We start from the raw sequence: 119,065 nt of genomic DNA, 5'->3' as shown, positions 1-119,065 counted from the left end.
TTAAACATTTTTATGCAGTTTAAAGTGGCTACTTTCCATTTACAGTTATTACAAAATATTGGCTTTATTCCCCACGTTGAACAATGCATCCTTGAGCCTCTCTTAATCCCAGTAGTTGTACTTTGCACTCTCACACGTCTCTATCGCTCCCCCCACCCCCCACTGGTAACCACTAGGTTGTTAGCTATATCTGTGAGTCTGCTTCTTTTGTTACAGTCACTAGTTTGCTGTGTTTTTAAGGTCAGAGCATCTTTTCTTTAGTGAGGTTTTCTTTTTGCCCCCCTCCCCGCCACCTCCGGCCCCATCTCCAGGGCAGCACTGACTTCGCTCTTCCTTCCTTCATGTGTTCACTCAGGCATGAGCTTGATCATTTTATTCAACAAATATTTTTGGAGTGCCGGCTGCGTGCCAGATCCTGAGCAAACCAAGGTGAACAGCGAGGACCCTGCCCTTGCGTCTGTGGCAGCAACGGGGAGAGAAGGGGCTGGGCTTAGGTATATTTTGGAGGCAGAGCTGATAGGAGCTGTCGATGTATCAGTTCTGCAGGGCGCTCAGGAGGCATCAAGGTGGCATCTGGATGTGGGGCCTGAGTAACATACATCAGCCATTCTGCACAGATCTTGGGGAACACACAGTTACCCTAACCCTGACCCACCATCATACCTGGATTCTAGACTGATAGAACACTGGGTATAAAGGCAAGGTGCTAGGAAGGATGAGCTACATGGGAGCTAAGAGTGGAGCTACTAGCCTAGACTGTCCTAAGAAACCCGTAGTCACAGCACTGTTCCATCAGCAGGAAAAACTGGATGAGCTGCAGTGTTGCCTCTTGCTTGCTGTGTGATCTTGGTCAAATTGCTCAGCATCTCTGAGCCACATCAGTAAAACAAGAATAACAACATAAATACCTTGTAAGATTGCTGTCATTTTTCACTGAGACTTTAATTCATAGGGAACACTTGGCATCTGACCTGAAAGAGATAGTAAATGCCTCCATTTCAAGCTATTATTATGATTCTAGGTAGAGTGGCCAGGTTGCAGAAAACTCCAGATGCTGGTGTAAGGACCTGGTACTTTACCCCATGGAGTCAGAGCCTGGACATTTTTGAACAGAGGAAGAACACAAGGAAAGCAGCCAGTCAGCGCCTCTCCAGTCCCTGCAGCATCCAGAGCCTTGGAGTCGGCTTCAGGCCAGCGGTGACAGCCTAGACACGAGGCCAGTGACCTCCAGCTCCCAGAGCCCTCCAGCTGCCCCAGTTCTGGACCCAGGCAGTAGAAGCCAGTTTCACCCCAACCCCCAGCATCCCTCTGGGCAGAGCCAGATAGATGGTTTAATAATGCGGCTGCCTGGCTGACCTCGTGGCCGCTGAGCCAGCTGAGATTCATGCCCTGCACCCCCCTTGGAAGGATGCATGTGTGCTAAGCTGTTTCAGTCATGTCTGACTCTTTGCGACCCTGTGGACTGTAGCCTGCCAGGCTCCTCTGTCTTTGCGATTCTCCAGGCAAGAATATTGGAGTGCGTTGCCATGCCCTCCTCCCGGGGGATCTTCCTGACACAGGGATCGAACCTGTATCTCCTGTGGTTCCTGCATTGCAGGTGATTCTTTACCACTGAGCCATCCAGGAAGCCCCTATGTAAGGATGCTTAGCCCCAAATGGCAGACACCCTCATGGTGCAGGGCTCAGAGGCCCTTGGCTAGTGGGCAGCAGACAGCAGGAAGGTATAGAAGCCCCAAGCATTCCCACCACCCCCTCCAGCTCTCCCTGGTAGGTCTCACAGGAGACCTCAGGCTCAGAAGACTGGAGGAGGTAGTCTGTCACAGGGCTGCAGTGCCTGTGGACTATGCCTGTGTTGGCGCAGTCTTCTGAGTCTGACCCTTCACCAGTGGATGGGGCCACTTATAAGGACCCTCCCCAGCACATGTTGTATCTTGAGAGGGTCTGGGCACCCAGGGCACAGAACAGGTCAGACATTGCGGGGTCTGGGAGTTGTTCACATTCTGGTGGAGGCATCTGGTGTCTCAACAGGGGTACTCACATTCCTTACCCGCCCCAGGGTATGCTCCAGGCCTGCTCTACCAAGACTGGCAGGGAGGCAGGCTGGCCAACCTCACCCCCCAGCTCGAAGCCAGGCATGCTATTAGCAGCCCTAATGAGGTTCCCTGGGGCCCCTCACATAACTGGATTTCTGGATCAAAAGGTATCCACCTGGACATTTCAAAATATCCCCCAGGGTCTGGTCTTAGCCTCTGGCCCTCACAGACACCCTCTCATGGGGGCCACACACCAAGCCACCCTTCATTCTTACCTGGCTTCATCAGGAATTTTATGTACATTCTTCAAGTCCCATTGACCTTGAGTTGCCCTTGGTTCTTGGAGGATGATAGACCCAGACCTCATCTTATGAAATTAGATTCTCCAGCTCCTTTATCCACACCCCCAGTTCTGTTTTCACTCTTGCTAGTCTGAATGCAGAACATGGAACCTCCGCAATTTTCCTAAATACAACTGATCTACCTCAAACCCACTGGCCTGCCAAGATGGCTCCTGACGCTACCTTCCTCCTAAAATTCACACCTGGGTTGTCCCCTCCCACAGTGAACAGGGCAGACCTGTGTACCCAATAGGAAATGGCCTAAATGACAGTGTGTGCCTTCTGGGGATAGGTCATGTGAGAATGATGGCTTCCTCCCTGTTCTCTGAGGGAAGCAGCTGCCATGCTGTGAGGACACTCGAGCAGTCCTATTGAGAGGGCCATGTGACTTGGAACTGAGGCCTCTGGCCAATAGCCGGCACGAACTTGCCAGCCAAATGAATGAACCATCTGGGAAACAGGCCCTCCAGGGCAGTCTTCGGATGAGTGCAGCCCCAGCCAGACACCTTGACTGCAATCTTATGAAAGATCTCAGGCCAGAATCAGACATGCATGCTAAGTTGCTTCAGTCATGTCCAACTCTTTGCGACCGTATGGACTGTAGACCACCAGGCTCCTCTGTCCGTGGGATTCTTCAGGCAAGAATACTGCAATGTGTTGCCACGCCCTCTTCCAGGGGATCTTCCCGGGCCAGGGCTCGAACTCGAGCCTCCTGTGGCTCCTGCATTGCAGGCGGGTTCTTTACCACCGAGCCACCAGGAAGCTGAAGCTGAAATCATTCGCTCCCAAATTCCTGACCACAGGAATTGTGAAATAATAACTATTCTTTTGCTATTTGAAGCCATTGAGCTTCGAGGTAATCTGTACCACAGCGATAGATGACTTACATGATAAGCATGTAGACTTTCCTGAAGGAAGTGGTGGGGAGAGGTGGTAGGGGAGGCTGAAGTTGGGGGAGGGGCTTATATTGCTGAAGTGTGTGTGCTCAGTCCCTTAGTCGTGTCTGACTCTTTGCAACCCTATGGACTGTAGCCTGCCAGGCTCCTCTGTCCATGGGTTTTCCCAGGCAAGAATACTGGAATGGGTTGACTCCTCCAGGGGATCTTCCTGACCCAGGGATTGAACCCATGTCTCCTGTATTGGCAGGTGGATTCTTAACCACTGAACGCCACCGAGAAGTCCTTATACTGCCAACCTTCCCTCAGTTCTCAGCTCCAAATCCTCTCATCCTTTTTATGCCCAGCAATATTTGCTCCCTAACCTCTACCTTTAACCTGGCACACCCTTACCTGTCACAGTGCCCAGCAAAACAAAATGCCCTCAGCTAAGTGGCCCCACTTTCCCAAGAAGACAGCCCACATCTATCACTTTATATTCAATCTGGGACGGCTCCATGGTGAACAAGAGGCGGGAGTTTTAGTTGGGCAATTTTCATTATTTGTCCTCTGGATTCTGAGTCTCATCACTGGTCCCTGTTCTGAGTGATCGTAGCCCTTGGTTCTAGCATTGGAAGCACAGCAGAAAATCTGATTTTTGGTCTGGATCCAAAATAGGAATATGACACCCCATACACGGTCAGTGTGTGTGTGTTTCTCTAAAAGAATCACTTAACCTAATTTTCTTAGCATCAACTCGAAATGCCATGTAGACTGAGTGAAAAAAAAAAAAAATTCACTGAAGTACAAAGGGTAGATCTTGTTATTCACCTTAAACAGCCCATGAAGCTTTTTTAGCAATTTATGGGTTCTTCACACTCTCACTCCACTCCTCTTTTCTCTAAGCCTGCAGAAAGTAAGATCTACCAGAAACAGGTTCTTGTGGTGATATGGCCAGGGCAGTGGGGTCATTCAGGTGTGATCCACATCTGGTCAATTTAGAGCTCTTGCAGGTGGGCTGAGAGGGGCAACTCCCAGGCACTACTGGAAGATCCCAGGGTCTGGGATTCAGGACAGGGGGCCAGGCAGCTGGAAATGCCTGCACTCATCTGGCACTGAGGCTTCTGGGATGGTTCTGCTGTGGCTGCTTTTCCCGTCCACACATCACTCTAGTCACAGCTCAGTTAGTTGGGGCTGGGGGAGGCACCTTGACCCAAATTCCACCAAGACTGTACATGGCAGTGGGGAGAGAGGAACTGGTGGGAAGGGTGAGAGGTACTGGGTTCCCAGAACAAAAAATCCCTAATGTTCATTTTATGACTTGTTTTTTAAACTTTGTGACTTTTTAATGAGAATCATTTATGTTAAGGTCCCTGCACAGTGCCTGGCTCTGAGTGAGCCCCATACAAGCTAGCTACTATGAGAGAGGTGTCGGCGTGAGAAATAATTTGGGTGAGGACACATGTGAGAATGAATAATAATAGGATATGGTGTGTGCTGTCATTAAGGCCTGCACAGACTGTTCTGGGAGCCAGTGGAGGAAGAAGTACCGTGGTCAGCTCAGCTCAGGGGTGGTCAGGGAAGGCTTCCCTGAGGAGGCAGACTTTGAGCAGTACCTGATGACAGACTAGAAGTAGACTGGTGGGGAAGGAATAGGAAAGGAGGAAAATCTTCCAAGTTGAGGGAACAGCATGCTCAAAAGCACAAAAGTGTGGAGAGGTGAGAGATTCATGGTATGTTCTGGAAAAGGCAGGCACTGGTGTCTGGGATCCAGAGCATGTGCAGGATGACATGAGATGATGCTAGAAAGGTAAGTAAGGGCTTGACTGCTGAGGGTCTTATTTGGGCAAGGCAGGAAGTTTGGGTTTTATTCCTTAGCAGGGAGGGTGTACCATTCATCTCTGTGTCTGCACCCAAGGCAGACATCACCAATCGATCATGGCACTGTCTGCAAAGGAAGCACCCAGGTAGCTGCTGTCAATCACTCGGCATCATCATGAAAAAAGGAGCACACTTCATCCCTGTATGGGCTACTGGAGGGTTGAAATAGGTGGGTGATGAGGGAGGTTGTTGCAGGTGTTCAAGTGAGAGATGGTAAGTCCTAACCTAGGACAAGGACCATGGGGATGGATTTGTTGCTGCCTGCATTTGTCTCAACCTTACCCGTCCAGCTAGAGATTGCAAGCAGTGGATTCATCTCTACCCCCAGGCCCGGCCAGGGAGCTCAGGGTCGTGTGTGTGTGTGTGTGTGTGTGTGTGTGTGTATTAGCTCTGTCTGGGCTCCATTGTAGGGAGAAAGGTGCTGTACTTCTGGACCTTTGCTAACCCACAGGGTTGCCACTAGCCACATATGGCCATTTAAATCTAAATTAATAAAATAAAAATTAAAAACGCAGTTCCTGAGTCCCACTAGCCACAATTTCAAGCACTCAATAGCCACATGTGGTTAGTGGTTACTGTATTGGATGACGCAGATAAATAATCTTTCCACCACCACAGAAAGTTCTATTGGACGGCTCTGGTCTGGAAAAAGCTTAGTTGGGTGTCCAGATCGTGTGAACCACCATCTTCTACCTGGTGGCAGTGACTAAGTTAAGAGTCTGAAAGTCTTGCCAATTTATGTCTGCCTGCTAAGGACAAAGCCTCTGAAGGGAGAATCTTAGAATGGATTCAGAGCTTAAAGTAATCTCAGAGCTAATCCACCAGACTTGGAGGTTCCAAGGGGAAGGGAGTGCCCTCGTGGTGACTCCCAGCACCGTGCTGGAGACAGGGCTGCTTCTGTTATTCTCATATCACAAAGGAGGAAACTGAGGCTCAGAGGGGCTTCCCAGGTGGCGCTAGTGGTAAAGAACCTGCCTGCCATTGCAGGAGACCAAAAAGACACGGGTTCGATCCCTCGGTGGGGAAGATCCTCTGGAGGAAGACATGGCAACCCATTTCAGTATTCTTGCCTGGAGAATTCCATGGACAGAGGGGCCTGGTGGGCTACAGTCCATAGGCTCGCACAGTCAGACAACGACCAAAGTCACTTAGCAAGAGGCTCAGAGATGGGTGTGACTTGTCCTTTTGCAAAGGACTAGGAAAGTCACGCAAACTGAACCAGAACAGACTGTTTTGCTGCCTCGTATTCCTTGGAATCATTGCTGAGGTTCTTGGGCCGGAGCAGAATTGGTGGACCTCCTCCAGCGCCCGCCTCTGGCAGGCCTCTGCACCGCAGAGCCTCAGCCATAGGGGTAGATTGGGGAGCTTTCTGCTGTTGCTCCCTATATCCACCAGAGGGCGCAGAGGCTGTTTTGCGTCCGCCTGAGGTGGGCGGTGCGGTGCGCGAGTCCTTCCTTCTAGCAAGGACTCTGCTCCTTGCCCGGCCCTGTGCAGGGCCATATGGTCCATATGGTCCCTGACCTCTAGGAGAGCTCAGTTTAGAGGGCAGAGACAATGTAATGGCTTGTTTGGGTCTGCAGCAAGGGGCCTTGAAGGGTGGATAGGAGTGTGCCAGCTAGCTTGGAGTGCAGTTGTGGAGGGCAGAAGTGGGACACCCAACAGTTTGCTCCTACTCAGAGAAACCGTGACCTCGGTGGCCTAATTCTCAGAGCTTGTCTGCCCTCGTTGCGTCATCCTGGACCTGCTTTTCAGTTCTCGGTTGACAGAATAGAGGAATTTCTGAACAGATTCTTTATGCTCTAGTAACACCTAAACTCCGAGGAGTTCCTCGCACACACCAGGTGGTCTCATGCCTCTGAGCCTTTGCACATGATGTTCCCGCAGTCTGGGACATCCTCCCCCACCTTCTTCAGTTGACCAACTCCTACTCATCCGTTGATTCAGCTCAGGCAATGGCTTTTTCCAGAGAGTGTCTTCCTTTCCTGGCCCGGATGAGATGCTTCTTCTGGGAGTTCCTGCAGCCTCTTTTGCTGTGCAGGACTTGAGGACTGGCATTGGCGCATGCGGCCCCATAAAAGTGATTGAGACGTCTAAGGCCTGTCCCGAGCAGGGCTTCAGCCAGTAGGTTTGCGGGCCCCAGGGGCCCAGGAAGGGCCTGTTTCTTTCTGCACGGGAGGGACATAAGCCAAGTCTTCTCACTGGGTGTTTGTGTGCCTGTGTGTGTGTGTGTGTAGGTTGGGGGTTATAGGCCCCTCATGTCAGAGCTTCTTCCTGCATCTCCTCCCTCTGTGTTTATGTGGGGGACGGTGGCTAGCGAGAGCCTAGGGCCCAAAGGCCTTAGGAAGCAACTCTAGGCTGCAGCAGAGCCCAGTGCGCCCTGGGCTGGGGAAAGGTAGTGAGCGCCGCCCAGAGTCCTGGTCCAAGGACAGAGAGACCTGGAGTCTAGTAATACTGTCTCTGCTACCAAGCTGGCTTCTGGCCTTGGGGGATTCCCTGCACTCCTCAAACCTCAGTTGTCTTGCCTGTAAAATGGGGACGCAGCAACCACAAGCCTCCAGTTGCCAGGGGTTGCCTACAGGACCGGCGATCGGGGAGCGGGCTGCTGGGGATGGGGTGTGGAGGGGTCCACTGCTGGGGAGGGGGGAGTGCAGGGGCTGCAGGCGTCTTCGGGCGGGCGCTGGGGGGCGCCACGCACCTAGGGCGGCTCGCCCCGCCGTAAGTTTGCCTCCAGCTGTTGAATGCGCCGGGGACGGCGGTGGAACGGGGTCCCCGCAGGGTCAGCGGGGCCGGGGGCCAGGGCGTGCTCGGGATTGAGTCGTCTGCGGGGCCTCGGCTGGCAGCGGCGGAGCCCGGCGCGGCCCCCGCCCGGCGGGCGTGTGTCTGTGAGCGTGCGTGTGTCCGCGGCGGCATCGAGCCTGGAGAGGGGGCGGGAGGGGTCTCGCTGCGGCGAGGCCTGCGGAGGGCGCGGGCGCGGGCGGCGAGGGCGGCGGACAGCCCGCGGCCGCGGCCCCTGACGCACGCTGCGCTCCAGCCCCCTCCCGGGCGCCGGCCCCGGCGAGGCAGAGGCGCGAGGCGGGCGGCGGGGTCTGCGCGCACCCGGCGGCGGCTCGCAGACACACCGGCCGCGCCACAGACACACGCCACGCGCCGAGCCCGCCGGGCGCCGAGCGCATCGCCCCGCGCCCGCACTCGCACTCGCACTCACACTCGTGCGCAGGCCCCGCAGCCGCCGCGATCGGAGGCGGTGCTCGGCCCGGAGCCCGGCAGGGGCCGGAGGTGAGTGAATTCCTTCGGATCTGAGCGCCCGCGGCCGGCCCAGACGGTGGGAGTGGGCGCTGGGACCGGAGGACACCCGCTCCGCCATGGGGGTGGGGCTCGGAGCAGAACTCAGCCGGGGGAGGATGAGACGGGGAAAGCCTCCCCCGGCGCCTCCTGGGTCGGGGGATCCCCGAGAGACGCCCCCGCCCCCGCCCGGGGAGGACCACCCTGTGCAGGGCTGCGGGTGGTGGACGGAGGCGGGGTGGGAGGACACGGAGGACGGTCGGTGAGGTGAGCAGTTTCGAGGGGTGGTGCAGAGGTCTGATGGTGGACGGTCGTGCCAGCCAGCACAACAGCGCGCCTCTCTGCCCCCATCTTTGCGATTCGGGGGCCCTCGCACCCCTCTTTCAGGGAGTGGTGCGGGGGTCAAGGAATTCATCTTCTAGCCGGTAAGGGGGAGTTGATTGGTGCGGGATGACAGCTGAGGTGGGGGGTGGGAGCTAGGGTGGGGCTTTACTCCCCTTCCCCGCAGGAGGGCGATGGTTTGGTAAGAGGACCAGAATTGGGGAGTGGGAGCTCCCAGGGGGTGGGGACCTTTGCGAAGGCTTTGCCCCTTCCTCTGGTGGCGCTGGTGTGGGGCAAGCAGGGAGGCAGCAGAAATCGGCAGACTGCAGCTCTGGCAGGGCCAGGGCCAGTGCTGGTGTGTGTGTGTGTGTGTGTGTGTGTGTGTGTTCCAACAACTGGCAGAAGCGGGGGCGGGGGCAGAGGGTGGGTGTGTTGGTTGGTAAGATGATGTGTGCACGTGGGGAGGATGTGTGGTCTGTGTGCACACAAGGCTGTGTGCAGGGATGGGCTCCCCTCTGTCTGTACACATACACACACATGCACACACACACTCTCTCTCTCTGTCCGTGGTCCAGCAGAATATTTGGAGGGGAGAGGGCTGTGTGTTTGTCTATGTGTGCACTGGGGGAGCTTGTGTCCAGGACAGAGGTGGCCAGATTGTGGTGTGTCAGGCGTGCTGAAGGAGGGAGATGACTGGGATGGTGGTGCTGACCCTCTCTGGGTTCAGCTCCGGAGAAACGTGGTACGGGGTACTTGAAGGCACTTTCTGCAGCTCTGGGCTCCCTGCTGTGTCCCTTCCACCTGGAGCCCTCCCACCCCAGTGCCTGCCTTTGGAGGGCACTTGGATCCCCTTGTCGAGACACAGGTGTTGGACTGGAGAGTGTGTGTGTGTGTGTGTGTGTGTGTCTGGGCTGCGGCTGTTGCTGTCAGCAGGCCAGGCTGTTGGAGGAGAGAAGGGGGGAGGAGGGGGTGCTGGCAGCACCTGGAGGGATGTGGTGGAAGCTGCAGGCCCCAGGCTACCAGGTTTAGTTACAGAGGGACATTTTCATCTGGGGAGTGGCCTGGGGGGAGAGTATTTGCATGTGTCTATGTGTGTGTGCCTGGCTCACACACCTGTTCCCAGAGCCCGTGGGCACCTGTGGCACGTGTCATGTCTAGGCCATCAGCAGGGCATGTGGGTCCACATATATGTGGAAACATGTGTCCAGGGAGAATAAGGTCTGTGCCTGCACGCACGCACACACAGGTGCTGTCTGTAAATGCCCGTCCTGAGTGAGCTGTGTACACCAGCAGGAGCTCTGGGCCATCCAACCCAGGGCAGGAAGGAAGCAGAGTAACGGAAGGGGGTCTCAGGGGGAAGTAAGTTTGTGTGACGTCAGTGAGGATCTCTGGGTGTGACGTCAGCCCCAGGTTGCCAGTGACGTCACTGGGACAGCGGTGTGAGAGGTCACCCCCAAGGACCGGGATGATGTCACTGGGCAGGTGAGGGAGGTGTCACCGTGAGGGTGTGTGGTTCAGCAGGGTCACGTCCCTGTGTTCTGAGAGGCGAGAAGGGGAGAGGGGTGGAGCTTTGGAGTGAGCAGTCCTTCCCAAGAAGCCCCATTTCCTGAGTGGATGTGGAACCCATTTCCATAAGGCCTGCCCCCCCAACGGCACATCTCTGCTGCCTCCCCCTACCCATGTCCCCTCTCTCCCCTCTGCCTGGGACCCCACCAGTCCCTGTTCTCCACCCCATCCTAGTCAGGCGGCACAGACCCTCAGGTAAGTGTGTTCTGGTGGGTGAACATGTGTGTGTGTGTGTGTGTGTGTAAGTGCAGATGACAACCGAAAACAGCCATAGTGAGGGAACCAGAGACCTTTGGTTCTCATTCCATGTTGCCGCTCTGTGTTTTGTGATATAGACATTTCCGTCATTTCTCTGGGCCTCCAGTTCTCATCTGTCACCTGGGAGATGGTTAGGGACTTGAGGGGGGAATTAGAGGCAGTGGGCTTCCGGGGGGCCAGATGTCCGGTACATGGTAGAAGTGAGCCCCATCCCTTGGCCTTCTGTCCCCCCCCGCCCCCCCTAGAGCAACTGTTCCCCTGTTTTGCTTTAAGTCGAACTTTGTCAAGAGGTTTCTTTTCTCTCCTTGATCCTCGGCAGTCCTGTGAGGCTGGCAGGCTGGCTATTATGTGGCCATTTGACAGATGAGCAAACTGAGGTCCAGAGGGTAAAGTCAGCTATTGTTGTTTGATTCCTTAGTGAGAACTCCCCTGCTGGTGGGTGTGGAGAGACCCCCATTTGATGGGCAGGGCATCTGCATTTAACAGAGGGACAAGGAGCTCTCTGCAGTGGGGCAAGGAGTGGAAAGTGTCAGGGTGAGGAGCGCAAGGCCAGGAGCTCAGTGGAGGCAGTAGAGGCCTCCTGCTTGTTCTGGCGCCCCAGGAGATTCTGAGGAGGCCCGCCTGATAGGAATGGCTGCATCCAGCGCCAAGCCTCTTGTAATGGGGTCCGTCTGGGGTGCTCACTGGGGGCTCTGAGCCTGCTCCTCAGGCTGGTTCCCTGTCCCCTGAGGTCTGGCGGGGTGCCTGCTGTGGACGCAGTCCTCGTTCCAGTGACACCTCTGCTGTGTCCTGGCCGTGTTTGATGCAGGGATCAGCCTCCCTGTCTGTCTCCGAGGTGGGGCTGCTTGCCTCCCAGGCTTACTGCTGAGCAGGAGAGAGTGGCACCTCCCCAGGCAGTTGGGATGGTGCCCACCATAGCGACTCTCACCGCTTCAGCTCCAGTGCCCCCAAACCAGGTCCTCCATCCTGCCACTCCCCCCCATGTCCCCCACTCCAAAACTGCTGTGACAGCGCGCTTTGCAGACCCAACAGCCAGGAAGCAGATTGCCTTGAACCCCAAGTCTCCTTAACAAGTCAGTCCTCTTTGGGGAAAGCTTTAATAGTCCAGGTTAACTCAATCCTCTGCCTCCTGCTGTCTCAGCTCAATCCCCTATTAAATTTACCCTCTCCTGGCTCAGTGAGCACCTGGGGCAGAGGCGCTGTCACTAGTACTGGGGATGGTGTCTGGGAGGGTTGGAATAATAGAATCCCCTCCTCCCCACCACCCCCAGCTCTGCAGACAGCCCCCAGGGAGGCCCTAGAGAGCCCCTTAGGACTGGGGAGCCACCTGGGCAAGCTTATACCCGGGGTGCCAGGGGAAGGGCGCTGGCTGCACGGTGTTACTGACAGCAGTAATTATAGTGATAATAATAATGATATTAGCTGATATTCATCGAGCCTGTACTGAGAGCCAGCCCTGGCGGGAAGCTCTTTATAGACGTACTCGTTTAACCCCACTAAGCCTTCTGCAGTACAGTTGTTGTTAGTCCTCATTTCCCAGACAAGAAACAGAGAGGTTACTGTCCAGCTCTGGGCCACACAGCGGCAGAACCAGGACTGGAAGACCCATGGGTGTACTCTTTGCATTGTTAGCCATTAACTGATGAAGCCTTTTGCTAGGGGACCCGGGGCATCTCGGGGTTCCCCTGTCTCTGAGGGACCTCTCAGGGCCTCACTTGGCTTGTCTGGAAATGGGGGCAGTGACCCTGCTGTAAGGAAGCAGTGGGTGTGGCTGCAGGGACAGAAGCGCAGTAAGGCTCCTGGGCCTCAGCCCCTGCGCCCCCTCCCTCTGTATTGGCCTGTGACCTTCTGGAAGGCAGGTCCTTGCTCCCAGATTCCCCCGCAGTGCCTAGCACAGTGCTGGCTGCACAGTGGGTGCTCCGTAGGGGCTCCCCGGGTGATGGAGGGGATGCTGCTCTAGGATCATCATCTTCCCCAGGCCTGAGGTTGTCGAAGCCTCAGCTGGGGCCCCCTGAACCACTCCTCCTCCCTCTCCCTGTCTGACTTGTGGAAGAGCAGGAGCTCAGGGTCCCCATTCTGCCTCTTTGTCTCCTTGTTGTGTGTCCCGGGAAAAAGAATTCACTTCCAGAAGGTTCTGTCTCTCAATGTAAAGTGGGGGTAGTGGTACTGAATTCCTAACTCGGGTTGGTTACATAAGGGAATGACAAGCATGTAGCATTGTGTCTGGCACATAGTAGGTGTCAATTAGATGATTTCCCTCCCCCTTCCCATCTGTCTCCCTTATTCATTCCTGGTTCCCTGGAATGGGGCTTGGGCTGTGTGTGTGTGTATGTGTGTGTGTGTCCATCCTTCTCTCTTTGCAGCCTGTAGTTTCATTCCCTGAAATGCATAGAAATTGTTTTCTAGAGCCAGGCTTGGGGAGCCCGAGGAAGCATGAGTAGAACCTGGGAGCAGCATACCTCCCAACTGGAGTGTAGAGAGGGGCTGGGAGGGGAGCAGGTCATGTTTTTGTGGCTGTGTCTGCGTGTGTGTGTGCACACTGGTCAGCACCTCTCTTGGGCAAGCAGGGAGCCATTCCCAAGGGCCCAGCCTCAAGGCTGACTCAGTTTCCCTCCTTGGCCTGTCTCTATCGCCTCTCTTCCCCTGAAGTTCTCCTTGGATCTGGGGGGAGGCACAGGCTGTAGGGTCAGCCTGCCTGCCACCCTCCCTTCCCTGCCCTTGTCATTACCTGGAGCGAGTTGGGGGGAGGTCTCCCATTCCCACAGTGTGTCAGCTCCAAACAGGCAGAGATTAGCAGGCCCTCAAAAGGTACTTGAAGAACAACTTTCTTTCATCTACCAGCTACTGAGAATGGGCTGATGTATTTTGTATTCAGTTCACACACACACACACACACACATACATACTATTACAAGGATGTCTCACTCAGGTATAACTGCTGTGCCTGGGATTCAGACAGGAACTCCCAGAGATGAGTTCCTGTCCTGAGGAGACACCCGGATTGTCTGCCAGGTGCCTGGCATGGGGCCTGCACGCAGTAGGGCTTGCTTGACAGGCGGTCCCTGTTAGTCTGTGGCCCGGCAGACCAGGGACTGGTAATGAGCCGGTCTCGGAAGCAGAGCTGGAGAGGTGGGGATGGCTTCTGCTTTGGGCACTGCAGAGTCCCCAGGATTGCACGCCCACTACGAGCCAGGCTCAGGGCAAAACACTGTCTATTATCTTGTTTAATTTTGGCTGGAGGATTGTGGAAGAGGTCCAGCTGGCCTCTGGGGTGGGGGCATGCCAGGTGGAGACCATGTGAGCTGAGGTCTGGAGGTAGGAAAGCCCGGAGTGGAATTTGGGACAATGAGTCTGGACATGAAGTTTGGAGATCAACCACACAACAACCTAAATAACCCTAAAATCAGAGCTAAGAAATCCAGCATTATCCTTTCTGTCAGAGAGGATCAGAGTCTGTGGGTACTTATTTAGATGCAGATCCTCAGGCCCTGCTGGCAGAGATTTCGATTCAGTAGGGTCGATGGGGAGCCCAGGAACCTGCATTTTTAGTGCATTTCCAGAAGATGAATTCACCCTGTTTGTGGGGTGGATGGCAGCTGAAGGGGCTGCTGCCTATTCCAGGGGATCTTCCGGACTCCTCCCACGCAACCTGGTAGGCATCAAAGCCATATCCGATTTCCGAAGGGGGGCTGAACACAGAGAAGCTAGACGCCCTCCCTTTGGTGACACAACATTAAGACCCAGGCCGATACTGACTAACACTGACTAATAACCTTCGTGTTCGCTGACTGCTGTTCTAAACCTGCTCAAGGAGTCCTTCGTCAAACCCTCAGAACGACCCTCTGCATCCTCGCTGTTGCACAGAGGAGAGATGGAGGCAGAGTCACGGTTACTGATGGGTTGGTTGCTGATGGGTCACAGTTCAAGGCCTCACTGCTGGTAAAGAACTGAAGTGCGGTGGGGTGGGGAGGAAGTGCGGCTGGAGAGGGCCTGCCCCAGGATCTTGGAAGGAGCGATGCCCTCGCGTCTCCCTGCGTTTGGTGCGAGGACGCGGGTGGAGCTGAGCCTGCGGCTGTGCCTGTGAGCAGAGGCCAGAGGCGGGGGTGGAGTGCGGAGCTGAGCAGCCGGGAGGAGGAGGGCCGAGAGCCAGGAAGGCGTCCAGGAGGAGGCGGCGACGCAGAGTCGCGTAGCGGCGGCCCGAGGCTGCTCATCTGGTGGGCACTCTGGCCGAGGCAGGTCCGGGGCCTGGCGGGCGGCGGGGTGTCTCCGCCCAGGGGGCGAGTCCCAGGCTGGCCCACGCGGTGTACCCGGGCCCCCTACTGGGCACGTGCGCGGCGGCGGGGCCAGAGCCAGAGCCGGAGGGGCGGGGGAGGAGGACCGAGCGGGCAAGAGAGCCCACACGGCCTCCGCCACGCCGAGAGCGCGGCAGCCGGGACCCGCGAGGGTCCCATCCCGGCCGCCCGCCGCTGCGCGGAGCCCCAGCCCCGCGCCGCCGGCCCGGCCGCGTCGGCCGGGTTTCCGCCTTACTTCCCTGTGCTTAGAATTTGCAGCCGCATCTCCCGGCGCTCGAAGCCAATTTCACGGCCTCTGGGCTCGGCGCGCTGCGCGCGATCGTAAACCGGCCCGCGCCCACGGAAACGGGGCCGAGGGGGCGACCGAAACGAGGCCCCGCCGAGGCCCCGTGTTTTCGATGGGGTGTGTGGGTCAGGTGGGTGTGGGCCGGATGGGGTGTGCCTCTGTGAACTGCCCTGGGAGAGATGGGCGGGGATGCAGGCGTGGCCATGCGTGTGCAGAGTGGCCCCCCCAGCGTGAGCCAGCTTGGGGATGCACCTATGTGTTGGCCTGTGTGTGTCTACAGGGGCCCCTGTGGGCTTGTTTATTTGGGTGTGTATGGGGTATGGTCCGCAGTGAGCAGGGGCCGGTGTGTTTGTGTAGGTGTGTTGCCCTGTGTCTGTGCAGGGTCTCAGGTGTGTTAAGACATGTGCCAGTTGCCAAGTTAGGGCAGACGCCCCAGTGTCTGGATTCTGTGGGCAGCTGGGTCCAGTACCCCAGGGTCTGTGTGTACACGTGTGTCTGAGAGAGAGTGAAATTCTAGGGGGTTGCTTGCTGTCTGGGTGTGCCCCATGGGTGCTGGGGTGTGTGTGAGGTTATAGTGTGTAGCCCATCCCTGCAGGGTGCGTCCCATCCCTGCTGGCCACTGGGTGCAGGGTCAAGTGTGAGCCCCGTAGCTAGGGGGAAGAGTGTCCCTCCGGACCTGGAGCTGGAGCTAGCTGGCTGCTTCCTTATCCGCTCCGGCTGGGGGTGGTGGATTTGAGGCATTGCGGGGAGGGCGGATAGGGGGGGTTGGTGGCCGAGTGTGTGTTTCTGTTTCATTGCTGCTGCTGGCTGTCAGCGTGCGGTGGGTCTACAATATGTTTGTGAATGGCCGTGTCGAGGGGGCCGAGGTGTGAGCCCCTGCCTGCGGGGGAGGGCCAGGAGTACCATCTGGGCTGCTGAGGTGTGGGGCCAGGCAGAGAGGGGCCTCCACGGGATGGGATGAGTGTATGCATGTGCACGTGTGCGCACAGATGGAGGGCAGAGTCGGCATGTCTGCCGGGCTTTGTGAGTCTCTGCAGGTGGAGGTCAGGCAGAGATGTTGCTCTCAGGGTGTGTGAGCAGTGGGGCAGAGACACTACACCTGGTAGGGCACAGGTGGGGGCCACAGGAGCGGGTGCTGGTCCTTGCAAAGTTCTGAGCAAGAGATGTGCTGGGGTAGGGGAGGGGTGCTTGTTCCCTGCAGCAGAGAGGAAGAGGCCCAGCTGTAGAAGGGGGCGGGCCCAGTCGGTGTTGGGTTGACTAAGAAGAGGGTGGTGTGGTTGGAGGGGTGTGCGTGGGAACCGGGCATCAGGTCAGTGCGGGGTGCGTGTGGCCATCCCCACCTGGGTGTGTGTCTGTGATGGGGAGTGAGGTGTGGGGCTGGGACCGTGACTTGGGAGGACCCTCCAGGCTGTGGGCCCAGCTAGGAGCGAACGACATGGGAAGGGATGAGGTGGGTGGGAATGGGGGCCCTTCAGCTCCCAGAAAATCTCTCCATCTGTTGTTTGCACCTCCTGCCCAGGGGCCATGGAGAGACTGGAAGAAGCCTTGTGGCCCCCGCCGCTCCCCGCTTCTCACCCCTGCACCTTGTGGGGTAGGGTGGGGAGTCCCCATCCCTTCGTCTGGGTCTCGAGCCCCTTCCCCTCCCTGTCTCTTGCCCCGTCATCTTTCTGTCTCCACCTCTCTGCTCTCATCGCCCCATCTCTCTGGCTCCATCTTTCTCCATCTCTGCCTCCATCTCCTTCCACTCCTTCCCTCCCTCTTCTCACACTGATATTCATTTGTGGTATATTCGGTTGCCATGGGAAACCTAAGAAAGAAGTGAGTGTACCCTTCAAGACTTCAGCATTTTTCCCTCCTCCCTCCCTCCTGCTGTCCCCCCCTCGTCTCCTCTCCCTCCCTCCCCTTTCTCCCCTTGCCTCCTCCTCCTCCTCTTCCTCCTCCTCACAGAAGGAGAGGACTTGGGTGAGGAGCTGCCGCCGCACCTGAGACCCCACTGCTGCCACCGCCGCTGCTGTTACCGTGGGGACCTGCCTGAGACCAGGCCAGGGACAGAGCTTCGCTGGTCAGAAGGGCTCCTTCCGCCTGCAGAGATCTGGTAAGAACAGGGTCCTTCTCACGGTGTGTGAGTGTGTGACTGTGTGTGATCATGGCTCACATGACCTGGCCTTGAAAACCCGTGATGTAGCCCGGCCTCTGCCTCCTGTTCCCTCGCCCCTGCCCCCAGCTTCAGGCACCCCCACTCTGCTCCTCCCCAGCTTCCCTTCCACAGGGCCTGTGAGGCAGCTGGCAGAACGGTGGGTCTTTGAGGGGCTGGGGCAGTCCACTGGGGAGGGTGGGGAGGAAGCTCCTGCTGGCTCAGAGACCCCACTCCTGCCCCAGAGACCCCACTCCTGCCCTGTAGCCCAGCTGAGAGCCTGAGCTGGGCCTGCCTGAGCCCTAGCAGGGCCGGGGGCATCTGTGCCCCAACTGGGGGTGGAAGGACTGGCTTCCAGGGTATGGCCTGGGAGATCATGGCCTCTTCTGCCTTGGGTGGGGGCCTTTCCGTGTAGAGAGGGGCAGACTGAGGGGCTGGGAGTGAGCTGGGAGCAGAGAAGTAACGGCGGCATCAGAACCAGGCCAGATCCAGTGTCATTGAACTTGGAAGGAGGCAGGCGAGCAGTCTGACACTAGGAGGCCACAGGCAGGGCAGCCGGCAGTAGCTGTCCCAGCTGGGGCTGGTGGCGGCCCTGGAGAGGAGAGGCCAAGGCTGCCGCTGTCACCGTGGCTGTGTTGGTGGTGGCCACGTGGAGGGAGTTGTTGTCCAGGCGGGGTGCTGAGTGATGGTGGTTGCCGTGGCAAGGGAGCTGTGGCATTGTGGTCTCCATGGAGAGGGGAGGAGACAGAGGGAGGAGGCTGGCTCTCTGGGCTTAGTGTTGGGGGTTGCTAAGGAGAGGGAGATGTCTCCAAGATGCAGTGGTCCCCATGTGGAGGGGCTGTGGCTGGGCAAGGTGTTGGGGTTCCCCAGGGGAGGGCTGCTATTGGGTGCTCTGGAGGGGGCTGGTGCAGGGAGGGGGTGGGGGGTGGGTGCTCCATGCAGGACCAGCGGAGGGGACGGTGCGGGAGGGGCTGCTGCTTCGGTCTCGATGTTGCTGGCACAGGCTGAAGGAGGGGTCTTTGGTGGCGGGAGTGGGGCACACTGGGTTTGTCTGAGGTGTGCTCCCCGCTCCCATTGCTCATCCTGTCCTGTCCTGTCCAGACTGCGGCCCCTGCTGCACCCCTGGCTTCCCTCCTCCCATGGCCTCCTCTTGCCCAGGCCTCCTGCCCACTTTGTGGCCAAATGCTCCTGCCTCTGCTCCTTGAGCCCGCTCCCTCTCAGGGCCTCACTCATCCCTCATCTGGACACGTCCTCCCTGCTTGTCCCCAGATGACTTTCTCCCTCTCTTTCATGTTTGCTGAGCTCTGGGAAGCCCAGCACTGATGCTTGCCTTTGAGGTATCAGAGAGGGGAAGAGACTCGCCCAAGGTCACACAGCACAGATGCCCTGGAACTGGGGCTTGATCCTGGGTGCCTGCCTCCCCAAAGGTCCAACTTTTCAGGCCTAACTCCTTCCTCCAGAGCCTCCCCACCCCATTCAGAGTTGTCTCTCTTCCCTCAGTCCCCAGATATTCTCCAGAAGCACACATTCCATTCTAACATCACTAAGAGGCAACACGGAAGAGCACAGAGTTTAAATCCTGACTCTGTGGCTTACAGCTGTTTGAGTCTGTGCCTCAGTTTCCCCTTCTGTAAGATGGAGATGATGCGTCTCAGGGTTGCTGTCACTTGGGATAACTTCTGGGCTGCCCTGGTTCCTGGCATGCAGTAGACTCTCAGCAAGTAGTAGCTACCACCATTATCGTAATTCCTTTAGAGAATGACTTTAAAATGGCTTTCTTACTTGCCTGGGGTGGACAGGGTGACTTCTCACCAGAGATCTGCCTCATTTTGTCCTTCTCTGTGCTCCTTGAGCAGCGGAGGTGCTGACCTGACATCAAGAAAGCAGGAGGCGGGGCCTGGTTGTCAAGTCAGGATGGAAGCTGACTCCCTGTCCGGTGCTCCAGGCTGACTCGCTGTCTGGTGCTCCCTGTCAGGTACTCCCTGCCTGCTCGCTCTAGGGGCCTGGGCGTGCACTTTAGTCGTGTGGGCCTTGTACCCCTAGCTGTGCCGGGGTACTGTAGCCCCTTGGCTTCCTCCCCAGGGACCCAGGGTTCTGAGCCAGCTCAGCCACCCCTGGCTGGTGGTACCCTGGAAGTATCGGGGGAAAGCTTTCCTGTTAACCTTCTTGGCACCACCAGAGGACAAGCCAGGCAAGGGACTGAAAAGGATATACAAAGAGGGCCATCTGAGGGGTCTGGGAAGTGACCAGCAGGATGTCTTTCTAGTGACAGAGATCTGAGTTCAGATCCTGCCTCTGCCACTGCCTAGGGCCTTGGCAACTTTTCTCTGCCTTTCTGGACCTCAGTTTCTTCATCTGTGTAATGGGCATAGTGAGAATCGCTAGATCACCTTGACGATGTGAGGCAGGGGAATGAAGTTAAAACATACAGGGAGGTGTTTCCTAGAGTGGCAGCTGCTCTTTCTAGAACCTTCAGGTTTCACCTTTCAGGCTGAGTTGGGTAAGAGGGAAGGAAGTGGTCCTGGGTGGCCCCAAATGACAGAAGTGGGCCCAACCAGGTACAGACCTCTATTAGTCACAAGAGACTTTGTAGCAGTCAGCGCCGTCTTCGGATGGGGTGGAGGAGGAAGCGAGTGCTCTAAGTGCAGTGAGACCACAGAAGACTGGCGGGGGCAACGGCTGAGGATTGCAAGACCCAGGTTCATGTCCTCATGATGCCCTTCATGGGCTGTGGGGTCTCGGGAGCCTCAGTCTCCCCACCTGCAAGATGGGAGGAATAATAATGGAACAAGGGTTCTGTTAAATGAGTTCAGATATGTGCAAGAGATCTAGGAGTCCCTTGAATCCACACGGCATCTCATTTTCCAGAAGCAGAAAGAAAGCCAGGTTCAAGAAGCTTAAAGGGTTCATAGCAGTAATACTGACATCTGCTCTCTACCGATTTTCTGCTATGTGCCAGGCATTTTCCCACATGCTCCAGGTCTCACTGAATTCCCCAGCCTTTGCACTTGCTGTTCCTTCTACAGGAGTGACTGTTCTTTCTGTGCCCATTGCTGCTCCTCAGGCTTGTGGTATGGCCGTCTCCTGTTCTGGCTCATCGTCGACTCCTCAGGGAGCTCCCCCAACCCCCTACCACTCTGTTCGTTGTTTTGGTTCTTTCTCTCTGTTTCCTTATAACCCCTAATGAAGCCTTTGCTATTTTGTTTATTTGCTTGTTTATTACCCTTGGGGCTTCTCCAATGGTTCAGCGGTGAAGAATCCTCCTGCAGTGCAGGAGACGCAGGAGATGTGAGTTCAATCCCTGGGTCTGGAAGACACCCTGAAGGAAGGCATGGCAACCCACTCCAGTATTCTTGCTTGAAAAATCCCATGGATAGAGGAGCCTGGCAGGCTACAGTCCAAAGGATCGCAGAGTCTGATGTGACTGAGCTCCTGAGCACTTATTATCTGCCCTCCTACTGTCATAGAGTATCAGATCCATGAAGGTAGGAGCTTTTTCCGTCTTGTTCCCTGCTCTGTCCTTAGGGCCTTGAATGGGACCTGGCACATAGTAGATGTTCAATAAATACATGATGACAGCATGGATGGGTAACCTGCCAGCTACCCTGGAGGGTCATCTCATCGTCCCCATTTTACACATGAAGAAAGTGGCTCTCGGGAAGGTTGGTAGTTGCCCATGGACACACAACCGGAAGTAGGTGGCAGACCTGGCACTTGACCCCAGATTGGGCTGATTCCGGGTCAAGTCCTTTTCCTGCGATACCACACCTCCTTGCTGTGGGGAGTTTTGCATTTTAGGCTATAGAGTTTAGACTTTACTCCGAACAGAGAGGCAGAATCACAGAAAGGCCTTTAAGTAGGGAAGGCTCCTGCTAGAAGGAAAAGATTTTGCTAGCAGCCAGAATTGTCAAAAGAGATCAGTTCAGCTGCCCACTAGCTGTGTGGCCTTAGGCAAATTAATCACTCTGTGTGTCAGTTTACTTGTCCATAAAATGGGGATACTATCTTGGCTGATCTCAGCTGGCTTCTGGGAGGCAGTGGGCTTTGAGCTTTGGTTTGCAGGCTTGCCTCCACGGTCCCCTTCCCAAGGTAGGAAAACAGCATCTACTGAATCACCCCAGTCTCCAGAGGCCCCACTGCCAGCCCTGAGGGGTTTGAAGTTTTGAGTTCTGAACAGGGGACTTTTTCTGTGCTTGGGACAGGCCATTTTCTTCCCTAGCAGCCTGGTCTCTCTAGTCCACTCCACCCCTACTGCCCTTAGAAAAAGAGAGAGATCAGAGAGGAGAGAGAAGGTTTTAATTGAGCACCTACTATGCGCCAGGGCCATTCCTGTATGTATCCCCTTTCACAGTCGCAGCAGCCCCTGCAGAGTAGGTTTGTTATACCCATTTTCCAAATGCCCAGACTCAGGGTTGGGGAAGTCTTCCACAGGGCAAGAGCAGGGATCTGAACCTAGGCTCAGAGGCTTCTGTCTCCTCTGTGTTGGAGGAGGGGAGAGAGTGATGAAAGTGTCTGGGGTGGGTCTGCTCTGGGGTTCCCTGGGGAGGGCTGTTGGTATCAGCCCTCCAGGATGGGAGTTTAGAGTGGCCCTGATTTCAGAGGCTGGACCTCAAGGGGTTGTGGATGGGCAGACCGCTCCCACCAACCCAACTCCCTCCCACTGAGTGCTGGCAGCCTCACTCACCCGGAGAATAGATCTAGCCTTGTATGTGGTTATCCCAGTGTCTCACTGAAGACCCCATTTGTTTGGGGAGGAGAAAGGGGGGTCTGTGGTACCCAACAGAGGTGGGATTCATGGACAAGACAGGGGAGGGGGTAGCCTGCCTGGTACGGGTCAGGCCTGAACCAGTGCCAGGAGGGAGTGAGAGGAGGGGCCGTGGGCGTGGTCTGAGGTCCTGCTTGGGGCAGAGCCTTGGGCCGGGGGCTCTGTGGATGGAGGGGCAGGAGGAGGGGGTGGGAGTCCCACTCTCATGACTCCTGGTCTGAAGGAAGGAGAGTGTGGTGGCCCTGTCCTCTGGGAGCCTCAGGTCTTAGGGGAGGTGGGGAGAGGCCAGGCCACCAGGATCCTTGTCTGAGGGAGACACAGCCCCAGTCTGAGGGTGGGAGCACTGCAGGTGTTTCTGGAACCATCTGCTTTCTGAGTGCAGGAAGAGAGGATGGTGCAACTGAGTGGAGTCTCCCTGAATTCTGGGAAGACTTCCTGGAAGAGGTGGTCCCTGAGGACTGAGAAGGAGTTGGATTCAAGGCGGGGCCTACAAGAGGGCCTGTTTAGTGGTGGGAAGCAAGGCCTGGTGGGTTAGGTCCTGATTCTGAGTGGTCATGAGTGCCTGAGTCTCAGTTTGCTTATCTGTGAAATGGGGACACTGCCGGGCTCCTGGAGGGGATGGAATGAAATGGGGCTGGAGGGAGGAGCACAGAGTAGGCCCACAGGGCTGTTGGGAGTTGAGTGAAGAGTTCCGGAAGCTGCCAAAAGCCCATTCCGCCACCCTCTGCCTCCACCCATGGTCACAGCTCCACTAACCCGGCTTCTATCTTTACAGGCGTAAGAGGGAGGGCAGAGTCTAGGCTGAGCTCTTAGGTGGAGACAGGGCTCCTTCCTGCCTCTGACTTGCTGTGTGACTCTACCTGGTCCCTCACTCTTTCTGGACCTCGAGGGTAGAGTTGGGGCTAGCAGAGGACCCTCAGCATCCTGGCAGGAGGCAGACCACAGAAAAGGGTTGGCAGAGCAGAGCAGGTACCCCAGGCCTTGGTGGTTCAGGGGCCCTGGAGCTCAGCAGAGCCTGGGGGAGCAAGGCCTTTTTTGCATTTGCCAGCCACTGTGGGGTTCTGGCTTAGGGACAGCAGGTCAGAACAGAGAAACTCCTGGGGCTGTAAAAGGGGGTGACACAGTGGTCAAGCATGTGAGTTCAGGTTTTGGGTCTCCCCCCAGTTCTACCCATAAGTGCCTCAGTATTCTCACCTGTAGAATGGAAATAAATATAGTAACCACCTCATAAGGCTGATAGTATAAAGTGCTTAGCCCTGTGCCTGGCATACAGTGAGTACTCAATAAATGCTAACTCTGCTTCTTGGGTTTCCTGGGATTAGGCAGGCAAGGGCTTCACGGCCATTCCAGCCACCACCTTTCAGGCTGTTGAGGACAGGCGGTGGCTTGTGGAATCCCAAAACCTGGGATGCCAGGGCAGGAAATGTGGGGGTGTCTGCCACTGCAGCTCCTCCCACTCTCCCCAGTGCCTGCCGAGCAAGACGCTGTGGAGAGAGATAATGAGTTTTAGAGTAGGCAGCATCGGTTCCATCCCAGCTCATTCATCCGCTTTCTGGCTGCCTGGCTCTGGGCGGATCATTTTCTGAACCTTAGTGTCTTCATCTGTAAAATGGGATCAAAGGCTTTTGTGAGGATTAAAAGGCAGCACCCTTCCAGTCCTGTGCTGACGCTGTTGATACCTACTGCCTGCCATCCTCCTCCTCCTCTTCCCCTTACTGATTTGGTGCTGAGATTGCTGGCAGGCGAGGGGCTTTAGAGATGGAACTCCCATCTTGGTTGAGATGGCAGCTGACCCAGAAATTCTGTCCTGGACTCGGGAGGGAGCTTGAGGTGGGAGCTGTCCTTGGAGACCATCTGGGTCTCCCAAGGCAGCTGCAGATGCTGAGGGCCCTGGGGACAGTGGGGAGGTGGGATTTGATGGGAAATCAGGACCCTGGAACTCTGGAGATTTCCAGCTAGGGGATCTGCCCGAACACCTGCACCCACGGGCAGGCTGATGACCACAGAGGTACTGGCCCAGGGTCACCCTGCCCTGAGTGGCCAGGCTTGAAGGTAGAACGTGGTGTGGCAACATCTAGCTCGGGCACTTTCATTTTCCATGGCACCTCTGGGCCAGGCTGAAATTGCTGCAGGTGGAACAGGGTCACCCAGGGCCTGTCTGAGCTTTCTTAGCTTGGCCTCTATCTCCTCTGTCAGCAACTGCCCACCCTCTGGCCTGCACCAACCCCCAACAGCCTGACCTTCCCTGTCTGTTTGGGGCAGCCTTCGTATCCTTCCCTCAGCCACCTGAGGGAGATGGATGGACTAGAGCCGGGTATGCGTGGGTGTGAGCACAAGCACCTGGAGTGGTTTCATGTGTTTGCAATGTGTTGGAGTGTATGCATGTAAAACAGCATGTGAATGTGTGCACCTTCTTTCTAACTAGGGGCCTGACACGTACTCTGGGACAGCTGCTGCCCCCGCATCACTGGAGACCTTGACCATGTTTCCAGGCACCTACAGACACTTGAACACCAGCCTTTTGCCCATGGGGTTTGACTTGCCGTCTCTACTCAGGAGGCCGTGACTGCGCGCTCCAGTATCTCCCCTCAGGCACTGGGGTCCCCTCACGTGTCTGGCTGTGTTATGGGTGACTGGGTCAATTACAGTTTTTCCACTTTCACTAATAGTGCGTGACTTCAAATCCTCCAATCTCTCACCCAGCCGGCTGCCCTGTGACAGCTGGCTTCCTTGTCCCCTCATTTGTGGGGGTCTGCTGCCAGGGCTGAGTGTGGCCGGCTGTGCTCCACTGTGGGCTGAGGGTTTTAGGCAGTACCCCCATTCTGAATGGGTTTCCTTCCTGCAGGGCCCACTGGAGCCTGGGGAGCAGTAGGGTGTGGGGGTCCCAAGCCAGGAAGTCCCCAGCTGTCCCCAGAGCAGGATGCCTGAATCAAGATGGCTGTAGCAGTGCTGGGGGCCAAGCCACTCCTTGCCATCCCCACCTGCTGGGTCCCAGGACCAAGGGAAGCTGCTTTATGACCTGGCTGCCCAGGTCCCCTGAGTAGTCACAAGAGTGCCCGAAGCCTTCTGGAGCTGGGGGAAGGACAGGTGGGTGAGTCCCAGCCCCCAGAAGGAGGAGATTCAGGAGGTGGGGACAGGGTCTAGAGGCTTGACCCCCAGGCTGCACTCTCACCCCCAGGGACCTGAGTCTGGTCAGTCCCAGAACTTCTTTGTTCTCCGGACTGAGCTGGAGACACCTCAGTGCTATCAAGAGAGGGCCCAGGGTTTGAGTGTTGGCTCTACCCCAGCCCTCAGTGGGACCCAATTCTCAGGCTGCCCGTGGAATCAAAGCGAGTCATTCATTCCTTTTATTTAACAACATCCATATAACATTTGGAGCTTTCCAGGAAGCATTAGTGGTAAAGAACTCGTTTGCAGGTTCTTATGCAGAAGACAGAAGCGATGTGGGTTCATTCCCTGGGTGGGGAAGATACCCTGGAGGAGGAAATGGCAACCCGCCCCAGCATTCCTGCCTGGGAAACCTCATGGACAGCGGATCTTTGTGGGCTACAGTCCATGGGACCACAAAGAGTTGGACAGGACTGAGTGACTGAGCACACACACATGTATAACATTTACCTTGTACAGGCACGGTTTGAAGAACTTTATAGAAATTTAAAACTCACAACAGTCCAGCAAAATACCATTATCCCCATTTTACAGATGGGGAAATCAAGGCCCCAAGAGGTTAAGGATTCTGCCCATGGTCACACAGGGAGTCAGTGGTGCGACTGGGATTTGAGCCTGAGCCATCCGGCTTCCGGGGCTGTCCCAACTGCTTTGCTGTGTTGCATGCCCACGGCAGTCTGTAGAGGGCAGTGCTTGAACTGACTCCTAGGCCAGCCTGGTCCCCTGGTCTGAGCAATGACTGTGGTCCAGGAAGGTGGTCTTGGCACCCAGTAGTTGTGGAAGCTTGGGATCAGGCCAGATTTGAGTGTCTAGTGTATCATTTACTGAGTAAGACACTTGCCCTAGCCAAGCTTCGGTTGCCCCATATGTAAAACAGGGTAATAGTATCTACTTGGCAGGGCTGTTAGGAGAATTTGGTACAATGAGGTGTGGGGGGTACTCAGCACGTGGTGGCAGCTGTGATGGCCCCATGACAGGGTGAGAGGGAGGCAGCTTAAGGGGTGCCCTGTGCCAGGAGAGGGGAGTATGTGCCCTTGGAAGCCTGTGATTAGGAAAGGATGGGTCTGAGGGGGTGTACCACCAGTCCCTCTCATCACTCGGGACACCTCCCACCTGGTGCAGCCGGCCCGCCCGGGGCTGGGACACACACAGACGCACCCACCGTGGAGAAACAATGGAGCGTCCTCTCCTGTGAGGGCTGGGGTGAACCCTGGAGACCCTCTGGTCCTGCTCCTTCGTTGTTGCAAATGGGAAACTGAGGCCCAGAACAAAGAAGGGACTTGTACTGGGGCCCACAGATGGTCCCGATTATCTGAAGTCATTGCTGAGCAGGGCCTTTTCTAAGGAATGCAGCAGCAACCCTTCCTACAGTAGCTCTGTCCTGGTCACACTGGTTCACATTCTGTAGGTTCTATGCACTGCAGGGGATTTTTCTCCAGCCTGCGCTCTGTGGATCTGCTTACATCTGCCTCCCCGGCCCGTCCACCACAGCGGGAGCCCTGAGCACAGGGACGTCGTTGGTCCCTTCACAGCTGAGCCTGTATCCCTAACACAGTGGTGCATACGCAGTAGATGCTCAGTAAGCAATGGTTGAGGAATAAGCGACCTTAGCAGTGATCCCTCCAGCACTGTCTCCTGGGAGAGTCTGAATTTCAGCGGGGGGTGGAGAGTTGCCCAGGGCCAAGCTGGGAACTGCAGCTAGGCCTCCTGGCTCCCATCCTGAGCCCTCTGTGCATTCGTAAACAGATGCAGCACACACACACACAAACACACACTCCAAAATGCTCACATACTCTATGCCATGATTCAAAAGCTTCACGCTGATCATTGCTCAATTTTCTAGCTTTTTAGCTTTAAAGTGTCCATCTGTCCATCTCTCTGCCAAGGCCGTGGGCTGGACACCTACCGAGGCACCTGCTCTGGGGCCTCCCCCACAGCCTGAGGCTGTCCCAGGAAGGGGCAGGGGTCCTGGAAGGGGGCCCTGGGATGGTGTGATCTGTCCAAATCACACCCCCCCACCAAGGTACATTCCCTGGTGTGAACCCAATGACTTCTCTGTGTCCCCTTCTTCCATCCCCCACCTTGAAGGCCCACCTGCCCAAGTCTTCTGGTCCCCGCACCCCAACACTGAGCTGTCTTAGGCTTTGGGGGAAGGGGTGTCATTCCTGGGGACCAGACTCCCCCTCTGCCTCCCCCGGGAAGTCTGCCCCAATGCCCGGGAGGATGGTAATTAGAATGAGGCAGGCTGATTAGCTCAGAAATTAAGTCTTTGTTTTCTTCACTCCCCGGTTTCCCTAATTGAGCAGATGCAGAGCGGGGGAGGGGGAGGGACGGCCGGGTCGGTCACGGGGCTGGATGGGAGCACGCGTGGCTCTGTGCTCGCTGCAGGGGTGGCAGGGGTGGGTGTGGGTGTGGTTGGGGGGCACAGTCGACTGGGGTGGCCTAGTGGAGGAATGTCAGGGCAGGTGTGCCTGTGGGTGAGTGCCCAGGCTGCAACCCCCTGGTGGTTGCGTGGTCCTGGGAGGGCATCACACCTGGGACCCCCTCTGTCAGAGCTTGTCTATATTCATTCCTTCCTTCAGGTCTTCACATCCAAAAATTAATCATAACTGCTGCTTTTATTGAGCACCTACTGTGTACATTCCCTCGGCTAGATGCCTTTTGTGTATTTCCTTGCTCAATCCTCAGATGATGGTGCAGGTAGGGGACCCTCATTTCTTCAGGCTCAGAATCTAAGGCTCAGGGAGGTGAGGTGACTAATCTAAGGTCACACAGCTCGGAGCAGCCAGGGCAGGGTTCATACCCAGGCGGTCTCATGTGGCCCTGCCCTGGGCTGGGGGAGAGAGGATCCTCTGACCAGATGGTGGCCGGTCCAGGTCCTGGACACTATGGTGGGTGAGGCCTTTGTCCTTCTCCTTGGTTAGATGGGGGCCAGTCCATCTACCTTCTTGTGTTGTGGGGAAGAGCGGTAACAGCAGTTGTATTGATGGCAACTAAGTGAAGATTTATGTAGTGCTTTCTGGGTGCCAGGCAGGTGACAGATGCTTTCCCTGTTTCCACATTCCATGCTCACAGTGATCCCAGGAACCATGGCAGACACCCTAATTACCCCATCTCACAGTCTCAAAAGCCAAAGTCCAGGGAGGCGAGGGGCCTCTCCTGGTCCCAGTTAGCAAGTAGGGGACCCAGGATTTAGCCAGGTGCCATCTGACTCCAGGCCCTTCCTCCTTGATTGCGGCTGTGTGTGATCTAAAACCCCTGTGAGGTGCCCTGTGCCTGGCAGGTGCTCAGCAAAGGTCAGTGGCCTCTAGCCTCCCTGAAAGGGCTCGTTCCTGGAGAGCCTATGTCTCTGGGGCTCAGCCTAAGGGTCCAGGGGGATGGCCCTCCTCATAATATCCTATGGGGTAGGTATTACTTTTATTTCCATTTTACAGATGGGTAAGTTGAGGCTCAGAGAGGTGAAATGACTTGCCCAGGCTCTAACAGATGGTGAGGTGAAGGGTCTGGGATTTGAACCTGGCTGGTCTGGGTCCTGGTGCAGCCGTGTGGCAGGTTCCCGAGCATGAGTGTCAGCTCCCAGCTGTGTCCATCCCTGAGGGCTAATCCTGCCTGCCTGGTCTCTGGGCAATCCCTCTGCCTCCTTGGTTCCTCTTAGCAGCCATGTACAGGGAATGCACAGGTCTCATCCTTCTCTGTGCCCTGCCTCTGGCTGTTGGGCAATGGGCGTGGCTACCTGCTGACTGGACATGTCTTTTGGGGTGTCTCTCTGGCCCCCAAAACTCAGCTTGTCCAATGCAGGCTCTTCCTCTCTCCTCCTACCTTCTGGCCCGTTAGCTTCTTCTCTGAAGTTTCCTGTTCCAGTGTGGGCATTGCCATCATTCAGCCAGCCACTTCAGCTAGCCACCTGGACCTGGAAGTCATCTCTGAACTTCACCCCTGGCCTCCTAGCCTGTAGGTCACCAAGTCCTGCTCTCTGATTATCCCATTGCCTGTCCTCCCTGCTACCCTTATCTGCGTTGAGTCACCATCATGAGTCTAGACTATCACAGCAGCCTCCTCAAAGGCCAGCTCTCATTTTCCCCAATTCATCCTGCACTCTTCTGTTGGCCTGGGCTCCCTAGCATGTCACTGGTCCCCCCTTGTCCTGGGGCTTAAGTCTAAGTTCCTTAGCCTAGCTTCTGGACTTGGCCCAGCTACAGGGCTACTGTCTCTGGGCTCCCTCTCCCTCTCCTCTGCCGTGATCTTTTCTCCTGGCTCCATTCCAGTTTCTCAGAAGTGCTACCTTCTGGGTTCTGCGTAAGCAGTTTGATGGCCAGAATCACCCTCAGCAGAACATTCCCTCCCCTGCACTGGGGACATCCTTCTAATTCCAAGAGCCCTTTGCAGGGAACAGTGTTGCCCATTTTGCAGATGGGGAAGCTGAGACTCAGAAAGCTAAGCTGGCATCTGAACCCAAGTTTCTTGTGGAGCCTATGTTCTCCCCCATCTGTGTCCATGTGTGTGTGCACGTGTGTGCATACAGCAGGCCCTGCTGTCTGCCCTTTGAGCCAGGCAGTGTTTGGGCTAGGATGAGCGCTGCCTCCCTGGGAGGAGGTCTGAGATTGTCTCTGGAGGCCGGAACCTGTCTCTTCCTGTTGGGGGTGGGGATGCTATATGTGAGCGTTATGGGGGTGTCAGCCCCTACTAGCCCCCGAGACCACAGCCTCCCAGCTCCTCCCACTTCTCTCCCCTTCCTTCAAAATAAACACCCGCGAGCCCAAACCACCCATCCAGCCAAGGCACAGATGGAACCAGAGTTGGAATTAATTAGTTCTGTTGCCAAGGCAACTGGGATCCAGTCTTCTCTCTCCGGCCTGCCCCACTACCTCCTAGGCCCCGCCCCTGCCTCTCTCGGTCCCACCCCTCAAGGCCCTGGCCCCACCCTCTTCCCCAGCAGCAGCTGGTGGTGCCCTTGTGCCCTTGGAGAATTGAGGAGGGAGAGGATAGGTGTATCGAAGAGCTGGGTTCACGTCCCCACTCGGTCGCTCTTGGCTTGGTGGGAGCTTGGGCAAGGTCCTGAACCACTGGGAACCACGCTATGACTCGACCTACCTGGGGAGGGGTACCCTGGAATGGCTTTGAGAGACTGGTAAGAAAGGAAGAATGAAAGTGGCCTGAACTGGTGATACCATTGAGACTAGCAGTGGGCATGTGGACTCAGCGGCAGGTGTCCAGGGTCGGGAGCTGTTAGAGCTACAGCTGGCAGCAGCTATGAGGCCCCCTACCCTGGCCACAGGTTCTGACTCAGCTCTGCCTCCTCCATCCTGACCTTCCCGGCATCCTCTAAGCCTGCATCTTGCTGACTGGACACCAACAGCCAGGGTTGTGTTCTCCATCTTTTGTCTGTTGGTCTGTCCACCAGTCCACTCTGCACTGTCTCTTCCTGGGTGACCCTGAGCAAGTTACTTACGCTTTGTGCTTCTACTTGTCTGGAAAATGGGCATGACAGCGTCCACCTAGTGAGTGTGAAAAGCGCCCAGCGTGGTATTAATGTTTAGTCTGTGCTAAGCACTCGTTGCTTCTGTTCCTCTGCTGCCTGCAGGCCAGGGGCTTCCCTGTGAGAGGGGTTGTGAGGAACACAGGGGACAGTGGTCCCACCTTCTTCTTGGGGAAGTTGAGGATGGTGATCACGGCCACACTGTTGACTTGTTGAGGCTCCCAGCCTTACCTCTCTGCTCTCTAGGACGGGCTCACTGTGTCCCGTTGCACTGCAGATGGGAAAATCGAGGCCAGCATGGGTGGGGGACAGTGGTGGCAGTTGTAGCTGGTGCCCCAGGGGCTGTCCCTTCCAGTGTTGGCCCTGCTTTCTGGATCTTGCTAGTTGATGCTGGCTGGAGGGTGGGACAAGCCAGGTCTTCAAAAGCCAGGGCTTGAGTCTCCCTCACAGTAACCATAGGGAATGTTCTTCTCCTGCCTGGGCCTCAGTTTTCTCTTCTGCGAAATGGGAGCTCATGGGGCTGTAGCTGGTGGTAACTGATTGGAGCTGGCTATTGGGGGCATGGCTATATTAGGCTTTGTGCCAGCAGAAGGGGGCCAGTGTGGGCAAACGAGGTGCACTGTCTGGCTAGGGCCATTCCTGGAAGTGCACTCAAGGTAGATGTTATAGAGGGGACCTGGGAAGAAAGGGCAGCTCTGACGCCCAGGCCCCATCTTTTGGAGGCCCCGGTGCTGGGCTCTGCTAGGCTTGCCATCGTCTGGCTACTAGGCCATTTGCTCTTCCAGGGAAGCCACCAGGGAGGTGGCTCTTAAGCTGGCATGGTGAGGCAGGGGCTCTGGAGAGAAAACGGGCCGGGACGGGGGAGGGAACTCTCCTTGATTCTGCAGCCCCTCCCTCAGGGACTGTGGGTAAGTCGCTGCCCATCCATGAGCCTGTTTCCTCATCTGTGAGTTGGGCCTAATGATGTGATCAATGACCCACTGGAAACGCTTTTGAGAGGCATAAACTAGGGGTAGCTAACTCAGATGCCCATGGGGACTTCGTCACAAAATGTGAGCATCCGGGCCGAGGAAGGCAGTAGGGTGTGGTAGGGCCTGTGGTAAAGGCTCTGCCTCATAGCATCAAACCCAGATTTGCATCAGCTCTGAACCCACCAACAAAACCTATCCATGGGCAGCCAGTTGGCCCCAGAAGGCAAACCCTACAGGTGGATTAACTGGAAGGGAGCTATTTAACTCTTCTTTACATAATAACAAGGTCTGACATTCATTGAGGGCTTGTTATGTGCCTGGAGCAGACTCAGCACTTCACTAGGATTACCATATTTGATCCTCACGCTGACCCAGAGGCCAGCTGAGTGCACGGCCAGCTCAGTTACTTGGTAACTGAGCCAGTTAAACCAGAGAGGTTAAGTCAGAGCCCAAGATCACACAGCTGTGGGGGAGAGAGCAGGGCCCATTCCCGGGACTTTGGTTTCCTATCTGGGGGGCAGAATGGGGGAGGGGGAAGGGCAGACCCACTTGGCAGGGAAAGCCCCAAAGATGTGGCTTTTCGTTTCTGTTGGAGAGGAGGCTGGGAGAAGGAGGGAAAACAAAATTAAACAAACGCAGGGTGTTGTGGCGCTGAGGAAGAATAACTTATTTTTTATGAGCTTGTTAGCATTTGTGAAGTTAAGTAAATAGAAATTTATGCCATTCATTTGCATGCATTCAAGGAAGGGCTCCCTGGGCCCAGTGTGGTATCTAAACCCTCACCAGCCCCCCAGGGAGCTGCCCCTCAGCTCACAGGAAGCAGCTATTTTCTGGGATTTCTTCAGATCTGTTTCCTGATGGCCCACTGTGTGCCTGGCACCAACAGCTGTGGCTGTCCTTGATGTGTCTGGAAGCAGCTGACCTGGATGCCATCAGAGTGGCGTGGCCCTTGGTTCAGAGGTTGAATGTTCTAAACATGGTTTCTAGTCTCTCCAGGGGCCTCAGAAGATGCAGGAGGCCCAAGAGACCACCAGCTTGGCTGCCCAAGAGCTGGGAGACCTGAGACATGTGGTTTCAGCTCTCCGGGCCTCAATTTTTCTCACCTGTAAAAGGGGGACGGTAGTAGTAGTACATGCTCATCTGAGATGACATTGGCTTGTGGGGCTTGCCTGCCCATATTCCTAGTTAACCTGGCTCTTTGGGTCCCTTTGTTTCCAGTGGAGCTGGATGATCTGAGAACTGGCAGACCCCTTTTCTAGGAGGCCTTCCTGGAACCCCGACTGGATCTCAGCCACTTTGTCTTGAAGCCCCATGGCTCCCTGACCTTCTCCCTGAGATGCCTGGTCTCCTGCACTCCTGCCTTTGAGCTGTGAATGTCCTCAGGGCAGAACCACTGTGTCCAGAGCACTGGGAGGCCCTGCTCCTGCCTCAGGGCTTGAGAAATGGTACTAAATGAATGAGTCCGTGAAATACTTAACCTCAGCCTCATTTTCACTGCTTTGGAATGAAAAGTCCCTTCCAGGTGTGTAGTGATGTGTGGTTTTACAGCACTTTCAGGCGCTGCTGTCATTTGATCTCCACCTTTTGATCCTCACATCCCTTGTGCTCCCGTCACCCCCAGCCTTGGAGAAGGAAGATCAAGGACTGCAGTGAGGAAACAGGCCCAGGCAGGAGCGTCAGGATTTGAATCCAGCACTCATTCATTTGTTTTTGTTGCTGAGAAAGATTGAGGGCAGAAGGAGAAGGGGGTGACAGAAGATGAGATGGTTGGATGGCATCACTGACTCAATGGACACGAGTTTGAGCAAACTTCGGGAGTTGGTGATGGACAGGGAAGCCTGGAGTGCTGCAGTCCTTGGGGTCGCAGAGAGTCAGACACGACTGAGCGATTAAACAACCAGAGTTTGTTTATTTGGCTGTGTCAGGTCTTAGTTGCATCACGTGGGATCTTCGTTGCGATGCATAGACTCTCTAGTTGTGGCGCTTGGGCTCCAGGGTGCATGGGCTTCAGGCTTTAGTAGTTGGTGTGCATGGATTTAGTTGCTTCTGGGCATGTGGATCTTAGTTCCCTGACCAGGGATCAAAACCCAGGCCCCTGCATCACAGGGCGGATTCTTAACCACTGGACCACCAGGGAAGTCCCTCATTTATGGAAACTTTTGAACTCCTGCTCTGTGCTGGGTATTGGGGGTCTTGGGAAGAGTAAGCCATGTCCTGCCCTTCAGAGGCTTAGAGGCTGCACTCAAAAAACAGGTGCAATGAGGGTCGAGGGTTAGGAAGCTGCAAACTCTCATTCTTTCGTTTACCCAGAGGAACAAAGTGGCCTTCCCTGGGGCTGGAGCACACGAGTGCAGAGAGAGGTGAAGACAGGAAGTCAGGGAGGGCTGTGGAGGTTCTTCAGGCCTGATGGGAGTAGCATGCAGGTGAGGGTGACGGCAGGGAGGAAGGTGAGGGCCACAGCAGTAGTTCATGTGAGCCATTGGAGGCTGGCGGAGGTGGGCAGAAGCGGGTGGATTCATATTGGTCACGGTTGGCTAATGGAACTTGTTCCCTCTGCCTCCGGGAGCTCAAGAGGGAAGCGGCGTGTTTATTCAGCAGACAGTTCTCCAGCGTCTGGTGTGGGCTGAGCATCATGCAGGGTTCTGGGGAATTGAGGGGTGAATGAGAACAGTCGCTGCCATTAGGAATCCCACAGCCAAGCGGAAGGCAGATGAGGCTGACTGATACCTGGGTGGGCTGGAAGGCTTCCTGTGGGAGGTGGCTTTGAGTCTGAGGAGTAGCCGGCAGGAGGCGGGAGTGGGACTTGCCAGGTTGTGGCCATTTCAAGGGGAAAGCCAAGAGGTGTTGGGTGAGAAGGGTAAGAAGCTCCCATGTGAGGACCTTGGAGTGGGGAAGGAGGGTGCGGGAGTCTCGGCAGGGCCTGTGAGCCCCAGGCAGGCCAGAGGAGTCCAGACTGTGTAGTCTTCCAGCAAGAGGGAGCCTGCCACTGGCTTTCAGAAACGGTATTGTGGATGATGCAGATCAGGACAGAAGGAGTGGGAAGAGCTGAAGAGTTGGTGAGGGGAGTTCTCCAAGGTGCTCTTCTGGGGTCAGGCTGAGGAGTGGGAGGCTGGTGTGGTAGAGCGGGGCTCGAGGGAGAGTCCCAAGTAGGAGGAGTCAGGCAGGTTGTGGCGGAGGCACGTGTGTGCAGGCATGTGTGTGGGAGGCATGTGTGCACGGGCGTGTGTGTGTACAGGCATGTTTGTGCACAGGCATGTGTGTGTGCAGGCATGTGTGGGGAAGGCATGTGTGCACAGACGTGTGTGTACAGGAGTGTGTGTGTAGGTGTGTATATGTGCAGGCATGTGTGTGTGCAGGCATGTGTGGGGAAGGCACGTGTGCACAGACGTGTGTGTGTGCAGGCAAGTGTGGGGAAGGCACGTATGCGTAGGCATGTGTGTGCACAGGCATGTGTGTGCACAGACATGTGTGTGTGCAGGCATCTGTGGGGAAGGCACGTATGCGTAGGCATGTGTGTGCACAGGCATGTGTGTGTGGAGGCATTTGTGTGCAGAGTGGGGTGCCATGTCTCTGGACAGTAGCCTCATTGTAGGCAGGGTGTTGGAGGGCAGAGTTGCAGAGATGGGACCAAGCCTGATCTTGACTGTGGGGATAAGGGCCTGGGAGGCCCCAGAGGCTTCTGAGCAGAGAGGCGCTCCATGAACCTGCCAATGCTTCAAGAACTTTCTTCAGGCAGCTGTGCAGGGACTGAGCAGAGGCAGGGTCTTCTAGGTGTCTGTTTGCCAGACCACGGGACCCGTCTGGGGAACTTTAGCGGGTGGCGATGGAGAGGACGGAGGGTGGTGGAGCTCAGGAAAGGCTCAGGGGAGAAGTGGTACTGGATCCAGCCCACTGAGGGCGAGAGGGTTCGCTCTGTGAAGGTGGAAGGAGACCCAGGGGGTGGTTTCAGTGGAGATGGGAGAGGCCAGCTTATTCAGGATGTCTTTGAAGGATTAAAGGAAAGGTCTGAGCTGGAAAGGAATATCATTAGTGAGGACCCATCCTGTGCTGATTGTTCTCTGCCCAGCGCTGCATGCCCAGCTCCACACTTATAGCTGCAAGGCTTTGGGAAGATCCTTTGTGCCTTCGTTTTGTTGTCTGTAAAATGGAGATATTGTAAGAATTTGCCTCTTGTGGGGCCACTTAAGGGAGTTAACCTACCTGTAGCCCAGCCTGGGAGATTCTCTGTAGTTACTGGCTGCGGTCATTTCTGTCTCCTTTAGCACTCACGGCAGGCCTGCAGGGCAGCCTCCCATCCTCAGGGGACAGATGAGGAATCGGCTCAGAGAAGCTGGTCAGGCTCCCTGAGGCCACACAGCTGGCAGAGGCACAGAGCAAGTGTCTGATCTGGCGGTGTGCAGGACCCCAGTCTCAGCGCTCTGCCCTCAGTGCCTGTGGCCTCCCGGAATGCCTGGACTCGGGGTGAACGAGTCCCCTCCTTTGCCCTTGAAAGCTACCGGGTCTAGTGCAAGGAGAGTGGGCAGGAGTCTGGTGGGCGGGTTCTAATCCCTGGCTTGGCCCTCACTGGCCATGAGGCTCCAGATTAGCTGCTTGCCCTTGGTCAGAGCCTCAGTCTCCTCATCTGTAAACAGAGACCCTGCGTGCCCAGATAAGAGCTGCTGGGTCTTCTTCAAGTTCAGCTACATCAGCCCCCTGGCCCTGGTGAGGCTCCCAGGAGGGGCTCTGTCCACCTTCTCTGTTCCTCTGTTCCATTCCTCTGTTCCTCTGCCCCTGCCTGACCATGCTGCCCCAAGCAGGCTGGGACCACGGTGGACACGGGAGCCGCAGCACTGGCTGAGGCCTGAGTGGTCATAATAATAATGATAAGGAGTTGGGAGGCCATGTTGTCATCGCTCAGCGAGTGGGGAGGTTGGCAGGTGGATAGGGACAGAGGCCAGCTGGGAAGGACATGCCTGGGGGCCATGTAGTTCTTCTGCTTTTTCAGTCCGCATGCCCCAGGTACTTCCTCTGTGCCAGGCCCCTTGATGGCACTGAGGGGACACACTGTGTTGCCTTGGCTCTCAGGAAGGGAAATGGTGACTGTCCAGGGGGATACCACTTGGAGCTCGTGAGCCCGGGGATGCTGAGGAATGGTGAGGCCAGGTTTAGGGTTCAGGGCAGGCTTCCTGGAGGAGGCAGTGCCTGAGCTGAAGCTGGTCAGGGTTCACAGTACTGGTGACAAGTGGCAGGGAGCAGAAAGGGCCTTTGTCAGACAGGGGGCTGGGCCAGGAGGCGGGCAAGGTATGGATTCCCCTCATGGAAGTGTCACATGCCAGGAAGGAACTTGGCCCCTGTCCTCGGGGCTGCAGGGGACTCCCAGAAAGATTCCGAGGAAGAGAGACAGTGTCAGGACTGCCCTGCGCAAGACTCCCCCTGGCCGCCATGAGGGAGGGGCTGGAGAAAAACGGGGCCGTGACGGGCAAGGGGGCGAGTGATGTTGGCGGCAGGTCCCGGTGGGGTAGGGAGCAGAGGACACATGGGGGAGATGTTTCGAGGGTGAAGCTGGTGGCTGCTCTCATTCTTCTTTTCCAGCAGGGGCAAGAGGAGTTTGTGATGGTGGGATCTGTGGTCTGAGCAGGCAGGCAGGGTGGTGGTGACCTTGACCATGAGGAGACTTATGCAGAAGTGGCTTGGGTGAGAAGATGACCTGGGGCTGAGCCTGGGGCCTTTCAGAGCACCTGGGGAGACATCCAACAAGCTAAAGTCCAGGATCTGGGGGACCAAAGGCATGCCCGAGGTCACCCTGGAGGAGGGGGCACAGATAGGTGGGTGGAGAGCACGGAGGGACAGCAGCCTTTGGGGAGCTGAGGCAGGAAGCAGGGGCCTGAAGGAGAAAGGATGTGGCTTCCAGTCTTGGGCAAGACTCTCACCCACTCTGGACTCAGTTTCCTCTCCTGTTACATCTCAGGAGCCCAGATGTGCTGAGGGGGCTGCCAGCTCTGACCTTCTCTCAAGTACCCCAGAGGGCCTGAAAGTGGATGAGGGAGGTGACCTGGGGGGTTCCCCCCACACAGTAGTTTTGATACAGGGCCCTGGAAATGATGCACTAACAGTTTGGCCAGAATTACTGAGCACCTTTTGTGTGCCGAACCTCCAAGTTGGGGCTTGGGGCAGAGAGGGGACCTGTCCATGGTCCCCAACCTCAGCACTCACACTGGGAGTGCAGTGAGGAAGTACCCAGAAATCCACTGGTGTTACCCCACTTTTAGCAACCCCAATCTGTGAAAATTCAGATTCTCTCTTAAGAGAAATTAGAGGCTGGTTTGCCTCCTGGAGGCTCAGATGGTAAAGTATCTGACTACAATGCAGAAGACCCACGTTTGATCCCTGGGTCAGGAAGATCCCCTGGAGAAAGGAATGGCAAACCCACTCCAGTATTCTTGCCTTGAGAATCCCACAGACAGGAGCCTGGTGGGCTACAGTCCATGGGGTCACAGAGTTGGACATGTTTGAGCGACTAACACTTTCTCTATTGTACAAATGGAAATAGAAAACCATAATGGAAAACCCTGAATGAACATTTTGGCCAACCCAATAATCCTCAGGAGGATTTTCTTAAATAGCCAAGATCCCAGGGCCTGCGTGCTGGGTCTCCTCTTGCCCAAATTCCCTCCTGGCCAGACACTTCCTTGCCTCTTTGTTTCCTCTGCCCTGTGCTGGGAGTCCTAGTCCAGCCCCGCAGCAGGGGCTCATTAGCTGTGGACTGTCTAGTTGGCAGGGTGCAGTCCCTTCTGGGGATGCCCGGCCCCCTTGGGTCCTGGGCGGCAGGTCTTCAAAGGTGCCAAGCCCCCCCAGTTAACCATCATCTTCTCTTCTGGCCTTCTGTTGGCTTCGTGTTGCTCTTGATGACAGCAGGCAGGTACCTGAACCCTGTTGCTCCCAAACCCTGAATGAGACCCCTGCCCCTTCCCACCCAGGGTCCCTCAACCCCTGGTGATCCCCTGTGTTTTGCCAGTCCGGGGCCTGGTGTGTTGTAGGCTCTTAGGCGTGGGGATCATATGCTGCTGGTGAAGGGCCCCTGGTTGGTCTGTCACCCTCTTCCACATGATAGATCCGGGGCTCGAAAGGGAAGGGCGTGGCTCCAGTCCTTGCTGCCATGGAGCCGGGGCTGGTGAGGGAGCTACAGTGGAGATGCTTCTCACCCAGGGCAGCCCTGGCAGCAGAGGCCTGGGGAGATTTGAGCAGAGCTGGGGGAACAGACTGGCTCCACGGCTATAACTTGGTGTATCCCAGGCTATTTCACTTCCTCTCTGTGTGCCCTTGGATGGTGGCTTCACTGCTCTGGGCCTCAGTTTCTTTATCTCTCAAATGAGTGTAATAATTGTGACCATCTCCCGAGGCAGTGGAGAGGTTTGAATGAGTTAATGTAAAACCTCACTGAGGTCTGGCATGTAGTGAGTGCTCGGTGCCCAGAGCCCAGGCAGTAAGGCTTGATCCCAGCCCCACCACTGACTAGTGGTGATCTGGGAGCCCACTTTATCTTTCTGAACCTCTCACTTGAGAAATAGGTCCAATGACCTTTACCTTGTCACCCTGTTGACAAGGAACAGGGGAGCTGTGTAAGCGGGGGCTGTGTCTGCATGCAGATGAACGGTGACAAGGCCTTCGCCGGGTCTGCTGAGTTCCTCGTTGGCACAATGCAGCCCTGTGGGTTTGCTCTCTGGACTTGACAGAGGCATTGGTTCAGACCACAGTGCTGCCAGGCTGACTGTGCCAGGGGCTGGAGCTGCAGTGGAGAATACCCTGTGCTCGATGACTGGGTGATGTGGGAGGGACAGATGCCATCAGGGGGTCAGACAAGAGCCAGGAGAGTCTCCATGGGAGAGGGGAGAGCTGCCTTGAGGGGAGATGCAGGAGAGGGGTCTGGAGTGGGCAGTTGGGCCAGGCTTCATAGGGCCTTGACCTTCAGAAGGACTTATAGCTTCAGCCTGGAGCCACAGAAGATTCTAGAAGGGCTTTAACAGAGGGGTCCTCAGAGGGTCCACAATAAACAGGCTATTTTGAGAGGCTCTCTGGCATCTGAGCTAAGGGTTTAGGGGAGGCACCCAGGGGACACCTGGAGTGGCTGGGAGCCAGTGCTGTCTTCTAGACAAGGGCCATCAGTGACTTAAACACTCAGGTGTGTGGCCTGGGCAGGTGTCAGGATGGATTGGAGAAGAGGGATGAGGCAGGGGGTGGAGTCAGATGTGATTCAGATAATGCGGCCGAGGCACAGAGAGGTTTGGTAATGGGCCCATAGTCACACAGCCAGGGTATGAAGCCTCAGGCCCAGTACCAGTATGAGGCGGCAGCCTGGCCCTTCTGCTGTTGGCAGCCCAGCAGCCCTGTGTTCAGCCCCACACAGAGGTGCCCGAGGAGCAGAGAGGGAGAGCAGTGGAGCCAGCAGGGGTGACACAGGGAGCAGCATCCTCATGCTTTGTTCACGGGCTCTGCTCTGTGCCAGGCATAAGGGGATCAATCAGGGCGTATGCCAGGGAGTGGGGGCCCATTCTGTGTTGCCTGCAACCCTCCATCACTTAATGGGAAATAGATGGGGAAACAGTGGAAACAGTGTCAGACTTTATTTTTTGGGCTCCAAAATCACTGCGGATGCTGATTGCAGCCATGAAATTAGAAGACACTTACTCCTTGGAAGGAAAGTTATGACCAACCTAGATAGTATATTAAAAAGCAGAGACATTACTTTGCCAACCAAGGTCCATCTAGTCAAGGCTATGGTTTTTCCCGTGGTCATGTATGGATGTGAGAGTTGGACTGTGAAGAAAGCTGATTGCCAAAGAATTGATGCTTTTGAACTGTGGTGTTGGAGAAGACTCTTGAGAGTCCCTTGGACTGCAAGGAGATCCAACCAGTCCATTCTAAAGGAGATCAATCCTGGATGTTCATTGGAAGGACTGATGCTCAAGCTGAAACTCCAATACTTTGGCCACCTCATGCGAAGAGTTGGCTCACTGGAAAAGACTCTGATGCTGGGAAGGATTGGGGGCAGGAGGAGAAGGGGACGACAGAGAATGAGATGGCTGGATGGCATCACCGACTCGATGGACATGAGTTTGAGTGAACTCCAGGAGTTGGTGATGAACAGGGAGGCCTGGCGTGTTGTGATTCATGGGGTCGCAGAGAGTTGGACACAACTGAGTGACTGAACTGAACTGAACTGAACTGCAACCCTCCATTAGGTAGGGTCGGTGTACAGAGGAACGAGTCAGGAAAGGATGGAGCCAGGGCAGGGTGCTGACCTAGGGTCCCATCTCCAACCGAAGTGTGTGTTGGTGATGAGCTGGGGATCCCAAGTGAGATGGGGAAATGGCCTTGACCTCACTGGGCTTGGTTTCCCCATCTGTAAAGTGGGCATGGTTCTGAGAAGGCTGAGACAGCGCAGGACTTTGCCCAAGGCCTGGGGCCTGGTGTGTGCTCAGGAAATGCTGGGCGCACTTATGATTATTGTTGCTGTTGTCATCGTTGTTGTTGTGTGGCAGACAGAGTCTACCCTTGCTGGCCACGGGGAGTCAGCTGGCCTCTGATCTGGGATATGTTCTGGTCTGCCAAGCCAGCTTAGCTCAGGATACATGATGCTGGCTGCAAAGTCCAGGCTCAGGCCCAGTTGTGAATGGAGGCCACTGGTGGGAGAGGATCAGAAAAACAGCAGAGACAACTGGCTCCTGTTTTGTGGAGAACAAAGGGTCATGTGAGCCCACGAAAGACTTGTAAGTGCAGGGAAGGGTTGAAGGAGCCTGCAGAAGGATGGGACAGGGCCAATCTTGACAAGCCCAGGCAGTGTTTAGAGACTGTCCTTTGCCTCATTTTACCAGGTAAACGTGCGGGAGGCCCAGAGAAGGTGAAGGCCTGGCTCAAGGTCACACAGCAGCTGGTGCAGACCTACTAGCTTAGGGGCCTGGGTGCTGCCCCACTCTGTGAAGGACGGATGTGATCATTTATCAGAGGAGTTTAATAATGAATGAAGTCGAAGTATCTTTAATGCAGGCAGCAGGCCCGAAGTAATAAGGGGCCCTGTATTAATTCGTAAGTTAATGAATATGCAGGTGTGTCTGAATGATTAATGGGGCTCCCGAAGGCCTCAGAGAGGGGTGCGTGAGCTGCTGCTAATGGAAATATGAATATTGCATACATATGGGAAGTTGGATAAACCAGGGAACAGGTGGGCATTCATGAACTGGAGGACTCTAGTGGCCCCAAAGGGCTGAATATACAGATACTTAAAAGCAGATATACAGGGTCATGGCTAAGTGCTCTTATTTCTTGCTGTGTAATCTTGAGAAAGTCACATCACTTCTCTGAACCTCCATGTCCTCATATGCAGAATGGGCATAAAAATAGTAGCTGATTCCTAGGATCCTGGGGATGAAGTTCATGACAACTCCTTAGCACCAGAGGCAGGCGTAGTACGGGCATCTGAGAAAAACTGTCATAGCCTTGTTAGAAAGGAGGGCAGAGGAGTGGTTGGGGAAGGAAAGTATAACAGTAATGATTAAATTCCTTTCAATATCACTAGCACTTTACAGTTTGTAAGGGGGTTGATCTTTCCTCTGTGGCTTCCCAGGTGGCACTAGTGGTAAAGAGCCTGCTTTCTAATGCAGGAGATATAAGAGATGAGGGTTCGATCCCTGGGTCGGGAAGATCCCCCGGAGGAGGGCATGGCAGTTCGCTCCAGTATTCTTGCCTGGAGAATCCCGTGGGCAGAGGAACCTGGTGGGTACAGTCCACAGGGTCGCAAAGAGTCGGAGACGACTGAAGTGACTGATCGTGCACGATGCTCTTTCCTCTGCTCCTTGAAGCAGCTGCGTGGGGCAGAGGAGATGGTTCTTGGGAAACTTGAGGTTCAAAGAGGGCTGGTCCCTGCCCGAGTCACCCACTCGGCAGAGGCAGATTCAGGCCTGGGCCCAGGTCTGCACCCCTTGCTGGTGAATTTCGGAGGGGATGGAGGTGGAACCGCCAGTCAGCAGGAGAGTCCCACTGAGGTCCTGACCAAGAAGGGCTTGGGGTTGGGGAATCCTACACCCTCTCCCCGAGCCTTGGTTTTTCTGTCTGTGGTGTGAGGGTCTGTCTGCCACCCAGAGCTGTTTTGAGGCTTTGGAGAGAAAATGGGATACTGCACCCTCACCTGTGCTCAGCGTTTCGGGGAGTCTCAGACCCTGCAAACGTTACCCCGTCCGATGCTTGAAGCAGCTGTGCCTGGAGTTTATATGCCCCAGCCTGTCTCACGTCTGGGGAGCTGCGGGTCCCGGGCCACTCTTTACACCCCCTAGCCTCTCTCAGTCTCAGTCTCTCCATCCTTCAAGTGGGCAAATTGTGTGTTAATTGTGTGGGCTCCTTCCTGCTCCCCCGCCCCGCCCCTGCCATGTGTATGGGCGCCCTTTCTTTTAAGCTCCATGACCTTTCATTCATTCTTAGGTCCTTTTGTGAATATTAACGGAGTGCTTCCTGGTGCCGAGTTGGGCTCTGGGTTTACAAGAGGAGCGAGATTGCCCTCCCCGTCCTTGGCCTTGATGAAGTACTGGTCCAGGCAGACGCAGGTGTGAATCTAGTGTCAGGTGATGCAGGCTGGGATGGGGCGCGGAGCCTGAGGTCGGCCTCTACCCTGCCATGCTTGTTTGTTTTGCTGTCTTCCTCTCTGGAGCATCTACCTGAGGCTGTGCCTTTTGGCAATGAATCCTCGGCTCCCCTAGCAGGAGATCCTCAGAGAATGGCTGTTGGAATGAATGAGAAAGTGAAGGAGTGAATGGCTGGCATCCTAGGCCCCTTTCCCTGCCTCTCCCGGGCTCCAGGCCAGGGAGCAGAGGCCCAGCCAAGCCCTCCCTTGGTTGTCCCAGGTAGACCAGGGCAGCCTCTCTTGCATCCTTTTTTATTCCTCCTGGGACTCTAGCCTGGGCCCTGAGGCCCCCCTGCCAGCCTGACTGGGTCAGGGAACTCTAGGCTGTTTGATAAAGAACCTGAGCCGTCATGGTCGTGTTGTAGCTTGCTCTTGACAGATGGGGAACGGAGGCCCAAGGAGGAGGGGGCCAGGGTTCGAGCCCCCGCTGGACTGCTCCATGGGCTTGGCCCTGCAATACCTGGCCTGGCCAAGTATTTATAGTCTCTGCTGATCTATATTAACATCAGGGCCTGCCCAGGCCTTTGCAGCCTCTGGATCTGAAAGGCTTTGAACCTTCACAGCTGTGGGGCTCATGCTGGGCCCTGTGCCTGGAGTTCTTTCTTCAGCCTGGGCCTGGGCTCCAGCCACCTTTTGGTGGGTTCAGCGTCTTTGGGGTTTTTTTTATTATGCCTCGCTTTCCTCCCTTCTCTGCAGGGAGACTGTGTGTACAGCATGGGATCAAGCACGCTGGCTGTGCGGCCTCAGGGGAGAAGCCTCCCCTCCTCCCTGAGCCTCAGTCTCCTCGTCTGTAGAATGGGCCATCATTTCCACCTGACTTGGTGTTTCAGGCACTGAGGGCTCAGTGTGAGTGGGAGTCACTGTTTACGCTCCTCACATCTCTTCTGGTCCTCATCACAAGCCGTCCTCAGAGCCCCTAGGGACTGGAGTGTCCTCTCCAAAAGCCAGAGGAGGCCACTGAGGCCCCAGGGGCAGTACGACTTGTCAGGGCTGTGCTGCCTGTTGGAGCAGAATTTCAGACTCCTCTAAGTCTGAATGTTCCAGCTTCCCAGACCCTCTCCTTTCCAGGGCCCTCGGGGTCCTTGGGGCAGGCTGCCCTCCCACCCCACCAGCTTGGTTCCCACCCCCGTCGCCATGGGAACGGCTCCACTAACTCTATGCTTCTCTTACAGAGCAGAGACGACTGGCCGCCCTGAGCGCAATTCAATTCAACAGACATTTACTGAGTGCCTACTATGCGCCAGGCCTTAGGCTAGGCACTGGGGTGGGGGCGCAGAGAGGAAGATGGAGTCCCGTCCTCAGGTAGCTCTGGGCTGGGGGGTGAGGAGAAGACAAGCAAGGGCTGAACAAGGACATCTCAGCTCCAGGAGAGAAGCTGCCTGTAGGCTTGGTAGCAGCAGATACCTGGGTTCAAGTACATCCCTGGAGAGCTGTTGTCCCATGCCTGTGCCTCAGTTTCCCCATCTGTAAAACAAGCGGTGGGGTGGGGTGGGGTGAGACAATCTCTAGGATCCTTCCAGGAGCCCATGAGGGTGGAATCAGGGCATGGGGGAAGGCACGGTAGGGAGGCCCACACCCTTCCTGTGGAGAAGAAATCTCTGAAGGCTTCCTGGAGGAGCAGGCACGAGGCCTGGGCTGCAAGGGGGTAGGGAAGGTGGAAATGGTACCCCAGGGTCAGGAGGAGCATGAGCTAAGGCCCAGGGGACACGCAGATGGGAATCCCTGTAACTCTGCAGGTTGAGAAGGGATGTGGTGGGTTGTGAAGTTAGAGAGGGAGGGGGGAACCCAAGGCTTCATGTTGGGGTGTGAGCTCTGTTCTGTGGGCTGTTGAGAACTGAGAGGCAGGAACAGTGGCCCTGCCTTGTGCTGCCCCCTTCACCTGCCCTCTCTCCTGGGTACACTTGACTATCACGTTCCTGTAGAACCTGTGACCATGGTGGTGCCTGCATGTGCTGGACACATTACATGTCAGTTCCCATGGCAACCCCATAAAGTGGGCATTACTGGGCCCCACTGACAGACGAAGACACTGAGGCTGAGAGAGGGAAGCTTCTGCCCAAGGTCGTGATCTGACCCTCAGTCTCCCCATGCTGCTTCCACTAGCTCTCACTTTTTTGGGGAGGGGGGTGCATCTCTGTCCTGTGTGACACCGGCCATCCTAGGAACCCCCAAGCTCACAGAAGTGCCTGCCAAGGGCGGTGCAGTTGGGTTTGGTGGCTGGGGGTGGGCGAACCCTCAGATGTTAGCAGGGCTGGCTTTCTCCAAGACCTGAGCTTCTGTCCCCACAGACATCCTCTGAGATAGGAGTGAGGCAGGGCTCCTTCCCACTTTACAGATGAGCAGTCTGAGGCCCTGGGAGTCCAAGGTCAATGCAGTGACAGCATGGGCAGGGAGTCCCATCTTATCACCCAGCTGAGGCTGGAGGGAGGTTCAAATCCCCTGAGATCTGTGCAGAAGCTGACCCCCACAGCCCTCCCCCCACCCCCAGGGAGTGGGGAAGACTGGCATTAGAATCACAGACCTGGGTTCAAATCCTGGTTTTGTCTTGCACAAACAGTGTGATCTTGAGGAAGTTATTACTCTGAGCCTCAGTTTTCATATCTATAAAGGGAGATAGCAGGCTTCTTTCATTCAGTCATCAGTACGTGTTTATTCAGAACCTACTGGGTGTCCATTGTTGGCCTTTAGTGGAGAATCAGACCCCTCCTCGGAGAACTCAGCTCAGGAGTCACAGCAGCGGTTTTCATTCTGGTTGTGATGGAAGAAGCCCAGGGTGCTGTGGGAACCCACAGGAGGGACCCCAGCCAGACCATTTTGATTGGTGGAGGGAAGCAGGACGGCAGGAGAGGAAAGCAGGAAACCAGCTCCACAAGACCCCAGAGCTGAGCTTCCGATGATCCTTGTTGGAAATTTCCTAGATTAGTAAGGGAATCGGTGAAGGCTTTTGAGCAGGGGAGCACCGTGCTCCAATGTACGTTTTAGAATGCTCCTCCTCTGCTGGGTGGAGCGGGTGCTAAGAGTGGAGGCAGGGAGACCCTTGAGCATGCAGACTGAGAAGTTCACTCGGGGTGAGGAAGAAGACTGAAGCAGGACAGGAGCAGTGGGAGGGCATACACCAGGACCATCCAGGTGTGGGCACGTGGGGATGCTCCTGACTGGCTCAGGGACAGGGGAGAGAAGCAGGGGTGGGGGAGCGGGCGGGCAGTGGGAGGCGAGTCCAGCTGTGGATGAGGACAGGTGGAGTTTCACGTGTCAGGGAGGGGTCCAGAAGGCAGTGGGAGGGAGATGGTGGTTGGTACCAAACTGCTAACAGAAGCCTTGGGAGGGGCAGAGATGCTGGGCAGTAGGATTGGGAAAGTAGATTTGGGAAGATCAGAGAGTGGGGCCAGGACTTCAGGGAAGGTCCCTGCAAAGTAGCCTAAAGGGGGAGTGGCCTGGCAGGAGGAATCCCGGGGTGTAGGGACTTAGGTCTGCCCGGGAGATGACAGAAGTCACATGTGTCAGGCAATCTGCCCAGCGCCAGGTGCATGGGAGGGGCCCTGGAGGGTCAGTTCCCACCTGGCTGTCACCAGAAAGCAGAACTGTAGTCTGTCCCCCACTGCCATCCCGAGGTGGGGGGGCACCAGGGAGGAGGAGGTGTTTGGGAAGGAGGGAAAGGGAAAGAAACATTTGCATGCGTAACAAGGCTGAAGCGAGGGAGAGAGAAAGAGGGAGCAGGGGATGAAAAGAAATTACCATACGCCGGGATCTTGTTATTCAACCCAATTTTCAAAGGACCACAGCTGTCGCACTGAGATAATCCGTTAATTATAACAGCCATTGTGCTTTGGCAACGGGAGAGAAACCGAGGCTGGGGAGCAGGCTAAAGGCAGGGGTGGGAGCAGGTCTCTGAGGGGGCAGGAACAGGCAGAAAGGCAGACACTGTCCAGGGCCGGGCCTCATCCCTGCCTTGCTGCCACTGCAGCAGCTATGGGTGACAGGGACCCTGTTTGTGCCAGGCACTGTGCCACATCTGTGAGCCAGGCCATCATAACCATTCTAGAGGTAGCGATGAGCACTTACTATGTGCCAGACCTGCTCTGAAGCTTTCGTTCTCCCACCCTCTGAGGTCCCTTCTAGTCCCTTCTAGTCCCATTTTACAGAAGAGGAGACTGAGACTCAGAGGAAAGAAATAGCTTGCCTGGGCCACGCTCTTTGTTCAGTGGCAGGGCCGGGATTTGAGTTGAAGGTGGCCTGTCCTTCTAGGAGAACACTAAGGAGGGCCGGTCTCCATGGGTTGGCCACGCAGACTTGGTGGACACGTGTCCTGGGCTGTGGTTTCTGTGCAGCCGGCAGTCCATGGGGTGGCCCTCCCCTGGGCACTTCCGGGGCTCCTCCTGCCCAAACAGAGCTTCCTTGTTCTCTGATGCCACAGCTGCAGGCCCCTGCAAGCCGCACCCCCCCCACACCCCCGCCGCCCCTGCAGAGAAGCCAGTCTCAGGGCCAAGAGAGGGACCCCATGCGACCACCTGGTTTGGGATTGTGATGGGCTATCATCCTGGAACGGGCCTGGCCCTGGCTGGCTATGTGCCCGGGCGGCGGCCTGGGAGAGGCCATGGGGAGGGTGGGCAGGAGTCCCAGGTGAGCAGAGCAAGGGGAAGCTGCACTGTGGGGGAGGGGCAGGAGCAAGGGGCCATTCTAGAAGCCCCAGAGCCCTTTGCCGCAGTACCCACTCTGGGTTGTGGCTTCAGCAGCCAAGGCTTTAGGCCTCCTGGTGTTCACAGCAGCCTTGGTGGGAGCCTCAGCCCATCCTGGCTAGCAACATTTTATGGAGTAGGAACCGTATTTGGGAGCCCGTTACTCCCAAACCCCAGCAGGAGCCCCCAACTTGACCCAGCAAACAGAGCAGCGTTGTTGAAGAGTCAGGGACCCTGCAGGGTGACAGGCAGGCCAGGGGGCTGTGTGGGGGTGCTCTTCTGGTTTGGGGTCCCCACTCCGGTGGGCCTGCTTGGAGGTGAGCAAGGGTTGTGGATGGGCCAGGGCAGACCTGTGCCATCAGTGACACAGAGGCCAAGTAGACATTTAGGATCAAGGAACTACAGAACTCTTCAGCCCCAGATTCGTAATCAGAGACCTGCCATCCCCACAAAAAGATCTATGCCTTCAGAGTGTCCCAGAGCCACAGAACCAGGGAGGCTTGTGCCATCCGCCCTGTCTCCGCAGGGATGTAGAAGGTGGGCAGTCAGTTCTTCCAGGTCTTCCAGTCATTCCAGAAGTGGGGATTTTAAAAATAAAATCTCCCAAGTTATCAACATTGGCAAGTAATTTAAAAAAATTTTTTAAAAGCCATTGTCCAAATGAAACAGGAACTCATAGTACGTCTTGACCCAGAGCCTGGTGCCATAGAGGGTCAAAGCCACTCTCTAGCAGTTGTGAAACCTCAGTTTCCTCCTCTGTAAAGTGGGAATAATAACAGCATGACTCATGAGGTTGTGCAGAGGGTTAAGTGAGTTCACATGAGAAGTGCTTAGGCCTACCTGTGTCAGCCCAGGACTCTGTTTTCATTTTGCCCCCGGGGCTGTGCTCTCTGCCACCCGGAGCCTCCGCTTCTCCCTGTGGGCTCCAGCCGTGCCAGTCCGCCCTGGGACAGCCCTGAGGGTATTGGAAAGCAGGGATATATTCACCCCTTGGGGCCCTGGAGAGGGAGCAGAGCCGGGAGGGTGGGCCTAGCCGGCGCCTGGTACATAGTAGGTGCTCCATAAATGTTTATTGAATGAATGAATGGAGGCCATGCAGGCAGAGGCAGCCGTGCGTGCGCAGGCACTGGTGAAAGAGCGGGTCCAGTGGAGACTGGTGAGTAGTGCCCGGGGCTGCAGCTGAGCGGGGCCTGGGGTGTGCCGGAGCCAAGGCCAAGGGGCCAGCAGGGAGCAGGTGGGGGAGGCAGAGGACAGGTGTCGGGGGAGGCAGGGGCCAGGTGAGTGGCAGAGACCAGGTGGGAAGGCAGGGCCAGGTGGGGGAGGGCAGGAGCCAGGTGGGGGTGAGGGGCAAGGGTCAGGTGGGGGTAAGCAGGGGTCAGCTGGGGGAGTCACAGGTCAGGTGGAGGAGGCAGTCCCTTGAATGGCCTGGAGGATTCTGGGAAAGCCAGAGATGACTCCTGCGGTGGGACTAGGGGACAGACTTTTAATACAGGTCATTCTTGGCTGTGAGCAGGAGGGTCACATGCTCTTCACAGTAGTCCTGGGGGTGGCTGGGGTGGCTGGTATGTTGCTTAGGGTCGGGGGGTGGGTACCAGGGAGTGGGCCATGTGAAGAGTTGCCCACAGAACCAGTGTCAGGGCCCCTCCTACCAGGCTGCTGGGTGGTTTCCCAAAAGCCCTTCCATCCTCCTGCCTGCCTCCTTCCACGGAGGTCTGGACCCAGCACTGGTGCCAACAACAAATCTGACACCCCTTGGAGCAGGGGAATCCCAGGCCCCAGTGGGGTTCTTGGGAGATGACCCAGTGAGCAGTCACAGAGGGTTGGGGGTGGCCCCAGCAAACCAGAGAGACACAAGCACTCAGCTGTTCTCCCTATAAACAGATGAGGAAACTGAGGCCCAGAGGGGGTAAGGCGCTGACCTGCCCAAGGTGACACAGAGAGCCTGCCCTCCGAGTGTCATAACAGCGCGTGGCACAGCAAACTAGCCCAGCCCCCTTCTCTGGCCGAGGTTACTCCTCTTGGAGATGGGTGCACGATGCATCGAGGCCTTGCCAACTCAATTAACCCCCGTAACTGTTGCTGTTGATATGGCCGTGTTCTTACTAAGCTCTTTTGGGTAAGTTGGAAACCCGGTGAAGGTAGAGCAAGTCTGTCTGCAATAACACACATCACAGGCACACAGAGGGTGTGCTGTGAAGCTGTGTGGGTGTGTAAGAGCGTGGGCGAGTGTGTGGCTGGTTGGACAGCGTGCCCCCCCTACCCCAGGGCTGAGCTGCGGGCCTGTTCCCTGATTCCCTGTGACATGGATGCAGCCGGCACATCCTGCTCACCTGGCACACGAGGGCACGGAGCCGGGAGCGGGTGCCACGGTGTCAGGGGGCAGGAGCCAGCTCCCCCGAGATGTGGAGCAGCTGGCACGGAGGTCTGAGACTAACAAGACGTGATTGAATGGGAGTGGACGGAAACCCAGCACCTCGGGTGAAACCAAAACAGATACTTCCCGGAGCTGCCTGACGACGTTCTGAGGGCATCAGGGCAGCCTGGCAGGATGTGCGAGGGGGCCTGGGGGTTTGGTTGACATCTCGGACGAGGTGAGGACACACTGCTGTGCATGTTCACGCTGCTCTAACAAGCATGGAGCCGAAGCAAGTGAGGCAGAGGGTCCCTGGTGCCTGTCACCACTCCAACCATGTTGGTGCTGAGGCTTAGCTCTAGGTGACACCTTTTAGGAGAGACCTTGACCCAGCACAGCTGGACCCAAGGGTGTGAGACTTGATACCATGGAGTAGGAAGAGCAGTAGAGGACTTGAGGCCGTTTAGGCTGGATATGCAGATGGCAGAAGCATGAGATAACAGTTGAACAAATACCAGAAGGACCTCTGAGGAGGGCTCTTGGCCACAGTGGCTCCAGATGGGTTGTGTCTGGCCAGTAGCAGGCTGGGACCAATGAGCGGACAGAGGTACAGCAGCTAGGTCTGGCTTTGTAATATAAAGAAACCTCTAACAATCAGAGCTGTTCAAGAAGGGAGTGAGTAGCCTCAGATGGGTGCTGAGGTCCCTGTCCCTGGAGGTATGCAAGTCAGGGGAAGTCATATCTGCAGGGATCCTGGGAGGTCTGGTAGTTCTAAGAGTTCAGGCCAGTTCAGGTTCCCAGCTATGTGGTCTCGGGCAGATGATGGCACCTCTCTGAGCCTGTTTCCTCATTGTGAGATAGGAGGCATCCGCAGAGCCATGAGGCTAAAGAGAAGGCTCAGCACATTTCCTGCACACCGCGAGCACCTCATCAGTAGTGGAGCCCCTCCCGCTGATGGCTCAAGTCCTGACTCATTGGAGTCAGAGACTCCAGGATCTCCTTCTGTCCCTTGTCCCTGTCCCTAGCCCTGATCTGTCACTCCACACATCATGTTCTGGCACCTGCTAAATGTCTGACCCTGTTCCAGGCATGGAGGTTACAGTTTCGAACAAGGTAAAGCCTCCTTTGATTTTATGATGGGGGTGGGGAGGGGATGATAAGGAGCTAAATGGTGTCTGGTATTGTTGGGGGCTCTGAAGGGACCAGAGCAAGCGAATCATCTCAGATTTGGTGTCAGGGAGGGCGAGGTTGAGGGGAGCAGTTGAGCAGAGACCTGCATGAAGTGAGGTAGTGGGTTGTGTGGCTGCTGGGGGAAGGGCACACCAAGCAGAGAGAGCAGCATGTGCAAAGGCCCTGAGGTGGGCGTGTGCCTGGGGATGTTGGAGGAGTGTAGCTGGCCTGGACTAAGTACTTCCTGATGAGTGGATATGCTGAATTATCTCTCAGGTTATGGATGGTCCACTCTTACATGCTTTTCTGGTAGGGAGGGAGGTGCTTACTCAAGGGGCAGGAAACCCACAAAATGGCCCACATGTCCAGTTCCTGTGATGGACTCAGCTCTTTGGAGGAAGCTGGGGAAGGAGGGGGCCTTGGTGTTTCATCTGTTAGATGAAGCCAACAGCACCAACCATGCAGGGCTAAAACGAGATCCAAGGAATGTGAAATATCAGATGCAGATGAGTCTGTGTAGCTGTGTTGCTCTTATGGGAAAGGGACTGAAGCCCAGAGAGGTTAATTAATGTGCCCTGTGTCACACAGCACAGCATTCAATCTCAGGACCCTTTGCCTCCCACATGCATGCTTTTTTTTTTAATCCTCTTGGTCCTGGACCTGGGGCTCTTTGTACCTGAAATCCTGATGGTTCATTTACCAGACAGCAGTTCAGGGGCGAAGGTGTAATTATTCCATTTCACAGGTGAGGAAGCAAGGCCCAGAGCAGCCTGCCCGAGGAGCCCTGGTGAGGTGAAGCAGTGACAAGGCCCAGTATCCAGTTCCCAGGGGGGGCAGGCTTTGTCCCTGAGGGTAGAGCGGTGGCAGCTGATCTCTGCGACTTCTAGCTTGGTGCTGTGCTTCCAGCAGAGGTGAGGTGGCCGCCCGCCCCTCGAGTTCTGGCTGGACCCCAGGGGTCCTCGGTTCTCCTAATCCTGGGTAATGGCATTGACACGGACAGTGTCAGTGGCACCTCAGGGAGCCTTGGCCAGCCAGCTCAGGGAGAAGTCCGTGCCAGGGATGATCAGCTGCTGCAAATGAGATTTCCCTGGCTAAGCCTCACGTTCCGCTCCTGGGAGGTCAAACATGCACGCCATCTCCCCCATCTGCTCCTGGGACCCCACCAACATCCATGAGGGTGTGACGTTATGGGTGGGAGCTGTGCATTCGCCAGGCCTCCTGCCTTGTAGAGAGTGTGTTTGTCTCCACTGTGTCCTAGGGTTTTGTGGGAGCCCTGGGAGATGGGAGACACTCACCTTGCCACACAGGTGGAAAAACTGAAGTCTGGAGAGGACCCAAGGTCTCAGAGTCAACAGCCCCACCTCTTGCCTTCTGACCTCTGCCCACCCCCATTCCCCACCCCAGCCGCCCTGAGCCTGGGGACACACAGGCCCTTACCCTGTCCATCCTCTTGCCCAGCCCAGGCAGGAGGAGTGGCCCAATGACCCCCTGACCCTCCCAGCCCCACAGCCTGGGCTGGAGAGGTCAAGGCTCCCCTCTGACTGGGGAGCTTGGTGGTCAGCCTGAAGTGAAAGGGTCTGGGGGAATATGACTGAGGGCTTCAGGAAGCCTGAGTCCAGGGGAACCCTGATGGGCTTGTGAAGAAATCATGAGAAGAGCCTCATGAAGGATGGTAGCTAACATTCTCTGAGGCCACCTGCTCTGCGCCAGGCAGCGTACTTGCCCTGCATTCCTGCAGGGAGGGATTATTCAAACCCACTTCCCAGGCAGAGAAACTCGCCCGTGCCGTGTCCTGGGGCAGCTGGGGGGCAGGGCCCGTGTTGGGGGAGTAAGCTCCCAGAGAGGATTCGAAGTTGGCGTATCAGGGTCTGTCGCTGCAACCCTGGGTCCTGAGCGGACCTGCCACTAGCTGGACGTGCCCTCCCTAGTCCTGGCCTCAGCTTCCCCTCTGACAGTGGCGGGGGTTGTGCAGAGCCAGGAGGCCTCGTCCCGGCTGCTCAGAGGCTCTAGGATTCTGAGTCCATGGAGGGGTCTTGAAGAATCCAACAGGGTCAACTGGTGACTTGAGGGTGGGTGCTGAACCCTGGAGAGAGGGGAGGGCTCTGCCCAGAATGACTTGGATGTTCTGAGCTCCGGGCCCAGCTCCAAACAGAGACCCCCGGCCCCTCGCCAGTTCCTCTCAGATCCTCACGGTCTTGCTGACTCTCCCTTCTGTGCAGGGGTGTTCACGTGGGAGCGGACGTCATGCAGTGTGTAGCCTGCTAGACTGGGGTCCCCAGGATCCCTCGATGGCACGCTGCCCCCCAGCTTTGCCACGTTCCATCTCTGTGGCAGCAAGAGAGGGAGACCCTCGAAGCGATGCTGGTCTGCCCCCCTCTGGCCAGAGTTCACTCAGTGCCCTACACCTGTGGGAGCGGGGCAAGGGTGGGACATGAGGGGACAGGTCCAGGTCAGCTGGGAGCACAAGCCCTGGCGTCCCGCCACTGGCCCACAGTTGACTTCCCAGGGTGGCCACGCCCTCCCAGGTTTTGCACCGGTTGCGTCCTGGGCAGTAAAGACCTCTGCTTCCAACAGCCGCTTCTTGCCGCTCCCTGCCCCACTCCTGGGCTGGTCACAGACAGCACCTTGATGGCGCCAGTGCTCATCGGTCTCCCTGGCCCCTGGGTGGGTGGGCGGAGTGGGTAGCTGGACTGTGCGCCCTCCCAGGAACCCCCCACATTTGTCATCTCGCCGTGCTTCTCTGCCGATCGATCCCTGCGTCTCCCGTGCTCCCTCTCCATTTATCTCTATTCCTCTGCCTCTCCCTGCTCAGCTGGCTCCAGATTTTGGCTTCTCCTCCTCCTCAGCTCTCGCCTCTGGTCTGCAGCGCCTCACTTCCTCTCTCTCTCACCAGCCCCTGGCGTGTGGGACGGGGTTGGGGGGGCGGATAGGGCCCTGGTTCCTCCCACTAGTGTCTGGGTTGGAGCATCACTCCTGTGGGAGCAGGGGGAGGCCCGGCCCCCAGAACCCTCAGCCCTAGGCCTGACAGCACAACAGCCGGCACTCCCCTCCCCACACCTCGAGTGGGTGTGCAGCCGGGCGGGGGGCCAAGTGCTGCTGTCAGCGCCTTAGCGGCCTTGCCGTCCCCCCTCCCCGGCTGCGTCAGGCCTCGACGGGTGGTGGGCAGGCAGCCCGGGGACAGGGACAGGCCAGGCGGATGATGGGACGGGATAATGGGGAGCCTCCTCCCCGCTCTGAGTCATGGGGGAGGGAGGGGGAGCTGGACACCGGGAGGAGCAGGAGAGAGGGCGGCGTCACCTTGAGGGCCGAGGTGGGCAGAGCTCAGAGGGGCGAGGGTAGGGGCACAGGTGCCACTGTACCCCTTGGACTGTTCGGGAAGGGAGGAGGCAGGACAGGGCTAGTGCGCCCTCCACCCCGCCCCAGCCCTCTCTCAAGCCTGGGCCCCTTCGCCACCTCTACTCCCCTCCCCTTTGCCTCTTCCCACACCCTCAGCTTGGCCTGGCATTTCCAAGAGTCTGGCCAGCTTTGCCTGCCTGCTAGCTGCTAGGTCTGCCTGAGTGGGTTCCGCTTTGAGCAACTCAGATCCGAGGGTAGGAGGGGGGCCTGACGCGGCTAAGGTCACGCATGTGCATACATACACACACATTCATGTGGGCCACATGCTTATTAACACGTCAACATACCGGCAGGCACGTGCCTGCGTTTCCATGAGAGGCCCCACATGCATCCCTTCCCACCCCTCTGCTCACAGCTAGCCCCTTCTTACTCTGCCGTTCACTCTGGTAGCTGGCCAGGCGGGCACGTGACCTATGCACACACCGGCCTGCACACCCATCTACTTATACACGCCAGCACAGCCGGTGCTCTGAGCCAGCGCACACCTGCACGTCACCTGCATACAAATGCAGTCCCCAGACGTTCCCAGCCAGCGGAGGCGCAGACGGAGGGTCCTCTGACAGGACAGACCTGGCAAGTCAGCCTTCTCCGGTTCAACCTCCCTGCCTGGCGGGGAGGGGCACTGAGGCCCCAGAGGGGTAGGACTGGCCTGAGGCCCCCTGGGAGCCAGCCGCCATGTCAGAAGGGAGCCCAGGTCTCCTGACTCCAGCCCTGAGAATGTGCTTGGCAGAGCCAAGGACAGAAATGCTCTCCGCTGCCTGGGGACCCCCTCTTGACCCGAGGCCTCGTGGTTACCTCCTCCCCTGCCCCCATCCGGCCTCTCAGCCTGAGCTGGCCCAGGGACTGGTGGTGGGGGCAGGGGTCGAGGAGGTGTGAGGCTGACCCCCTGTGGCGACCGTGATCATCACAGCCTCTGACGTTGCATCGGCCTTCCGTCTGAGGGGACGTCTGGATGCCCTGCTCACTTGCCACCTCGATGGAAACTGCCTGCCTGCACTGCTCTGGGGACTTCTCCCTCTCCACCTCCCTTCCTCAGTTCCAGCCCTCTGGGGCTCAGGGCTGTAAATTGGTTTTGCGTTTAACAGCAAAGGTTTCACATTTTTTCTTAAAGCGCTCTCTTTCCTGGAGTTTCCCGGGAGGAGGAGCGGGAGGCAGAGGTGGCCCTAGTGAACAGTCTTTGGCTTCCTTGATCCAAACATGGGTTTCTCTGGCTTAATCTTCACATCCCTGGCCAGTGCCCAGGACGCAGGGAGGGAGGGCTGAGTTCTTCCTGCGGCCAGGAGAGCACTGGGTGTGAGACTGATCTGGGTGAGGGCCCGTGTCTGGCTTGCTGGGAGACCAGGGCAAGTCCCCCTTAGATTGAAATTCACGAAATTGAGGGTCTGCAGGCTGGGAGTCCTGCACAGCCTCCCCTGTCCCCCTGCAAGCTGAGCATGGGCAACATGACTCACTTTACTTCTCCCCTCATCAGAGGTCCGGCAGGGGCCTGGTCCCTACTTTACAGATGTGGAGACAAGACTCAGAGGTAGTGCAGTCCATCTGACTAATCGGGCAGGGTGGATGGGGCTCCAGGCCCGATTGCTGCTGGCTCAGGAGCCTTGATCCTGGCTGTGACCCAGGCTGCAGTATGTGACTCTGGGCAGGTCACTGCCCCTCTCTGGGCCTCTAACTCTCCAGCCACCAAGGAGATGCCTGGGGATTCTGGATGCCTCTGACTTCTCCCTGAGGCACCCCCTGCAGGATCAGGGTTGGGGGTGCCCCCTACTGGAAAGCACTTTGCGGAGGGGCTACTGGGAGTGTGTCTGGGTTCCCAAACTCGCCCTCTCTTTCCCTCGGCTCTGCTTTTGCTGTAAAAAGAGCTCATCTCCTGCCCTCCCACTGCGGGAGACCCCAGCCGCTGTGCACCCCCTGCCTGGGGGGCTCACAACCATGTTGCTTTGCTCCCCCTCCCCCATGGAAGCCGAGACAAGGGAATTATTTTTGGAACAAGAGCAGTTACACAACAAATGAATTATTTATCTTTGGGCATGGAGGAGAGGAGGCATTTTGCTGGGCTCCTTAATTCTTTTCTGGATTGGAGGGTGGCTGCTCGGGTACGTGGCCATGTGTGTACGGGCCTGTCGTCGTACACAGGACTGTAGGTGTGCTTGTGAGTGTGTGTGTGTGTGTGGTTGTGCGCACCTGTCTATGTGAGCTTGCTTTGCAGTTCTAATTCACCTGGGGGCACGTGGGTCTCTATGCAGGCAGGTGGATGAGCGTGGACACTAGGATGCTGATGCATGTGTGTGTATCTGCCCCTGCCCTGTTAAGTCTCCAGTCTCCCTTCTTTGTCTCCTGGCTTCAGGCACCGTCCCCTCCCCCCTCCCTCTTGTTTCTTTGATCTCCCTCCTCCCAGGTCCTCTGGCCCCCTCCTCCTCCTCTTGCCCCCCTGCCACCTCCCTTCTTTTACGTAACAGGGACCCAGAGTGCCGCTGGCACAGGACGCCCTGGGAGGGGGTGGGAGTGGGGCTGGGAGCTGTGCTGGAGCTTAGAGGGCTGCCCTGAGCCTTCACACTGATCTGTCACCCCTTCTCCGTGCTGCCTTTCAGGAACCAGGTGACAGACGGGTCTCTTCCTTCCTGTCCCCGTCTTTCGTGCTCCCCCCTCAGAGTCCCAGTCTCCAGCTTCCTGTGGGAATCGTCTGAAATTCTGAGCCCAGCGCCCCGGGAGGAAAAGGAAGAGGTGGAGGAAGTCAAGCCCCGAGACCCTGGGCATCTTCCTGGCAGGAAAGGAGCACCTCCGGGAAGCAGGCTGTGGCGCCTGCAGCCCCCCTGGCCTTGGTCTGGCTCTGGTGCCCGGCGACTGTGGGTAGCACCCCAGAAGGCCCCCTGACGGTTGGCACTGGCCGTGCCCACCTCACCTGGGGCCCCCGAGCCGGGGGTCCCCCCAAAGATGGTGGCAGCCCCAGGGAGGACTGTGCTGCTGGCCCCAACCTCTGGCCACTAGGCTCCCTGGCGCCCCGGCCCCCCACCCTGAGCCAGGCCTGAGAGGGGGCCGTGGCCGGAGCCATGCTGCGCCTGGGGCTGTGCGCAGCCGCGCTGCTGTGCGTGTGCCGGCCGGGAACCGTGCGCGCCGACTGCTGGCTCATCGAGGGCGACAAGGGGTACGTGTGGCTGGCCATCTGCAGCCAGAACCAGCCACCCTACGAGACCATCCCGCAGCACATCAACAGCACTGTGCACGACCTGCGGCTCAACGAGAACAAACTCAAGGCCGTGCTCTACTCCTCGCTCAACCGCTTCGGGAACCTCACCGACCTCAACCTCACCAAGAACGAGATCTCCTACATCGAGGACGGCGCCTTCCTGGGCCAGTCGAGCCTGCAGGTGCTGCAGCTGGGCTACAACAAGCTCAGCAACCTGACCGAGGGCATGCTGCGGGGCATGGGCCGCCTGCAGTTCCTCTTCGTGCAGCACAACCTCATCGAGGTGGTGACGCCCGCTGCCTTCTCCGAGTGCCCGAGCCTCATCAGCATTGACCTGTCCTCCAACCGCCTCAGCCGTCTCGACGGCGCCACCTTCGCCAGCCTGGCCAGCCTCATGGTGTGCGAGCTGGCCGGCAACCCCTTCAACTGCGAGTGCGACCTCTTCGGCTTCCTGGCCTGGCTCGTGGTCTTCAACAATGTGACCAAGAACTATGACCGCCTGCAGTGTGAGTCGCCACGGGAGTTCGCTGGCTACCCGCTGCTGGTGCCCCGGCCCTACCACAGCCTCAATGCCATCACTGTACTCCAGGCCAAGTGCCGAAACGGCTCGCTGCCCGCCCGGCCTGCCAGCCACCCCACGCCCTACTCCACCGATACCCAGAGGGAGCCTGACGAGAACTCAGGCTTCAGCCCCGACGAGATCCTGTCGGTGGAGCCGCCGGCCTCGTCCACCACGGACGCGTCAGCGGGGCCGGCCATCAAGCTGCACCAGGTCACCTTCACCTCGGCCACCCTGGTGGTCATCATCCCGCACCCGTACAGCAAGATGTACGTGCTGGTCCAATACAACAACAGCTACTTCTCCGATGTCATGACACTCAAGAACAAGAAGGAGATCGTGACGCTGGACAAGCTGCGGGCGCACACCGAGTACACCTTCTGTGTGACCTCACTGCGAAATAGCCGCCGCTTCAATCACACCTGCCTGACCTTCACCACCAGGGACCCAGTGCCCGGCGACCTGGCACCCAGCACCTCCACCACCACCCACTACATCATGACCATCCTCGGCTGCCTCTTTGGCATGGTCATTGTGCTGGGGGCCGTCTACTACTGCCTGCGCAAGCGACGCATGCAGGAGGAGAAGCAGAAGTCAGTCAAGGTCAAGAAAACCATCCTGGAGATGCGCTACGGGGCCGACGTGGACGCCGGCTCTGTTGTCCACGCCACCCAGAAGCTGGGCGAGCCCCCCGTGCTGCCCGTGTCCCGAATGTCCTCCATCCCCTCCATGATCGGGGAGAAGCTGCCCACCACCTCCAAGGGGCTGGAGGCTGGGTTGGACACGCCCAAGGTGGCCACCAAGGGCAACTATATCGAGGTGCGCACGGGCACGGGCAGCGAGGGCCTGGCGCGGCCGGAGGATGACCTCCCTGAGCTGGAGAACGGCCAGGGCTCAGCTGCTGAGATCTCCACCATCGCCAAGGAGGTGGACAAGGTCAACCAGATCATTAACAATTGCATCGATGCCCTCAAGCTGGACTCGGCCTCTTTCCTGGGGAGTGGCAGTGGTGGCGGGGACCCCGAGATGGCCTTCGAGTGCCAGTCCCTCCCTGCAGCCTCCACCACCTCCTCCACCGCCACCCCTGTTCCTGGGGTGCTGGAGCGGCCCAGCTTCCTCTCGCCCCCCTATAAGGAGGGCTCCCATCACCCGCTGCAGCGCCAGCTGAGCGCCGATGCCGCCGTGGCTCGTAAGACCTGCAGCGTCTCCTCCAGCGGCTCCATCAAGAGCGCCAAGGTCTTCAGCCTGGACGTGCCGGATCATCCGGCCACTCCGGGGCTGGCCAAGGGCGACTCCAAGTACATCGAGAAGGGCAGCCCCCTCAACAGCCCGCTGGACCGGCTCCCGCTGGTGCCGGCCAGCAGCAGCGGGAGTAGCGGCGGCGGTGGCGGCGCCGTCCACCATCTGGAGGTGAAGCCCGCCTACCACTGCAGCGAGCACCGGCACAGCTTCCCGGCCCTGTACTACGAGGAGGGCGCCGACAGCCTGAGCCAGCGCGTGTCCTTCCTCAAGCCGCTGACCCGCACCAAGCGGGACTCCACCTACTCGCAGCTCTCCCCAAGACACTACTACTCAGGTTACTCCTCCAGCCCTGAGTACTCCTCTGAGAGCACGCACAAGATCTGGGAACGCTTCCGGCCCTACAAGAAGCACCACCGGGAGGAGGTGTACATGGCCGCCGGCCACGCCCTGCGCAAGAAGGTCCAGTTCGCCAAGGACGAGGACCTGCATGACATCCTCGATTACTGGAAGGGGGTCTCGGCCCAGCAGAAGCTGTGACCCTCTCCCCACCCCCGACCCTGGTGAGGTTGGACGGGGAGGGCCAGGGGCACGCGGGGCAGGGCCGGGGCGGCCGGGCAGGGCGCGCTGGGGGCCGAGGAGTGGACGCACACGCACACCCGCACGCACGCACCCACGCACACACCTGACCACCACCTGACTGTGAACCACCTCCACCCGACAATAACGGACAGGAAAACAAAGACATGTTCTCCTTAAAGTTTACACACTGATACCGAAACCAGTCGTCTTTACTGTGCTGCCCAGGGACTCTGCTGGGGTGTGCGGGCTGGGTTGGGGGCGGGGAGAGGGGCAGACGAGGAAGCCAGAAGAAGGTGTGGGGTCGGGGGCTCTGGCACTAGGGACAGGTTTTGGGGTAAAGGAGCCTGGGGTGGAGATGGACCCAAGCTCCCCTGGGGCAGAGAGCGGGTCCCCCCGGATGGGGGACAGGTTACTGGGAGACTTAGTGGCATATGGACATTGGGTATCGTTTTCTCTGTTTGTGGATGGGGAGACCGAGGCCGAAAGAAAGGGAGTCATTTGGCAGGTGAGAGGCAGTCTCCCAGTTTCCCAGCCCAGTGCTGTCCCCCACTCCCCCAGTGACTCCTCTGGGGCCCTCACCCTCTGTCCATCCACTACCTGTTCCAGAGCTGTGGTCTCCTGGAGCTGAGGGTCAGGCAGGTGCTTTTCCTTTCTAGAAAGGCTCATGGCCACATCCCCAGAGCGTGGAACTGTGATTCATCATGGGCGGCTGTGGGGGGCGTCTCTGCCTGCTGATGCCAGCACCCAGGAGAAGTGGGAGGTCCTGGTCATAGGGGAGGTGCAGACATGGGACAGTCCAGCAGCCCCCTTAAGTGTCTTCCAAGTAGCCTGGGAGTTGTCGATGGGGTCTGAGGAGAGCAGCTGGGCCAGCGGCCTCCACATCTCAGGTGCAGGCCTCCACATCCTGGCCCGCCAGCCTCTGTGGGCCTCCAAGACCCCTACTCATCCCAGAAGGGCAGGGGTGAACTGTGATACCTGAGAGCAGCCAGAAGGTGGAGTCCACTGGGGACCTTCCTGCCTCTGCCCCTACGTCCTGGCCTCCCATCTGCCAGACCCCTGCTGTGGGTCCTCCGGGCAGCATCTCAGTCTGCCCAGAGGAAGGAGGGCCTTCTGGGGCTTTTCCACTCACACCCTCTTGGCTGCCTATCCCCACCTTACCCACTGGTCTGAGAGGCCCCCATGTTTCCATGGAAATGGCCGCTCCTCCCATGCTGACCCCCACCCAACATCGAACAAAGCACAAATGGTGAGCACCCCCCCACCCCTACTGGGAAGGAGCAGGCTGGGTTCCTGGGACCCCTCCCCCTCCCTGGCCTGCCTCTGTCGCCATGGCAACCCAGAGCCTGGCAGTTGGGACTGTTGGGCTTCTGGGGGTTCTCTCTCAGCCAGTGTGGGTGGCAGAAGGCGGTGAGGGAGGGCAGGGCCAGATGGGGTGGCTGCCTTTCTCAAGAGCTAGGGGCTTCCTGGGGTCAGCTCTAAGGGACGGATCTGGGGTCCTGAGACTGTCTTGGAGACCATCTTGAACACTGTCAGGGTGCTGAGGGGCCAGAGTCAGCGCCCCTGCACCTGTGCATGGGAGGTGGGCCAGGGGGGAGTGAGACAACTCTAGCTTTGCCCACCTGCCCATGTGCCCCTTGGCGCCCCACCCACCTCAGGAGTGGAAGGAGCCCACTGAGCTCTCCTCACACTCCTGCTTTTAGCCTGTCGCTCAGTTGGGTTCTTGAGTTTTGGGGGTGTGACTGTGGGGTGAGGGTGGGTGCTGGATGGGACCAAGACCTGTACTGTGGAGGAGATACAGACCAGGAAACCTAGTGCCATTCCCTGGGTGGTGGGCTCCAGCAACCTTCCTGGGGGTGGGGGGGGACAGTGGAGGGGAAAAGGGCCTTAGGGCTCAACTGAGCCCCACTTGGGGGACAGACCAAGCCTGGGGCTCACTTTGGGGGTGACATTTGCAAAGAAAGGACTGTTCTCCTGGGGGAGGGGTGGTGAGGGGGCTAGCATGGATATGCAGAGCAGACCTCCCCCAACTCCCCAAAACCTGACCCCAACCCCTCCTCACACTGGATTGAAGAAACAGAAAAGCAAGCAGAGAAGCCAGTGATGTGAGAAAGCAGATTCCCTGTTATATTTGCATGACGATTTTACTGTATTTTTCTGAGCAAACATCTGTCGTGTATGTGCCAGTTTGTCCAGACTCCCTAGCCCGCCCGCCCTCCCCGCCGCGCTCCCATTCCCACATTCCCTCTGTTGTGATCTGACAAGCAGCTCTTGAAACCCAGGGAGGGGCCCGCTCTGCAAAAGATCCAAAACAGGTGCCACCAAAAACACCGCCCCGCCCCCTGCCCCACCTCCTGTCTTTCTGGACGTCAGGGCCAGCCCACAAGTGCCGCCTCCCCTCCTCCCATCAGCCTCTTCCTGGCCAGGGAAGGGCAGCCCCAGGGAAGGGCACCTAGGGGGACTGCTCCTCTGTTCCACTTGCTCCCATTTTGCAGATGAAGAAGTGGGAGCTCCCCAAAAGGGAGGGGTCTTGTGATTTGCCTGCCAGGAGAGTCAGTCACATTGCTGAGTACAGGAGGCCAAGAGCTTGGGGCTTCATGGGTGGCTCTGCTAGGCGGGGCTTGGGGCCCCGAGGGAAGAACCCATAGGGGGCGCCCCTCCCTTGAGGTTGGCCTGGGGACAGCACTGCCCACGGGGAGGAATCCTACAGCAGGAGCCAGAGCTCCCCTCAATCCCCCGTCATTCCTGGTTGAAGATGACCTATAAAAATCTCAGATAGGCTAGCTTTGGGGGGACTTCAGAGGATAGGTCCCCATCTTAACCACAAGGGTCTTCCACTCCAGGAGGTGAACCCACATTCACAGCCCAGGGCGTACAAGTCTATGAAGCAGAATAAGGCGACCTCCTGGGTGCCGAGGCCAGGCCAGAGCTCTGGAAAGGGGGGCACACACTGTCTGTCGCTCACCCCAGAGGCTTTCCTGCATCTATGTCCTGTGTCCTGTTCAGGGCAAAATATTCACAAAAGACTGGTGAACATTTATGTCCAGGAATCTGGCTGGCCGGGGTCCTGTGTTTGTAATGGTGATGAGCACGGTGGACCCCGGGGCCATGGCCTGGGCAGGCCAGGAGGGCAGGCAACCAAGGGAGAAGGGAAGGGGGGCTCTCCCGGAGAGGAGGGGGACAGGGGGCCCTGGTGGAGTAGGGTTGCTGCACCCTGGACCTTCTGGAGGCTGGCTGACCTCTTTGAATAAACCTTCACAGGAGCTTCCTTGGCACCTGTCCCTGGGAAGGGGCACCCATGGTCTCCTGGAGAATGCAGTAGGGACCATGACCCCTCTGTTGGAGCTAATGGCCTTCCGGAAGTGAAAAGCGGGAGTCTGGCAGGAAGAAAGCTTAGTCTGGGGTGGCCACCTCCTCGGGGGTCCCAGGCTTATCTCCTTTCCACAGGAGGGGCCTGTGTTGTCCCCCGGAGGCTCCTCGCCCCTGACCCCCTCCTAGGGGACAGAGCACGAGGACAGTGGTGGCCTGTGTCCAGGCTGGGAAGGGACTGTCTGCGGGTGGAGGGTGGGGGGCGGTTGGAGTAGAAAGACCCACCAGGGGAGAGGAGGTCTGCAGAATCCCAGAGAGGCAGGGAGAAGAGTCTGAGCCTGGCCGAAGGGCTCTGAGGTTCCTAGCGAGGAGTCGCCCAGCTGCACCCCTCCTGTCCTGGACATGTTAACAGATGGGGAAGCAGAAGCACAGGGAGGGAGAAGGAAAGAAATCTTCTAGGGTCTCAAAACATACTAAGGCCAGGAAAGGGGCCAGACATGGGGGACAAGAGTGACAGGTCCCAGCTTATAAGGGGCTTACATGCAGTGAAGGGATAGCCACAAAATGTTCCCCAGTGAATGGACGTTGCACAGAGAATTAAGAATCAGGAGAATAGAGTAGGGGAGGGCCTGGGGGAGCCCTCAGGGCAGGCAAGCTAGGCTCTGAACGACAGAGCCAGAGGACTAGCCCGCTGGCCAGGGGAGGATGACATGGGAGGGGGGAGAAGTGAGGTTGTTAGGTGGGGCTGGACGCCCCCACGTACCTCCTCCGGTGACCTCCACTACTCTGGCCCTGCCCTGCAAGGACCCCAGGGTTCAGCAGCATTCCACCACATTCCTGAGGAGGGAGTTGGGGGCCTTCTTTCTGAGGTGGTGGATGGTTGGTCCAGGCATGAGGAAGCCTGGGAGTGTCAGAGCCCCACAGGGCTTAAGGAGCCCCGCTGAAGCTTGCCCACCAGGCCAGAGTGAAGGTTGGGGCTTGCCTGACGGCAGTGCTGGTCTGCCGAGACCTCTACTACACAGCCACCTCAGTCCTAGGAGCTGCTGTGCTCCTCATCTGTCCTCCCACCTTTAAGACAGAACCAGTATTGGACTCCTTGTTCTCATGCCTGCCACCGAGTCCCCTATTAAGGTCCATCATTGCTGCCGAGAAGTAGGGAGAGGAAAGGGGGTGGAGTGGCGTGGGCTTGAGAGGGTCTGGGCAGCCTCTCCTTCCTTCACCTGCCCCTTGCCAAACAAGCACAGGGATGGGCAGGGCCGAGGGAGGTCCACTCTTGTCCCCTGGCTTCCTCCGCAACCCCCAACCCTGGCCCTGGAGCCACCAGCCCCTCCATCCTGCCCCACAGCTTGGCACCTGGTTTGGGTCCTGCAGAGCTCGGCTCCTGGCCCCGGGCTACGAACCTGTGAACCCCAGCTGTGTGTGGACCTTTCTTCCCGTGGCGGGGCCTGAACTCTCCTTTTCTTCTTTTTGGGGTGGGGGGAGGGGTAACTTCATTTATTTTCTCTTCCCTATATCTGCCTCTCCCTCCTCCCTATTTCATGTTTTAAACTGAATGGCACGAAATTGTTTTCCTCAACTCGGAGATTCCTGTATGGAGAGAATCAATTTCTATATTTGCAATAAATTTCTTATTTAAAACAACAGGACCAAGGTCTTTGTTGAATATCGACTCCTCCCTCTGCGAGTTGGGATCCCAGCGCCTCCAGTTTCTGGTAACCAGTTCCCAGCTCCCTTTCTCACCAGAGCCTCACACGCAGGGTTAAGGAAGGGGGCCTATCAAATGGGCAAATCCTTGCCCACGGTCAAGGAAAAAAGAAGTGTGTCCCCCAGACAGCACATGGGCCAGCTGGGAACTAAGGGTCACTTTCCCTGCCCCAAGCCTAGCCAGCTGGGGGCCTCGTTGTGTCATCCCACTAGAAACGTGGGAGCCCAACTGCCAAGTGCCCCAACTCCCCTTCCTGGTGTCCTGGCCTCCATTATCACTGGATCGAGACTGTAGAGGTGGAGGAGCACAGGGCATTGCTTCAGTCTCAGCTGATTCTGGGGGTGACGCAATGTAGTGAGTGGCCAAGGACCCCACTTTCTCATAGGCCTGCCTCTAACAGTTCTCTGTCCTTAGAGGGTTGGGATGGTGGGAGTACCCTTTCTCCTGGCCAAAGTTGCCAAGGCCAATTTCCAGGCTGCCTGCCTCTTCCAGCCATCTGCTCCCCTTTTCTCCACAGCTCTGAACCACCCCTGCTCCTTCTCAGGGAGCAAGAGATGCACCTTGTCTCTCTGGACAGGCATGGAGCTCAGGCTTCATCCAGTGACGTCAGGCTGGGCTGCCAAAGCTTGGATTGGGAAGGGAGAGTCGGGGAGCCTGGAGCCCAGCTCCAAGCCCCAGCCTCCCTGTCTCCCCAGTAGACAGAGCCCCTCCCGCCTCTTCCCAGACCTCTGCTCTCCAACTGCTGCAACCCCCTGCCTCTGGGCAGCCCCTGGATTCAGCCTGGGTTGCTATAAGGGAGTATGGCCTCCCTGACTCTGAGCTCTTCCCCATGAGTGAGGCCACACTCAGGCATGCGGCAGCCCCACCTGGGGTCCGTGTTCCCTGTGGCCCCCCTGGCTCCTGGCCCATGGGCCTTTCCTGAAGCCTTTTGCCTCCCTGGGAGTTGGTATGGATTGGGGAAGGAGCTCCTCAGAAAGGCCCAGGCTGGAGCCCCAGCTTGAATCCTGTCCCCTCCAAGCTGCCCTCCAGCATCCTCTGTGCTGCTGTCACAAGGTGGCCACAGCCTGGCCATGGTCTCCCTCTGCTCATCAGCTCCTCTCAAGCCACTGTGTCCTGCTTCCCTGGGAACTTGCCCCCTGGGTGGAGGGGGAGGGGAACAGGTGTGTGGCGGAGGGTTCAGAAGAACAGGTGCTGGAATCTCACAGGCTCTGTCATTTCAGGCCTGCAGGTGGGACTGGCCTAGGGTCCCCCAGCCCAGCCCAGCTACCTTCTTTTGACACTCTGTATTGGTTTCTCTTCATCAGCATGGGCCTTTTCTCTTGGAAAATTCTTCCTATTTCTGAAGAAACAAAGATGCGACCAAGTGTGGACATGTGTGTAGGGGGAGCAGGGTCCAGGTCAGGTCAGACACTCCCATTTCTGGCTCCCCCAGCTCCCCCACCCCCCAAGTGCCACCACACCACTGGGGTTAGGAAGTTTACAGTTACTGGGCATCTGGAAGGTGTTCTCAAAGACAGTTTTGCTTTTGGGTACAGAAAGGCTTGTTCTTTTGTTACTTGGATCCCAAAAGGAACTTTTATTTACAAAGTTAGATCCAAAGACCCATGCCCTTTCATTTTACTCTATCAATAAATCTAGTCAGTTTGAACATTCATTTTTAAGGGGATTTTGGGTTAATTTAGGTCCTGCGTACACATGTAATTAAGCAAATATCCTTAACTCTCCCAAAACTATATCAGGAAGTTTAATATATCTGATTTCCTGTTTAATACTTCATTTATGTGAAGAATCTTGTATCCTGCTAAGTTTCTGCTTACTCCTAGCATGACTCTGCGTTCTTGTCATATCCCAAGCTTCTTATCACACTAGTGGTATTTCCAGGAAAATCACAGTTCTGAACTAATTCCTTGCTTTCAAATCATTGACTTGAATGTCAAGGACACCGGTGCTTTAACATTTAACAGAGCAGACGAACATCATAAATACCCGGAACACTAAATATCCCAGATCACTCGATACAAATGTTCATTAGTTAGGCAAATGTGACATGTGTATTTGGTACCTATTTCTAATTCCTTCTGGGGTGAGGCGGCATTCATCCAGTAAGGAAACAAATGCCTTGTGGGCAAATTTGGGTAAAACCTTGCTGGCTAGGGCTCCCAAGGACCTGAGGCTTCGGGTGGGATTGGGGTGCTATAGAAAGAGCCCAATGCCAGGAGGCACCCCACTTTTACACTTTCTGTGTCATGCCCTCCAAATTGGGGTTCTTCCAAACCAGTGCCCGTGGGCCGAGCTGCAGGTGACATGGCTCTTCTGGCTTCTCCAGAAAGTCTGCCCACCCCCTCATGTCCTCTCAACCTTGACCTTGTCTAGCTCAGGACTGCTTCCTCCTTCTCCACATTCACAAACACACCCCCTATATACAAGAGCCCCCACTACCCAAGCTCCGCCGGGGCTTGGTTTGAAGGTGTTCACAGTTCCAAGGTTATTCTGTGACCCCTCACAGCTGCTGGCCAGGGAACTTCTGTTTAGTCACTTAGTTCAGTTCCCCTCGCCTGGGCTCCCACTTTGCCTTCACAACAACAAAAAGCTCTTTCTCCCGAAATACCCTCAAATTGAGCCCACTGGGGCTTCGCTGGTTCTCAGAGGCAGCCCCGGGTTTGTGACTCCCAGACTCTGCTTCTCCCAGCTTGCTGCTTCCTGCCTCTGCCTTGAGGGTTGAAGTTTCTGGAGGACCCAAGGGTCACCTCCTCTAAGCCTGGCAGGACCCCTGACCTAGGCGCCCTAGCTTACCTTGTCTCCCCACTCACTGCCAATGGTCTGCGGCCCCTTTTCTCCACATCTCTGAACCAACTTTGTCCCTTCTCAGGGGTCAAAAGATGCACCTTGTCTCTCTGGACAGGCACGGAGCTCGGGCTTCATCCAGTAACCTCAGGCTGAGCTGCCAAAGCTTGGATTGGGAAGGGCGAGTAGGGGAGCCTGAAGCCCAGCTCCAAGCCCCAACCTCCCTGTCTCCCCAGTCGACAGAGCCCCTCCCCCCTCCTCCCTTCTCTCCAACTGCTGCAACTCCCTGCCCCTGGGCAGCCCCTGGATTCAGCCTGGGTTGCTATAAGGGAACTTGGCCTCCCTGACTCTGAGCTCTTCCCCATGAGTGAGGCCACACACAGGTATATATTCAGCAGCCCCACCAAGGGTCAGTGTTCCTTGTGGCCCCCCTGGCTCCTGGCCCGTGGACCTTTCCTGTGGACTTTTGCCTCCCTGGGAGTTGGTGTGGATTGGGGAGGCGGAGTTAGGAGGGACTCCCCAGAAAGGGTCTTCCCCAGAAAGACCCATCCTGGAGCCCCAGCTTGTATCCTGTCTCCTCCAAGCTGCCCTCAAGCACCCTCTGTGCTGCTGTCTCAAGGTGGCCACAGCCTGGTCCCAGTCAAGCAGCTGTGAAAAGTGATAAAAGGAAACCTCACTAAAAATGGACATGGGAGACCAGAAGGGAGAATGCTCAGGCATGTACCATTAGCTAGCAATACTGATCCCAACAGAAAGGGATAGACCCTGCTTTTCCGGCAGGAAGTAACACTACCTTAGCACTGCCAGCGGGAGGATTTTCTCCTGGCTTGAAAGTGAAAGTGAAGTCGCTCAGTTGTTCCTGACTCTTTGCGACCCCATGGACAGTAGCCTGCACCAAGCTCCTCCGTCCATGGGATTTTCTAGGCAAGAGTACTGGAGTGGGTTGCCGTTTCCTTCTCCAGGGAATATTCCCCACCCAGGAATCGAACCCAGGTCTCCCACATTGAAGACAGACACTTTACCGTCTGAGCCACCAAGGAAGTCCCTGGCTTGGCAACAGCTCAGTGTCATACCTCTGCCAGTGTAAAGCAGTTTTCTCCAGTGGACTTTTTGTTTATAACCGCCCCTCCCAAGTCCCCTCCTCCTCTATAAAAGAGTTTCCTCTCCTTCACTTTCTTGGGATTTACAAGTATTTCACCATAGTTACATGTCCCCAAGTTGCAATTCTTTGCTGCTCCCACATAAACCCATTTTGCTGGTAGAATAACTGGCTGTTTTATTATTTTAGGTTAATATAGGCCCATGTTTTGTTTCCTAAGGGAAGGTTCACTATGAACTTGCACCATGGGAGGAGGAGAAGGGGCAGGCTTGTGGGGCTGGGGGTGGTCAGAGGAGCAGGTGTTACAATCTCACAAGCTCTATCTTCTCAGGCCTGCAGCTGGGGTTGCTCCGAGGTCCCCCAGCCTGGGTCAGTTTCAGGGTGCCCTGCCCAGCTGCCCCCTTCCCTTGCCCTCCCCTGCTGTCATTGTGAGGATGGGGAGGGAGTGTGTGTGTCTACAAACCTATCCTCCAGGAAGGACCTGGAATGAAGTCCTCAGGAAAAGAGGTTCTTAGAAGGGTCATGTACACACTGTAAAGCCAGCAGCTAGGACCTGGGTCTGTGCTTCTCTTAGGCCCCAACCCTTCCAGGACTTTCTTTCAACCTGGGAATTACCTTTCCAGGTCACATGAAGTCTTCATTTTGAGGGACGGTAGGGGAGGCGGGGCGTGGGGAGGTGGGCTGCCTCCCAGGCCTAAACTGCAGCCCATGCCTATGCCTTGCTGGTTTCCTTGGGCCTGCACTCCCCAACTGGTCCCTCTACGCCTCATAGCCTCTTCCTCCCAGCTGGGTGCCTCAGGGAGCTGCAGGGACCTACACAGTCTGCTCCTAGGTGAGCTGAGCCAAGTGCATGTCCCAAAGCCAGGTCTCCCAAAACTGCAGTAAGGAGGGACTGGCAGTGGACCCAAGCCACCCACTGTTGAGGAAGGAGGAGGAGACTGCATGGAAAATACCTTTCTCATCCTGGGAGACCCCGAAGGTCCTCATCCAGTGACCTCAGGCTCCTTTGCATTATTGTTTGCTGCTGGGCCATCAGCCCTTCTTCGAGACCCTTGCCATCCTGTTGGGACTAGAAACACCTTCTTGCAGGAAGGTGCCTAGATTTTGCTCATCAGCAGTAACAGTGACAGTCGAAGGGTATAGTCGGCTTTCAGCTTATTCCCAGGGGCGAGGCACCAAGGTCCTGTGCCAGGTTCCAGGCGTTTCCTTCTATCTCTGCCTTGAGTGCTTGGAGTATCTGGGGGGCCCATAGGTTTCTTCCTTCAGGCCAAGGCAAAGTCAGCCTCCAGGCTTCACTGGACCTCTGCTTGCACATGAACCCTCTTACTGCACTGTCTCCTGTTGCCCTACCACACCAGTCTGTGGGCCCTTTCTCCATGGTTCTGAACCACCCCTGCTCTTTCTCAGGGATCAAGAGATGCAACTTGTCTCTCTGGACAGGCATGGAGCTCAGGCTTCATCCCGTATCCTCAGGCTGAGTTGCCAAACTTGGATTAGGAAGGGGAAGTGGAGGAGCCTGAAGCCCAGCTCCAAGCCCCAGTCTCTCTGTATCCCCTGTAGGCAGAGCTGTAACAGGAGGGAAAGGGGCAGGGCATAACTTGTGAAAGAATGACATAGCCCAAGGACACAACATAAACTGATTAGAATCAAATGGGACCAAGTTGGCAGACAAGACTAGACCTTGATCCTGAATCAGCAAGTGAAATGACACAAACAGAGGTGCCATGACAGTTCCAAGGCACTATTAAAAGATCAAGGACTGGGAGGTGGCCCAAATCCAGGAAATCTCTGCCCCTTCCCCAGAATAGTTGGAATAGTCCTCCAACTCATTAGCATATGACAACACCTAGCCTATAAAAGCTAACTATGCCACAGTTCACAGCCACTGCATTCGCCCTGTGTGATGGCCCACACTCTGTATGTGGAGTGTGCTTCTCTCTGTATCTGAATAAATCCACTTGTTACCTATCAGCTTGTCTCTCACTGAATTCTTTCTGTGATGAGATATCAAGAACCCGAACTTCATTAGGTCCTCAGGTATTGTGGGTTCTGGCTGGGTTCGAGTCCCAGCCATGTGGGTTCAAGTCCCAAGCAGGGTTTTGGCTGGGTTCGAGTCTCAATCTGTGGTAAATGGTTTCAGAGCCCCTCCCCCTCTCTTCCCAGACCTCTGCTCTCCAACTGCTGCAACCCCCTGTCTCTGGGCAGCCCCTGGATTCAGCCTGGGTTGCTATAAGGGAGTTTGGTCTCCTTGACTCTGAGCTCTTCCCCATGAGTGAGGCTACACTCAGGCATGCGGCAGCCCCACCTGGGATCCGTGTTCCCTGTAGCCCCCCTGGCTCCTGGCCCATGGGCCTTTCCTGAAGCCTTTTGCCTCCCTGGGAGTTGGTATGGTTTGGGGGGAGGGGCTCCCCAGAAAGACCCATCCTGGAGCCCCAGCTTGTATCCTGTCCCCTCCAAGCTGCCGTCCAGCATCCTCTGTGCTGCTGTCACAAGGTGGTCACAGCCCAGGCCATGGTCTCCCTCTGCTCATCAGCTCCTCTCAAGCCACTGTGTCCTGCTTCCCTGGGAACTTGCCCCTGGGTGGAGGGAGAGGGGAGCAGGTGTGTTGGGGAGGCAACCCCCAGAAGAACAGGTTCCAGAAGAACAGGTGCTGGAATCTCATAGGCTCTGTCATTTCAGAACTGGCCTAGGGTCCCCCAGCCCGGCTCTGGCTCAGGGCCACCTGTTCCAGTTGCCTTCCCCTTGCCATTCATGAGGTCTCCCTATGCCATAGCTGTGAGGATGGCAGTCTCCTAACCCTTTCTTCCAGGAAAGCCCTCAAATGCTGTTCCCTAACAGTAGGCTATTTAAGATGGTCTCACAGCAGCTGGGGTATTTTCCTCATTGTTTTCTAGGCTGTGAGGTTGGAGAATCCAGTTCTGGGTCTGGACTCTCTTGGTCCCAACTCATCCCACTTCCCTGATTCAGTTGAGTTCAGTCACTCAGTTGTGTCTTACTCTTTGCAACCCCATGGACTGCTGCATACCAGGCTTCCCTGTCCATCACCAACTCCTGGAGCTTGCTCAAACTCATATCCATCAAGTTGGTGATGCTATCCAACCATCTCATCCTCTGTCATCCGCTTCTCCTCCTGCTTTCAGTCTTTCCCAGGATCAGAGTCTTTTCCAATGAGTCGAGTCTTTACATCAGGTGGCCAAAATATTGGTGCTTCAGCTTCAGTATCAGTCCTTCCAATGAACATTCAGGACTCATTTCCTTTAGGATTGACTGGTTTGATCTTGTAGAGACCCCACAAGAGACTGAGCCAGACTTGACTGTGAGTGTCCAGGAGTCTCCAGTGGAGGTGTGGGTCGACAGTGGCCTGCCACAGGGTCAGGGACACTGAATACAACGGTCCTGGGAGCCCTGGCATGCTGGCATAAATCCTTTTGAAGGAAGTCGCCATTATCACCATTACCCCTATGGGAGGGAACACAACCCCACCCAAGGACAGAAAATTGAATTAAAAATTAACTGAGCCCCGCCCATCAGAGCAAGACCCAGATACCTGAACAGCCAGTCCCTCCCATCAGGAAGCTTCCACAAGCCTCTTCTCCTTATCCCTCAGAGGGCAGACAGAATGAAAACCACAATCACCGAAAACTAACCGAACTGATCACATGGACCACAGCCTTGTCTGACTCAATGAAACTATGAACCATGCTGTGCAGGGACACCCAAGACGATTAGGTCATGGTGGAGAGTTCTGACAAAACATGGTCCACCGGAGAAGGGAATGGCAAATCACTTCACCATTCTTGCCTTGAGAACCCTATGAACTGTATGAAAGGCTTACCTGATTACAGGTCCCAATTTGTCACTTCTCAGCCTTTGCATTTGTAGTTTCGCTCAGGGTGAGGACTCAGACCCCAGGAGCCACCTTCACAGGGCTCTTTACCTGCAAGAAAAATACAGGTCAGATGTGACAGCTCTGGGCACACTCGTTGTTTGTCCCTCCCCCTCCTGTGGATCACCCACTCTCTGTTTCTAGCCCTGCTCCTATTTTTGCCATCTTGGGAACTCAGCTACTGCCTCCTTCCATGGGCCCTTAGCTCTCAGAGTGTCTTCCCCCTTCACACGTGTCTTTGGCCCCAAGACATCCTGATGTGTGAGCCAGGCTGGCAGGACCTCTGATGCTCATCCTCATCAGCAGTTAACTCAGGGCTTACTCCCTCCCCACTCTCTCACTGGTGCCCGAAGGGATTTGTGACTGGGTCTCCACAGTCCACCCTCCACATGAGGCCCAAGGCTGCCTCTCTGTCTGGCCTAAGTCCCCATTTTTCTCCCGTAGGCCTGGGTTGCCAGCCAATCTGGCCTCTCTCCTCAGTGCCAAGTGTGTCACATCCATTCCTGCCCAGCTCCCGTGGGAATTGGAAGCCCCACCCCAAATCTCCTTTCTTGGACTGAAACATTTCCCCCATGACATCCCTGATAGCCTGTCTTGGGTCGTCATGGTTCTTGCCAAACTAAGCAAGATCACACATAAGGGAGTCACAGTGACAGAGGTGAAGCCCTGGAAGCTGTAGCCTCTCAAAGTCCTTGTCCTCAGTATTCTTGCCTCCCTTTTTCCAACCTCCTCCTCCAGCAACCACCCCTCCGCATCAGAATCTATAATGGCCCAGGAGGTAAAACCCACTCATCCATTCTTTCTTCTAGTCAATACAAAAATCATTTCTGGTCCCTGTCCCTATTCAGTTCAGTTCAGTCGCTCAGTCGTGTCCGACTCTTTGCGACCCCATGAATCACAGCACGCCAGGCCTCCCTGTCCATCACCAACTCCCAGTTCACTCAAACTCATGCCCACAGAGTCGGTGATGCCATCCAGCCATCTCATTCTCTGTCGTCCCCGTCTCCTCCTGCCCCCAGTCCCTCCCAGCATCAGAGTCTTTTCCAGTGAGTCAACTTTTCTCATCAGGTGGCCAAAGTACTGTAGTTTGAGCTTTAGCATCAGTCCTTCCAATGAACACCCAGGACTGATCTCCTTTAGAATGGACTGGTTGAATCTCCTTGCAGTCCAAGGGTTCTCAAGAGTCTTCTTTAACACCCTATTAGCGAGACACAACAGCTATGAATTCGGCCTTGAGTCCACTGAGGACAACAATTTTCTGTAACCAGTTGGAACGGAGAAGGGTTAATGAAGGGGGACCAAGAGTTGTACAGAATTATCAGGTGAGCTGAAGACCCAGACTCGAGCTTGTGCTTTCTGGATTGACTTGCTAAGTAACAGTGCAGACCTGGGTCGCCTAGGAGGCAGCTGCCCTTGGTCCATCAGCAGGATCCAGGCTGCTGGTACCAGGACAACAGCGGCCCAGTGGACGCCCGCGGAAGCTGATAATGGGCTGTTCCTCTGCTAAGACAGGGGTGGTTACCGAATTATACCCTCTGGCTCATTGCTTCCTTCCACATCTCCCCAAAGAGCCCCTGATCTGCAGAACCAAATCCACTTGACACTCAGCTTCAAGAGGTTCCTATTCGGGCCATTTTTTTAGCTTTCTGGCCTCCATAGAGCCAGGAGGTATGCTGTAGGGCAAGGGGCCAATCCTGCCTGTCCATTGCACAGACCAAGTTAAATTGAATTCCCATAGCAACTCTGTGAAGTAGATGCTTTAACTCTGCTTTACATTTGGGAAATGGAACAGGGTCAGAAACAGAAATTCCCCTGAGCTGGCATGGCTAATCAGCCTGGGAGGGAACCCCACCCTACTTGACTCCCAAGCTTTGCTCGTCCCTTTAGATAGCTTCATCCAGACATCCCCTCAGGACAACGCCCAAAGGCCCGAGGCCCAGTTAGGACACTGCGGGACATCCTAATCTGTAGGCCAACAGAGAGCGGAGGAAGGCCAGCTTCAGGCCCAGGCCATCCTGAGCCTCGGACTGAGGTAAGATGTCCTCAGCACTGTCAGGCCCTGCATTCTGATTCTTGCTACTAGAATTCTGGTTACTTCTGATATATCTATGCAAATTCCTCATTTCAAGATGAGATGAATGAAGTCCAGAAAATAGGGGATGGGGGAGAAAGACTTCAAAGTCATAGGGAGCATGGTATGACCTGGGAGGATGGAGGTCAGGTCTTACACTATTTCAACTAGGCCCCAGACAAGGGAAGGGAAGGAGGCAGATGTGACTAGCATCAAGAGGGGACCTGCCTTGGGCCGCGCATATCAGAGGGCCTGCTTTGACCTGCCTCCAGCACCCTGTTCCTCCCTGCAGGGCAGTGAGTCTACACGGCCAACACATGCATGCCCAGGGTCTCCCCCTTCTAGATCCTGCTTGAAATAACCTGGGATCCCAGGATCATCTGTCCAGTTGGCCTTAGGCCTGCTTCCACAGTCTGTCTGCTCAGGTGAACTGGGCCACCCCATGTGGTCACAAGAGACGGCCAAGCGGTAGCTGTGAGTGGGAAGTACGGACACAGCTTAGATGTGTGGGTTGAGGGGGGCTGCTATTTGCATGCATGTGAGACCCCTCAAGTTGTGAGAAAGCACTGGGGATAGAAGAGAAGGGGTGTGTGGTGGGCCAGAAAAGGGGGGCTCTGTTTCCCAGAGATGCCACACTCAAGGCGTCCAAGGATTTGAAATTCACATCTCCCTAGGTCGTTATTAAGGTATATTTGTCAAAGCAGGAGGATGTGCTAATGATTTCTAAACTTGATTTATAACTTAAATATTTAGACCCACAGTATTTGAGCTTCCCTTTGTATTCTTGCCCAGGCCTTACTAGCATTTGGAGGGGTTCACCTGCGGGGAGCTCAGGGTGCCCTCAGTGAAGGGTGGGAGGAGGGGCCCACCATTTGGAGAAAAAGGCTCAATAAATGGTGTTGGACGAGTAAATGGTTTTGCTTTTTCATGTATGGGCAGGAGCAAGATGGGTTTGGAAGCCAGTCACAGGAGAGGGCGTGACACTGCAAAGAGGGGAGGAAATAGGAGTGGAGATGGCTTGGCTTGGGCACAGGGGTTGGGAGGCTGGACTCTTGTCTCCTGGAGGAGTGAGGGGATGAAGGAATTGGTTTCTGAGGGAAGAGAGGTGGCAGGGATCAGATGAAGTCAGAAAGGCTATTTGCATTGGGGTGTGTCCTTCCTTTGCCTTGCTGAGTAAATTACCAATTTTTTCTTCCCTCTTCTGCTGCTCAGCGGAATACCCAGCCCAGATGGTTTTCCTAGTTTCTTACTCTGAGGGTCAACCCACGAGCCTATGTGCCAGGTGGAGCCCTGGCCCTGGCTGGCGTATGCAGTGGAGAAAGCTCAAGGAGACACTGCCTCTGGCTCTTGGGAGTCGAGAGATGCAGAGGCAGAACAGGAGCCTCCGGGGGTGGGGGGTGGGGGCGTGGGGGTGAGAGTGGGGGCAAGGGCCAGGCATGGGAGCTACCGGATGTTCCCATTCCTTAACTACTTGTAAAGTTCTTCAGGTGAGGCATGAATGCTGGGCTGTAACCCTAGTAGACAAGGGGGCCTTGTGTGGCTCAGTCTCTGAAGTGAACACTATTCCAAACAGCCTAGCCTCCCCAACAAACAACAATAAAAGAGGAACGCTAGTCTTTGCTCTCTTGAAGTACATCTAGATTGCATTTAGGATTCATGGCAATTCTTCTCAGAAGCTCCTTCTTCATTCTGCTCATTTGTCTCCTGCCCAGAAACTTATTCCAGCCCCCCATTTTTCCACTTTTCTGGTGTTGCTGCTGTCAACTCTGATCCTAGCAACCCCAGGTTTGGGCCATGGGTCCCCCTTGCCCAGCCGCTTCTAGCCTAAGGACTGTTCTGGCTTTAGGACCTGAGGGTAGAAGCCTTGCTACCAATGCAATCCATTCCTGATAGTCAGTCACTGGGCCTGGCCTGCCATGGGCTGCTTTGGGGAGTGGGAAGGAGAGTGGTCCATGGCTCCTGCCCTGGAGGACCTCACTGTGTATCTGCATTGTGCTCAGCTGTTTAAACCTCACAATAGCACCATGAGGTAGGGATTAGGTCGTTAAATCTTTGCAGTATGTCCATGAGATTAAACATGTTTCTTATCCCCAGTGTACAGACCCAGGGGAGTGAGGCTCAACAGATGTTGATTAACACAGGCAAGGCCAGATTCCCCCAGATCATGCCCCTGCCCCAGACCTGGCTACCTCTCAATAACCATCAATAGATGATATGTCCCAGGCCAGTCTAGAGCCAATCGCTAGACTGACTGCCAGGGGTGACTCTGATAAGGGAAAGAGTATGGTGGTTGGATGGTGAACCACAGAGTGCTTCCCCAACTGCAGAACCTCAGTTTCCACCTCTGTGAAATAAAGCTGTAGCTGCGTCCACCTCCCAAGCTGTAGGGAGGTGTTGAAGACCTAAGAGCCGAGGAGCACTCCTACCATGGCCTGGCCCAGGGAGTCTGCCCAGAATGTTAGCTGAATGGAAGACGGTGTGACAGAGTGGCCAACACAGCAGCGGAAGCACATGCTTTTGTCCAAAAGAAACAGACCCCAGGGCGGGAGGCATGTGGGGGCAGCTCTAAACCAGAAGAGGGAAACGAAGAGAATCTCAGAGTGAGGTGAAAGAAAAGGGGAATGAGCAGGGTGTGGGGAGGCCTCAGTGTGGGCTCTGGGGAAGGCCCGGGCCCTGGGCAGGGCAGAGCCTACAGGGTTCATGGTTAATGTTGAACCTTGTACCACCCAGTCCTCTCTGAAGCCCAAATCTGCAGTTTAGTTCAGTCGCTCAGACGTGTCCGACTCTTTGCGACTCCATGAATCACAGCACGCCAGGCCTCCCTGTCCATCACCAACTCCCGGAGTTCACTCAAACTCATGTCCACAGAGTCGGTGATGCCATCCAGCCATCTCATTCTCTGTCGTCCCCTTCTCCTCCCGGCCCTTACCTTTACTAGCATCAGAGTCTGTTCCAGTGAGAACTCGTCGCATGAGGTGGCCAAAGTATTGCAGTTTCAGCTTTAGCATCAGTCCTTCCAATGAACTCCCACCATTGATCTCCTTTAGAATGGACTGGTTGGATCTCCTTGCAGTCCAAGGGACTCTCAAGAGTCTTCTACAGCACCACAGTTCAAAAGCATCAATTCTTCAGCGATCAGCTTTCTTCACAGTCCAACTCTCACATCCATACATGACCACGGGAAAAACCATAGCCTTGACTAGATGGACCTTGGTTGGCAAAGTAATGTCTCTGCTTTTCAATATACTATCAAGGTTGGTCATAACTTTCCTTCCAAGGAGCAAGCGTCTTTTAATTTCATGGCTGCAATCAGCATCTGCAGTGATTTTGGAGCCCAAAAAAATAAAGTCTGACACTGTTTCCACTGTTTTTCCATCTATTTCCCATGAAGTGATGGGACCAGATGCCATGATCTTTGTTTTCTGAATGTTGAGCTTCAAGCCAACCTTTTCACTCTCCTCTTTCACTTTCATCAAGAGGCTTTTGAGTTCCTCTTCACTTTCTGCCATAAGGGTAGTGTCATCTGCATATCTGAGGTTATTGATATTTCTCCCAGCAATCTTGATTCTGACTTGTGCTTCTTCCAGCCCAGCGTTCCTCATGATGTACTCTGCATATAAGTTAAATAAGCAAGGTGACAATATGCAGCCTTGACGTACTCCTTTTCCTATTTGGAACCAGTCTGTTGTTCCATGTCCAGTTCTGACTGTTGCTTCCTGACCTGCATACAGGTTTCTCAAGAGGCAGGTCAGGTGGTCTGGTATTCCCATCTCTTTCAGAATTTTCCACAGTTTATTGTGATCCACACAGTCAAAGGCTTTGGCATAGTCAATGAAGCAGAAATAGATGTTTTTCTGGAACTCTCTTGCTTTCTCCATGATCCAGCGGATGTTGGCAATTTGATCTCTGGTGCCTCTGCCTTTTCTAAAACCTGCTTGAACATCTGGGAGTTCACGGTTCACATATTGCTGAAGCCTGGCTTGGAGAATTTTGAGCATGACTTTACTAGCATGTGAGATGAGTGCAATTGTGCATAGTTTGAGCATTCTTTGGCATTGCCTTTCTTTGGGATTGGAATGAAGACTGACCTTTTCCAGTCCTGTGGCCACTGCTGAGTTCTCCAAATTTGCTGGCAGATTGAGTGCAGCACTTTCACAGCATCATCTTTCAAGATTTGAAATAGCTCAACTGGAATTCCATCACCTCCACTAGCACCAAGCCTGCAAATTACCTTGATTTCTCCCTCTCTTCCCTACTTGCATTTGCTTAGGTCCAGCGGTCCTACAGATGGTATCTTCAAGGCGTCTGAAGTCCATCCTCTCTAGCACACCTTAATCTTGGCCTGTCTGTCTGTCTCTTGGATTCCTACAACGGTTAGAGAAAAGTGTGGGTTCACAAAAACATCCACTTTTGACTCACTCCTGAATACACTTTCTGAAGTCCCAGGGCTTCAAATACCATCCATATGTTGATGACTCTCAGCTACATATCTGACCCAGACACCCCCAACAGCCCCCCAAAGCAACCTGCTTTCTATGTAAATGGCACCACTCAGCTGCTCAAGCCAGCACCGTGGGTCCTCTTTACTGAGCCGCCCCCCTTGCCAGTGATTGGTTTAGGAATGGCCACGTGACCCATTTCCTACCAAGGGAAAGAAACCTACTGGTGGGCTTTGAGAGGGGAAGGATCTTCTATGTTCTCCTGGTTGCCCTTGTTGTATGTAATTGGGATACTGGAACCACTTCAGCCTTGTGGCCTCGAGGCCCTTCTCTGTGAGCACAGCTGACACACCAGGAAGGCCAAATGAAAAGAGAATATTTGAAGAAATGGAGCTGAGGACCCTTACTTGAGTAAATGGACCTGAGGACTGCACTGGGTCTGGACCTGTTTGCCTCTGCCTTCTCATACGAGATGATGTCTCTTTAGCTGGAACTTGACTTGAATAGGGATTTTGTGTCATTTGTAGCCATATGCAGATACACACCCTCAACATGTCACTCCTACTCCTGGAGGCTATGGTAGATTAGGGCTCCGAGTCAATTCACAGAGTGACAGCTGCTTCTAGGGTTGCTGCAGCTGTGGGCCACATTAATAGAAGCATAGGGTCCAGGCCGAGGTAGGTGAGGGTTCCCTACTCTTCTGTATTGCCCAGACCCCGCCTGGAGAAGCTGTGGTCAATTCCAGGAGGGAGGTTGACCCAATGGGGCCCCTCTACTGAGAACAATACCACTTGGAAGGTTTGGAAATCCTGTCAGACAATGGACACGTAAGAAAATGGGGGTTTTAGCCTGGCAAAGGGAAGGCTCTGTGGGTGGCCTCATTAATCTCTTCAAGAAGTGTGTGGGGGGCGGCTGAATGCAGGAGAGACCAGCCACGTTTGTACTACCACAGACCCCCAAGAGGAAGAGAATGACAGCATAAAGAAGATTGCTGACAATTTAGTGCAAGCTCAAGCTTGCTGGGCATTGTTCTCACCTCAGGAACTTAGTCCCTGTCTTTTCAGTGAGTCCCAGGCTCTGAGTTCTTAGCACTCCAGCGACTTGTGATACACGCCAGCACTGGACGACCCCTGACTTAGGGGAAGGAAGTCAACATTTGCAGGGCACCTAAGAGGAGTCAGGTGCTGAGCTGGGTCCACCACTGTGTCTTCCATTTGATCGGGACGAGTCAAGCATTGTTGTTACAGTCATGAGTTCCCCACAGGAAGCATCACTAAAAATGAGAAAAACTAATGCAATGGAAATGGAGACTATGAAAAGATAATTCTGAGGTGAAGAAGTGAAAAGGGGAAGAGCTCTTACACATCCACAATGAGATACACAAAGACAGTGAGATACACAAAGGTTTCTTTGCAAGAAAATTCTATGCAAAGGTACTCCTCCAGTGTGGCAGAGATCACAGGCTATTCTCCAATTTACCTTCCCTTCTTCCATAGGAGCAGAGCCCTTGATTTTTGGCTAGGCACGTGGTCATCTAAAATAAAGACATTCCGTAGTCTCCCATCTAGGTGAGGCCATGTACCCAAGTTCCGGCCAATGAGAAGTAGCAGATTCTGGGAACCTTCTGAAAAGACAACTGGCAGGTGCATTTTGTCTTTATCCCTTCTTCCTGTGACTGGAAGACAGGGCTTGATGGTTGGAGCACCAGCAGCTATACTGGACTAAGAAGAGATCTTGGGAACAGAGATCATACACAGGGAAGTAATAAGAGAAGGAGCCTGAGTGATTGACACTGTGGAGTAGAGCCACCATGCCAGTTCTCAACTATCAGCCTCAAGAGTTTGCTTGAGCAACACATTTCTGGCTTAGGTCTCTGTTACTTGTACCCATGCCTAATCCTAACTGATAAAATGACAATAAACTATCACTTTTCACTTATGATATTGATAAGAATTATAAGATGATTATATCATTGGAGACAGTGTAGCCTTCTGGTTAATGTCCCGCCTGGGTTGGACTCCTGCCTTGGATTTACCAGCTATGGAAATCTGGATGAATTACGTAATCTCTGTGTCCCATGCCCTTTTCAGGCTCCTTACCTGAAACAAATGATTGTTGAAAAAAAAACCAAAAACACATTATTAGTGAGTATTGTGGGAAATAAATTCTTAGAAAAGGCACTAATGCACCTGCCCTTAAAATTGCTATTCAGCTATCACATCTGCTGTTGACTGGGGCAGAGGCGGTGTGAAATGTAGAGAGCCATTCCGGAAGGCTTTTGGTTGCATCTATTAAAACTTTGCTCTAATGGAGCAATTCTGCCTCTAGGAAGTAGAAATCCTAGGGGCCAGGTATGTTCCAGATTTTAAGAAGGTAATTTGGTGCTTATACCACATTCTTCATCACTCTCCCACGGGGTCTGGAGGTGTCCCACGCCAGGGTCTTCAGTTCCACTTCTGATTTCAGCTTCGTGCGTACAGGTCCCACTTCAAGTGTGGCTGGGAAGTTCTGGAGAGTGGAAGCTCCTTGGAACAACCCTCGGCTAGGGCCCAGGGGCAGGTGGGTAAGTGCCTAGTAGACTCCATCTTTCAGGCGAATCCTCCAGGCTACTCATGAAGTCCCAGAGGATTGACTGCCCCTCTGCAGCTACCTTGACAATGACCCTTGTTTTGGCTTCTCCCTATCTTACTTTCCCCCGCCCCTAGTTCCTGCTTCTGGGCATCACTTTCCAAATAAACCACCAACACCCAAGTCCTGTCTCTGGCTCTGCTTTTAGGGAGCCCAGCCCAGAATAATCCCTTAATGAAACACTTTTTAATATTTCTTCAGCAAGCTGCATACATATTCACAGTAAGTGAGATACACAAAGACTCAAAATAGCCTCACATCAATTTGGGTCAGGTTTGCTGCCATCTAGGTAAAGAGAAGGTCTTCTGAGCTCCGGAATTTTACGGCTGCGGATAAGGGCCCGGACTGTACTTGCCTCTCATGCTTGGCAATGAGGATGCTTGGTGCACCCTGTCAGGCTTGGTTAAGTCAGTGTGAGTGGGGAACGTCTTGGTGCCATGGACTGCTCCCAGAAGTCCCTAAGGACACAATAGTGACCAGGACATTGAGGGTTGCCCTCAAGGAGCTGACACCTAAGCAGGAGGAGACAATAAACAAATACAGGTAGGTAAACAAGGTAATTTGACCTCTGGTAAGACTGGGAAAGGAGGTCCCAGGGTAATTACAGGTGATGGAGTACTCAGGGGAGGCCCATCTCTGAAGATTTCTGAGCAGGGAGGGGACAAGGAGAAGGAGCCCCAGACACACGATTTGGCTAAGGGGAAGAGCAGATTTAATTTCCTGAGACAGGGTGGGGTTTGCCCTGTTTGAAGAAGAGCAAGAACGTCAAATGGGTAGGCACAAGATCCTGCCAGCAGGGCGAGGGGAAGAGCCCTAGTTAAGGCTTTCTAGCTTCCAACAGCAGAGGGAGGTACTGAGGGGCCTCGAGCAGGGAGCACCATGATCTGATTTGGAAGAGCCCTCTGCATGTTGCTCGGGAGCAGATGGGAGTTAGTGGCAACACTGCAAACTCAGAATCAGCAGAGTGGTGTCTGCTGCCCACCAGCACCCATGCCCCTCTTAACAATAACAGCGCCTGTCCTGGGCCCTCCCGCCTCCAGCAACTGCTTCAGGGAACACAAGCCCTGCCACCACCACCACCACCACCACCACGGGTGCTCTTAATTGGCCTAAGGATGACACATCCTCTGTCAGTGATAGGTCAAGAGTGTGCATGTGACCAGCCCCACCCAGTGAAACATCAGGGAAAGCAGCCGGGACTCTGCTGTGGAGGCACACATCCAGCTTGGCTACGCCACTGAGATGGGGGTGAGCACAACGAGGGAAGAGGTTGCAGCCTGCATCCCGGAACCCGAAGCTTGCTCTAGGCTTCCTGTTGTGCAGAAATGGGGATATGCTTGTGGTCGACGCAAGACTGAGCAGGGGTTTCTGTTACTTGCAGCAGGAAACCTTCGATGGACAAGCAAAATGCCTATCAGAAGGGAAATCTTAGCAAATCAGGCCACGTTGGTATTGTGGAACATGGCAGAGCCATTGTAAAGAAGAGTGGGATCCTCATGTCTAGAAAGGGAACCAGCCACAGGAAATAATTCTGGTTCTCAACCAGGCATTAGTTTCTCCCCAGGTAGGTTGCCAGATTGAGTGAATAAAAATACAGAATGAATATATATCTCAGATAAAAAGTGGATAATTTTTTTAAGTAAAACAAGCCCCAGGGAGTACATTATTAACTGAATATCCTGTATTTTGTCTGGCGACCCCGCCTTCGGGACTTTGGCAGTGTCTGGAGACATTTCTGGTTATCGTGACCGACAGGAGGGCACTTGTAAGTAGAGGCCAAGGATGTGCACAGACATCCCACAATGCAAAGGACGGCCCTCCCAGCCTAAAATGTCAACAGTGCCTAAAATGAGGATCCCTGTTATAAAATGAGAAACAACTCAGTAAGCTACACTGGGATCCCATTGGTGTTAAAATTCGAATTAAGCTACATGATTGCATAGAAAAATTTATGGAGGTCCCACTCCATGGGCTTCCCTGATAGTTCAGTTGGTAAAGAATCCTCCTGCAATGCAGGAGACCTAGTTTCAATCCCTCGGTTGGGGAGATCCCCTGGAGACAGGAAAGGCTACCCACTCCAGTATTCTGGCTTGGAGAATTCCATGGACTGTAGTATAGTCCACAAGGTCTCAAAGAGGTGGAGATGACTAAGCGACTTTCACTTTCTTTCATACTCCAAAGTCATGTGGGATAGGGGGTGAATATACTCCTCACTCTAAATTCTTCTGCAGTATTTTGTTATTTTTTAAAAGTTAATAAATTTGAAGTTAAAGTTAATATATATATATATGTACCCACAAAGTACATAGATGAAAATGATGGATTTTTCACAAAGTGAGCACACCCCTGACACAAGGACCCCAGACGAAGACAAAATGACCAGCATTCCTTGAGGCTGCTTCTGTCGCCTTCTGGTCTCTCACTGCCCTACAAGGATAATGACTCTCCTGGATACTAACCTGTTTTGAACTTCGTATAAATGGAATCACGCAGTATGTATGTACGTATATATGCATTTAGGACTTCCCAGGTGGTGCTAGTGATAAAGAATCCGTCTATCAATGCAGGAGATGCAAGAGACTCAGGTTTGATCCCTGGGTCCGGAAGATTCCCTAGAGGAGGAAATGGCAACCTACTCAGGTATTCGTGGCTGGAAGTTTCCGTGGACAGAGGTGCCTGGTGGGCTACAGTCCATGGGGTCGCTAGGAAACAGACACGACTGATTAACACCGAGTGTAATAGTAGTTTGTTCCTCTTCCTGTGAAATATGCTACAGTTTATTCCTTCCACTGTTGACAGACACTTGGGTGGCTTCTAGTCTGGCACTGTGATGAATGAAGCTGGTATGAACATTCATTTACCCTTCTTCTGGTGGCATCTGTACTCCCTCCTGGTGGGTGTGTACCTGAGTCTGGATCATTCCACCACAGGGTGTGTGTATGCTCAGTTTGGGGGCTTCCCTGGTGGCTCAGTGGTAAAGAATCTTCCTGCAATGCAGGAGATGCAGGAGACTCTGGTTTATCACTGTGTCAGGAAGATCCCCTGGAGGAGGAAATGGCAACCCATTCCAATATTCTTGCCTGAGAAATTCCAAGGACAGAGAAGCCTGGTGGGTTATACAGTCCATGGGGTCGAAAAAGCATCTGAGATTACTGAGCACACACACACACCCATGCTCAGTTTTACTAGATATGAGCAAAGACCTGCCAAAATGCTCTCACCAGTTTACACATTCCCCAACTATACATGAAGGTTCTGATTGTGCCACCCATATCCTGACCAACCCTTGATACAGCCTAGCAATTTCATTTCGATCCCTCTGTTGGTGTGCGAATTGTTAATCACTGGGAGTTTAAGTTGCATTTCCCTGAGTAAATAAAGTTGAGTGCTTTTTAAGTATCTTTATTGACCTTCTGGATATCCTCTGTTGTGAAATGCCTACTCAAGTCATTTGTCCATTTTTCTGTTAGGTTATCTCCTTTTCTCCCATTGATTTGTAATGGAGCTTTATTGGTAAGTATCTTTTCCCAAGGAGTGTCTTGTCTTTCCTTTCACGGTGCTGCATCCTTTTCTGGACAACACCCAGTCTCAGGTCACAGAAGGGAGACTGCTGTAAACTGGCTCAAGGCTGAGAAGGTAACGGACACTCTTTGCATTATATAATACAGTACAGCATAAAGAACACCCTTAGCCAGAGGTTGATCTTGGCAGTGTAAAAGGTCTGGTTGCTTTTTAAAGAAGTGCCACTATTGGACTGGACCCCATGAGGGCTCTGCTCTTCCCCTCCCCTTGAGGACCTCAGTGCCCGCGCCTTCTCCCCCGCCCCATTCCCCACCAGAGCAGTTGCAGGACTGGATAAAGCTGAGCAGGACAGGAAAGCCCATGTGGAAGGCTGGAGGCAAGAGGAGGCAGGATTTTGGTGAGACAGGGAATAAAAAAGAACCGAGGTATGGGTATGGAGTGGAAGGTGAAAGAATGTGAAGGGGGGAGGGTCCTGGGAAAGCACTTCCTGCTGTCAGAGGTGGAACAAGTTCCGTGGACCTCACCCTGTGGATCTCCCTCTTTTCTCCAGAACCACTTCTCTCCTTGCTGCCACCATGCCTGTGCCACCAGCATCTCTTGCCTGCATCTCTGCAGCATCCCTTTAACTGGCCTCCTAGCTTCTATTCTTCCCACCCGACCCTCGACAACCCATTCTGTGCCAGCCACCAGAATATGGAGATCTTTTACAGGAACAATAGAACACATTTCTCTTGTGCTTAAAAGCTCTGCTGGGTGTTTGTTGCGCTTGGAATGCATCACCAGCAACTTCCAGGATCTACCAGGCAAGATGCGATCCAGTGGGGACAGTGTCTCTGACCCCTTCTGCTCCAGCCATGCTGGCTGCTGGTCCTCAGACAACCACACGTTCCAGCCTCAGGGCGTCTGTAATTTCAGTCCCTCCATCCAGAATGATGCGCCCCAAACCCTGTCATACCGGCTTCTTGTCATTCCAGCCCCATCACCGTGTCACTTCCCCCGAGGTGTCTTCCCAGAGTCCTCGAATCTGGCCTTGTCCCGAAGCATTATCCTGTCCCTCTGTTTTCTTTCTTTCCTAATGCTGGTCTCTCTGAAATGATCTACCGTAGCATTTACCCGTTTTGTAGACTGTGAGACAAGAGTCCCAGCATGCTCCTGGCACATAGTAGGAACTTGACACTGATTTCCCCCCCAAAGATTGCTGGAGTCTGGACTGATGGGAGAGCCTGTGGGATCCTGTGTGTCCTCTGCCAGCTTACAGAATGGCATTGTGTGGAGAAGAGTCTTCTTGTTGGGGATTCTTGTTACCTGGTAATTAAAAAATAATTTAAAAAGTAATACCAGTTATAAAAGAAAACTATTGATTTGGGTGAACCATCAGTGTCCTCAGCCCTGGCCAACTTCTGACACCTACAAGGTCTGAGGAACTGGAACGACTCTTTGCAACCCCATGGACTGTATCTTGCCAGGCTCCTCTGTCCATGGAGATTGTCCAGGCAAGAATATTGGAGTGAGTTGCTGTGCTGTTTTCCAGGGGATCTTCCCAACCCAGGAATCGAACCCAGGTCTCCTGCATAGCAGGCGGATTTTTTACCATCTGAACCACCAGGGAAGCCCAAACCATTCATAATAAAAACAAAAGCACAAAATGAGGCCAGCCATGAGAGCCAGTATGGAGCCTGTTGCTTCGTAGGAAAAACTGAAAGACCTGGAAGCCACATAGCTTGAGCTGGAAGGGCTCTAAGGTGGAACCTCATTTTACAGATGGGCAAACTGAGGCCCAGAGAGGGGGACTGGCCAGGATAGGGTCTCTGGACTGTCAGCCCAGCACTCTTTCCTCCAAGCTGTGAATTCCACTGGCAACCAGAGCTAGGGGAGGGGACGGCTGAGCAAGGGGGGGTGGGGTGGTTTGCTCCCATTTGGGGAAGTGAGAGGAGCCAGTGGTCTGGGAGGAGGGGGAGCAGCAGAGGGGGAGAGGCGAGGGTTCAGGGAGGGCAGGGCTGGGGGCATTGCGATTCCAGACAGCTCCCGACACCCAATTTTCCAGCTGGGTGCCCTGGTCTGCTCTCGGAGCATCCTGCCAAAGCCAGTCTAATTGACAGGGAGAGAAGAGGCTGCTGGGGGCGGGGGTGGGAGAGGATGGTGTGTGGGGGCGGGTGGGGAGGAGAGGAACAGAGTCGGGGTGGAGAGAGAAGGGAGGTGGGAAAGAAAAGAAGGGGGTGTGGAGGTGAGTGGGACACGGGGGAGACGTGTAGGAAGGAGGGGGCAGAGGAAGCAGCCGACCCCTTGGGACAGGCAGGTGGACTTTGACACCAGTGGCTGTTGGGGAGGAGAGTTTGGCAGGATGATGCAGCTGGAAGGGAGGCAAGAAACGCCACCTCCTGGTTTAAGGGAGGAGGAAACAGGCCCAGAGAGGAGAAGTGACTTACCTGGGGTCACACAGCCACTGGAGCGGGAGTGCAGAAGGCAGGATGAGAAGAGTCCCGGTTTCTTGGTTTCCTGCCTCTCAGGCTTCAGGAGGGAGAGAGAATCCTGAGGGGAGGGAAGGGGGCTTCCGGGGCCATTGGAGGTGAGAGGGGACTGTCTTGGGGTCGAGTGGCCCCTGGCTCATGGGAAATTGCTGGGCACTGGTGCCTGCACCCTGCATGGAGCAGGCTGATTGGCATTTCTGCCTCTGTGGGCTGATGACTGGGGTGGGCGCCAGAGCTGTGCCCTCTGTCCCCCACAATGCTGATTGGAGTAATTAGAGCTAATGACAGGACTGCTGGCTCTGTTACCACACATGCTCAGCCCTGCTGGGGTGCCATCCGAGGGAAGGAAGGCAGATGGGCGCAGAGAGAGGCCTGAGGTGGGGAGGGGGAGGAGCAGCACAGCAGGGGACCTGGGTCTGCTTCCAAAGGCTCCTCAGTGTGGGCAGAGCTGGGGGCTCTCTTTCAGCCCCTTCAATATCAGGACCCACAGGGGCTTCTTCCTACAGAGGGAGGAGTGGGTGCCAGGGGAGTCAGGGTGTGGGTCTAAGATGGAACTGAGGCTGGAGCTGAGGGGAGGGGGGAAGCCCTCCACGCCACCCCCCCAACCCCGCATGCTTCTCAGGAACCTCCAAACATCCTTGAGCAGAAATAGAGCAGTCCGTCAAACTGGGGCAGGTGCAGGGAATCTGGGCCAGCGGCCTGGCTGGTCCCTAGGGCCACGCCTTGTGCGCTGGCGCCTCTCTACTGCCCGCTCCGCTGGGGGAGTCCAGGGAAGGGCTCCCTGTCCATCCACTGGTCAGGGCCTGCCCCTCACAAACCACAGCTCCTGGCTCCACCCACTACGAGGTCCAAAGAGACCAAGTAACTCATCTCCAGTCCCACAAGCTAGGAGTGGCTGGCGGGGCTGGGGGCCTGTACCCAGACCTCCTTAAGGGTCAGGACTTGGCTTTTTCGAGGCCATCACACTGCTGTGGGGGAGTCAGAGACAATGCCTGGCACACAGGCATACAGTAGGAGCTCAACAGATGTCTGGGCGACTTCTCTGGCAGCGAAGTGGATAAGAATCCGCCTGCCAATTCAGGGGACACAGGTTGGATCCCTGGTCCAGCAAGATTCCACATGCTGTGGAGCAACTAAGCCCATGCATCGCAACTACTGAGTCTGCGCACTAGAGCCCAGCATCTGCAACTAATGAAGCCTGTGCACCTAGAGCCCCGTGCTCTGCAACAAGAGAAGCCACTGCAACAAGAAGCCTGTGCACCTCAACCTAGAGTGGTCCCTGCTTGCTGCAACTAGAGAAAGCCTAGCGCAACACAGACCCGGTGCAAATAAAAATAAGAAAAAAAATGGATACTTAGGGACTGACTGACGGTGTAAAGCCCTCAGCATGTAGGAAATGCACGATAAAAGGGAAGTAAGCCAGTGGGTAAGTATTTAAGAGGTGTGGACAACATGAGTCCCAGGAACAAGGCGGATCACCCCCGATCAATTCATATCCCACCAAGCGGCCAGGATCCTCCCCATCCCCAGCGTGGCCTCGCCTCCCGGAAGGGTCTGACTTTGCATCCCCTCTCTGTCCCCGCCCCAGGCGCCCTTGGCTGATGGGTGAACCTGGGAGCTGCAGCAGAGGGAGGGCCTAGGGAAGGTCCCTGAGTGTCGCTCCCTGGGGCAACCTGTCCTTAATGAGAGAGACACAGACCATGGGCTGGGGCTCTCCAGGAGGCTCCTGCCTCTTCAGTCAGGGCCCTTGTGCTCATCTGTGCCCCCCTCTTGTTTCCTGAAGCCCTTCATCCCTTCCACCCTCAAGACAGGGCCCTATGTCTATCACCCCCAGGACACCCCCTCTCTCTGCACAGTGCCCCCAGGGGCTATACACCTCAAGGGATAGCCCCTGCTTCACACGTGTGAGTGTGTGCATGTATGTGTGTGTGTGGGGGGGGGGTAATCTGGGAAACCTCTATAGGTCCTCTGAGCCTGGCAGCAGCCAGAAAAGGAGAGAGTTTGGAGTCCCAGGGAAGAGACCCAGGATGCAAGGTGGGAGAGGGCCTGACAGCCAGCATTCAGCTCAGCATAAGAGAGGGTTCTCAACCTTAGTAGGAGCTGGAAGGGAGCCGGTAGGAGTGAGCTCCCCAGGCCTGGAGGGGTGCTAGTACAGGCCCAGTGGCCCTAGGCAAGGATATTGTAAAGGGAGTTTGAATATCAGAGGAGTTGGACTAGATGAAATTTAGGGTTTCTCCTGGTCCCAGGTTTAAGGAATTTGGGGGTCCCTGCCCTTAGAGTATCAGATATTACACCTTTCCAGGCACAATGCATCTTCAGAGAGAAACCTTTGAAATCTTCCAGATGCAAAAGAATGGGATGATAATGTAGTTTGGAGGCCCAGTGACGTGTGTGTGTTTGTGTGTGTGTTGTGTGTGTGTATGGCCATCTACCAGCTGTGCAATCTTGGGTGAACCTCTCAGCCTCTCTGAGTTCTGTGTTCATCCACAACATGGAGGCCACAGTCCTAGACACAGAAACTGCCTGGTCGGTCAGGCACTGCTGGGGGAGGCATGATATCGAGAGGATGTGTGCTTCAGTGCCAGGAGGGGAGGGTTTTTATGCCCATGGATACGGTTGTGATCTTTGTCCAGTCAGGTAATAGGGAGCCCATGAATGTTAATGAATGAGGTGGTGATGTCCGATTTTGCATACCTGCAGCTTCAGATCTGGAATGGACCTCTGGAAGAGGTAAGGAAGCCAGTCCATCCCAGAAATAACAACAGTGAGGTTGGTCCCAGAGCAGGATGCTCTGAAGTGCTGCGGGATGGAGGTGGTCCAACCACGGCCCCTCCCTGCCCTGCTGAAGGGTTTGCAGGGAGGTGGCTGGGGGTCCCTGAGGGGTGGGTGCAGGCAGTTCACTGAGTGTGGATTGCACGTATGTGTGCACATGCATGTATGTTTGTGTGTTGCGTGTGTGACTGTGTGTGGTTTGTATGTGTGCTGATGTGCACATGTGCGTGTCCAGTACCCGTGCCCTCCCATGCACACTTTTTTTCTGCTGTCTCAGGGAACTGGGCACACAGGCCCCGCTGTCTCTGGCCAAGAGAGGGGAATTCTTTATTTCCATGGCCTTCCACGGTGATTAAGGGTCCGAACTTCTCCTTAACCATCATTTCTTCAAAATGAAAAACCCAATTGCATCTTCAAGCAGCTTGGAAATCGATTTGTCTCAAAATGAACTTTTGGAGAAGCGATTCCAAAGAGAAATAGAGGAGGAAGGTGGGGAGGCTACAGCGTGGGATCTGAGCCGTTGCCAGGGCCTCCACAGGCAGGGGGCGGTGAGGGGCTTTGGCCCCAGGTTATCTGGGTTATCTCCCTGACTGTGAGACCTCAGGCAAGTTGCTCTGCCTCTGGGAGTCTGAGTTTCTTGTGTGTAAAATGGATGCCTGAATGCCAACGGCACACAGTAGGTACTCAGCAAACCCTGAGGCACACACCCGTCCCCCATGAAAGGCGGTCGCTGGACTTGGCTGTGGCTCTCCAAGACACAAAGGCCCCAGGACACTCTGGACCCTTGGCTGGGTTGTTTGTTCCTCCCCAGCCTCAGCCGGGACAACCTCAGCTCCTCCAGCTCCTCTGTTCCAAGCCTTTGCAAGCGGCCTGGTTGGAAGGGTCCACGTCATGCTCAGGTCTGAGGTCTTCTGGGGGTGGAAATGGGTTTCAACAACAAACCCAGAAATAACGGTGGTAGCCATGTTTTCATTTCACCCTCATATAAATTCTGGTCCATATTATCATTCTGTTTTAATGACAAAGAAACTGTGGCTTGTGGAGTTTTGTGAGAGGGTAGTGGAGAGGATTTGGGTGAGAACAGGTGAGAAGTGCTTAGCACTCCACCTAGGATCAGTATGGGGGTCGAAGGCGTGGGGGGGCCTCATACCATGGGCAGTCACAGAAGAGTCCAGGGATGACCCCTCATGGGGGACAGGTGTGTGCCTCAGGGTTTCCTGAGTACCTACTGTGTGCCGTTGGCATTCAGGCATCTATTTTACACACAAGGAACTCAGACTCCCAGAGGCAGAGCAACTTGCCTGAGGTCTCATAGATGGAGAGAACCCAGATCATACCAGGTCTAAAGCCTGTACGCCACCCAGGGGCACCATGGAGAGCATGGGAAGGGCGTCCTGGGGGAGGTGGCTTATAAGGATGTTGGGGAGGGAAGAGCAGAGAGGGTGTTCCTGGCAGAGGAAACTTCACAGTGTCAAGTGAAGAGGGTGGGAAAAGTGGGGATGACTACGAAGAGGCTCATGGTCTGGAGGGGGCACAGGCAGGGAACAGGCCCACTGGACCCCTGTGAATGATGGTGGAGGGGGGCGTGCTGAGGTGGAGGGAGGCCCAGAGCGCTGGGGAGATGCACCTGGGCCAGGTCCTGATGGGAGAGTGGTACTCAGTGGGCAGAGAAGGGAAACCTGGGAGGGCACACGGAGGTGGGGGCAGAGTGGTGATGACGGCTTGCTGATCGAACACTTACTCGGTGCTAGATGCCCAGTAACCTGATGAGGTGGGTACCATGACTGCCCACTTTACAGATGAGGAAACTGAGGCCCAGAGAAGTTAAGGCATAGCTAAGAAGTGGCTAAGCTGGGCACTGTACACAGGTTTGCCCCTCACTGCCCGCTCCTGTGCTGAGTGGCAGGGTAGGGAGGGCAGGGTTCCCACTGGTCGAGGGGACCAGTGTGGGCAGGGACAGGAGAAAGAGACCTGTGCGTGAGGACCTGTGAAGGCCATGCTAAGGAGTTTGGGCTTCCCCTAGAGGCTGGGTGCATGGGAATCTTCAGGAAAGGAGCCAGGTGGCAATATGGCCAGGGCCACTGTCACATTATCCCCTCCCTTCTCACCAGTAGAGGCAGAGCGGGGAGGACCAGGAGATGAAGGCAGCCTGTTAGGTAGCCACAGAGGTGGGCTCTGAGGCAGAATTTTCTAGTGTGTGACCAGGCCATGTCTCTCCCAGTGCTCTGTCTGCCTGGCCCCTGAGAATGGGGTGTGCCAGGGGCTTCTGTGGTGGGTTTAGAGCTCCCCGGTGTGTGTGTGCGTGTGTGTGTGTGTGCACTGCTGGTGGTGGTGGAGGTAGGTGGTGGACACAGTTCAGGGGGCCCAGGGCAGGATGGTGTCTGTCACTCAGAGTTTGGAGAGGGTGGTGGGCCTGAGGCAGGAGATTGATAGACCCCAGATTGTGCAGAATTCGTCCCCTGTGGACAGATTCTCCAAAATAGCAGGAGGGATGAGAAGCTGAACCTTTCCCTGATAAGACATGAAAGACCACATTTTCCTCAAGGAGACCTTTCCAACTACACATGTGCAGAAAGGCTCCTTGGAGGTCAAAAGGAAGGGGGTGTCACCTCATAGCAAGTGACACCAACCTACCCAAAAGCCTCTTCACTAGAATCCATCCTGGCTAAGAGATGTCCACGCACCCACGGGAGGACCCTGAAATGTACCGATACAGACTCAGAGCCAGGCCAAGCAAGATGACTGGCCAAAGGAAACAAGAAATGCCCCATGTAGGTGATTCAGACCACCATGAGGGTGCAGGACTCTCTTTCTGAGCCCACGCAGGTGTCCATGCACGTGTGCCCTTTCTCCTTCTAATAAACCCTTTACTTGCTTCATGACTTTCCATCTCCATGTGAAAATTCATTTCTACACAGCTGACAGGCCAAGGCCTAGTGGCTAGGATTGAGTACTCTCAGTGTTGTGGCCTAACTTCAGTCTCTGGTGGGAACCTAAATCCTGCTTCAAGCCTCTTCAGGCCAAGATCACTGAGGTCAGTCCCTGAGGGCTGGGCAGTGGGGGGTGGCTGCTATCACTTCAGTGTAGGAGCCCAGTGTGGCTCTCAGAGTCCAGGTTCTGTTGGCTTACCAGATAGGTGGGGGACCAGTGCTCAGCCTCTGCACTCTTTAGACCCCTCCCCACTGCTCTGCCCATCCCTCTGTTTGGGGGAGCCCAGGGATCAGAGGCCTGAGGTGGGGGGACTAGAGGAGAATGGGATGGCTAGGGGGCAGAGGGTCAGGGACATCTGGAAAGGTCTTGAGAGAGCTGAGGGGCTGGAAGGGTCTGAGGATGGGGATCTAGAAAGGGTGGGGGGCTGCAGAGCTGGAGGGGTCTTGGAGTTTGGGAAGGGGCTAGGGGCTGGCTGGAGGAGACTGGGAACTGACAGTCGGGTGCCTGGAGGGGTCTGGAGACTTGGAAGGGGGATGGTGAGAGCAGAAGAAATTTGGACTCGAGCTGGAGATGGGAGGCTGAGTGGGTGGGGACCACGGAAATTTCTGAGCCAAGATCCTAAGTGCCAACCAGGCTGCTCTCCGCCACTCCTGCCCTCCCTGCCTGGCAGCTGGGGTTTTGATCATCTTCACAGCGCTGAGCGGCGGGAGCACTAGGAGGGGGCAAGGCGGGTGAGCAGCCAGGAGGGAAGCCCGCCAAGGTGGAGGTGGAGGAGGCAGGAAGCACACACAGTGAGCCGCGGGGGCTGAGAGAGAGACAGACAGGATTCTCAGACTGTGGGCGGCCTGGGGGGAGGAGGCGGGCACCTCTCTGTGCCAGGCCCACACCGCAGGCCAAGAAATGGGCTGGTGTGGCGCCCAGTTTCCCTGGGGGACCTGAGGCTTGGAGAAGATGGTTGGTCTGGCAACCCTCTGGTCGGAGCTGGGATCACAGAGCCCAGGGTTTCACGGGAGAAGGAAGAGTGAAGGGAGGGGGTGGGTATGTGTGGTCCAGACCTTTGGGTTGGGGACACCAGGGCCTCTCCACTGGGGATTCCTGGATGTAGGAAGGAGGCTGGCCGAAGGCAGGAGCCCTTAGTTCTAGTCTCAACCTGCCAGGTCCTCACTGTGTGCCCTTGGCATGTCCCTGCCCCTCAGTGGGACTCAATTTCCACATCTGTGAAATGGAGGAGGCCTTGGACCAGACCATCTGCCATAGTTCTTTCAGCTTTTGTGACATGAACCCAAGAGACCCATCTTGCCAGCATTAATGGGGTGCTGAGTGGGCACAGCTAAGCTCCCTACCCAAGACTGTCCCTTAGCTGCTGTGGGACCTTGGGCAATTCTCTCAAGCTTTCTACTTCTCAGTTTCCCCTTGCTCCAACGAGGAGGGACTTAAAATGGACCAGGATGGGGCTCCCTTCACTTTCCTTCCCCTCCCCCACACCCCACCCACGACCCCTCACTCCAGCTTTTTAAGCCCCTGCAGAGGCCCAAGGCTGGCTCTGATGAGGTTCAGAACCTCATGAATGAAAGGTTCATTTTCCTTTCATTGTGCAGGTGACAAGTTCTGCCGCCAGTAATCATCTGTGAAAAATCAACAGTGAAGCCCAGAGGCTCCCAGGCCCCCAGAGAAATGTCAATGGATTTTCAGAGGAGCAGGGTGGAAAAATATCAGGGGCAACTGTGGGATGGAGGAGTAGGGGGCTGTCCACAGTGAACAGTGTGCTGAGCGCAGGTCTCATCGTCACTGGAAGCCTTTGCACTGGCTGGTCCCTTCCAGCCAGAATGGCCGAAATAAACCAGAGAGATATGGTGGGTATGCTCTGAGGGTGGGGAGCAGGGAGGCCGGTCTGGCTGGAAGGGAGGGTAGAACCAGGGAAGTGATGGTGGGAGATCAAGACAGAAAGGAGGTGTGCTCCTGTTCTGAAGGGCCTGCAAACCCAGAGAAGAAAAGCTCATTTGGAGGCCAATGAGGGGCCACAGAAGGTTTTGGAGCAGGGGAAAGAAACAGCTGTGAAGAAAGCTGTATTTCGTCTGACTGCTCTGCCCCCTTTCAGATTTGGGATCTTCCTGGGAAGGCTTCGGAGGACCCAAGTCCAAATCTTCTGGGGATGGGGTGGGGGTTGGGGAGTTCATGGAGCAAGTAGATCAGGGAGAGGGAGGTTGGGGGCAGGCATCCACTCAACGCATATCAGACTGGATTATCTCGGGGATCCCCAAAGGGTGACACAAGTGGTAAGTGACCCAGCCTGACTCTGAGTGGAGGTCTGGGGGAAATAGAGCCCAAGCAGGAAGAGGATCACAGCAGTGGTCTGTCTAGGGGCAATTCCCATAAATGATCTCACTTGTGTCTCTTTCTTGTTCTGCAGGAGGAGCTCTCCATCACTGGTCTATTTTATAGATGAGGAAACCAAGGTTCAGAATTGCTTCCCTGATAGTTCAATTGGTAAAGAATCTGCCTGCAATGCAGGGGACCCTGGTTCGATTCCTGGGTTGAGAAGATCCCCTGGAGAAGAGAAAGGCTACCCACTCCAGTATTCTGACCTGGAGAATTCCATGGGGCTGAAAGAGTCGGACATGACTGAATGACTTCACTTTCACTTTTCACTTTCATGCATTGGAGAAGGAGATGGCAACCCACTCCAGTGTTCTTGCCTGGAGAATCCCAGGGACGGGGGAGCCTGGTGGGCTGCCATCTATGGGGTCGCACAGAGTCGGACACGACTGATGTGACTTAGCAGCAGCAGCAGTCTTTCTGAACCAATCCTTGGCACATAGTAGGTGCTTAAGGGATGGATGAGAGGCAGGATTTGAAACTTCTCCTCTGGACTCCAGAATCACTGCTCTTCTGATGGCACCAAAGAGCTTTCTCTGAGCTGGCAATGTTGTCAGCTAGCATGAAAACCCCAGAAACAGAACCAGCTGGGAAATGTTCAACCATCTTGGAAACATGGCCCAGAGAGGGAAAGTGACTTGCTTGAGGCTGCACAGTAGCAGAGTAGGGACCAAGATTCATGTCTTCAGACTCTTCTTCTCCCTGACTCTGAGCTGGGCAGGAAAGGTGGGCACTGCCCTGCTCGATGACAGCTCCCTGGCTCTGTGGCTGGATGGGTGGGCCCTGGAGGAGCAGCGAGGGAGGAAGAGTGCCATGGTAACCAGCCAAGGGATGGATAGCGGGTTACAAAGTGGACAGCAGTGGTGGGGGAGGCACTGAGCCCCCTTCAGCTCCTGGGCCCCCCAGGTTAGAGCCCTCAGAGGCAGGCTTGGCCAACTCAAGTCCTCCGCCTCCACTCAACACCTAATTTCCGTTTATATGGCTGCTCCCAGGGCTGCTGGTGAGGACAGTGGACTTCTCTCCTCACGAACACTTCTAGCTTGACCTTTCCCCCATCTCTCCATTTCTCTCTGTCCCTCCCTCCTCCCTCTCTTCCCCCCTCCTTCTGTCTATCCATCTGCCCTTGTCTCTCTCAGATTTCAGCTTCAGAGGGATGTGCTTTTCCCAGCCCCAGCCCAAGCTCAGGCATTTTTCAGCTGTATGACCTTTGTGGAACCAGGCCCATCTGTCCATGGCCTTGCCTGGGCCTCACCTTTCTCATCTGTACAATGGGGTTAATATCCCTGAAGCCCAGAAGCCCCAGAGCATTCAGCAGGTGCTTGCTCTAGAGTAGCCGCCAGACGGTGATGAGATCTCTGGTAGAATTCACCGGACTCCAAGCGCCTCGCCGCCTACCCGCCACCTGACACTGACACCCGCCTCTCTCTGTCTCTCCACCATAGCGGGGGAGGCTGGACAAGTGCCCTACTCCTGCTGTTTCTCCCCTGGAGCCTCCCAGGAGGTTAATAGCAGTTTCTCACTGGGCTATTTGGCTTTTGTCAGAGCCTCCTTTGCCTGTTTCTACACAGTGAGGATATCCCCAGGGTGGGCTGCAATGGAAGGGAAGGAGAGGAGACTCTGGAGGTATTCGCTGACTAAGGTGGGCACTTAGAGAGGGGAGGAGGGCCTGGTCTGGGCAGGATATATACCAGGCAGTGCCTGTTTCAGAAGAGCTCCCAGGTACCAGGCTGGGTGGGCTCTAGAGTCAGGTTGCAGGTTCCATGGACCCTAGCCCAGGTTGTTGGACTGTGGGGGTGTCTCTGAGTCTGTTGAGGCCTCAATCTTCTCTCCTGGAAAATGGGCCTGATGACTCATGCCCTGCCTCCCTGGGAAAGGGACAGAGTTTTGCTGAGTTGCAAACATAGGTGCAGACAATAAGGACACACCATGGTGATAGACTTGGCTGGTAGAGCACCCAGGATCTCCCTGGCTCATCCTTGGGTCCCGGGTTCCTGCTCTCCACTTGCCCTGGGCTCAGGGCCTGCCTGCCTCAGGCCTGAGGAGGAAGGCAGAGGAGAGGTCCTTCCACTGCCCTGGGCTCAACACAGCCCCTCAGAACTCAGATCTCATGCCCTTTCCCAGCAGAGACCAGCCAGCCCTGTGGGATAGGGGCTGATCACTTTGTTTTGCATTTTTTAAAAAATGTGATAGAAGTAACATAAAACTTACCATCTTCACCTTGTTAAAGTGTACAGTTCTGTGGTACTAAGCACATTCACAATGCTACACAGCCATCACCAGCATCCATCCTCAGAACGTTCTCACTTTCCAAACAGAAATTCTACCCATTAGACAAACCACCCCATTCTCCTTCTCTCCCTCAGACCCTGGTAACCACCATCTACTTTATTTCTGTATGAATTCACCTATTTGAGATACTTCATATAAGTGGAATTAGATAATATTTATGCTTTGGGGTCTAGCTTATTTCACTTAGCGTAATCAGATGGCCTCTTTTAACAAAAGAGAAAACCGAAGCACAGGGAGGCCATGGGATTTCCCAGGCTGGGCTCTATACCGTGTCCTCTCTGCAACCTCTTTTCTTTTCCCTCACAGCCCTGGCAGTGTCCCAGTTCACCTAGCATGCCCCCATTTCATGAAGGAAGAGACACTATGAGGTCTGAGGCCCCGAGGGGCTAAGAATCCCTGGGTTGAGTAACTCCAAGTACAGTGCTCACACAGTTAGGGAAGCCACCCAGCTCTCCTCAGGAGGGGCCAGGGGCTGGATCACTCCCAGGGTTTGAAGGGGATCATGCCATGTCTCTTTTCAGGTCTCAACGTCTCTTTTCCCTGAGACTGACCCAGTGATCAGACCCTGTGGGTTGCCTTGGGCTGTGTTGACATCACCCCTCCCTGGGGCTCTCAGGGTAAGAAAGGGGACAAGCTAGCAGAGCAACATGGCCTGAGGGGCCGCTCTAAGCAGAGAAGAGACTGATCAGGGCTCTGGGTGACCCATGCTGCCTGACGCAGTCCCCCATGCCTTCCTCTCAGGCCTCGCACACTCAGTATGTGCCTGGAAAGGGTCAGGGTGGCTGGAGAGTTTTAAGAATTGGGAAACCCATTTACTGTGCTCTTCTGTGAGCTTGGGGACATCAGCCAAGTCAGGCATCTGATGAGAAAAAGGGGAGGTGGAAAGATTTTCCTCGGGTCCCACTCACCTTCCTAGTGTAGTCTAACACTTGAAGCCTTTGGTGATCTGGCCTGGCCCCTGTGTCCACCTGCAAATCCTACTCTACACTGACCCTTTCCTGGATTCATTCATTCACTCAGCAATTACTGACTGAGGATGGCTACGCCCAGGAACAGGAACAGACACTGGGGCCAGGGCCACAGCTGTGAGACGGCAAACATGCCTTCTCACTAGGAGTTCCTGAGCCTGTGGTCCAGGGGCTAAACCCAGCAATTAGCAAACAATCGGATGATGTGTAACCACAGGCAGCACCCAGGGCTTTGAAGGAGAAGATGGGGCCTTGTGAGGGAAAAAGAAGCAAGACTGGGAGGTGGCGTGGGCTTCAGCAGAGCGATGGGTGGACCAGTGCGGCAAAGAGCTTCAGGAAGACTGTCCTAGGCAGAGGGAACAGCATGTGAAAGGGCCCAGAGGCTCCTGGTGAGAGACTGGGGAACCCACATGAGGTGCCGGAGCAGCGGTCTCTCACAGAGAGAGAGTGTGGGCAACGGGGTTGAGGTCTAGATACACAGGACCCATCATAGGGGGCTGCTTCCACAGGGTGACTAGAAGAGTTAGAGGATGACAAGAAGAGATTCCCCTAGGCCAGGGGGACACAGGAGGGGTAGAATTACCGCAGTTTAAGGGCATGTATGGATGTGAGAGTTGCACCATAAAGAAGGCTGAGCATCCAAGAATTGACGCTTTCCAATTGTGGTGTTGGAGAGGACTCTTGAGAGTCCCATGGACTGCAAGGAGATCAAATCTGTCAATCCTAAAGGAAATCAACCCTGAATATTTATTTGGAAGGACTGATGCTGAAGCTCCAATAGTTTGGCCACCTGATGAGAAGTCAACTCATTGGAAAAGACCTTGATGTTGAAAAAGACTGAGGGCAGGAGGAGAAGGGGGGCGACAGAGGATAAGATGATTGGATGGCATCACTGATTCAATGTGCATGAATTTGAGCAAACTCCAGGAGACAGTGAAGGACAGGGAAGCCTGGTGTGCTGCAGTCCATGGAGTTGCAAAGAGTCAGACACGACTTAGCAACTAAACAATGACAACAAGGACCTTAGGATGAGGCTGAGCATTTCCAGCAGGAGCTGGAGCCTTGGAGGAGACACAGCCATGCCCACGGCAGACAGGGAGGCAGAAAGACCCAGGTTTCTTGCTTCCTCCCATCCTCCAGGCTCCCAGACATTGGCCAAATCCAACTGGAAGCCAACTGCGATGGGAGCCCAGGAATCACAGCTCATGTGATCTTGAACAAGTCTCTTAACCTCTCCGAGCCTCAGTCTCTTCATCTGTGAAAGGGGTAAGACCTGCATTGTAGGAGGTGACCTGGAGAGAGCGAGGCTGGAGACAGGGAGACTAGGGAGGAAGGTCTTTCTAGGGGTCCCCAGCCATCCCCACCCTGCCTTCCTGGGGCTTCGAGGGTGATCCCTTCTCCCTTGCCCCCTGCGGTGGAGCTCTGAGAGGTGCTGGGGCTGGGATTCTGGGAAGGTTCCCAGTTCCTGGACCAGCCTCACCCTGCTGTGGGTCGAGGCCACACTGGCACGCCTCAGACTGGACCCACCTGCTGATTACTTGTTGCCATTTCTGGGTACAGCCTTGCCTGTAAGAGCAGGAGGAGGCTGGGGAGGGGAGGAGGAGCCTAGGAGAAGAGGGAGTGCGAGGGGCCCCAGGCTCCGCCGTGTGCAGCCTGAGGGGTCCCCATGATGCTGCGAGGGGCTGGTGGGAGGGGCTTCTGCCCCCTATCTGGCCCCCTGGCTCCACTGTCAAACGTCCCTGGCGCTTAGCTGAGATAAGCTGGGGGTGTGCGGCAAGGTGCTTTGCACCGGAGAGGCTTGGGGGGAGAAGAAAAGGAGGGGAGGGAGACGACAAGAGGCCAGGAGCAGGTGGGGGAGAAAAGAACAGAAATTGAGAGCAGGAGAGGGCTCAGTGAGCTGGCAGTGACAACCAGCATAGAGACGGCTCATTGAAATTTCCTTGTGTCTGTCTGCTTCACACATACACACATCTCACAGCACCTCCGGGTACCAGTATTATTTCTAAAGTTCAATTTTGTAAATGTTTGCCTTTTATTTAACCTATTCATTGGAATTGCTAATGCATTTATATATCAATATTTAAAAGATGCATGTGTGCAATGCCGGGTCTCTGTGTTTTCGTCCCTTCCCTCAGAAGGCCAGGCTCCTGTCCCTGGAGGCAGACAGCCAGCTACGCCGGCGACTTTGCTTTCCTCCCAGGGTGTCCACCCAGAGATAAGCAAACATGTACATTTCCCCCTTTTTAACCCACTAAAGGATGGCACTTCATCACTGGGGTCTTCTGATTTTTTTTCCACTTAAATCTATAATGGAGGACACTACTAAAGCTCAGAGGGGCTAAGACACTCATCTAGGGTCACACAGCAGGACGCAGCAGTGGGCCGAGACTGCGGTAAACCAGCCGGGTGGGGATGGGGGCGGGGAGAGGACATGTTTCCGGAAAGAGAGTCTGAAGGAGGAGGGGAGCGCTCCAGGAGCGGGGAGGCTGACGGAGGCGAGCCGGGGCGCGAGAGGGAGCGGCGGCGGCGTTGCGGCCCGAGAGGCTCGGTTTCCTGCCGCTTCCGCTCTGGCGGGTGCGGGCGCCTTCCTGCGTGTCCTCCCACGCCCCTTCCAAACCCTCTTGCAAGTGCGGGCCGGGTCCTCGCCCCCTCCCCTCATCCCTAGGCTCTCGATCAGGTCTGGAGAGGAGGCGGAGAGCAACTTCGTTCCCGCTCGCGACCTCGGGCGAACCACCTGTAAAATGGGTGTGTGGCGTGGGTGGGTGGGTGGCAGCAGGAACGAGTGAAAGGGGATGGGGGAAAGTGGACGTTCCAGGGCTTCTCTCTGTGTTGGCATTGCCCCCCAATTTGAAGGACCGCCCCCCTTCCCTCAGGGCCCTTGCACTCTTCCTGACCCCTCCCGGGCTTGTTGGAGGGGCGGTCCCCGAGGGTAGGGGACCCTGCTCCACCTCCCACCCCGCGCTCCCCTCCTAGCGGTTCTCCCGCCCCGGCTGTCGGGAGCGCCTGGGCGGGGCCGCGGCGGGCATCCTCCACGGGGCTGAGGTTGAACGAAGGCCCGCGTGGCGCCCGGCTAATGAACTCTGGGGCGCGGGGTGCGCGCTGTCCCGCCCGGTCTCCCTTGCACCGCCTGAAGCGCTGACGCCACTTACTGGCGCGGGGTTCGAATCCCGACAGGACCGATGAACCCTGCTTGCTCTGCTATGAAAGACCCGTCTCTGAGTCTCACTTTTCTACTCTCTAAGGGTTGGCGGGGGCAGGGAGAGGGTGGAGAATAAGAGAACACCTCTTAGGATGATGGGAAGGGTAGACTACTCCATGCCATGCAGATTGCTTAGCTCAGTGCCTGGACTCATGCAATGCTCAGTACATATCTGTCATGATTGGTGGTGAAGACCATGATGGTGGTGATGATGACTCCAGCTGGCCTGACCGGAGGACCCTGGAGCCAGAACGGGCTTTGGAGAGACCTCAGGTGAATCCCCAGCCCCCTCTACATTTAGGGATGGATGAGTGACTTGCTCAGGATCACAGCCAACACTGGGGAAGGGATTTGGTTCCAAGTGGAAACTCGAGGGTTCTCAGCCCTGGACCCCTCGACAGCCCTTCCTCTCCCTGGCAGTGGGTGCCACGCCTGAGCCTCCTTCACTCTGTCTTTGCCACTTTATTTGAAGTGTTTAAACTGGAAAAGTTATTAGGTCATCTGGTCTAATCCTCTAGTTCGCTGTGTGACAATGAGCTAGACAGTCATTCTCTCTGGGCCCACATTCACATCTGTCAACTGAACGGCCTGGACTACCCCTCAGTTGGCAGTACCCAAATCCTCCAGCAGCATATTAGTGTCTTTTGAAGAACTTTTTTAAAAAATGTCAGCTCCTGGACCCCTTTCCAGACCTGGTGTGCCAGTACCTCAGGATCCATGTGAGAGAATTTGCAGCAAGCTGAGTCCTGGTCCCTAGGAGGCACAGACCAAAGAGCCTTCTAGCTCTTGATTCAGCCCCTCCCCAGTCTCTCTGGGACAGATGAAGACCCTGAGACCCAGAGAAGGGAGGTCTTCTGCCCTCCTCCCAGTCTCTCCTTCTACTGGGCCCCCTGTCCAGCCTTCATTCCATTCTCTTGGGCTGAGTTGAAGCATCTAATGGGGAGTGAGAGTGGAGGGAGCAACCACCACCCTGCCTGTGGCTGACGCTCCTTTGCTCCTGTCGTCTGATTCTGACCTCAGCGCTGGGGGCCCTGCCTCACTGTTTTGAACCCACAATTGTAGGAATCTCTTGGGTGGTACCCGGGTGATGCTAGTGGTAAAGAACCCACCTGCCAACGGAAGAGACATAAGAGGTACAGGTTTGATCCCTGCATCAGGAAGATCCTCTAGAGGAGGGCACGGCAACCCATTCCAGTATTCTTGCCTGGAGAATCCCATGAACAGAGGAGCCAGGTAGGGTATAGTCCATGGGGTCGCAAAAAGTCGGACTTGACTGAGGCAACTTAGCATGCACCCACTCTTGGGTGGTACCTGGGAAGGACAGATGTGGCGCTGATGGGGGAAGGGGAAGACAGGCATATAGGAAGTAGGTTCATCAGTCTGTGGCCTTGAGGAGACTGTGTTCTGGTCCTGGTTCCTCTTAGGAGGGATGGTTTGAGAGAGGAACTGATTGAAATGTACTTTTCGTTTCGGGAAATTAAAGTCCTCAATTTGAGAACATGGTGGCAATTAGTGTTTAATCATGGGAGGGTAGAGCGTGGGGAAACTTTCCCAGCACATGGATGGGTGGGCTGACAATCAGCCATGCTTCCTCCTGGGGAGGCTGAGGCTCATCTCTCACCTTCCCCAGGACAGATTAAAGGTATAATTTGATGAATCAATTTGTTTTCTGGAGGAGGAAAGAGGGAAGCAGAAATATGATACTTGAATCAAGTTGCTCCATCCTGTCCTACAAGAGTCTTTAGGAAGGGGAGCAGGGAAAAGAGGCAGATACAAAAGGTGGGGTCCTGGTGTCTTCTTTCAGCTATTTGCACTGATGTATAGACCTTTGAAGTCTCACAGACCTGAGTTCAAATCCTGGTTCAGGGCTATGCCAGCTGTGTGACCCTGAGAAATCCACTTTACCTCTCTTTGCCTCCATTTCCTCTTCTTCAAGAGGGTGACAGCCCAGCAGGGTGGCTGGGCTAACATTTGTAAATATGTCCCTTGCAGTGTCTGCACTTAGTAGGTGCTCAGGAAAGGGGACAAGAGACAACCTTGGGTTTGAAGTCCAATTGGCAGGATGGAGAAGGAAGCTGGAGTCAGGTTGGGTGAGGCTGAGACAGCTGACCCTTGTGGCTGGGCTTGTGATGGTGGGCCAGATGGCGCTCTGGGCAGCACCTTTTGGGTCCTGGAAGACAGAGCACGGTAATGGGAAACTTCTAGGCAGAGGGGGTAAAAACTCCAAACAGTGGGTAGCAGGAGCAACCTGTGTGGTGCTACTTCCCCATCACCCTAAAACAGGTTGGATCCCCCAGTGCATCTTAGCATCCCCTTGACTTCGCTTCTGTAGCCCTGTGAATCATGGTGGGTACCTAGTGAGCCAAGCATACCGCGGGTCCTCAATCAGTGTTGAACATGGGCGAGAGCTGGGCAGCAGGGGCACAGGGTGCCAGGCTCTGGCTGCAGCTGCACTGACCAGAAGAGCCTGGACTACAAAGAGAGGGCTCAGGTCTCAACTGGACAGACCGAGGTTTGAATCCTGTCCCTTTCTGATTGCATTTGCGCTGCCTTTTCTAAATCTCCTCTGTAACTTACATTTTCCTGGGCTGGTTGTTAATAATGACAGCAGTTGCCTCCTGCCTCCACCTAGTGAGGGTGTCCTGGAGGAGGCTTAGGTCAGCTCCAAGGGATGGTTTTGGGCACTGAGAGGGGCAATGGGGATGGAGAAAGGGGATTCTCTCCACTCACTGAGTACAAGCCCCATACCAGGCTCTGTGCTGAGGTCTCTACACACTTCATTTGACTCCACCACTCCCCTGTAAGACAGGGATAGTTATTCCTACTTTCCCAACAGAGGAGCTGAGGCTCAGAGAGATTACCTGGCTTGCTGAGGCTCACCAACAAGGAGTCAGTTGTCAAACGTGGGTCTTTCTGGCTGAGTCTGGGCTCTGTCCCATCTGGCTGGCACCGTGGGAAAGGCGGGTGATCGGGGCTGGAGACCAGCTGAGTGTGGGTGGGCGAGCCCATAGTTGTTGGCTAATGATCCCAGGTGGGCCTGGTGCTAGTGGGCACTGGAAGAACCAGGCACAGATTTAGTGGGAAGGCAGATGCTGCCTGTAGTGGGGCCAAGAGTTTCTGTTTTCCCCTTTCCTACTCCCATTCTGGCCAGGAAGGAGAGGTTGAAGGTAGGGTCTTAAGGAGGGAATATATACCCAGTTTCACCACAGTATCTCTAGTTGGGCTCAGCTTTCCTGTCTGTCCAGGGTGCTAATGATGCCCCCCTCTCAGGCCTCTTCTGAACACTGAGAGCAGTAACATAAGGGAACCAAGCGCGTGAAAATCAAGAGGTCAGATGGAGTGGTCATTCTGTCACTAGCCCTCCCCCCAAGAAAATGCACTTTCTTTGGAGATCCCAAGGTCTTGAGGATGCTGGTAGGTGTCCCCAGACTGTGCCAGAGCCCAGGTAGTCCTAGGTAAAGGACCTGCACAGCCTGGCTTGAGTGGGTGAGAGGGTGGGTGGTTCTAGCTCAGCCAGTGAAGTGTCTGCTTCTGATTGGAGCGCTGGTTGCTATGGCGACCGATTGATTGCCCGAGCTGCAGAAACTCAAGGGGAATGAGCAATGGGCCTTTCTCCCAAGCTGGACAGTTTAGGCTTGGACTGAGAGGCCAAGGCAGGGGAGACACCCAATGGGAACAGAAGGGCGCCTAGGCTCAGTCCAGGAGCTGCTACTGGTCACATGCTGTGTGTGGGTGTGTGTGTCCTGAGCTATCCATGGGCTGGGAGAAGGGGGAGGGGCTGGCACTTATGAAGCAGCTACTATACAAAAATGAAGCTGCTGGACAAATAACATATGATATCACTTATATGTAGAGTCAAAAGAAATGATACAAATGAACTTATCTTCAAAACAGACTCACAGACTTAGAAAACAAGTTTATGGTTAGCAAAGGGGAAATGTGGAGGGTAGGGATCAACTAGGAGTCTGGGATTAACATATACATGCTACTATATCTAAAATAGATAATCAACAAGGACCTACTGTATAGCACAGAGAACTCTACTCAATATTCTGTAATAACTACATGGGAAAAGAATCTGAAAAAGAATGGATATATGCATATCAGGGCTTCCCAGGTGGCACAATGGTAAAGAATCCACCTGCCAATGCAGGAGACAGGGGTTTGATCCCTGGGTCAGGAAGATCCACTGGAGGAGGAAATGGCAAACTGCTCCATTATTCTTTACTGAAAAATTCCATGGACAGAGGAGCCTGGAGGGCTACAGTCCATGGGGTCACAAAGAGTCAGACATGACTGAGCAGCTGAGCACACATGCACAACTGGATCCCTCTGCTATACACCTGAAGCTAACACAACATGGTAAATCAACTGTGCTTCCAATACAAAATACAAATTAAATTAGAAAATGAAGCTGCTGGGACTTGAACCTGGCCAGGCGGAATCTCAAACTGTTTGTGAGGACTAAAGCACATTTATGGGGGACCAACATGCACTTTGGATCACCAGAATGTAACCCCAGTAGCATCAAGTCCCGAGGGTGAGTGAGAGAAAAGCATTGTTGGGGGAGATCAGGGCTGCACTGTCTGAGGGCCTGAAGAGTCAAGGTGCATGGACAGGGGGTGGTAAGTTGAGACTGGAGAGAATGAAGTGTTTGGAGTGGAGGAGATAAAGGCGCCCCTGGGGCAGGGGTTTGGGGGGACACCGACTTAAGCCAAAGTGGGGAGGTGTGATGAGCAGGGCAGGTGGCAGGAACTGGACCAGCCTTCTGTGATGTGGGCTTGCATCAGTTGAGAGGAATGGCCGTGGTCTGTCTGGTTTGTTAGCCCCAGAAGTCTGTGCTGGTCCCACCCTGCTCGCTATTTCAGCCCCACCCACTCCCTCTGCCTCCTCTCTGAGTCTGGAGTTCAGCTGATCTCTATTCAGCTTACTCTTTTGTGGGGGGTGTTGGGGGTGGTTAGGTGAGTCTTTGGCCTTCTCTGGCTTCACTGGCCCCACCTGGCAAGGGAGGAAGTTGGCACAAGTGGGGCTATCCCCAGGACTCAAGTGTTGGTGGCTTCCTCCTGTCCTCTCCCTGCTCACACTCCCCTTTTAGATTCCTTTTTTCCTCTAACTCTTTCCCAAACTGCCTTCTTCTCACTCCTGACCTGGGAGGACCCCTGACTCTCTCACAGTCTGCCTCATGGGTGTGGTGTGATTTTTGTTTGGATCCCTGTTCCAGCCTCTTCTCTCCAGTGAGCCCACCCCCTGCTCCAGCCACTCTGGTTCCTATCCCAGGCCTGCCTCACCCCAGCCCCATCCCGTACTTCTGGCTACCCCTGCCCTGCCTTGCCCTGCTCTGCTCTGCCCTCTCCTATGCAGCCTCTGCCCCACATTCATCCAGAACTCCTTCCCCACTGGCTGCCCCTCTCCTACCCCTGCCTGTCCCTGCTTCATCTTCATCCTTGAGCCTTGAGTTCCCAGATGGGCTTACTTAGGCCTTGGCCTCATTGTCATTCCGTCCACGGCAGCATCAGTCGCTGGCTGCAGGCGCTGTCGGGGGTGAAGGAGAGAGGGGAAGAGAGAGGTTGGGTCTGCAGACTGGGGGGAGGTCTAGGTCTGCTCCCCAGCCTTTTCTCGGGCAGAAAAGCTCCCACCAGGCCTGGAAGAGCTGCTATTTATTGAACACCTACTGTGTGCCGGAATCTTTAAACCACATGTCTAACCTTCCAGCAGCTCTACATGGGAAGTGCTGTTCTCCATTTTATTGCAAGAGGTGAAGTGATCTCCTTATAGTAAATGGCAAGATTCACCCCGGACCCAACACCTCCTGCTCACTGTCTTTTGCTGTGGGATCTGGGCAATGTGCCGGTAGTTAGCTTCCCTACTTCATGTGCCTCTGCGTCCCTGAAGCCTGGGCTCCCATAGGCACAAATGGGGGTGGGTCAAGAGGATGTACAAGGAGCAGGAAATGCACGGGCAAATGCTTGGAGACTGGGGCTGTTTAGGGAAGACAGACCTGGGGGATCCAGTTCTGTTCCTGCCCGCTCCCCCCACCCCCTTTCCCACCCCTCACCAGGGTGTGTGATCAGAGTCATTGCCTATAAGACGAAGACTTGAAGACTAGGCTGGGTGCCTGGTCTTTGTAGATAAGAACTGGGGAGCCACTGAAAGTTGTTGAGCAAGGGAAGGGCAAGATCCCATATGTCTTAATTCCTTCCTGCCTTCATTGTTGCATTTACTAAAAATTTTACTAAGAACTTTCTCTGGGCCATGCCTTTGCGAGGACTGATGATACAGAAATGCTAGTCGCAGTCTCAGACCTCAGGGGACTCAAGGGCTCACGAGGAGCATGCATATTCATGCATTCATGTTCATGCATATTCATAATGGCACTGAAATCCCACTGGTGCCTGAGTAGTTTTGTAAACTGAGGCCATGAAGGTGGGTGAAAGATCTGAAAAGTTTCCAGGAGGAGTTTGGGACTGAACTGAGTCTTGGGGAAGGGTCGAGTAGAAGATGCCAGGCCCATTGGACTGGAGGTAAGGAAGAAGAATCCAGGCAAGAGGGAATAGCATGAGTAATAACCTGGAGGCTAGATCCAACCTTTGGGGTTCTGGGAAGTACTAGCAGTTTAGATGTTTGGCAAGACTGAACAAGGTTGGTAACTCAGCACCCTGTATGTTGCACTGGGAGCATGAGTTGAATAGAGGGAGCAGTGAGGAGCCAGGGGGAGGTGTGACACCAGAGAGCGTGAAGGGGTCAGGGAGACCTGGCAGGAGATGATGGAGGTCAGAACAGAGGCAATGGAAAAAAGGGAAAGACTGCCCATCCATTTATCTAGACTGTGTTTGCTGAGCATCTACTGGGAGTCAGGGACTGTGCTGGGAGCTGAGAGGAAGCCAGTCAGGCTTGATCACTGATTGGATGAGGGCTGGGGGCTCAGTTGGTAAGAATGGAAAGAGGGCAAGCAGGGTTAGGCAGTGGGTGGTGAACACTTTGAGTTCAAGGTGCATTGATCTGGTAGCTCAGCAAGTAAAGAATCCCCCTGCAATGCAGGAAATCCTGGTTCGACTCCTGAGTCAGGAAGATCCTCTGGAGAAGGGATAGGCTATGCACTCCAGAATTCTTGGGCTTCCCTGGTGGCTCAGCTGGTAAAGATTCTGCCTGCAATGCAAGAGACCTGGGTTTGATCCCTGGGTTGGGAAGATCCCTGGAGAAGGGAAAGGCTACCCACTCCAGTACTCTGGTCTGGAGAATTCCATGGACTGTATAGTTCATGGGGTCGCAAAGAGTCGGACATAACTGAGCAACTTTCACTTCATCCAAGTAACTGAGATTTGAGATGGGAGGGGTTAGAAGAAAATGAAAGATATTGGGTTGGCCAGAAAATTCGTTCAGGTTTTTCATGTTATGGAAAATTCTGAACATACAAACTTTTTGGCTAAACCAGTATTTTTAAGGTGGGCCTAGAAAGGAGCTAATTGCCTGATGCCTTGTATTTAATGATGTCTTTTCATTTAATCCTCATTTAATGTTGTTCTCATTTGTTCAGACAAGGAAACTGAGGCTCAGAGACTTCATCACTTGTCCCATTAGTACAAGAATGGGCAAACTTTTTCTGGAAAGGGTGAGGTTGTAAATATTTTTGACTTGGAGGGCCATGTTTCTCCATCAGAACGATTCAACTGTGCCATGGTAGTGGAAAGCAGTGATTTCAGTGGCCGATATTAATGGGGATAGCTGTGTTCTAATAACACTGTATATATGAACGTTGAAATTTGGAGTTCATATAATTTTCACGTGTCAGGAAATCTTATTCTTCTTTTGATTTTTTAAAATATTAAAATATGTAAATATCATGCTTGGTTCCTGGCAGCTTGGTGGATAGGATTTGGCTGGCGGGCTGCAGTTTGCTTACTCCTGCTTGGCAGGTGATAGAGCTGAGGTTCGAATTCAGTTCGGCAAGCCCGTGAACTTCCAGACCAGATCAGCTCCAGGTGCAGTGCAGGACCTCGACATTCCTCCTGTGGGCTCTGTGCGGTCTGTCTCCAAGGTCGACTCTTCTTGGGAAGCGCATGCGCACCCTGCTCTGGCGGAGGCCGCAGGGTAGGTCTCCAGCTCTGGATCCGCCAGCCCTGAAGTGGGTTCTTGCTCAGCCACTCATCAAGGGGAAGACCTGAAACCTCTCCAAGCCTCAGTCTCCCCATCTGTAAAGTGGGTCTTAGCAGAGAACCCCGGAGAAGACAATGGCACCCTACTCCAGTACTCTTGCCTGGAAAGTCCCATGGATGGAGGAGCCTGGTGGGCTGCAGTCCATGGGGTCGCAAAGAGTCGGACACGACTGGGGGACTTCACTTTCACTTTTCACTTTCATGCATTGGAGAAGGCAGTGGCAACCCCTCCAGTGTTCTTGCCTGGAGAATCCCAGGGACGGCGGAGCCTAGTGGGCTGCCGTCTATGGGGTCGGACAGAATCGGGCACGACTGAAGTGACTTAGCAGCAGCAGCAGCAGAGAATCCACTCTCAGAGGCTCTGTGAGGTCGCAGTGAAGATTTGCCTCCGCCCTTGGCTCCCCAGTTTCCTCCCTCTGCTCCTGTCCCTGGGGCTGGTCTACACTAGCTCGACGTCCTCTCTGCTGCCCCCCACTCCCACCCCTTTAATGGAGAGAGTAACGTCCCTGGTGTCTCGCGGTTGCCTCCCGCGCGCACGGTTTCTTGTAAGCTTTCAAAAATGAGGCTCCCTCCTGGGCGGGGCGGCGGGGGTGTGTGTTTGGGAGGGGGGCGCCCGCCCGCCGGAGCATCCCTGGTGGGCGGCGGCTGCCGCTCCCGGCCTTTTCGGAAGATCTGCGGCTGATTATTATGGAAATCAGGCCCCAGCAGCGCGCCTGGTGGCGGTGGCGCGGGAGCAGGAGGCGCGCGAGGCTCATCTGCAGGCGGCTGGGCCCGAGACCCGCTCAGCCGCCCGGGGGAAGGTAGGGGTGGGCGCGCAGCAGCCTCTGCGCTCCCGGCACCATCCTGGCCTATCCGAGCCCGGGAGCCCGGGGGCGCGGGCAGGGCTGATGGACCGAGGGTTTGGGGTCGCACTTGGAAGCTTGGGCGAGCGATTGCTTCGAGGCACTGAGGTTCATTTCTGCGGAGACCTGGGGACTTGGGGCTCGCAGTGTTGGGTGTTTTCAGTCCACACAGAGGAAAGGCTGCGGGGCTCATGCCCCCGCCCTGGAAACAGAATAGGGCAGAATGAGTCTTATTTACTTGAGCGCTTTCTTTGCACCCAGCAGTGTGCTAAGCGCTCCGTGGCTGGTGATCTATTTGAAATTTACCATCAATTTCAGGTATTATCAATCCCATTTTAAAGGTGGGAAAATAGAGACTTAGGCGAAGCTTACAGGGCAAACCCTTGAGAGATCTGAACCCGAAACTGTCTAAGGCCTATGGCCAGTTTACAGTTTTCAGTGACCCCATCCAAACCTGAACTGTCAGTGCCTCTCTAGGGGGCGCGTTGGGCAGATGGACAACATGGCTACGTGTGGGGCAGAGCTGAGGGTGCTTGGTCGTGGGTGTTGCTGAGAGGCCCTGGATTTCCGAATATGCACAGAGGCATAAACCAGAGGGTTTGAGATGGGCCAGGAGGGCACCCTCTTCTCACTTCCCACTCCACCCCCAACTGTCAGTGTGCACCAAATTCCATCATTCACAATCCAGCTCCTTTATATTTTCCACATTCAGGGGAAGGGAGACAATTTCAGCTTAAAAGTGATAGAGGAAATAAAAAAGGAAAAGTCAAATGGATTTGGCCACTCTGTAAAATGACCAGAAAAATGACCTCAGTAGAAAGGCAAGCAGCAACCTTGGAGAATTTTTTGTAGCAAACAAGCCCAGCCATGAGGTCCGTCTGTTATCTTTGCTCTATAATGAGCTAGGGCAGACCATGAGGAAAGACAGAGAAACCTGAGGGTAAGTGGGCAAAGGACAGGAGCTGACAATTCACATTCAAAAGGAAATACAAATGCTACATCACTGCATGGAAAAAAAATTCATTCCCACTCAAGACATAAAAGGCACAAAACTTTAATAACTGCAATTCTATTCAAATTAACAAATATTTTAAAACATGAATTTATTCAATCTATTGCTGAAAACTATAACTGTCTTTAACAGAGTTTTTTTTTTTTTGGCCTTGTGGAGTGGCCTGCAGGATCTTGTTCCCCAACCAGGGATCAAAGCCATGCCTCCTGCATTGGGAGCTTGTAGTCTTGACCACTGGCCACCACGGAAGTCCCTGATATGCTTTTTAAAGCTCTCCAAATGTTGCTTGTGCTCATCTTCATGATGGCTCCAATTCACAGATGAGGAAACTGAGCTGAGAGAGATCAGTTACACAATTTTCCCAATTGCACAGATGGTGTGTAGTTAAGTAGCATCATCTGTCAGATTACAAAGCAGGGACACTGAACCACTAGGGCAATGGTTCTCAAAGTGTGGTCTCAGACCCCCATTATCACCTGGGAACTTGCTAGAAATACAAGTTCTTGGGCCCACCTCAGAACTACTGAATCAGAAACCCTGGGGGTGGGGTCCAGCTGTCTGTTTTAACAAGCCCTCCAGGGCATTCTGCTGCAAAGATTGGAGAATGATTGCCCAGGGCTCCGGGTGAGTGTTCAGGAGTGGACCTTGCTTCTGCTGTAGAAGGCAAGCCATGTTGTTCCAAACTCTTGAAATATGGAGGGACAGTGAGTATTCTGAGCCTGAAAAATGGCCAGTAACTGCACTTTTGAGAGGCTATATGAACAAAATTTTATTCATGGAGCTATTAAGACAGTGGATTTATAAACGTGTAAAACTGGAAACAATCTAAGTCTCCAACAATAGGGGATTAGGGAGAAAAACCATGACTCATCTACTAGATGGACTATTGTGCAGTCATTGAGAAATGAGTTTGTAAAGAATATGTAACACGGTACAGGGAGGGTGAACAGCTTGTCCTGGTTTGCCCTGGGCTTTTTCAGTTATGGTTCTGAGAGTCCTGCATTCCAGGAAAGCCCTTGGTCCTGACAAATGAGGACAGCTTGTCATCCTAATTATAATGGGCATTAGTGCTGCCATTCAAGTATTTCTGTTCTCCTTTCTTGGTAGGCTGGTGGTAGAGGGTAACTCACTAGCTCCTTGAAGTTGGGTGGTTATGTGATTTGCTTTGGCCAATGAGATGCAGGCAGAAGTGATATCATGTCCAGACAGTACTCTGGATGAATCATGTTAGGATGGCACCGCCCCAGTCTGGGTCCCTGAGTGACTGTGATAAACAAAGGCCCCTGTCCAACCCCCACTAAGCATACAATGTGAGCAAGGCATAAACTCTTATGTGTGAAGGTGCTGAGATTTGGGGGTTATTTGTTATTACAACATAACCTAGCCTGAGCTGACTGATACAACTGGGGAAATATTGCTTCTGTCGTGTTAAGGACTTTTACAAACTTGTCTATGCAGTAGAAGCATTGCAGAGATGTGACACATAAAGTATATAAGTGTGTTGGAAATAATCTGAAATGTTTATGATATCAGGTTGAAGAATTCTTGATCTAAGCTTTTTTCTTGTTGATCATTGCATTTTCCAATTTTCTCCAATGAGCGTATTTTATTCCTTTTTCATAGGAGACATTTTATTCAAAACATAATTTCCTTGGGTCAAAGCTGGGTCCTTTCTGGGCTCTTGTTTATTAAATGAAGATCTTTTGGAGGAGGCAGGAAGAGAAGAAAGTTAAGCGTTAGTTTCAAAGAATCAAGGGGACTGTAAAGGTCACAGAGTTAATCCTCTATTTCTGCTGGAAGCTCCCTGCAGGTTCCTGGGTCCTCCCAGCTTCAACAGCTCAACAAAAACAAGCCGATCAGATGCTGCTTCCTGGCCATGTTACTCTGGGCAAGTCACAGACTCACTGAGATTCCACATTCTTATCTGTTAAATGGAAATAATCCTGTTTACCCTGTGAGCTACCAGATCAGATGAGATGAAGGATGCTCAATAAATACTGGCACTTTCTGCCTCTGTCTTCCTCATGGAGCCTCAATGATGGGTGACCCCTTAGCACATGACCTCTGTGAGCCTCAGTTTCCTCATGAAGAAGAAGGATGATTTTACAGGCCAAGGCATTTGTGAATGAAGCTGGAGGCTCTCTCTGTAGAAGTAGAGAGATGGGGAGAAGGGGCTTGTGGGCCTTGGAGTCTAGCAGCAGAATCAAATCTTATACCCTCCCTTGAGCCTGGAAGAACCAGACCATGAAGCCAGCTCTCCAAAAGCCACAACTGTGAATATTTAAGATTGAGACAGAAGTAGGTACTGAGTCCCCTTAGTAGGTCCTGGGGCTAAGGGGCCTGTGTTCTGAAACTTCTGGGAGTCTTGAAGGAGCCCTAAAGGCTGGAGTAGTCAGGGACAACTTTCTGCAGGAGAGGGGTCTTCAGCTGGGCCGGGAAGGATGGGATGGGCAGCCCCTGGCACCTGTGGCAGTGCTGTCCAGAGTCCCCATTCTCAGTCTTGCAAGAAAGACTCCACTCTCATACAACAGTGGCTGCAAATTTCTCCTGAGTTATCTGGTATACAAAGGCAGGCTTGCTACATTCATGATCCTTCCATATGACACCCCTTTGGGGCAGGATTTAGGGGGGAAGTGTTCCTTGGAATTAGGTGGTGGTAGAGCCGCCTCTGCTCTAAATGAAATAGCTGCCTTTGCTCATCCATGATTAAGCAACCCTGGGTCACATCCCTTCCAGCCCACAGGTCCACCTTGCATGTCCCCACTTCCTTGCTGGTCCCTAGTAGATATGTTCAGTATCCAGGGTGATCATATGTCTTGGGGACCTGGGACAGTCCTCGTTTGCTCCTGTTGTCCCAGCATCCCCTCTCATTTGGCATTCCAGCACTCTCAGAAGGGGCCCATTTTGGTTGGTAATTTGATGACTAAAATCTGCATAGGTCTCAGGTCAGATGGTCTTGGTTCCATGCTGTCCCTTAGTCATTTCCCCCAGCATCCCACGCCCCTGCCTTCATGTACCTCCTTAATCTGCCCCTACTAGCAGCCAGAGGGACCACCTGGAAACAACCTCTAGCTCCCCTGTCTCCTGCTGTGACCCCTTCCCCAGCCCCTGGTGCTAACTGCTCCTTGGCCAGTCGCGTCCCCGCTTCTGTTTGGCTCCTTAGTACTGCTGCTCCAGGCGCAGGCCCCTCCATGCTGGGTGAACAGTTCACCACGCTGGTCTGCCCCATCCATGCTCACTGCTGTGCAGGGGATCCATGCCTTTCCCCCAGCAGTCCCTGCAGTGCCCCCTCAACTGACCATTTTTTCCCCCGAGAGCCTCTCTTCCTTTGGTCCTCCCAGGTCCCCCTTCCACCCTCTTACTGCAGCCCCCCCAACCCTTTGCCCCATGAGGAAACCATTCCTCCCTCTTTTGTCTGCCCCGCCTCCAGTCTCTGACTCTGATTCATTCTTGTCTCTCCCAGAGCCCAGCACCAGCCCGGAACCCGGCACCGGAAGAGCGAGTTCTCTGGAAATGAGGCCCTGTGGAATCTGGCTTGTCTCCTGGAAAGAAGTTGGTAGATTTCAGGCAGAGGAGGCTGTGTTCACAGCTGTCTGGAAGAAGCCAAATTGGGTAGGAATGACACTGCCAGACAGGGAGACGGAGGAAGGGCCCTGACTTGGTGGGGATCTGTCCTCCCTGGTGAATGTGGGACCAGAGAGGGTCAATCACTTGTCTAAGATCACTCAGCAACTTGGAGCCAGGCCAGGACTTCGACCGAGAAATGTCTCACTCTGAAGCTTCATTCTTCAGCCATTCTGGAGCAGTCTGGCTGGGAAGGGGGCAGGCAAGGGATGCTGGCTGGAGGGGCGAGGTCTTTGCTGCCCCCTGAGGACCATGCTCTCAGGGCATTCTGGGTGGTCCTTCCATTACAAAGGACAGGCTCCACGCTGGCAGAGCCCGGGTCAGAGGAGGCCTGACTTTGATTCCTTGATGCTCACACTTTGTGGACCCCTGGGGAATGCCTGAGTCATCACTGAGCTGGCAAACATATTTAGCTCCTTTCATAGTCTCTAATAAATCAATTTCTCCAGGTCTCTCACACCTGTCACTAGACTCCTGGCTGCCCGCCCCCTCCCCATTTCCTGGCCCCAGGCAACTGGCCGCAGGGCCCCAGGACCAGCTCTACACTTCCAGGCACTGGGCAGGCGTCCTCTTTACCCACTCCTTAACTCCACCTCAGGCCATCCTGTGCCAAGCCTGTTCTTTCTCTGTGATGGCCTCATTCAGCAGCCATGTTACTGGATCCCCACTCAGAGTTTCATGACAAAGGGCAAAATAGCCTTGGAGATGCAAGGAACTACATCCTGGGGCACACAGCTCAGCCCCCACTCAACCTTTCACCTTCTTGCTTTGGGGGCTTGTTCTGGGACACTCAAGGGAGTCCCAGAAATACATTGCTTTATTAGGCATCCTTGTTTTGGCTCCGCCTGGCTGGAAGAGCCAGACCTCCAGTTATTTTATCTTTCATGGTCACCTCTGCCAAGAAGCTTTCCCAGATCTACAACCCCCTCAACCCCTGCATGAATCTTTCCTCCTCCAATGGTCCAGCCTGTTTTGTCTCTTCATCAAATCATGTATATAGTTTGCCTTGAAGTGATAATAATAATAATGGCACTAACTCTGAGTAGGTACTCAACACTGTTCTTAGTATTTTGCATATAGTCTATTATTTTCATTTTATAGATGGGGAATCTGAGGCTCAGAATGCCTAGGAAACTTGCTTAAGACACAGGGTAGAGTTGGGCTTTGAACCCATGCCCCTGCCCCCCATGGCCTCACTACTGCCCGCTGTGGCCTATTACAGTAAGGGGTTTTTGTGGCACCTTCTCAATTGCCACCCAACCCCACCACACACACCCGTCTCACTTCATCTCAGGGCAGGGGCCACCTGGTACCCGTGTCTGAGACTTATAGGGAAGTCCCCATTAAAGATTTATGTCCGGAAACTCACCCGTCTGAACCCTTCAGGAAGGAAGATCACATCTAGAGAGGGCAATCTACTAGTTCGGGGTCACACAACCAGAAAGCCAGAGAGCCAGGGTATCCCGACTCCTAGGCTGAGCAGGGGTGACTGTGCCCCACATGAAGGGAGGGGTTAGGCCGATGGGCATCTGTGCCCTCAGGTGTCTGGGGCTGCTGGAGCCCACAGGTCCTAGTTGACCGGGTGCATCCTTCTCCAGGAGGCCGACGTCAAGGCTCTACTCTGGGCCGAGGCCTCTCCCTACAAGGGGCAGCCAGTTCAGCTCCCGTCTGGCTGCGTCGTGGAACCTCTCATCCACGAGTGGTGGGAGCCCCCTGCTGCCCAGAGCGAGGAGTGGCAGAAGGACGGGAAGGTGGGCAGAGGCCACCGGAGCTGGAGAGTCCTGGGCCAGCAATGCAGAGCTGGACCAGTTTGCAATGTGGCCCCGCCCACTTTTCAAAGCACGCCCCCACTGAGCCGCTTCACCGTTCCCACAGTTCCCTGCGCCTCTAGATATTTGCACTAGTTAATGCTGAGGCCCAGAGAGTCTTTTCAGTTGACTTCAGCCAAAGAATGATCGTGCATCCTGTGTGCCAGGCACCGAGCAGTGACAATCTGGCCTGTGAGGAATTCGCAGTCAGGATGTGTGTGATGGGGAAGGGCAGATCTGAAGTGAACTCACTGCGGTATCAGGTGTGTGTCTTTTCTCCCACCTGGCTGCCAACACTCAAGTACGGCTCCTTCGAGAAGCCCTCAGGATTGCCTGGCTGCCCAGCTCAGCCCTCCACCGGCCCATGCGCTCCACTCTATGTAACAGCATGAGTTGAAATGGGCTCTTTCCCCACTAGACTTGAGTGCCTTTTGAGGGTAAGGGCTTTGCCTTGATCATCTTTGGATCCTTGGTTCTGTGTGTGGAGCCTGGCACATAGTAGGTGCTTCAAAAACCTGGACCAAATGAAAGTTGATCAATTCAACGCCTTAAGGTCTTCAAAGAGTGACTCAATGGTGGCATTTCGGACAAGGGGCTGGATTAAGGCGTGGGGGCCATCCCAGTGCCCTACACATCTGAAGAGGTTGCCTAGAACTCAGGACCACCAGAACGTCAGCCCCATGCAGGCATGGCTTTTGTCTTGTTTTACCAGTGCTTGAAACAAG

The 119,065-nt window shown here is 55.0% G+C and overlaps 1 protein-coding gene across 11 annotated transcripts; it reads left to right on the top strand.

Moving 5' to 3' along the window:
- Positions 1–8,249: 8,249 nt before the first annotated feature.
- On the top strand, positions 8,250–65,410 carry ELFN2 (extracellular leucine rich repeat and fibronectin type III domain containing 2). 11 transcript variants are annotated; one of them, XR_016037663.1, is made up of 4 exons: positions 14,558–14,771; positions 17,083–17,230; positions 19,126–19,244; positions 24,460–24,682. XR_016037663.1 is itself a non-coding variant. In XM_088837220.1 (4 exons), exon 4 carries the CDS (start codon positions 57,942–57,944, stop codon positions 60,414–60,416), a length of 2,475 nt encoding a protein of 824 aa, XP_088693346.1. In that variant the 5' UTR covers positions 14,559–14,771; positions 17,083–17,230; positions 19,126–19,244; positions 57,483–57,941; the 3' UTR covers positions 60,417–65,410. The 11 variants fall into 11 exon arrangements, 9 of the variants coding, with proteins under 9 accessions (XP_055252377.1, XP_088693346.1, XP_088693342.1 ...); XM_088837220.1 differs by lacking the exon at positions 24,460–24,682 and adding an exon at positions 57,483–65,410 and having other exon boundaries at positions 14,559–14,771; XM_055396402.2 differs by lacking the exons at positions 14,558–14,771; positions 19,126–19,244; positions 24,460–24,682 and adding exons at positions 8,250–8,406; positions 57,483–65,410.
- Positions 65,411–119,065: the final 53,655 nt, after the last annotated feature.

The sequence above is a fragment of the Moschus berezovskii genome, chromosome 6 (genome assembly GCF_049115385.1).
Source record: "Moschus berezovskii isolate FMDL1 chromosome 6, NW_MosBer_1.0, whole genome shotgun sequence".
Classification (NCBI taxonomy): domain Eukaryota; kingdom Metazoa; phylum Chordata; class Mammalia; order Artiodactyla; family Moschidae; genus Moschus; species Moschus berezovskii.
Note: the sequence above shows the minus strand (reverse complement) of the source record. Positions and strands in the feature narration are given on the sequence as shown.

What these genes read in the sequence shown, in the direction of transcription:
- ELFN2 (XM_055396402.2), top strand. Translation starts at nt 57,942, where the DNA reads ATGCTGCGCCTGGGGCTGTGCGCAGCCGCGCTGCTGTGCGTGTGCCGG.